We start from the raw sequence: 125,301 nt of genomic DNA, 5'->3' as shown, positions 1-125,301 counted from the left end.
GTGGGACAAAAACAAGATAATCTCATGAGAGCAGTGGCTTGCTACCGGCAGAACAGAGAGAGAGAGAGAGAGAGAGAGAGAGAGAGAGAGAGAGAGAGAGAGAGAGAGAGAGAGAGAGAGAGAGCGATGACCCATGAACCCTGAACGCATCATATATTTTAGATATGAGATATAGAGACAGGAACCAGATCTGGTGAGTCGGCAGTTGCAGGAGAAGCGGTCAGCGTTGGAGGTCAGGTGTGCATCCTCCCGAGCGAGAGGCAGCCAGCAGGCGTAGCGGGCCTGTGTGTACTCGGGTGCAAAGCCACAAAATGATCTCGTGTCTACGCCTACCACCCCCCCCCCCCACACACACACACACACACACACACACACACACACACCACGTTCTCTATTAGCAGCGGTCTGCATCAGGCCGAGAGAGAGAGAGAGAGAGAGAGAGAGAGAGAGAGAGAGAGAGAGAGAGAGAGAGAGAGAGAGAGAGAGAGAGAAACAAAAAGTGAATTGGGGATTGAGGTAACCCTGATAAACCGTACCCAGCTCCTGAATGGGGCCCTGTTCTTTCCGTCGCATCACAGTTCCCTGAGCCGACGAACACACGACCTTCCGTTACAAAGGCACCCTCCCCCCTCCTCGTCATGACCTTGCCCCTGGCTAGTCCATCCTCACCCCCGCCGCACGCACACACTGCCTTCGATAACAGACGGGGAGGACGTCTGCCTTGCCCAGGGCTACCGTCACCAACACACTTCCTTAACCCGACTGAGGACGTCAGCGCGAGGGACGCTATGCGGATTGGTCTGCCCAAATCAGTGTGTATGTGTGGCAGATGGAGAAACAGATGGCTCTGTCTTCTGTGAACTCTGGCCACCAGAAACAACCGTCTGTGTTGGAATATTTCATGACAGTTTGGTTCTCGACGAGTACAACAGCCTTGCGGCAGCTGCTCCCGCCGGGCGGGGGGCGGCGAGGGAGGGAGCGGTGGTGGCTGTGTGGAGTGTTGGGCGAGACCTGGCAGTGAGAGGGGCATGGAGGCGGAGGACTTAGGAGTAAATGAGACGGAATGATAACAGGGAACCTGATGGTCCTTGGCGGGGTTATACACTGAAGGACAGTGATAATGTCATGAGTTCACTGATACTGTCACAGAGAGAGAGAGAGAGAGAGAGAGAGAGAGAGAGAGAGAGAGAGAGAGAGAGAGAGAGAGAGAGAGAGAGAGAGAGAGAGAGGGCAGTAAACCAGAGAGCACTTCCCTACCCACCTCTCCCTCCGGCTCAACAGGCTACAGGAAAAAGGCTAAGAAGATGCACCATATGGCATGAAGGGAATGCACTACCATGGGAGATCTATAGGAAAGTGAATATGGAAAGCTGGATACCCCGGGGAGGAGACTCAGTCATGAAAAACAAAAGATTTTGTGCAGAAAAAATGCTAATATGTTTATCCCTCTCTAACAGACATATTTCATGGCAACTGTTATCACTGAAATGTGTGACTAGCCTTTAGTTGAAGGTGTTGATAGTCTTAGCAGTGAGGACATCTGGTGGCAGCTTCCTGCAGTGTTCCACAACTCTACTGCAGATAAAGCTTTTGCTTGCGCTGTGATAGCATTGCCTCACTTATTAATTTCATGCCCTTATTTCTGGCGTCGAATCGTTGTATAAAGTCAAGAAATTGTCATGTTGGCAAAATTATATGTTGTGATAACTTACTAGATCTCGTCGGAGTCTGCATTCTTTTAGAGAGCAAATTTCGGTTATGTGAGCCTATCCTTATAAGGCTTATTTCTGAACGAAAGAATTTATTTTGTCTCTCTTTCCTGCATTTGTTCTAATTTCTCTTTATCCTCGAGCAAGTCTGGTGACCGGACCCGAACTGCGTATAGCAAATAAGGTCTGCCCAAGGCCTTGTAGAGAGTGGGTATTGTAACCTTCCTTCATATTCCAAGCGACGACACTTAATATTTTGTTTGCTTTATTGTATGGATGTAGACTTTGCCTTCCATCGTCAAGGTCATTTCTGATTACCAACATCAAGGTCTTTCTGCTTCTCCGACTTCTGATTGCGACTAGCCGATCGTTAGATATATACGTAATTAACATTTTTCTTTCGTCAAATTACATTAGTTTGCATCTGTCGACATTGAAAGTTACTTGCCATGCCTCAAACCGCTCCATCAATTTGCCTCGTTGACTGTGAGCGCTTTGGAGGTCTTCCTTACACCGAAGTTTAGTTCCCAGTTTCATGTCATTCACAGATTTTGACATTCTACTGGCGAGTCGTGCGTGTCTCTGGGTCATTTACACGTTGAAAATCATGGGTCGCAGGACTGAGAATTTTGGTACTCCATTGCCACTGCTGAAGTGGTCGGGTGCTTCCCCAGTGCTTTTGTGTCTCAATCCACTACCCATTAACTGTGTCCTATAATGTCACCTTATATTTTTCCAGAGAATATCTTATGTGATACGTTGTCCAAAGCAATAATTGGCACGTCTGAGCATATGAAATCTGCGGGTATTTTGGTACATTCCTAGTTATATATAACTAAAGAATGAAATTCATTTATCAGATTATCATTTTCTAAAGTTTAGATTATTTATCCCTATTTATTGTGTCTAGTATTTCACCTACGACAGACGTACGTGTGGCAGGACGGAACCATCGTGGGTGCTCTTCGTCCGCGTCCGTCCATACAAACGAGTGTTAACGTTCGCAAGCTTCAGTCATGTGTCAGCTTCCCCTTTTTTTTTCGGAATTGGTTGAGTATCTTGGTGACAGGAAATGCTATAGGTCGTCTTCCCTCTTTAAACATCCTGGAAAAAAGGTGGTCAGGACCAGCTGGCTTATTCATATCTAGATATACTTTATAACGAAGCTAATTCTTCGTAACTTTGGATGTCAGGAATTTTTAGATGTCTCATTTTCTGCCCGAGGAAGTAAATTTTCTGTGTGTAGTGTGTTCAAGGAATGTTCCTCAGCGAGCAAACATTTCAAAGACTCCATCTGGTAAAAGATAGTCCACACACGACAGGAATGCACTCCTCATTGTGCATCATCAACTCCTCGCCATAATACATAAGCCTTATTAAGGGGCTCATACGGTTTCAACTCTGCGCTACAGTCCGTAGCAGGGAATTGATGGACTCCTTGGGGATGAGAAGTACCTCGACGATTATGGACTCCTTATTCGTCCACTGACGGTGATGCATGCGCTCTCGCCTATGGAGACTTCCCACTCACGGTGCAACGACGTGCAGGTGGAGCCCAGTAACACCGGTGCTCAGCACATATGCGGCCTGCCTCACCCTGTGGTGTCGCTAGACGACCTGTGCAAATCACGGACATCCCTGGGTGAGAGAGAGAGAGAGAGAGAGAGAGAGAGAGAGAGAGAGAGAGAGAGAGAGGAGGAGGAGAGTTTATGTGCAATATCTGGCTGTGACTACGGCAGCAGAACCCCGCTTACCACACACACACACGCCTGGCCGGTTCCTAGTGTGTGGTGAGGCCAGTTAGCCAAGCGTCTGTGCCGCTGTTAATGACACCCCATCCCTCCCTCCCCGCCAGAACTACGTACCCCGGCGGCATTAGGTTAGCACGCCATCGTGAGACGAGCCGTACCGTGTGCTCCCATTGCTGGGGGACGGGACACCCTCCCAGGCCGCCCAAGCCCTATACTAAGGTATACCTACATACAGGTTCGAACCCATCAAGGATACTGACCGTATATATATATATATATATATATATATATATATATATATATATATATATATATATATATATATATATATATATATATATATATATATATATATTTTATTTTTTATTATACTTTGTCGCTGTCTCCCGCGTTTGCGAGGTAGCGCAAGGAAACAGACGAAAGAAATGGCCCAACCCCCCCCCCCCCCAACACATGTATATACATACGTCCACACACGCAAATATACATACCTACACAGCTTTCCATGGTTTACCCCAGACGCTTCACATGCCTTGATTCAATCCACTGACAGCACGTCAACCCCGGTATACCACATCGCTCCAATTCACTCTATTCCTTGCCCTCCTTTCACCCTCCTGCATGTTCAGGCCCCGATCACACAAAATCTTTTTCACTCCATCTTTCCACCTCCAATTTGGTCTCCCTCTTCTCCTCGTTCCCTCCACCTCCGACACATATATCCTCTTGGTCAATCTTTCCTCACTCATTCTCTCCATGTGCTCAAACCACTTCAAAACACCCTCTTCTGCTCTCTCAACCACGCTCTTTTTATTTCCACACATCTCTCTTACCCTTACGTTACTCACTCGATCAAACCACCTCACACCACACATTGTCCTCAAACATCTCATTTCCAGCACATCCATCCTCCTGCGCACAACTCTATCCATAGCCCACGCCTCGCAACCATACAACATTGTTGGAACCACTATTCCTTCAAACATACCCATTTTTGCTTTCCGAGATAATGTTCTCGACTTCCACACATTCTTCAAAGCCCCCAGAATTTTCGCCCCCTCCCCCACCCTATGATCCACTTCCGCTTCCATGGTTCCATCCGCTGCCAGATCCACTCCCAGATATCTAAAACACTTCACTTCCTCCAGTTTTTCTCCATTCAAACTCACCTCCCAATTGACTTGACCCTCAACCCTACTGTACCTAATAACCTTGCTCTTATTCACATTTACTCTTAACTTTCTTCTTCCACACACTTTACCAAACTCAGTCACCAGCTTCTGCAGTTTCTCACATGAATCAGCCACCAGCGCTGTATCATCAGCGAACAACAACTGACTCACTTCCCAAGCTCTCTCATCCACAACAGACTTCATACTTGCCCCTCTTTCCAAAACTCTTGCATCCATAAACAAATTAAACAACCATGGAGACATCACACACCCCTGCCGCAAACCTACATTCACTGAGAACCAATCACTTTCCTCTCTTCCTACACGTACACATGCCTTACATCCTCGATAAAAACTTTTCACTGCTTCTAACAACTTTCCTCCCACACCATATATTCTTAATACCTTCCACAGAGCATCTCTATCAACTCTATCATATGCCTTCTCCAGATCCATAAATGCTACATACAAATCCATTTGCTTTTCTAAGTATTTCTCACATACATTCTTCAAAGTAAACACCTGATCCACACATCCTCTACCACTTCTGAAACCACACTGCTCTTCCCCAATCTGATGGTCTGTACATGCCTTCACCCTCTCAATCAATACCCTCCCATATAATTTACCAGGAATACTCAACAAACTTATACCTCTGTAATTTGAGCACTCACTCTTATCCCCTTTGCCTTTGTACAATGGCACTATGCACGCATTCCGCCAATCCTCAGGCACCTCACCATGAGTCATACATACATTAAATAACCTTACCAACCAGTCAACAATACAGTCACCCCCTTTTTTAATAAATTCCACTGCAATACCATCCAAACCTGCTGCCTTGCCGGCTTTCATCTTCCGCAAAGCTTTCACTACCTCTTCTCTGTTTACCAAATCATTTTCCCCAACCCTCTCACTTTGCACACCACCTCGACCAAAACACCCTATATATATATATATATATATATATATATATATATATATATATATATATATATATATATATATATATATATATAAAACTCGAGGAATGTCGGGTAAACACATGTGGTCTCAGGTGACTTCATGGGATGTTCAAATAAACCTGAGTGATCTAAACTGATCCCAGGTGACATCCCAGATGATATCGAATGCACCCAGATGATCTCAGATGAATCCAATGATCCCAAGTGATCCAAGAAAACTTCGGTTTGTCTGAGATCACGTAGTTTAGCTGAGGATCGCCTGAATTAACTTGAAATCAATAGGGTTTGCCTGAGCTCACCTGGGTTATACCTAAGATGATGGTTCATTACGTGTCTAATGACGATGGTGCAGTACCTGACTGGTGTAGTTGGTCCAGTACCTGATTGGTGGCGGTGGTCCTGTGGTCCAGTGCCTGGCTGGTGTAGCTGGTCCAGTACCTGGCTGGTAATCCGGTAGTGCCAGGCTCGAAATACCCTAGAGCGACAATAAGACACTCACCTGTGGTCTGACCTGCCTCCACGGGTGTGTGGAGAGGTCCTCCAGTAGTGAGGCACACACCTGTGGCCTGGCCTGCCTCCGCGGGTGTGTGGAGAGGTCCTCCAGCAGTGAGGTACACACCTGTGGTCTGACCTGCCTCCACGGGTGTGTGGAGAGGTCCTCCAGCAGTAAGACACACACCTGTGGCCTGGCCTGCCTCCACGGGTGTGTGGAGAGGTCCTCCAGCAGTGAGGCACACACCTGTGGCCTGGCCTACCACCACAGGTGTGTGGAGAGGCCCTTCAGCAGTGAGGCACACACCTGTGGCCTGGCCTACCACCACAGGTGTGTGGAGAGGCCCTCCAGCAGTGAGGCACACACCTGTGGACCAAGACTCTCTGTATCACATGTAAAATGTCCTGTGAGTGGCTCTATGACCCTCCCTAACATTGCCTCTAAGTGCTGTGGTTCAATTGAAATTGTTCTTCCATTGACTCCAGCGCAGAACAGGTTTCAACCGAGCCCCTTTACGTTCCTATGATCCTAGATAACATTGTATATAGCACGTAATTAGTCTACTTCGTACCATCAAGTTGATTTGGTTTTATAACTAAGCACTTCCTAAATTAGCCAGTTTATATTTATTTCGTGACACAGTGAAAAGCCTCGTAAAACAGCCAATTTATGGTTACTTGTTTATACAACGAGAAACTTCTTATAGTAGCCAAAATCATCATTCAGTCAGGTAATGAGGTTACTCATTAACCAGGTAATGAGGCGGGTCGTCCTTGCACCACCGTGGACACAAGTGATACACGGATCTTCTCTCAACAGCTTTATAAAGAACGTTACTTCCAGGATGGCACAGAGCTCACGAAAATGCATGACTCCACTAACCTAACCTGGCCACAGCTTTGAGCTTCAACCAGACTGACCCCAAGCAACCCGGGGCCGGAAATTTGGCCAAGGCAGGAGGAACGGGCCGGGCCTTCTGGTTGGTAGCGGTATGGGAAAAAAAAAAAGAATAGGCTGACTCTCACGTTTTAGAAGAGATTATCTCTTAATAGTTTGAGATTACAGGGATACATGACCAGTCTGAGGCTCGATGCTGTATATTAGCGAGTGTTGGGGGAGGCGCCGTCATTAGGGACGTCTCTAGCCAGGGGTCCCACTCACAGCATCATCTCCCACCAGGAATGTGGGTGCAGGATGGGGTGCAACTTACAGTTACAGGGGCGTCTTGCACCTGCCGCTCGTACTGCTGGAGCAGCTTTAACTAGACACGCTACGCCGCCTACACACACACACACACACACGCACACACACACACACCTGCTCATTCCGAAAGCTATACTCTCTCTCTCTCTCTCTCTCTCTCTCTCTCTCTCTCTCTCTCTCTCTCTCTCTCTCTCTCTCTCTCTCTCTCAGAGGTCGGGAGTGGGTGGATGTTACTACGGCAGCCACCGACCAGGCAGGTTACATGACCAGTGCTACCCGCCCCTGGGTGTCGGGGCGGTGTTAATGATGGATACGCAATGAGCCAGTACTTCAGTGGCTGTTAAGTTTCACTCCTTTGACCCAGGCAACCGTCTTTTTCTTTCTGCCTCCCCAGCACGAGTGGGCTGCTGGCTTACAGTCCACAAACATATAATCTTTCCCTATGACACGTATAAATTACTATGCATTTTCCTGCGGTACGTGATATCTTTAGCTCTGCCATTTGGCAAAGTCTCTTTGTAAGCGCTCGTAAATAGGCACTCTCTCTCTCTCTCTCTCTCTCTCTCTCTCTCTCTCTCTCTCTCTCTCTCTCTCTCTCTCTCTCTCTCTCTCTCTCTCTCTCTCCGTTGATGCAACCGGACTCCGCCTGCTTACAGGTACAAAAGGGTGTGCACCTTCGTCAAGGAGCTTTTCACTTCGAAAAAAAAGTTTGTCGCTTCCCTGTTACTGTGTGTAGCGCAGCCTTGAAGCTGCAGGAGCCCCATGAAAGGGATCCTTGGATTATATATAGCTATCATGTATATACCAGAGGGTATATACATACCTATATACGTAATAGAACACCAACCATTTTAGGTATCATATAAAACACAGCACATTCACTCCCCACACCAGAAAACCGGCAACAAAGCCCTTAAGAAGCGCCTTCAGAACACTTAATACACTGGTTGCAGATATGAAAACGAACCTCTTGGTATTCTATACGGGGTCGAGCGCATGGGTTCGAATCCTGGTTGCGGCAGTTGGTCCAAAGTCGAACCAGCTGTTCATCCACCCCTCAGGGTTCCACGATATAATGGGTATATAGCTCAGGCTAGGGTATGTGTGAGTGTGTGTGTGTGTGTGTGTGTGTGTGTGTGTGTTTATAGCGTTAATGGGATAGCCTTGATTAGGGGCCTCAGCTGCCCATGCCGTCTCAGTTAACATAAAAAAAAAAAGAATTCAGTTCATCCTGCGTATTACCTGCTTGGTCACCTACCCTTTCAGAGACACATGCCACAAAACATCCATCGACACGAGACAGATCACTGAGAACAACTCACACGTCGACTGCACCACTGCCAACACTCACCAACTGCACAGTGACACTTTAACTTGCAACATTTTCCACTCAAACCACTGCATATCCAACCACCAGACTGCCTCTCACTGCAGTAACTTCTCCTTACGGACCCCAACACCCACAATAAACACACACAAAAAAACTCAAGTCAGGTTCCCACAATACGACAATCACTGAATAGCTACCCCTCCTCCTCCTCCTTCACACACACACACACACACACACACACACACACACACACAACACGTTAAAAGCCATCCCTTAACACATATACCTATCAAAAACTACGCTCCCCAAACATATGCCAATTATACTTTACTGACTACGTTCGTCGCTGATTTTCTCGTTCACACGTTTGTATTCAATTTCAGTGGCAGTGTATACATTCCATACTCTATGGTGCTCCTTCTGAGCCATGTCCCTCCCATCAGTTGAGCTGGAGGGAGCGGTGGGCTGCCAAATCATTCTACTTCACTCTCCTTTCTGCCGTAAGGTTATGGACAATAAATAACCTCGTCATGGACCATTAAGTCTCGCATTACCTGTCCTTTCCATGTCCATCCTCACCCTCACCAGACCCCTGAAGTTCCATTTCCCGCCTTCACCAAACTGCTGAAGTTCCCCATCCCGGTGAACCGGTCGAACCAGGCCTTCTCGACCAGGTGGTCGAACCAGGCCTCGTCCAGTGAGGTAATTCTCGCGGCTTCGTCTCGTGCGACCGCTTCTTCAACCCAAACCAGGCGTACGGGACGACCTGCTCGCTGCAGCCGCCGCCACTGCTACTGGAGGAGACGAACAGGTTACAAGGGACGCCAGCCTGCTTGCCTGCCCAAAGCTGCTATCTGAGCAACACGGGGTCACTGAGGCAACGGGACCTGGCAAAGGGTATTGGTCACCACCTCGGGCAGACAGGAACGAAACGTGCGGATATGAAAGAAGAAAACGTAGAAAACGAAAGAAGAAAACGTATTCATTTTAGCCATTTTCCAGTGTGCTGGTGGAAAGCCCTCAGCTAAATCAAGGGGCAAATTTGTTGAAGGAAAGAATATGCGGTGCGCCACTTCTCATTTTCTTTCTCCTGCGACATCCTGGATTGTGTCCAGCTTCCGATTAGGCAAGTATTGTAAATGCTGACAAGTGCTCTTATTGTCAAGAATAGTGTCATTACCTCTTGTCATTATTATTATTATTATTATTATTATTATTATTATTATTATTATTATTATTATTATTGTTACATGTTATTAGAGAGTATTCTTGGCGAGTATTCTTGGTGATCATACTCGACTCTTGTTAGAAAGTATTTACTGAATATCATCACTGCAAGAAAGCGGTTTTGATTAGTATTATTTGTAAGTATTGGGATTAGATATTTTAATGAAGATTGGAGGAAAATATTGTTAGTGAGCAATATTGTTAGCAAGTAGTGTTGGATAAGTGTCAAGAAGCATTGTTAGATAGGAGTATTGCTTGTCACCTTTGTTTGTGAGTATTGTTAGAGAATACCTTTTGTGGGGTCTGTAAGAGAGTTAGTAAAAGTAAGTGATTATAGTCATTTACTTTTGTTAGAGAATATTGTTAGTGGGTATTTTAATGCAGTATTGCCAATACGGATAGTTAGCAAACACTGTGGAAGGAGAATATTCAAAAACCTCAGTAGGGAATAGTTTTGTGGAGTGGTATTACGAAGCACTGATATTGAGGATTGTTTGTATCGTTAGAGTGGCATTGTTAGTGAAGAGCATAAAAAAATGATCTATAGAAAGCACAGCTATTGGCCATTATTAGAGAATATTGTTTGTGAGTATTTTTAGAGTGTTTTTAGTTTATTGTTAGCGAGGATACATGGAGAATATAGGTGTCACATTATAGGAGAATATTGGCTATTGCTAGAGAATATCGTGTGTGGGTATTCTGATAATCGTAACAATGTATTCTCAGAGAATATTGTCAGTGTGTTTTGCACGCGTTGAATATTTAAGACCATTGTAACAAAGGAGGTGAAAGGCTTAACTGCACCGCAGCCACAAAGGTCGCAACACCTGCTGACCTGAAACCAGATGCTTGTAAGACTGACCCGAACACAAAGCTGTTGATAGTTCAGTGGAAAGTAAGTGTGTGAGTGACGTTATTAGGCATCGCTAGGCTGTGGTGTTAGAGCATATTGTTAGAATGTTGAGAGTAAATGTATAAGATAATGATAATGAGGTGCAAGAGGGGGAGGTGTGGTGTGAGATTGGATGGTCTGAGCATGATTTTAAGTGGGAAGGACCAGGGGAAAGGTGGGTATGTACGAATGTTGTAGTTTTCCCGAGGAGTGTGTGTGGTCGACCTTGGGCCTCATATGCGAAAGAAAGGAAAAGGGTTGATGTGGTAGAAGTGCCTGAGGAGGACGATATAAGGAGGAGGACCATGTGAGGAGTGGCGATGTTAGTTGAAGCACACTCTGCCTGAGGAGGCTGACCAGGCTGCACTGAAATGGTTTGGAAGAATGAAGAGGATGAGTGAAGAGAGACTTTGACTGAGAGGATTTATGTGTCGTAAGTGGAAGGGAGAAGAGACAAAGAAAATGGAAGAATGGTACAAAGAATGCTCTGGGGTATCAGGGCCGGAAAAATTAGGAAGGCAAGAGACATATTGGAGAGGATAGATTGGACTCGATGTACTGGGAGCACCGTACCGTTCTAGGGTTGGACCAGGACATCGAAAGCAGACGAAGTAAACCATGGAGTTCGTCGTCTTTGGGGCTTGGCTGTAGTTGGAAATCTTTGGTTTTGTTGCTATATATATATATATATATATATATATATATATATATATATATATATATATATATATATATATATATATATATATGTATATATATATATATATATATATATATATATATATATATATATATGTTCACCCCAGGACCTTTGTAAAGGCTTATGTAGCCCAGGGCTGCGCTGCCTCCAGTAGCAGGGCCGTGCAGATTCCTTTGGAGTAAGAGGTTCATTGGCGCGAGAGTACACTCCCAGTTATACAACCTCGCCTTTCTCCTTCTGTCGAAAGTCACCCATTTACTTTCTGCTGGTCTCTTCCAGAACCTAACACGCCACACTCGTCAGTACGACCGGTCTGTAGTTAAACGCCTGGTCCCAGTTTCCTCTCTCTCTCATGAACAGGCATGACGCTTGCTATTTTTCCCTTCCCTCGCCTCTCTGCCTCGAGACGTCTGGATCAGTATCGCGAGAGGTTCACCTCGCGCATCAGTAACACGTCTTCACCCTCAATGGTAGGGTATCATCGGGACATTGAGCCTCGCATGGGCTTTGTACTTTGTTAATGCAACCCTCTACACCACTCCGTCCCACTGGTGATAGGGCTATATCGTCTACCACTGTGGAAACACTTTTGAATTAGTGTGTTTGCTTGCACACACACACACACACACACACACACACACACACACACACACACTCACACACACACACACACGCGCGCGCGCGCGCGCGCGTTTCAAACAAAAAATGTCTTCATTTACATTGATACATAACTTTTTCACTCGTCCTGTCGCTGTGCGTAAGTCGCATCACGTTTAGTGTTTCCTCTGGACATCTTGGAATGCTCGCCCTGGCGTCCACCTGCCTGGATAATGAAAATTTGGGGGGAGGGAGGGAGGGGGGGGGGTTGGCCGGAGTAACGGCCACAATAGCACTTCCCCCTGAAAATTTGGCGATGGTTCAGCGACCACGTCTCGTCTGCGGATGTGATGGACGCGTCCAGAACCATCTCATTACATGGGAAATGACGAGTACTTGAACCCCAACCTTGGTCCAGGGACCTCCCTACCTCCCCGTGGCCACACACCTCCCCATGGCCACACACCTCCCTGCCTCACCATGGCCACACACCTTCCCGTAGCCACACACGTCCCTACCTCTCTCTCTCTCTCTCTCTCTCTCTCTCTCTCTCTCTCTCTGTAGCTCACTTTTTTTTGTGAATAGTGTCAAAGACTTTCTGGTAGTCCAAGAACCCATCCCATTTGTTTCCACTACGTCTGTGTTCCCTCTGTCGTAGAATTCCCAGGATTTGTGATGCACGTATGATTTCCACTGATTACGTTTCATTCTTACCTGAGTAATGCTTCCATTTTAATTTTTTGATAGATTTCTAGTCTACTTTACAGACTGTGGTTGTCATAGATACCAGCCTGTAGCTTAATTTCCCTATCTTGTCTCTTAGACATGGGTATAATATTTGCTTCCTTCAACTCCCATGCGAGTGGTCCTTCTTCCACTGACTTCATATAAACCCCTAAAAATACTCGCTCACGTCTTGTATTACTTTTCTTTTATCACCTGACGAAAGGTATGATTTACACTACGTGATGCCTATCCTAGCCTGCGTAAGAATGTATACACGCCCGTCTATCTTTCCCTCCCACGAGAGAGACGGTGGCGAACACTGTAGTGCCAAGTGGTCACTCTGTCTGTCGAGTGTCTGTGTCCCCTCTCTATGTATGTGGGGCAAAAACCATAACCCAGCATACTCTGTGAGTACCCTCACAAATCACCTTGTGGTCACCTTCCCAGCCCACCCTCTAACCCACCCTGTAATAACCACCGCAAAACAACTCCCTTCATTATAACCATGACCTTTGCAGTGCATAGTACACCATTTGCCGCAATCAGGCGAGGATTATCACCGTTGTAATCGCCCATCCACAACACCTGGGTTATATCATTACGTCTTTGCCTCGCAGTACAAGACCAGCCATTTGTCATCTGTAGGGCGGACGTGCCACTGTGGAAGAGCTGTTGATGCTGAAGAACCCTAAGGATAGAACGGGGTCCTCGTCCTCAGACGGGTCGTCACCCCCACATCACGTCTTTGATGGCACCACCTTGGGAGAGCCAATGGTGACCACAGACTGTGATGGAGGATGGGGAGGAGGCCATCTGGCCTGTCCACCATCCCTGCTAAGACAACCCTCAGAGTGGCCATAAGGGCCCACTAGTGGTGGTGAAGGAGGCGGCCACCTGGCCAGGTCGCCATCTGGTGGGACGCGACCCCCGGACGCACCAGCTGCTGCACAGCTCGACACAGGCAGACGTGACTGTGATTTCATTATCAGTTCCGTTTTATTGTTTGCTCTGAACGTCTGGCTCAGTATGTTGCTGGTGTGCTATATTACTGGTGTGTTGTGTGGCTGATGTGTTATGTGGATGGTGTGTTGCGTGGATGGTGTGTTGTGTGGATGGTATTGTGTGGCTGAGGCGTTGTGTGGCTGCTGTGTTGCATGGCTGGTGTTTTGTGTTGCTGGTGTGTTTTGTTGCTAGTGTGTTGTGTGACTAATGTGTTGTGTTGCTAGTGTGTAGTGTTGCTAGTGTGTTGTGTTGCTAGTGTGTTGTGCTACTAGTGTGTTGTGTGGTTGGTGCGTAATCACACATTCTTACTCTAGGGGGTGGGAGTTTCACACTCATGGAGCTTCATCTCTTTAGCATTCTTTACTGTCTTATGACCTTTCAGACTTCAGTATGATGTCCTCATTTTCCACTTCCTCGTTCATTTTACTCCATTCACTTACCACTCTCATGCTGTAAAAGTACTTCATTACATCTTTTTTTAACAAGTTTCTTGCTTAAGTTCATTTGATATCCTCAGGTTGGTCTATCTTTGCGTCTCCCTGTATGTCCAGTTTTGTTCGAGTCGTCAAACATTATCACTAATCATATTTCTACCTTTTCTAATTTTTCTTTGGTTTGTCGTTGTGTTCGGCAGTCGTTTTCTTTCCCCCCAACACACGTCCTATGAAGATTGACTTCCAACTTACCTCTTTCGTCATTATCCTCCCGTATTGGTCGTGGTGGAGGAGGTAGTTATTGCGTCACTCCCTATGATCCTATCACTTGTAGGTTCCTTCTATTTGTCACCTCCCAGATGACGACCATTGCCTGGCCTCGCTTCCATCGCTAGGCCCTCAGACCGGGTGGTGGTGGTGGCTTTGTACCTGACCAAACTCGGACATTCCGCTGTAACTTTGGAAAGTAAGGTCAGAGTCACCCACTTCAGACATATTTAGGTGAAGTTACTATCTGTCTGGCGAGTCATTTGCATCCAGCAGGAGCAACGGGCCTCCTCTCCTTTGACATGGCCAGGTTTTCAGCATCACATACTCGTTTGACATGTGTGGGTGAGCTAACAGCATCTCATGTATATTTGTACGTCGACACGTTCACCCACGTGCTTGTCCCTGTGTAGGCGCCTCCCACCTGACCCTGGTCGGACTAGCGCAGGTCAGGACACGCTGGCATTTCGACCTGGCTGACACTTGACAGCAGCCAGGTGCACCTCATCAGCACTGACCCTTAAAGCCTTATACTGACTAGCGCCTTCACCTTTAGTATTATGATTATACTTGGCTATCACCTTGAGCCTCAGTATCGTAGAGCCTTATGCTTGACTTCCAACCATGGCTTCAGCATTATAAAGCCTTATAATCAATGTTAATCAACACCATCTACATATCATTTTCAACCCGTAAAACTGTTTTAGTATCGTGGAGTCTTTTACTTGACTAGCTCCGCCGAATTAGTATCATCAAACCTTCACCTTGTCCAGCAACACCAGCATCGTTTTTCAAAAGTCTTATACCTGGCCAGAGGGACCAGAACCAGCCTAATGAAGCCTTTTTTATTTGACAAGTACCACTAGCTTCGGTTTTAAGAAGCCTTATACTATTCCAGCAGAGTAAGACTCACTATAACAAGACCTTATCTTTACTCACGAGCAGATATAGTAACACGAAGACTTATATTTGTTCTTCGCCACCAGCCCTAGCATCACAGAGCCTTATAGTGAACCACCAGTACTACCTAAATATTCTACAATCTTAGTTTTTTAACACGACCGCCTTCGCCAGTCCACCTAAGGTCACCAGTTCTTTCCGTCTCATGGAAATCAATTCAGAGGACTGAAGAGAAAGGTACACTTGCAGAGATGATGAAGACATCCAGAGGCAACCTGGGCTTATTATAAGTCACTGGTTCAGTGCAAACGACGGGTTGCTTGCCACACACACGAAAAAAGAAGCGATGGTCTACTTTTGGAACCTGTTCAACGGTTAAGAACACCAGTACAGAATCAAATTCATGCACAAGTCATCTAATTCTCTTAGATACCACAAGTCATTGTCTTAGATCGTCTCATTATAGATTACGAGAGGAGAAGAAGGGAAGGTTTTGCGGGGGATGTTATATGACTGCTGAAGGTGCCACGTCAGGGGTTGACTTCCTCATACCCCGCCTGTACCATGCCAGATGGGATGAAGTCCCGGACGTGTACCTATGTCTGTCTGCGTCATGGCGCCACAGATGTGCGGACCCTCGTACCATATGGTCCTCGCGAGTGACAACGCCATTACTTGGCCCAACGGCTCCCCCGCGAACAACAGCGTCATTGCAGACTCGTTCCTCATCCCTCCCCGTCCTGAGATGCGCCAGATGGAAGGGATCAAGTCCTTTGTCTGTCTGCGTGGCTGTCACGTCCAGCCAAGACCACTAGTAAGGAAGGTGCCCCACAGGCTCATCAGTAAGGAACAACGTCCAGACCACATAAAGAATATAGGTTCTTGCTGCGTCTGGTGTGTATGATCACTGTGTTTTACGACGAATTTTACACTCGTGTTGCCCCGTCTTCTTAACCTTGTAAATGTATACCACGTCTTTACTCCTGTGTGTATGTGTGTGTGTGTGTGTGTGTGTGTGTGTGTAGTTCACTACCTGTGTGCACGGAGGGGAAGATTTTCAGTCATGGGAAGCATTCTCTCAGCCTTCACATCTTTATCATACAAATGTTCACTGAACTTATTTATTTCCTACATTTCATTGTACAATTGCTGGAGAGACTATTAATAAGTATTCGACTGGGTCTTGTAAACAAGTCCGTACTTAATGTTTTCACGTTTCTAAAGGCAATTCTGACACAGATTACTTCCCTCACAGCCTATCTAATACCGTTCTCTGTATCAACCATCAAGTCTTTTTTTCCACAGCTACACTCCTGTAATTTTCCTGTAATATACAGACACTGCGTGGTATATTTTCACAATTTATCACCATATTACTTTCCAATTCTCTGGGTTGAATTTCAGTAGTGATTTATCTGACCTTTGTTAAAACCTGTCTAGGTTTCCTTATGGGATGTTGCGAAAAAGCTCGGGGTCACTGAACACTTTTAAACCAAAAATCATACTTAAACACATTTGCTCACTGACACTACATATCTGGATCAAGAAGAACCGGTGCCCCGAAGTAGAGCCTTACGGAACACCAGAAGACACTTTTACTCAGCTCTGAAGGGCGTCTCTTGTGCCTTCGTCAGTCTGGTCGCTCGCGGGGACAGCGTCAAGAGGTAGTTCACGCGGTACCCACTCAATCATCTCTCTTCATTTTAAGCTGATGTTCATTTTCCCAGAGGAACTTTGTATACTATTAAATCCCGACTTGTGCCTCCTAATCCCATACTGTTTCTAATGCAGGTAGGTTTTACCTATATTCATCTGGTTGTTGTCTGGTAATCTTTTGTCAGTAACCAACAGATTACTCTTGTTGATAACACGGTCTGTATTTATGGTTAACTTCCTCTATCAACTCTCTTAAAGGTGGGTACTCCTTAGCTACTGATACCTACAATCCGCAACACCTGTTGGAAGAGCCCGCTGTACTTCCGCAGCAGGTGCGGCCCAAGGCCCCCCTCCCTGCGGCCAGTTCAGGTAATTGCACTCTCCTGGCGCCGCGTGCGGCAGTTGCGGTGGTAGAATAACATAAACGAGTTAATGATCCCTCGCCTTGAGGCTACAGTCGTATCAGGAGCTCACTAATGACCCTTTATGGTGAATGTCTAGTGTACGTAGCCTGAGAGTTTTCTTTCCTTTAAGTAGGAGTCCCATAGGAGTCCGGTAGTGTCAAACAACCTTTCATCGTTGGCGAGGAACACGAGTGTCTGCTGCATACTCAGTAGAAGTATGGGTCTTTAGCTAAGTCTCAGCTGTACACACCTTGGATTAGTGTGACCCAACTCACTGGGCAAATATGACAAACACTAACTGCTTCGGGCAGGATGTAATCAGGTCTGTCTAATTGCACTGCATCGTCCTTAAGGCCTCCAGCCTTCCTAGATATCTAACTGCAGTGATGATTATGCTTTCACATGATAATGAGCTATATGAAAAGGGTTCCACTGCTGGGGCCTGAGGGTGGAATTGTCCAAACGCCAGATATAGATTCGACTACTGAAGCCTGAGGATGGAACGCTGTCCTCAAGGTAACATTATAGCCTGAACCAGACCACAGCCTGGCCCAGACCATAACCGTCCCAGACCACAATATAGCTGAGACCATAGCACAGCCCAGACCATGGCCTGTTTCAGACCACAACCTAGCCGAGACGATAGCCTGGTCCACACCACAACCTCGTCAGTACCAAAGTATGTCTAGCTCAGTTTTTTCTGTTGTGAAGATAATGTTGAGGTGATGGGGAACACTCAAGGTTAGACGTGGGCCACATGCCAAGTGGGAGTGTATGTTGTCCGAGAATTGCCTGAAGGCGTTGAAGATTTTTCGGTTGGTGGATCTAATTTATGTTGAAGATCTTCTTGACCCTGGCAGCTGTTGGGCCTGAAGTCCATTATCCTCATCCTACTGGCCTCCTACCCGCTGTCCTCCTGCCCACTGGCCTCCTAACCGTTTCGTTCTGGTTTTGCTGTTGGCTTTACTCTTCCCCCACTCCCACCCTTCTCCTCGCTGACCACGCACGTATTGCCATACGATCTGAAATCTCTATCTAGTTACCAAAGCCCGGCCTGATAATCTCTGGGTTCCCCTCCTCACTCCTCATTAGTTTTGCATTTGTCATCTTGGATATTAGTGAGGTTATTCAACCGTACCTCTTTCTTTACTTTGGCACCACACGCTTCTACTGATTTCACTTCCTTGTCCCGCTTTCGCTCACAGGTGGCAAGAGCGTCCATCATCTGTTTTATATAGACATTCACCGCGGCTGTAACAACCGGCATCATTAATGACCCTGTATTGCCACAGTCACTTGGCCGACGATTTCACCGATCATTGCGCTAGTGCCGTCCATCAATTTCGCGCTTCTGTTGCGAGCGTCGAGGGTGAGGAATTCTTAATTCCCTTCGCAAAGGTAATCTTCACCCTTTGATGAGCTGTCTGGGTACAGCCGCTTCAACATCTTCAGCTCTTACTCCGCCGAAGGTGCTGTCGAAGTTGTCCTCGGCGTCGCCTTTGCCTTCAGCTTCTAGCACAACAAACTGAACTGTTTTCATCGGCTTCTCCTCAGCGCATTGTTTACATCGCCATGGAAAGCAGCCATATTCACTGTCGTCTTTCTGATTTCCATTCTGCTCTCTCTCTCTCTCTCTCTCTCTCTCTCTCTCTCTCTCTCTCTCTCTCTCTCTCTCTCTCTCTCTCTCTCTCTCTCTCTCTCTCTCTCTCTCTCGAGTTGCACTTAACCTCGCCTGCAGCCACCGTCCACTCAAAAACCGATGAATACCCCAGAGTTCAAGTCTTACGAACCGACGAATGGGGCTCCCTGGCTGTCGGTGATCGTTTTCACCAGTTTTCTCTGTGAAGGAGTGTCACATGTCTTGTGACAGTTCCAAGAACACGCGGTTCACCCATCCCTAGCCTCTGTGGCCTTATACCAGAGCTCAAGCTAACATAGACGTCTGATAGATTTTGTATCAACAGTACAGGAATGATTCTCTCTGAACCCGTGTTGTCTCTCTCTTAGGCAGTTCCCCCTTAGAAAGCTACCATCCATATCCTATCTGGTTATCTTTTCCGTCGTTTGGCACACCACATTCGTCATAAATACTGTTCTTTAGCCCAGCGCAACTTCCCAATCTTCTTCTCCCCCCTGAAAAGAAAAAAAAACGCACTATGTTCTCAGCCACTCTCTGGCATGACACTGAATTATGGTAAAGAATTTCGGGCTGCCAGTCAAATATGTTTTCGCACTCTTCGGGCACATACAGAGACCTCATCACGCCCATGGTCCTCACAGGCATCAAGACCCTTCAGTAATCTACTTCATGGCCTTTAGGAAAGCTTCATCGCATATCAAGTCCACCTCCTCGTCGCATCTCATTAGCTTTAGGATTATAGTGTCCTCTGTGAGTGCATTTTCCCACTCTTCATTCAGTTCCTCTCTTCTTCTCCTTCATCTTCAGCAGCCATTCCCTCTGAATCCCTCCGTCTTATTAGCTGCTCTTTAACTGAACTCTTTCGGATTCCCACTTGCCTCGTCGACAACATTTCTGTAAAAGTGTCCCTACTCTTCCTTTTGTATCTTATTATAACCATTTTCTTCTTTTCGAGCCTCCATTCTCTCAATATTACAAGGGCTACCCGTGTAAAAAAAAAAAAAAAATCCTTTCATTATAGATTTCACGGAACCATCCAACCTGTATTTTATATGTAATCTGATCATAGAGTACCAGTTACCAATTTATGTTCTCGAAGATGTTGTTTAGCTCTGTATTGTTGCCACAACTGTGTACGCTCTGCTTGTGTCTGGGTTTTCTCTGTTACTTGATCTTCAGATTCTTGCTAAACCCATCGTAGTTAGACTCAGGCAAATCAAGATCGCATTTCCTGAATCATGAATCTTATTCTGTAGTTTCTATTTACATTTTATGATGCGTTAAGATATCGTAATGATGGTGTATCACAGGCCCTCTGTGTCTACTGCGCTCACTGGCGTAATAGCCCACGAAATTTCCCTATGTGACGTAATAGCCCACGATATTTCCCTGTGAATGTACGTATTACTGATGCCGGGTATCCAGTGCTGGTGGTCGGGGATCTGAATGCGGTCGTGGGTAATGTGGCAGCTGAGGGTATAACGCGGGGTTTGGGGTACATGATGTGGGAGAAATTGGGGAGCAACTTGTCGAGCTGCGTGATGAAAATAGATCGGTAACGGGGCACACATGCGTAAGTGGACGTGGGATTTTGTGGCTAGGGGTCAACGGGTGTTACTGGATCATGTGTTGAATGAGACAGGTACAAATGGAAAGGTTGTTGGAAGGGAATGTGCTGAGAGGGGCGGCAGATGGGATGTGCTGAGAGGGGCGGCAGATAGGATGTTTGATCACTTCTCAGTCGCCTCCTACGATAAGCAGAAGATTCGTGGGCAGGTCTGTACTCCCTTAACCTCAGGGATAAACGAGCTTTGTGATTACGTGTGTATCATTAAGTGTTGTGTGCGATAATTCATGTTTGTATGTTGAGTTCCAGCAACACACGTGCATGTAAGGCAGATAGGGAAGACAACATCCTGGGCCTGCGGAGGGAAACACAACAGCCACTGCGGTGTTGGCTCACAGTGGTGTTTTTCGCACGCAACTCCTCCCCAGTGGCTGACCGATTGTTTGAGCTTCAGGCTTAACAACTGCCAGGGTCATTAAGGCCGTCAAACATCAAAATGCATTCACTAACCACAATATCTTTATCACCTTCGTCACGTGTTGACAATGTCGTTATGTTACTGTGGCCGGTGTTCCTCCTCAGCACGATTTAGCATCAGTAATTTCGCGTTGGGCAACTGTGACCACACCGGCCTACTGGAGGTGGGCTGCTCTGCCGCTCAGTAGTGTTGGAGCAGTGGTGAGGGTGTTGTTGGCTGCGCTCATCCCGAGAGCCGTTCACTGTAACGTGCGACTTAACTACAGTTCAGTTTTACGGTGTTTACCCTCAGTGACGTGATCATTGGAGTTCTGTTATTGACGAAGGATAAACCTGTGACCCCAAAACATATTTCTCCACATTTCTTGTAGTACAGGTTATAAGAAAGCGTGCAGAAAACGCCGGTAAATGCAGAGTGAGATTGTGTTGCAGGCCCTACTAACATTGTGCTGGATCACGGCCTCACATCTCTCGGGTGAGTGTACCTTCGATTGTTTATAACTTCTTGACTTCCGCGTTGACTATTTTTCAGTTGTTCCTAGTCGGTATTCGAGAGGGGGAACGCCTCTGTGGCAGTGTGGTTGAAGGTAGCGTAGCTCCACTGGGTATGTGGAGGTGAGCTGTGTGGATACTGTCCATTGACATGCAGGTGGGCACAGGGACGCAGAGGTCCCGGCTTTGGGAAAGTGGAGGACTTCGTAAATGGCATTAGTATAATACATTGTGTAATACTGGATGTATATGTATAATCAGGGTGCGTTCATGCATAAGACTGACGATATACGTAGATACTGACGGTGATATTAATACAGGGTCAGAGTGCGTCACTGATGAGACCTACAGTACACAGGTTGCATCTGAATCGGCAGTGGTGCAGAGAGGGTTCAAATTATACCAAAAAAGCATATGATTCACTGGATATGATGTGCTTTTGACAGTTACATGATGTAGGGTATAGTAAAGGTTATAGCAAACTATATAGAATATTCTCTAGATCATCAGTACAATGAGGTGAGGACAAAGCTCTCAGTACCTCAGGCCCGAATGCCTGGATTCACTGATCTGTGGTCAGTACAATGTGCAAGTGTGTGTGTGTGTGTGTGTGTGTGGGTGTGGTGTGTGTGTGTGTGTGTGTGAGTCAGGTGCAGAGCAGAGCCGACACTTGGATGTTCAGGGGTTATAGTGTTCTGTAATTTGCACGTGACAACATCACACTGTCTGTGCGATCGCCATGTTTTCTTTACTAGTGTTTTTAGTGTATTTTGGGCCGAAACTCGTCAGTATTTTTAAGGTTACATCGACCAGGTCTTCAGCATCTCTCCTTAGGGTTTGCACCTCACCTCACGAGCTGGGACGGTGAGTTCTATTGGGTCAAGTTCGACCAAGTGTGGTGAGAAGGTTTAGCAGTAAACAGGCATATTTTCAACAAGGCTTTTAACATGGTTATGACGATAGATGACCAACTGGATATCATGATCAGGCTGCAGGGAGTGAATAGTGGAGGGGACGGGTTCTTGCATGGTGTGAAGAGAGGAGTATAGAGAGAGGTGGGAGCTATGTAACGCATAATGTACTTCAGTGGATAGAGGTGGATCATTAACCACATTATTCTTGGTGGGAGTGGATGGCGCCACAGACTGAGTCAGCCGGTCTGGCCCGCAAGGATCCATCATTATATGTAAGCTGGTAACTGTTAGACACATCCCTAAGCATCATATGTACCTGTTTACATACTCATCTCTGTAATGTATGATTGACCTGTAAGACGGTCCCAACTGGAAAGAATATATTTGTTGTGTGTACATATCAATGTTGGATGGTCCATCGCTCCAGAGGTTTTAATGCTTTTTTGTTTAAACTGATCATTTACATTTTGGATTGACTGAACCTTTGATGATACAGCTCTTTACTATCACCTTCAGAATCATCTTTATATATATATATATATATATATATATATATATATATATATATATATATATATATATATATATATATATGAAAATTAATAATTGCCATTGACATCACCATGTCACAATTAATGGCACCGCCATCACCAGCGGTGTTTATCAACATGTATATATATATATATATATATATATATATATATATATATATATATATATATATATATATATATATATTAAAATCGAATATTGTTCATTACGGATTTCTGCTTACTGATTATAAAGTCCTTCGTCTACCTCTAGTATCTATGCTGGGGGCTTATAAACTAATCCCAAATTAATCTTTACCTTGTACAAGAATGGAGTCGATTTCATCACCAGTTAATCATTTTTCAGCACAGGATTAATATAAGCCTTGATGAAGAGAGAGATACTACCATCTATTTCACTTCGTCTGTCACGGTATCATTGAGATTGTTGAGTTAATCGGAAATATGATCAATGATGCCGTTGATGAAGAAGCGGATCAATGATGCCGTTAGTGATGATCAGTGATGCTATTGATGATGGTGACCGTGGTCACTGATGGCGATCGTGATCAGTGGTGCTGGTGATGATCATGGTGGATCAATAATGGTGACGTGGCAGATGATCAATGATGCGGTTGATCTTGATGATGAACAATACCTGTCTTGCCTCAGTAAAGGCCACTACCCACAGCCATCGTCCACCTCCCGCCACTACCCTCAACCACTGTCTTATTCCCGCCAATACCCTCAGCCTCTGTCTTTCTCCAACCACTACCCCCAGCCACTGTCTTCCTCCCGCCACTACCCTCAGCCATTCTCTCGTTGCCGCTACCCCCAAGAGCAAGCACTCCTGCATCTCTGTCTGTATCACTTCCTGTAACTGTACACTGTAACATCTGTTACTACACGCCGTAACACCTGTAACTGCACGCCATAACACCTGTATCTGTACACTAACACAACAGTACGTCAGGAAAGCTGCAATATGACGTCTCATATATATATATATATATATATATATATATATATATATATATATATATATATATATATATATATATATATATATATATATTCCCTGGGGATAGGGGAGAAAGAATACTTCCCACGTATTCCCTGCGTGTCGTAGAAGGCGACTAAAAGGGGAGGGAGCGGGGGGCTGGAAATCCTCCCCTCTCGTTTTTTTTTCAATTTTCCAAAAGAAGGAACAGAGAATTGGGCCAGGTGAGGGTATTCCCTCAAAGGCCCAGTCCTCTGTTCTTAAAGCTACCTCGCTGAGGCGGGAAATGGCGAATAGTATGAAAGAAAAAAGATATATATATATATATATATATATATATATATATATATATATATATATATATATATATATATATATATATATATTCAATGCTTCATTCCCTAACCCTGGACTTAATTATACCTGCGATTTTCTTTCCTTTCTTAGGGTGTACAGTTCCTCCGTCATTACTGGTGTTAGGAACTTGCCTAATGGCATGAGGGGTACAGTTAATTAGGGGGAGAAGGTGGGCTTCGGGGACCACACACTCACTCTCCAGTCAGTCACTCATAAATCTCTCATTACTTCCAGGTCTCGCCTGCCTAACCCCACCACACCCCAGAGGTGACACAGGTCAGTCAGCTGTATTTTATGTTCGAAAGGGGAAACACACACACACACACACACACACACACACACACACACACACACACACACATATATATATATATATATATATATATATATATATATATATATATATATATATATATATATATTAGATCCCGGTACCTCTTTTATAGTTTCCCAAGATGTTGATTCGTCAGTTTAACTGTTCGACGCTTGTATGGCTCAAGTTGAGCGGTCTGAGCGCTGACACGATGTCTGAATAGTGCCCTTGTGTAAAGGCAAAGGGAACGGAAAGTAACATTCAAGATACATATACATACATTCTTTCACGAGGATACAGAAACTTTGTGAGCCTCACAGGTATGAATCTGTTGATTATACCTGGTTAGTTGTATGGGAAAACGGTGATGGAGAGGATGGTGCCATCCAGGAAAATATAAATGTTTAGGAGTAAAGTGGCTTCAGGGGAGGTAGAAGTGTTTTCTTTGAAGAATTTGTTTCAGAAATCCTTAAAGAAAAGAGGGATTTGTATGGGGTATTCACGGATCTTCAGATAGCGTATGATAAGGTTGACAAACCCGCTGTAGAAGCTGCTGGTAACATATAGAATAGATAAAGTTATTAAATACAGGCCAGAGTTTTTATTAGTGGATTAAAACACGTGCACGATTAGGAAGGCAGGAGAGAGAGAGAGAGAGAGAGAGAGAGAGAGAGAGAGAGAGAGAGAGAGAGAGAGAGAGAGAGAGATGTTCCCAGTAAAGGTGGCTCAGCATCTAGGATGAGTGATGTAACCATGGCTGTTAGATTTACCCATAGACGGAATGTTGAGGGAGGTGAATGTTAAACGTTTGAACCCCGCTTATAGTGTGTAGGGAGAGGGTGGGTGACCAATGGTAGTGAACCAGGTGCTGTTTGCAGATGACACGTCTCTGGTGGCAGACACCAAAACGAAATCCCAGAGGCTGGTGACAGACTTTGTGAGTGTGTGGAAATAGAAAGTTGAGTGTAAATGGGAGCAAAAGATAATGAGATGTAGCAAAGGAGGTGAGACTGTATGGTCTGAGTGTAAATTTATACCGGGAGGACCTGGAGGAAGTGGTCTGGTTAAGATAGCTGGGAGTGGACGTGATAGCAGATGGAATTACGATGGCTGAAGTGAATCACAAGGTGGGAGAGGAAGCTCAGATCCTGGTTGCTTAAAAGAGCATATATGGCAGGAGAGATCATTATCTTTAAGGGGCCCAGACGGCTATGTTTGAAGCTGGTCGCGACCAGGAGGAGGAGGAGGCTGGATTTGAATGAGAATATGTGGTGCGTGTTGAAGTAGGTTGAGAGAGAGAGAGAGAGGTAGCAGTGGGCGCAGTTTCACTGAAAAGACCAACCAGGGTGTGCTGATATGGTTCAAATGTAATGAGGGGAAGAACGATGAGACATTACCTTAGATTATCTATGGTTCCTTAGTAGAAGGACCAAAGGGGCGGGGGAGATGGAAGGATGGAGAGGAGATAATAAGTGTCATACAGATGTAGAAGACAGGAATAACAGATGCGTTATATGGAGAAGAGGGAGGGGAAGGGGGCGACGTGCTCTCACTGGGTTGAACCAGATCTGTAGGGCTTCGCTGTGGTTGGTAGCCCTGGTTTCAGTGGTCTTTACTTGACAACTAGAGAGTTGCTGTCAGCAAATTAGGCCATTTGTCTGCTCCTGGTTCTACCTCGCTGAAGCGGAAAACGTATGTGCAATATATATATATATATATATATATATATATATATATTTATATATATATATATATATATATATATATATATTTATATATATATATATATATATATATATATATATATATATATATATATATATATATATATTTTTTTTTTTTTTTATTATACTTTGTCGCTGTCTCCCGCGTTTGCGAGGTAGCGCAAGGAAACAGACGAAAGAAATGGCCCAACCCCCCCCCCCATACACATGTATATACATACGTCCACACACGCAAATATACATACCTACACAGCTTTCCATGGTTTACCCCAGACGCTTCACATGCCCTGATTCAATCCACTGACAGCACGTCAACCCCGGTATACCACATCGCTCCAATTCACTCTATTCTTTGCCCTCCCTTCACCCTCCTGCATGTTCAGGCCCCGATCACACAAAATCTTTTTCACTCCATCTTTCCACCTCCAATTTGGTCTCCCTCTTCTCCTCGTTCCCTCCACCTCCGACACATATATCCTCTTGGTCAATCTTTCCTCACTCATTCTCTCCATGTGACCAAACCATTTCGAAAACACCCTCTTCTGCTCTCTCAACCACGCTCTTTTTATTTCCACACATCTCTCTTACCCTTACGTTACTTACTCGATCAAACCACCTCACATGAAACACATTGTCCTCAAACATCTCATTTCCAGCACATCCATCCTCCTGCGCACAACTCTATCCATAGTCCACGCCTCGCAACCATACAACATTGTTGGAACCACTATTCCTTCAAACATACCCATTTTTGCTTTCCGAGATAATGTTCTCGACTTCCACACATTCTTCAAGGCTCCCAGAATTTTCGCCCCCTCCCCCACCCTATGATCCACTTCCGCTTCCATGTTTCTATCCGCTGCCAGATCCACTCCCAGATATCTAAAACACTTCACTTCCTCCAGTTTTTCTCCATTCAAACTCACCTCCCAGTTGACTTGACCCTCAACCCTACTGTACCTAATAACCTTGCTCTTATTCACATTTACTCTTAACTTTCTTCTTTCACACACTTTACCAAACTCAGTCACCAGCTTCTGCAGTTTCTCACATGAATCAGCCACCAGCGCTGTATCATCAGCGAACAACAACTGACTCACTTCCCAAGCTCTCTCATCCCCAACAGACTTCATACTTGCCCCTCTTTCCAAAACTCTTGCATTCACCTCCCTAACAACCCCATCCATAAACAAATTAAACAACCATGGAGACATCACACACCCCTGCCGCAAACCTACATTCACTGAGAACCAATCACTTTCCTCTCTTCCTACACGTACACATGCCTTACATCCTCGATAAAAACTTTTCACTGCTTCTAACAACTTGCCTCCCACACCATATATTCTTAATACCTTCCACAGAGCATCTCTATCAACTCTATCACATGCCTTCTCCAGATCCATAAATGCTACATACAAATCCATTAGCTTTTCTAAGTATTTCTCACATACTTTCTTCAAAGCAAACACCTGATCCACACATCCTCTACCACTTCTGAAACCACACTGCTCTTCCCCAATCTGATGCTCTGTACATGCCTTCACCCTCTCAATCAATACCCTCCCATATAATTTGCCAGGAATACTCAACAAACTTATACCTCTGTAATTTGAGCACTCACTCTTATCCCCTTTGCCTTTGTACAGTGGCACTATGCACGCATTCCGCCAATCCTCAGGCACCTCACCATGAGTCATACATACATTAAATAACCTTACCAACCAGTCAACAATACAGTCACCCCCTTTTTTAAGGGTGCGAGGGTTAGGGAAAATGAGTTGGTAAACAGAGAAGAGGTAGTAAAAGCTTTGCGGAAGATGAAAGCCGGCAAGGCAGCAGGTTTGGATGATATATATATATATATATATATATATATATATATATATATATATATATATATATATATATATATATATATATATAACTCGTAAACCTTTTTTTTTCATTTTTTCCTATACGTCAACACACCCGTCACCCATATGCCCACATCCATACAATGTGTGACGACCGCCATGTGATCAACACTACACTGTGACGACCACCACGTCAGCTTATGGTGTATGATGACCACCACGTCAACACTGGTGTCGCCCCCCTTGCTCAATGTAGCTTTTGACGACCACCACGTTAACACACCGTGTGATGAGACATCACTACGTCAACTCACGGTGTGTGACGACCACCACGTCAGCAAAGTGTCTGACGACCACCACGTCAACCCACGGTGTGTGACGACCACCACGTCACTTCACAGTGTGTGACGACCATCAAAAACATAGGACAGTGACCCTCCTCTCCACCTGCCTGAGGTACGATGACCACCAGTGTCCCTACATTCATACCTGATCTGTCGTTTCTCTCGGTGTAAACATCTGTATATGCTTAAGTCTGCCTTCGCCAGTCCATGATATACGTGTAGCACTTTAGCGTCATTGCTTGAGTATTGTTAGACACAACAGTTCTGCAATATTGTATACCCTCACATGTATTCCTACATACGATCAAGTATGTTGTCACTTGGAGTATCGTACGCCCCATTATTTATGGTACAGACATAAGTGTACGATGTGTATCCTTGACGTGCGGTATAACTTACTTTTATCGCCTCCTCCTCTGCAGCTCCAGCGGGTAGAGACAACTTATTTTGAGCAGAACAGCCAGCGTAGAGCCGTACGGAGTTTAGTGTGTGCGCTTATTCGTTTTTTACTGTCGGCCTGAACATGTTCCCGACGCCAGAACCTGTTTTACTGTGAGAAGCCCTGGGGTCCGGGGGCCACGATGTGTGCTTGAGATCCGGGGCAGCTCTTCATGCTTGGGTTCCAGGGGCACGATACATGCCTGGGGGTCCGGGGGCACGATACATGCCTGGGGGTCCGGGGGCACGATACATGCCTGGGGGTCCAGGGGCACGATACATGCTTGGGGTCCAGGGGTACGATACATGCCTGGGGGTCCGGGGGCACGATACATTCCTGGGGTCCAGGGGCACGATACATGCCTGGGGTCCAGGGGCACGTTGCATGCCTGGGGTCCAGGGGCACGATACATGCCTGGGGTCCAGGGGCACGTTGCATGTTTGGGGGTCCAGGGGCACGATACATGCCTGGGGTCCAGGGGCACGATACATGCCTGGGGTCCAGGGGCACGATACTTGCCTGGGGTCCAGGGGCACGTTGCATGCCTGGGGTCCAGGGGCACGATACATGCCTGGGGTCCAGGGGCACGATACATGCCTGGGGTCCAGGGGCACGATACATGCCTGGGGTCCAGGGGCACGATACTTGCCTGGGGTCCGAGGGCACGATACATGCCTGGGGTCCAGGGGCACGATACATGCCTGGGGTCCAGGGGCACGTTGCATGCCTGGGGTCCAGGGGCACGATACATGCCTGGGGTCCAGGGGCACGTTGCATGCCTGGGGTCCAGGGGCACGATACATGCCTGGGGTCCAGGGGCACGATACATGCCTGGGGTCCAGGGGCACGATACTTGCTTGGGGTCCAGGGGCACGTTGCATGCCTGGGGTCCAGGGGCATGATACATGCCTGGGGTCCAGGGGCACGATACATGCCTGGGGTCCAGGGGCACGATACATGCCTGGGGTCCAGGGGCACGATACATGCCTGGGGTCCAGGGGCACGTTGCATGCTTGGGGGTCCAGGGGCACGATACATGCCTGGGGTCCAGGGGCACGATACATGCCTGGGGTCCGGGGGCACGATACATGCCTGGGGTCCGGGGGCACGATACATGCCTGGGGCCCGGGGGCACGATACATGCCTGGGGGTCCGGGGGCACGATACATGCCTGGGGGTCCGGGGGCACGATACATGCCTGGGGGTCCGAGGGCACGATACATGCCTGGGGGTCCGAGGGCACGATACATGCCTGGGGTCCGGGGGCACGATACATGCCTGGGGTCCGGGGGCACGATACATGCCTGGGGTCCGGGGGCACGATACATGCCTGGGGTTCGGGGGCACGATACATGCCTGGGGTCCAGGGGCACGATACATGCTTGGGGTCCAGGGGCACGATACATGCCTGGGTTCCAGGGGCACGTTGCATGCCTGGGGTCCAGGGGCACGATACATGCTTGGGTTCCAGGGGCACGATACATGCCTGGGGTCCGAGGGGGCACGATACATGCCTGGGGGTCCAGGGGCACGATACATGCCTGGGGGTCCGGGGGCACGATACATGCTTGGGGTCCAGGGGCACGATACATGTCTGGGGGTCCGGGGGCACGATACATGCTTGGGGTCCAGGGGCACGATACATGCCTGGGGGTCCGGGGGCACGATACATGCTTGGGGTCCAGGGGCACGATACATGCCTGGGGGTCCGGGGGTACGATACATGCCTGGGGGTCCGAGGGCACGATACATGCCTGGGGTCCGGGGGCACGATACATGCCTGGGGCCCGGGGGCACGATACATGTCTGGGGTCCGGGGGCACGATACATGCCTGGGGGTCCGGGGGCACGATACATGCCTGGGGTCCGGGGGCACGATACATGCCTGGGGGTCCGGGGGCAGCGTTACTTGCCTGGGGTCTAGGGGCCGTGCTAGAGGCCTCCTATGTCAGGCTCGATTCACAGAATGTACCACTTTAGGGAGTTTTACACAAGTGTGTGTGTGTGTGTGTGTGTGTGTGTGTGAGAGAGAGAGAGAGAGAGAGAGAGAGAGAGAGAGAGAGAGAGAGAGAGAGAGAGAGAGAGCACCACTGTTACAGTGTAAAGGCCTGCTTGTGATCATTTATTTCTGTAACTTTGTGGTGTATTTGCTGATAGATTACAGTCGCGTCACATCTATGTCTCGTCGTCATTACGTTAAATATGTTTGGCCTTCATCATCAACTACGTATCTGTACAGCTCTGGGGGCTCTCGAATTCCCTTCATAAGTTGATGTAATCCTCATCATTCGTGACTTCCCTCGTGACTTTATCGTCATCCGCAGAACACATTCATAGTCGAGTCTAATGAGTCGTGAACACAGACTCATGATAATAAGAACGGCCCTAACACCTCGCCCTGAGTTACCTCACTGGTAACTCAAGTTAGGAAAGGTTCTTCTGACGTCCGCCCTCTGGTCTCTTCCACTAAGATATTCTAGCAGCCACGGAGGAAGTCTCTTCCTTAATAGCTCCATGTACATTGTCTCGTCGTCTTGAACAACGCTTCCCAACAAAACTCCTCAGCTTAATTAGCTTCTCAGTAGCATACAGTCTACTTTGGACCATCACCTGCCGTGTCCACAACATTTCTCTCGTATGATTTTGTTGTGTTCATTCCTCGTTCTCTTATACCTTTCAGATACTGTTCGACTGTTGTGTGGTCTGTATCTTCATCGCAACACATTTCTAAGTTCTTTTTCATTTTGTCATCTTTTGTTAAACCAGATATTTTTGCAACCACCTTCTTCTACTCACTGTCATAGGTTTAACCTAGACATTATGGGCTTCGTATTCTGATTATGGAATTCCATTTCTCGGTATACAATCTAAAAAAAATTTTTCCTCTACCGTTATGTAGTTTCCACATCAGTGTCTCCTTTTTTCATCAACTTTCCTCTCTGATCTTTTCGTACTCTCGCTAACCATATGGCCAGATCCAAACACTACATGATAACAAATTCCAGTTGGTATATCATATATGACTTTTACGATTTTCACGACGTTAGGTGACGTAGATATAAGATTTACTATCTATGGTGTATCAGCCCCTCTCAGACCCCAGTGTCCTCAGTGACATATCGATACAGCAAAGGTTTTCCGTAGACCAAATAAAGGTCTGTCTGTCTCCACACCTCCTCGGTGAAGAATGTAAGTTACCCTCACTCTGTTTCCATACGCTCTAAACGCTCTTGTTTTCAGACACTTAAAACCATGTATATATATATATATATATATATATATATATATATATATATATATATATATATATATATATATATATATATATATATATATATATATTTCATACTATTCGCCATTTCCCGCGTTAGCAAGGTAGCGTTAAGAACAGAGGACTGGACCTTTGAGGGAACATCCTCACCTGGCCCCCTTCTCTGTACCGTCTTTTGGAAAATTAAAAAAAAAAAAAAAAACAGAGGGGAGGATTTCCAGCTCCCGCTCCCTTCCCTTTTAGTCGCCTTCTACGACACGCAGAGAATACGTGGGAAGTATTCTTTCTCCCCTATCCCCAGGGATAAAATAAATATATGTATATATATATATATATATATATATATATATATATATATATATATATATATATATATATATATATATATAGGGTATTGATTGAGAGGGTGAAGGCATGTACAGAGCATCAGATTGGGGAAGAGCAGTGTGGTTTCAGAAGTGGTAGAGGATGTGTGGATCAGGTGTTTGCTTTGAAGAATGTATGTGAGAAATACTTAGAAAAGCAAATGGATTTGTATGTAGCATTTATGGATCTGGAGAAGGCATATGATAGAGTTGATAGAGATGCTCTGTGGAAGGTATTAAGAATATATGGTGTGGGAGGAAAGTTGTTAGAAGCAGTGAAAAGTTTTTATCGAGGATGTAAGGCATGTGTACGTGTAGGAAGAGAGGAAAGTGATTGGTTCTCAGTGAATGTAGCTTTGCGGCAGGGGTGTGTGATGTCTCCATGGTTGTTTAATTTGTTTATGGATGGGGTTGTTAGGGAGGTAAATGCAAGAGTTTTGGAAAGAGGGGCAAGTATGAAGTCTGTTGGGGATGAGAGAGCTTGGGAAGTGAGTCAGTTGTTGTTCGCTGATGATACAGCGCTGGTGGCTGATTCATGTGAGAAACTGCAGAAGCTGGTGACTGAGTTTGGTAAAGTGTGTGGAAGAAGAAAGTTAAGAGTAAATGTGAATAAGAGCAAGGTTATTAGGTACAGTAGGGTTGAGGGTCAAGTCAATTGGGTGGTGAGTTTGAATGGAGAAAAACTGGAGGAAGTGAAGTGTTTTAGATATCTGGGAGTGGATCTGGCAGCGGATGGAACCATGGAAGCGGAAGTGGATCATAGGGTGGGGGAGGGGGCGAAAATTCTGGGGGCCTTGAAGAATGTGTGGAAGTCGAGAACATTATCTCGGAAAGCAAAAATGGGTATGTTTGAAGGAATAGTGGTTCCAACAATGTTGTATGGTTGCGAGGCGTGGGCTATGGATAGAGTTGTGCGCAGGACGATGGATGTGCTGGAAATGAGATGTTTGAGGACAATGTGTGGTGTGAGGTGGTTTGATCGAGTGAGTAACGTAAGGGTAAGAGAGATGTGTGGAAATAAAAAGAGCGTGGTTGAGAGAGCAGAAGAGGGTGTTTTGAAGTGGTTTGGGCATGGAGAGAATGAGTGAGGAAAGATTGACCAAGAGGATATATGTGTCGGAGGTGGAGGGAACGAGGAGAAGAGGGAGACCAAATTGGAGGTGGAAAGATGGAGTGAAAAAGATTTTGTGTGATCGGGGCCTGAACATGCAGGAGGGTGAAAGGAGGGCAAGGAATAGAGTGAATTGGAGCGATGTGGTATACCGGGGTTGACGTGCTGTCAGCGGATTGAATTAAGGCATGTGAAGCGTCTGGGGTAAACCATGGAAAGCTGTGTAGGTATGTATATTTGCGTGTGTGGACGTATGTATATACATGTGTATGGGGGGGGGGGGGGTTGGGCCATTTCTTTCGTCTGTTTCCTTGCGCTACCTCGCAAACGCGGGAGACAGCGACAAAGTATAATAAAAAAAAAAAAAAAATATATATATATATATATATATATATATATATATATATATATATATATATATATATATATATATATATATATATATATACCCTAGCTTAAGCCAGGTACCCAATTCATGGACCATCCCTCAGGGGAAGATGAACAACTAGGAGGAATGCGGACGGACTGCCGCCGCAAGGATTCGAACCAGTGCTACCAGGTTCCGGTTCATTTAAAATTCCTAAGAAGCTTGTAAATCATCGACTCCTACGCACGTTTGTCTCTCCCATTGTTACTTTCTCAGTCTGTGCTAATGGTTCCTCCACCAGTACTTCATGACACTCTCAGTTTCCTCGTACCCAGTGAGTCAAGTCCCTTTCATCCTTTGCCTTATCTTTCCTTCCTTACGATCATGACTTCATTTAGAGAGATTTGATGAGATTGGATCCCTTTCGTAAGCTTCATTTGCCCACCACTTCAATATCTGGCTTGACCTTCACAGTTTGCTTTATAAACCCAGTACTTTCCACTGTTTACCATTCCATTGACACTCGCATATGTTTCTTTTTCAGTCCTGCTTCGAGCACTATTCTATATACTTGGCTTCACTATGGTAGGGATAATCTGCTCTCTGGCCTGTTGTCTCTGTCCTCCATTTGTTTCACTTTACTTGTATTCTTTATCTCTCTTTTGATCTTCGTTTCACCTATCTCCTCATGACAAACATCCCATGGAATTCTCGACGGTCAACAGTTCCCTACACCCTCGCCAAGTACCCCTCGACTACACGTCTTCATATTAACAGTGATCCTTAATGGTCGGCCCCTTACATCTATAGCTACTCCATTTTCTGTGATTCTTGTACTTCAGATATAGCGTTTGTTATGTCAATAACGTCAAGTAGGGTTTTTTTTTTTATCTATACGGCTTCATTCCCTACCCTTTCCTCAATTATTAAAAGAAAATATTTATCCTGTCCCAGAACCATCAACACCTTACTGTTATCTACCTGTCTAAGTTTCATTTCTTTGTATAATCGTCTTGATCGCCCTTTTTTTTTTTTTGTATTGATCATGAATATACTATTCACCTCACCAAACCTGCCACATATCTCCCTTGGCTGCTTTGCCTCTGACTCTCTTTACCCTCCCTATAATTTAACTCAGTAAATTACTAGGTTCCTCTGCTTCGGGTGCCTGCCAGCGAACAACTGACTCCCTTTCCCAAGCCCTCTCATCCACAACAGACTGCATACTTACCCCTTTTTCCAAAACTCTTGCATTCACCTCCCTAACAACCCCATCCCTAAACAAATTGAACAACCATGGAGACATCGCGCTGCAGGCCCCTGTATCTCTGCACCAGTTAATCCTCTGTGTCTCTTTTACCTCCGCCCTCAGGTGTGACTCCCGTTCTCTGTCATTTCTTCCCTGTGACAGATTCTAATCTGGTACGTAACGGCCCAGGGAGCACCCACTTGGCCTTCATTTCTGGTGCTTTCTACAGCCACACACGTGTCGAAGTACCTCTGGCCGTTTTCTTTTCCAATTCTTTCGATTGCGTTAATTTTGTAGCCAAATTCTCTGGTTATATTCTTTGCTTTCCAAATGTCTTTGTCTATTTGCAGATTTTTCTTTATATTTTTGTTACATTCGTCTGTTTCCTAATTTCGCAATCCACTTGCTATAAATTTTCATCATGTTTCTGTATTTACGACAATGATTAACCCCTTTTCCTTCGTTTCTTAAACCTTTTATTTTTCATTATTTGTCAAAACTCTCAAATCCTCGTCATCTCCCTTCCTTCTAGCTTGTGTCTAATTCTATTTCTGATTGGGGTTCCAGGAGAGCAAGAGTTTCTGATATATGCACCTTCTTTCTACGTCAAGTTTCAGGGTAGAAGTCATTACATCCTCCAGACAAGGCTTGAGGACGACACACTCCACTCACAGTGCGACACCCTTCACTCACAGTACGACACCCTTCACTCACAGTAAGACACCCTCCACTCACAGTGCGACACTCTTCACTCACAGTACGACACCCTTCACTCACAGTGCGACACTCTCCACTCACAGTGCGACACCCTTCACTCACAATGCGACACTCTCCACTCGCAGTGCGACACCCTTCACTCACAGTGCGACACTCCACTCACAGTGCGACACCACTCACAGTACGACACCCTTCACTCACAGTGCGACACCCTTCACTCACAGTGCGACACCCTTCACTCACAGTGCGACACTCCACTCACAGTGCGACACCCTTCACTCACAGTACGACACCCTTCACTCACAGTGCGACACCCTTCACTCACAGTGCGACACTCTCAGCTCTCACAAACTTCACAGTGTTCTCCTGTAGGCTGCTGAGATTGATATAGCTTTAGACCCATCAACTGCCAAGGTCAGTTAAGGCCGTCAGCCTCATACTACATCCACCGAACGAAAAATCTTGGCTCCTGGTCTATATTTCCGTGTTCGTATTTCTATATCAGCACCCGTCGTGTTCAGGACGTAGCTCATTTATATGTGCGTAGAGTTTGTTTCAGTGATGCCTCGCGGGTGTTTTGGGCTGGCAAGTGTATGGATAATGTCCATCTAGTCATGTCCGATTTGTCAAAGTGGTTCGTTATTCTTTTTTCATCAGTTTGATATTTAAAGATGATCGTTTAGTAGAATGAACTTCCGATCATCAACGTGAGGTAGATCATAGCAATTTCTACGTTAGAAAAAGTAACCTGGACATCCCTTGTCAAGTATGGCATTGTACAAATGGTGCTCCAGGCTGCAGTCGTCTTTGCTCGGATCCAGAAGAACGGAACTGAATGACTGGAATTGAAAAATAAGCTCCTTGCTTAAAGCTGATATCCAGATCACGCTTGCAGAGGTCTGACAACTGATTTGCAGCGCTTCTTATTTTTAATGGAATCGATGTCCGTCGCTGGAAAGTGCTCGAGTGTTGAAATTCCAGTCACTAAAGTTGGCATCAGTAGATGCATTACTGGCGGTACCGAATAGTTTACATTCAGAGGAGTATGTCCGTCCGCCCTGTGCCTGTTAACTCTTCTGACCATTGACACATTTTCGAGTAAACACGTCCTTAGTTAAGCCGTGTCCGTCCTTGGCTGACGCGACACAGTCGGCATTTCGTAGTTGTCATAGTGGTTTTTGTGTGCTGGCATACCTACCTCCTAACTTGGCCCAGTCACTCCCGCAGTTCTGCAATAAGCAATATAGGCCACCTCAGTCCAGCATGATACTTGGCCGCTCTACAACAATGTTAAACTCCATCTGACCCACTTGCTGTAACAACAGACCCAGGAGGGAGGGCCATCGACAGATCTAGGTGTGTCACCTTCGCGAGCAGGGAGGTCCATCAGAAGGATCCACCTTGCGTAACAACAGCTACAGGAGGAGGTCCATTAAGCAGGTCCAGGTGTCCTTCACCTTCTGCAGGAGATCCACGCGCAGGTGCCACAAAACCGCAAATTTTCGCTGGTTAAGCAATTCTTTCCTCCAGCTCCAGTCTCTCCTTCCGCAACTCCACTCCGCTTTGTCATGGCGGTGGGCGCGATTCATCTAGTGTTACACAGTTCGATGCTGTGACTGGAAATCCAATGACTCTGTAGTCCGGAAGGAATACATATACTCTCTATTGAGCAACAGGTATGATATATCTTTTTACATGAAACTGGGGTTGTGGAAAATATGATACCCTGTTAGTTTGGTGTCTGTTGACAAAGATATTACAAGAGCGTAGAGAATAAATCAGATTTCTTGTTCCATTTCTCTTGGGTGTGAGGTGGGCTTCAGTTGGTGGGGGGCCCTTTTTGACAATGAGCCCCTCCTGTTAGCGGTGAGCCCTGGGCAAGTGTCCGTTTAACCCATTTGATAAAGCGACCTTGGTCTGACCAAACACATCACTACACGTCAACACCACTAGCCTTCGACCTGATCTTCGTAGGTCAGGTTAAAAGCCATCATCACTACATCCTCATCTTGACTGCACCATGGACACCGCTGGCTGATGACCTAACCTTCAGCCTCACATTCCAGTGGTCTTCTAACGCTTTGCATGGTCACATGGAGATGGTACAATTGGCTTACGAAGTGATGGCACTATATTCGGAAACTTTCAGCTAGAAAGTGATATTTGGCAACTGACAGACTTTATTCTTTATCTTATTTTTTTTCCGAGGTGGAACGCAGTTTTGTGAAATAGTAATAGAAATTAATTAATGAATGCTGAAAAAGTTCTTCATTCCAATAGTGTAAAAACACAGCGTTTAATCTTTCTCTTATTTACATTTTTAAACCGAATAATATGTCATTGGGTTATAGCTAAGGGACACTCATGAATGATTTTCGGAGTTATAATTAGACGTCAGAATGAACAGGTGTGCACTACGTATGTTGATGGATCGAATAAGAAATATGAATTTAAGTCATTTTCATACTCACGACATTTATGACGTCTCATCACCGAATATGTTCGACAAATATTTTCTATATTCATCACCTCGATTGATGGTGACTTAAGGCGGGAGAATAATTTTCAGATGACTAATTATATGAAGGATCATTCAGTGATAATTATAATAGAGCAACAAGCTCCTTTCATATTCTTATAAAAGTATGACAACCACACAACTTCTGAACAACATGAGCCATATGCAACATGTTCTACCTCTGAAAGTAATTGTTATCGGCTTGTGTTGTTTTTTCCCCTCTCTCTCTCTCTCTCTCTCTCTCTCTCTCTCTCTCTCTCTCTCTCTCTCTCTCTCTCTCTCTCTCTCTGCCCGCACCTTTGTCTTTCAAGTATGTAATTGGGATGTATGTCTTTAACAGCTGATCTGGAAGCTTTTACCTGTGAAAAGAAATAAGTGGGAATGCCCGACAAAATTTAGGCAGCGAACAATTCGGGTCAGGAGTTCGTCATAATAACTTCCTCTTTCTAATGCCTTCCGCCCACTGGCCACTAGCCCAACACTGAGTACTAGCTAGGCATCTACCCGCACGCGACCCTTGAAGATATAGTTGCTAGACACCACTGTTCGGAGGAGGCATGCCGAAGACTGTGACATCACTTCTTAGGCCAATTGTACCTCATAGAAATATCACTTTTAAGGGCCTCTGTGGGGTCTCCTCCTTCCCCCCTTTCTTATAACATAGGCTTGTCTGTAGCATCCACTCTGTATTTTCCTGAAAGGCAAGAGTTGATTTTGTGTCGTCCTGACTCTTATTATAATTACCTGTTTGTACTGCACGGTAAGGGAGTTGTAGATTCCTGTGTTCTGTGTGTGTGCACCATTAGCTGTTATGTTTGAGGACCACAGGTCGCGTCATTATCGGTCAAGTCCATTACCAGCTGTAGTGATCACCTGTCTAGACATTAGCCATGTAAATCCCAGATTAATTCCAGATGGAATGGAACAGTCGATTATTATTATTTACAGTAGTATTGCCAGAAGTGATAGTCCCGTGCTTGTTGTCATGGCATTTGCTCATATTTTTCCTGGTATTTGGGTAAATATACTTCATATATATCAAGAGCGATAGTGCATATAATGTAAAATGAAAGTTGTGTTACAAGTGTTATTTTCAAACGGGACCCCCACATTGATTTTTGTAATACCAACTTGCTGTGATGATGTGAACTAGATACAGGAATCAGCATGTAAATGAGTCATTCGTAAAAGACGACAATTATCATCAATTAGATAAAGAAATGAACAAAACAATAGCTGCAAGACATTTTAGTGAGCCATGACAGCGGGAGCTGCCGTCTGGGACATACTGGGAGAACCACAAACGGAGCCGCAACGCCAGAATGGCAACATCTGGCGGAGTGAGGCGGCCGATGGTCCCGCCGCCCAGGCCAGCCAACCCTCCCGCAACGCTCTCCTCCAAACCCCTCCAAATACCCCCAGATCACCCATAAGTATATTCACTCACACAAACAGTGCTTCTCTGCAGATATTCTTTATAGGTTCATATGTACGTTTTTCTCGTATCATCTTAAGCATGAAGAAATTAGTAGCATGTCAAGAATTAATTTTATAACGCTTGTTGTGTTATGGGTCGCTATGTGTCATAAGTGACAAAATATAGCACTTAGAATGTTGTCATTCTTCAAATGTCCATCATATGATGGTCTGCACCGACAACACCATCATCTTGCCACACATACACTTCCTGGGATTGGTTGTTCGGCTTCACAAAATCCTTTGATATTTTTCCAGTACCACCAGATGTTTTATACGTTATTGCGTTGTCAACAAATTCTGAAGTAGTGAAAATTTAACGAGGTTGAGAATGATAAACTGGTGAGATGGTCTGCAAGCTGAGGCAAATATTTGTTTACAATGACAACTCGTCTGCCTAAAAGATTTACATGAGACAAACACTTGACAAGCCAAATCCCTACGGGATGTTACAAGATATTTTATTATCTTTTTCTTAGGTCATCTTCTCTATATAGCAAAGAATATTTGTTTTTCAAAACTTTTTTTCCCTTGTAATAAGATGAGTTTGGAGGACTCATATTTGACTAAATAGAGGAAGAAACTAAGATGTGAGGATAAAGGAAGAGGTGCAGTAAACAAAAAACTTTATATACGCAAATGAGTAATTGCACACACACACACACACACACACACACACACACACACACACACACACACACACACACACACACACACATAGTTCAGGTGTGGGATCCACGACTGTAGATCTCCCTCCTCGTTCATCATAAATAAGTAATTTCAGGTCATTATAAGTAATTACAGGTTATGAATAAGTAATTACGGGTATGAAGACATGATGTCCACTTGCTCACTCTGGCATTTTTACATATCATACACTCTCTTGAACTTATAGTCTTCTGATAAAGTATTATTTTCCTGTGGGGAACAATAACTCGAGCCATTGCATTCCAATGTTCGGAGAGAATTGATGATGAGATTGAGAGGATTAACTGAGTGGACTCTTGCCTCTGGCATTATGCAAAGCTTTGTCTCGTTATCTTGGCTCTTGTAAGGATAAATAATTGTAACCTTCTTTCTTAGCACGAAAGAAAACGTAGTAGTACATAGAAAACGAAGTCTCATGTTCCGTCGCGTCAAAAGTTCCGTGATCCATTATGTTCAACTCACCACTTCTTAAGCCTTCGAATCTGTGGCTGGGGCACGCATTGCGAGTCTCCTTCACATCCAGGGGCTTCGAACCCACATCTCATTGCCCCTGGACTCGCTCCTCAGACCTGCTAAACATAGCCGTCGAGGCTGGACCCCGCGCTGGCCGACAGCCTTAGTGCACCCTCACACCGTAGGTGGGTGAGTCGTACCACTGATTCTACGTATATATTTATCATACTTGATATGTTAATATCATTCGATATGTACACCAGGAAATGTGTGCCATGAACTCTTCATTGGTGTTACCGCCTTGGGATTGTCATAATAGGAATTGTTTTTACACCACGGACTGTTTAAAACCTTGCGTCTGCCACCGAAGCCATGTCATCAGCCTCACCTCCCATGTCTCCCGTGTTTAGAACACTTCATACACCCCTCCCCCTTCTCAGTCTCTAAGACCCTTGCATATGCCTCCTTCACCACCTCATCCATATACAGATTAAACGGCCATGGTGACATCGCACACCCTTGTCGCACGCCTACCTTTACCTGGAACCGCTCAACCGCCTCTTCGAACACGTCATCAAAGTGGTTTAAAAATGTTATTACTCCGCTCAAACCTACTCTGACTCCTTTTATGGTGGACAAATTTATGGCCTCTAATTCTCTCTCTCTCTCTCTCTCTCTCTCTCTCTCTCTCTCTCTCTCTCTCTCTCTCTCTCTCTCTCTCTCTCTCTCTCTCTCTCTCTCTTGATTCTGATTACATCTTTGATGCCCCTTCTCTGGACTTCCTATTAGTTCCTTGTGCTTTCGTAAGTGCAGTGATCAACCCAAAGTTCTTATTTTAGCATAACGAATTATGTGAACTGCTGAATATTTCCTCATGCAAGTGTACTTGAATGCGATTCTAGTATTTGCCAACAGACAGTTTGTAGCCTTTACAGCTTTCCTTAAGTGGGGCTTTGGCAACAGGTTAGGTAAAAAGTTGAGTTCCAGATCCCTCTCACTCACAGATTCCTGCAACTTGTTTCCTGACAGGTAATGTACATACTGAAACCTTTCATTGTGTCCCATCCTCACTACGTAATTGTTACTCGGGATGAAATTCATCAATTAAGTATCATTCCACCTTTGGAAATTGCCTAAATTCCCTTTCTTACGTCGGTCCAATCCTCATTATTGTTCACCTCCTAAACAGCATTGACATCTGAAGAAAAAAAAAATATGTGTGTGAGTCCTGTCATTATGATAAGTCATTTACAACGATCAAGAAGGACGCTGGTCCCAACACCCAGCCCTGCAGCACACCGCTGGTGGCCCCAGTCCATTTCGAGAGGGCTTTTATGACATGCGTATGTTGTTTTATTCTTGTAATGTCACTGTCTCCCCATCCAGAGAATATTCCACTTATTCTTGCCTGAAGATCCAGCTTCTTTACCAATCTCAGTAAGTGGAACAGTGCCAAATGCTTTCTGGATTTGCAGATAAGCTGATATACACGTCATTCACTCAGTCTCTCATAGATGTTTCATAAGTCTGCTATATACGAACTCTTTCCTCAGAATCCGTGTTGTCTCCTTCTTATATCGCTTTTACCCTTACAAGAAGTCATCCGTTTTTCGACTATTTTACGGCACTTATCAAAGACACTGGTTTATAGTTCATGGCGCAGCTTCCCGGTCTCCTTTCTTAAAGACATATGACATTTGCCTTCTTGCATTCCTTTGGCATCTTGCCTTCCTCCAGAGACATTTTGAACATCATTTCAAGCTGCAAATCAAGCATATTTGCACACTTCCTCAGCACACACGAAGAAAATTCACCAGAACCACAAACCTTATGTACACGAAGGCCCTTCAGCAGTCTGTGTTTTTTCTAGATGTGAGAGAGAGAGAGAGAGAGAGAGAGAGAGAGAGAGAGAGAGAGAGAGAGAGAGAGAGAGAGAGAGAGCGAGAGAGAGGTAAGAACGTTAACTGACCTCCACGGAACCACTAGCTTCTGTAGTACTACCAAGAAGGTACTGGTTACACTACTGCTGCCGGAGCCAAGCTCATGCACTTCTATAACGTGTTTCGCTGTACCCACAGACGCAAAGGAAACTGCAGATACACAAGTCATTCTTCCTCATATACACCTCGTGTACTGTAAAAGATACAGGTCCTTGACCCCCGTCTATTTAAACTAGACACTCCTCCGCTTTCATCCTCAAGTCTCCTCTTCTTTTTCCTCCGTGTAATGTTCAGAGGCCGTGGCCTACAGAACCCGGCGTCCTGGAGTGCAGGGAGCCCTCAAGCTTCACGCTGACTGTGTAAACAGAAAGGTTCGACTTGGCTCGCAGGTGTATGGGTGGGCTCCAGCCATACAGCGGAAGGTAACACGAAGCTTCTCTCTTTCCATTTGCCGAAATTCGTGGTTTTGGTCCGTTTTTTTCCTTTTGTTTCCCGTAGCTACTATTTATTCTAATCTACTTCTCTTTGATTTCTAAGTGGCAACTGATGTTTCCAGAGGATGTCGTCCAATATGACTTTTATGTGACTTTAGTAGAATACACGTTCCTCATGCAGGTCGGATATCTTAGTTTGGATTCCAAATGAATTAAGATTTCTTTTGTTTCACTTGCTGTTTTTCTTGATCCTGTGTGCCTTTATTTTTTCTATTTACTTATTTTTTATGCATTCTTCGACCTTCTCAAGGCCGTTATCCTCACGTCTTCGCTGAGGTCTCCTCCCCCTCACCGGACGGGTCTTCAGCACCCATTTCGGATGAGGTCCTCGCATCCTGACGATGAAGGCTGTAATCACTGTCGCATCTCTTCTCGGCGCTGTGCTCAGACACGCTACTCGTGTTCCCGGTCATTAAGACCCAACTTCTGACTCACTCAGACCCTCCCTCACCTCCGACCATCCTCTCTATCACAACACAGTTCTGCTTCCAGTGGAATGATCCAGGATAATCGAGACACCCCATCCTTCCAGCCCTCCAACTAAGGCACTTTAAGGAAGCTCACTAGATTTTCTTGATCGTTGGTTCTCCTCATTTGGGGATTTTCCGTGGGAAGAACAGATAACGGAGGTCATCGCTGCGGGTGTGGAGACATACATCCCTACTCCATCTAAGACCGTCCCTCATTTACACTAACCAGAGACGAGGGGCATCGAGCGTGGTAGCAATGCTTTTCATGCGACTAACGCAGCCTCTTTCTCTTGCAAGCGGTTCTTGCTAAATGCCGTTCATGAGAGTAAGAAATCGTTTACAGGAGGTTAACCTGCTGACTTCTCTTCATTTTCCACTTGATAATGACTCCTCTGTTACGCCATGAATATTTCCTTGCCGATAAAAGCCACTTATTTTGTTGTTATTTTTTTTTCTCTCTTCTCTGAGCGATCCGATATTTTTTTCTTTTTTAGATTCCCCTGTGGACTTGATGCTTGTGCTTGCTAGTCTGTTTTGCCTGTGCCTCAGGATCAGCACTTAAGCTTCATTCTGAAACCATATAGAAAAGGAGAACCACGATTGATTTTTTATAACCAATGGTCAATAGTGTTGACTGTTACTACAGTATTTCAGAAGTCCAATTCTCCCTTCATCACTCACTCTCTCGAACACCTGGCATGCCAGAGTCTTTTTCTCAGAGACCACCAGTTGGTTTCCCTAAGTCGAAATCAATCGAAGACTTTCGCTTTACCTTTCATATACTTGGTCTTTTGTTCTTATACACGTTGACGAAACGTATGTCGTTGTTCTTGATATATGAGATCGTTGTAGAAAAGTTCCGCGATTCGTACATTACCATCCATCGATCTCTTGCTCTGAAAGCCAACTTCAAGGAGTCTTTCCAGTCGACCCATCGATAGGACAGTGAACTATCGGCCTCTCCCTCCTCTCTTTACTGCCCCGGGACTCGTGAATATGTTCCTTTGTATCTCCTTTCTTGGTCCTTCTCTTTCTCTGTCAGTTACCTGAAGACCAGTAACCATACTCACCTGTGATGGTTCAACCGTGCAGCCTTCTGCCTCCTCTAGATACCAGCCTTCCCCACGTACTCTCTCTCTCTCTCTCTCTCTCTCTCTCTCTCTCTCTCTCTCTCTCTCTCTCTCTCTCTCTCTCTCTCTCTCTCTCTCTCCTTATTCCAATTACGCCCCTTGATTACGTCCTTTAGTGTACGTCCGCCGTAAAGATTCTGCTTTACTACAGACGTAACTTGATGGAATTTAATCTCCACGTCACGATTTTTTTTTCCTCGCTCGTCTCCGAAATTCCTTTGGACTTCATTTTGCTTAACAAAACCAGGGTGGCTGACCCATCTATTTGATCACTATGCTTGACGTTAACTTAGCCTCTGGTCGTCTTTCTTGGAAACTTCAGATAACAAAGGTGATGAATGCTGCTGCTTCAGGGAAGAGAGAGGAAGTTGTTACGGTCTCAGGGGTACTTCTCCGCAGAACACCTCCAACTGAACGAACAATATATTCGTTCTTGTGTGAAATAGATCTGATATATCTAGGAGACTCCTACACCTACATCTCATCTACTGAATACTGTCTAAAACAAGTCGTCATGCCAGCTTTCCCTCTCCTCTCTCTTCTCTGTATTGCTGCTGCTCCTCTCTCTGACACAGATCACTTTGACATCTGCTTTCATTATCCTGCAGCTCTCACGCCTCCCCCTCTTCCTGCTTAGGGCACGGAGCACCCCACTGGGCGGTTTGATCCCCACAGACATTGTGTGAGTGTTGGCATCCCGAAAATTGTCAAGTTTCACTCCTTTGTCCCAGGGTGCTGTCTTTCCCTTCTGCCTCATCCCTACGTGAGCTGCTGGCTTTCAGTCCACAAACGTGCAGTGCAGCCTGTCCACCTCGCACATAAACCCTGGAGGACGCAACTGTCGCGGGCCGTTCCGTTCTTCTTAGCTCCAGATTTTCCCATGCTGTGAGCCCTACGCGCAAGCCCTGCCTTCAGGAGATATCTCATCGTAATAATTCGCAATTAAGTAAGTAAAACTCATAATATGACCCTCCGAAGCCGGTATGTTAGACAAGGATCCGTATGAACCCACCTAAGACATGCAACCATAGCGGTACCCCGGCGAACTTGTAATCACTTCCTCCTTCAGGAGGGTGTTTTCTTCGGCTTTGTTTTTGTCCGCTGTCATCAGTTGCTACAGAATAAAAAGAGGACCCCATCATTAACCTACTAGGTGTATATTCGTTATCTTGTCTGATCAGTCGTCGTTCATATGACTCAGGATCCGTGAGCAATTTTTCCTTCTTGTGGCTGCCACTGAAATAGGTCCCGCTGAGAAAACGAAATGAAACACCACGGAAAAGAAAGTATTGTCGAGGTTAGCTGGAGTAGCCAGAGGACCTGTCATGGCCGCCGTGGAAAGACCATTCCTCGACCGCGATTCGCACATATAGAGGCTGCAACATAGGCCGACCAGTCCGTAGCTTATGCCCCACAAGAGGACCACCACTCGTCGCCCGTGGCTCTTTGGAGTGACCACTAGGTGTGTACAGGTTTTGTCTGCTCTTACAGATGAGGACCCGTTGTGTTGTTGTGTTGGTAGTTTGGTCTGTGCTGCAGATGAGGACCCGTTCTGTTGTTGTGTTGGTAGTTAGGTCTGTGCTACAGATGAGGACCCGTCGTGTTGTGTAGGTGGTTAGATCTGTGCTACAGATGAGGACCCGTCGTGTTGTGTAGGTGGTTGGGTCTGTGCTATAGATGAGGACCCGTCGTGTTGTTGTGTTGGTAGTTTGGTCTGCTGCAGATGAGGACCCGTTATGTTGTTGTGTTGGTAGTTAGGTCTGTTCTTACAGATGAGGGCCCGTCGTGTTGTGGTGTTGGTAGTTAGGTCTGTGCTACAGATGAGGACCCGTCGTGTTGTGTAGTTGGTTGGGAACATATGTAGCGTGTCGTCACACAAGGCCAGGTTAGGGTCAGGTCACTTCCCCATCTTTCTTGCCCCACCATTGCCATACCCCCCATCTAGGAGGCCACCCACACCACACCGTCTCACATCTACTCCCATCCCGTAAACCCCCACCTCACCTCCCACTACCCCTGCAACTGGACCCCCTTGCACCAGTGGTACCCGTGCACCTGACCCCCTGCACCAGTAGTACTCCTGCACGTGAACCCATGCACTAGTGGCACCCCTGCACTTGGCCTCCCTGCATCAGTGGTACACCTGCACCTGGCCTCCCTGCATTAGTGGTACCCCTGCACCTGACCGCCTGCATTAGTGGTACCCCTACATCTGGCCTCCCTGTATCTGTGTTACATCTGCACCCGGTCGGGTAAGACCATACAGAGGTACTCATTGAGAGTGCCTTAGTTCGAGGCTGGGCTTTTAAGCACACCAATCTTCCCTTGTTATATCCATATACACATTGCCTTGGTGGCGAGTGGTCATGCCATTGCTACTCCAAGATGACAGACTCTTCAGTAAAGACAGTGATACATCGTCCATATTACACTTCCTGATGCCACCACAGCGGTATACAGTGGCGGGTTTAGGACGAGTGTGTGTGGGCATGGCTCCACCATGATCTGGGTCGTAACAAATTAAAGGGTGAGTGGAAGGAACCGCTGAGGCGCACTACCGGACGACGCCTCCAGGGTACACTAGCTGCTGCACAACCTGTTATCAATGTGCCATATTTGATGATGTATGGAGCTCGTGACTAGTATGCGTTTAACAATAAGAATAAGGTGCATACTCATTTAGTGTGTGTGTGTGTTTACGTGTTAGTGGGAAGTGGGTTGCCCTGGTGTGCTTCCAACAGTGGATAGAGACCTGAGGTACCACCATCCGTAGTGGGGGAGCCTTGGGGTACTACTCACAGTGGGGGAGACTTGGGGTACTACCCACAGTGGGAGGAGGAGGAGGCCAGGAGCATCTCTCAAGGTGGGGTAGCTTTCACAGTGGGTGGAGGTACTCCCCACGGTGGATCGCAGCCTGGGGTACCACCCATCGCAAGTACTCGTGGTAGGTACCATACTTGGGATATCCACTTGACATCCCTCCCATAGTCAGGTATAACCAGTGGAGGAGAGGCCTTAAGACCATGTTAAGGCCTTGTCCGTGGTCAGTGTAACAGAGCTACTGAAGGGGTTTCAGGACTATGATAGAAATGACAGCAATAATAAGAAGAATAGGAAAGGAATGATGATAATAAGTGCCTGTAGCCTTCAGAGAAAATAAATATGATCTAAAAACTGGGTCTATACAGAGTGGGAAAAGATGGTGAACAGACGCTAGGTTGGAGGTTGATATGCGGTCAAGCGTTTATTCATATTGCTGACAGTGGGTGGGATGGGGCTGTTCTTGTGGTGGTATTTACGGGGCTCAGAGGGGCAGGATGTGTCTGCGGTGGGGAACTGTATCTGGTCATCGGGTGATCCGTGTTGGCAGGAGGTGATGGTGAGGAAAATGGTGCAGTAGCTTCCTCACAAAGTGTTGGATGAGGTTCAGGTGATGGCTGGAGAGAGCCGGAGAGACTAGTAAGGTGAGTGTCTAGTGACTGGTGGTGTGAGAAGGACCAGGAATGGTCTTGTGTGGCCTCTTCTGAACTTTTCACTGTTGAGAAGAAAGAAAACCAGACGTGTGTGTGTGTGTGTGTGTGTGTTTTGGGGGGAGGGGAACGTTGAAAACTGTCCCTTCTCCCGATATAGTCAAGCCAGCCTTCTGGGAAGATTGAAAGTCGTTTAGTCGTTCCCGAACACAGGAACAGGGGAGGTCTCCTCCAGGTGTGACGCGGAGGTGGGACAAGGTTGGAAGCAAGGCTGAGACACATGCAGGACTTTGCTCTTGGCTTGGTTGATGGCTAGTGGTTGGCGGTGGTCCAGGTTTGGAGGCTGTTATGGATATTCTGGAGTGCAGTCTAGACCGGAGGGGTGTTGTCAACGCTGGTACCACTCCTCCATCAAGCAGGTGAATCTTGCTACTGTTGCCCTTACTTCTGCTGTTTTTACACCTATGCAGTAGCTGCTGTGCCTGAAGTCTCCATGCTGTTGCTACTGCCTGGCTGGAGTGTAGTGCAAGTGGCCGTTGGCTCCCTGTGAGAATGCTTCCCGTATTAATACACTCTCTCACACAGTCGCTCTTGCAGAACTTGAGTTGGATCGTTGAGGAGTCGTTCTCACAAGGTCCTCGCGCACATACAGTGATGTGGCCTCCCATAGCGTCCTGGCTGGGTGTGATCTAGTAGGGTTGGCATATAGTGTCCTCGCTGGGTGTGTTCTAGTAGGGTTGGCATAACGCCGCGCCTGCTAACTGATGTTCGGGTCCAACTTACGCCTAGTCCATTTTAGTGAATGACACGACGAGTGACGGTTGCTTAAGTTTCTACAAGTAGGTATACAAGTTGATAATCTATATACCTAACCTAACCTCACCAGTACCCTCCAGCATTCCAGTGCTACCTTCCAGTACCTCAGTACTGCATTCCAGCAACCCATACTACCTTCCAGCACCTGGCATTTGCTTGCATAAACATAGTCCTTCCTTCCAGCAACTCAGCCCTACCTTCCAGCACCTCAGCCCTACCTTCCAGCACCCCAGTGCTACCTTCCAGCACCCCAGTGCTACCTTCCAGCACCCCAGTACTACCTTCCAGAACCCCAGTGCTACATTCCAGCACCCCAGTACTTCCTTCTAGCACCCCAGCAATTCCTCTCAGCAACCCAGCAGTACTCCAGCACCCCAGTGCTTCCTTCCAGAACTCCGGTACTTCCCTCCAGCACCCCGTTACTTCCCTTCATCACCCCACTGCTGCCTTCCAGTGCGCCAATACTTCCTTCCAGCATTTCAGGACACCCTCCCAGTCCTCTTGTGAGACATCCCCGGCACAAGTCCACCAGCAACAATTGGCTAAAGACTATGGAAGTGTCCGGAAAAAAAATTACCTATAAAATTTCTCATCTTTGAGGAAATTTACGACAAAAGAAGGAGAAAGAAATTGAAAGAAGATATTAGAATGTATTAGCAACGTTGGTGAGAAAGAAACTGAAAGAAGATATTCGAATGTATTTGCAACGTTGGTCAGTATACCTTTACACGGTTTTGATATTTCCCCCAGCGTTGCCGCACCTGCTGGCGGCGTAGCTTGAGCCGCGGTCTTCCGTAAACACGACAAGGAAACGTTAAGTCGTTTACAAGGGAAGTCCAGCCAAGCGGGTCCAGGGAAGCGGCGCCTCCTCCTCCTCCTCCTCCTCCCGGAAGACTCTCAGGCCCGACTTTACCGAAGGATCTGCTAAACGTGTGTGAAACTCCCAGGGTTAACTATGGAACGCGACCTGGGGTGCCTCTTGCCGCCGCACGATCACCGTGCGACCCGGGACTCGCCGCTGCAGCACGACCACAGGTACGACCTAAACACGACCACTGCACAGCCATGTGGTGCCTTCTGTTTGCCACACGACCACCAGAAGGTCTGAGGAATCCTGCTGTTACACCACCACTTTACGACCTAGGGTTGCCCTTGTGCTGCTACGCGACGATCGTACGACCTGAGGGTTCCTTCTGCTACAGCACGACCACCACACGACCTGATGGTGTCTTCTGCTGCCGTACAACCTGATGGAGACTTCGGCTGCCGCACGCAACATACGACCTGGGGCGTCCTGCTCCCTCAAGACCACCGTACGACCTGAGGTCTGCCTGCCACGTACGACCTAAGGGCTACCTGCCACGTACGACCTGGGGCCTCCTGTCACCACACGGCCATCTGACGATCTGGGGGTCACATAGTACAGCACGACGACGTGTATACGTCATCCTTCTCATGTACGGGGGACGTGCACACCTCACCCTCCTCGTGTACGGGGGACGTGCACACCTCACCCTCCTCGTGTACGGGGGACGTGCACACCTCACCCTCCTCATGTACGGGGGACGTGCACACCTCACCCTCCTCGTGTACGGGGGACGTGCACACCTCACCCTCCTCGTGTACGGGGGACGTGCACACCTCGCCCTCATCGTATACGGGGGACGTGCACACCTCACCTTCTCGTTGTACGGGGGACTGCAACACCTCACCCCTCCTCGTGTACGGGGGGACGTGCACACCTACCTCCTCGTATACGGGGGGACGTGGCACACCTCACCCTCCTCGTAGGTACGGGGGACGTGGCACACCACCTCTCGTGTACGGGAACGTGCACCTCACCTTCGCGTGTACGGGGATGTGCACACCTTCACTTCTCGTGTACGGGGGACGTGCACACCCTCACCCTTCCTCGTGTACGGGGGACGTGCCACACCTCGCCCTCACTCGTATTCGGGGGACGTGCACACCTCACCTTCCCGTTACGGGGGATCTCCTCTCACCCTCCTGGTACTAGGGACGTGCACACCTCAGCCCTCCTCGTAGTACGGGGGACGTGCACACCTCACCCTCCTCGTGTACGGGGACGGCACACCTCACCCTCCTCGTGTACGAGGGACGTGCACATCCTCACCCTCCTCGTGTACGGGGGGACGTGCACACCTCACCCTCCTCGTGTACGGGGGGACGTGCTCACCTCACCTCCCTCGTGTATGGGGACGTGCACACCTCACCCTCCTCGTGTACGGGGGACGTGCACACCTCACCCTCCTCGTGTACGGGGGACGTGCACACCTCACCCTCCTCGTGTACGGGGGACGTGCACACCTCACCCTCCTCGTGTAGGAAGAAGCGACTCTGGTGATGATGGTGACTCAAGTGGCATCTAGTCATACGTTTTAAGAAAATCAAGCGAATAGTTCCTCTCCAGTTGAGGGATATTACCATTTTTTACCTTAACAAGTTGTTATATATATATATATATATATATATATATATATATATATATATATATATATATATATATATATATATATATATATATACATACAAGACCCAGGATCACACCTGCCAGGGGGTAAAACTAGCAACCAGAACCACAGTTCGAAACCTCTTTTTTCCCCCAGTGTCGAGTAACAGACTCCTGGACAGAACGGGGCTGGTGGACGGCACGCCCCGAGTGGTGTGCTACAGCCAGGGGCGACGGCTCTGGCGGGGGACGGGACACAATGCCTCAACTTCCGATGGGCCTCCTACGGGATTTAGGTGTCGCGTCGAGTCCCAATACTTGACGCGTTACCTGTTGCAGTGAACGGGGAGGCATCTCCCCTTCTCCGCTCTTCCCCAGCCTGGGATGTGAACGTCAGCCCGCCCCTCACACCTCAGTTGACGCCACGACTCAATATGAAGACGGGTAACTTGTGGAGTGAGGATGGCACTCGCTAGTGAGGAAGAGAAAGCCATCATCATAGCGAACGTTCGTCACATATTATCACACTGCCAGGCAGAGCTGCTCGCCAGCGACTGACTTGCAGTTTGCGGATGATGCAGCTGCTCAACACCTCGGAGAAATTGCAGTCCAGATGGCGGTGCGCCTTCAGCGCCTCACCTGACGGTGGAGTTCCTCCTCGGCACGACTTTCTTCTGTGGTCATCACCTTGGCAAGCACACAACTTCGAAGTAGTTAGACACGAAAACTACACACAAAAAAGTATCATTAGACTACCTCATCTGGGCCACGGAGCTCCGGTCAGTGCCAGAATAAAAGTGACAAAGAATTCAAGTTCAGAATCCAGTAGTTTATTCTCTTGAGAAAAGCGACCTCGTCTACACCACTGCAGTACAGTATTCCAGTTGTATGTGGTGCCACACGTAGGCATTAATTCAAAATGTCCCATACACATTAACTCTTGACTTTTAGCAACCTCATTGATGCGCTTTGAAAACCTGATAGCATTATTAATCGTATCATACCCTCTAGCGCTAACCTAGCTAGTATGTTGCAGTCTTGTGTGTAGTGCTTAATGTGAACCGTTTCCTCAACAAAACAAATCCATAATTTATTTTTTACCTTCTGTCCGATTTCTCAATCAAGCTACAATAATATTCTTACACCTATTCTTGCCATATGTATGGGATCCAACACCTTTACACATGCCATCCTACCACTTTATACTTCTACTGTCGGCTTTCATAACCTCGCCCTTCAAGCAGCTCCTTCTCCACACTCTTCCTATTGACATTATCGATCAGTTGTCGTGTATGTTTAAGGAACATGAAAGTGTACCTCATTCCTCGTACATCCGTCTCTGGCCTTAGTACCAGCCGGTTCATATCCCACCAGCCCAACATGTGCAGGTCCCCGGGGGAATGAAACATGTCTTCCCCAGTTTTCTAATAACACGACACTACACCGGCGGAGTTCGCTGGGTAAGGACATGGTCATCCTTGATATCCTGTGTGTGTTGAGGTTATCAAGAACACACTGACTTACTACCAAGATGTTATCTACAGAATCCAGGTCTTTGTCTATACCTTTACAGCCTCATTAATAGCCCCTAGTTCTGCCTGTGTTGAGAACACTCCATCACTCAGTCTACCTCATCTCATTTTCCAGGACCCATTTCTCTAGGTCACAGATCCCATTCCACCTCCCACATTACCATGAACATTACCAGACAAACATTATCACCAACTTTTCTGAATACATGAAACTTTTCAAGGGCAAGGTCCTTTGCCCGCTCACTCACCAACATTTCGTCAATAAATAAGGTGATCATATATAATCAGTGTTCAGATCACTAATATTGATCACCCCATCGGTGTATCAGATTATGTCATTCTCGGTACCATAGTCTCCCACTGGGGACACACCATCCCTGGCCTATTTTTTAATCTTATACCTGCCTGCTTCCAGATCATAGATTAATCCTCCATACAAAGCATCATACACATCATACATCATTAATCCTCCATACACAGCATCATACACATCATACAAAATTAATCCTCTATACATAGCATCATGCATCGTTAATCCTCCACACATACATAGCATCATACACATGACACATCATTAATCCTCCACACATACATAGCATCATACATATGACATCATTAATCCTCCACACATACATAGCATCATACACATCATACATCATTAATCCTCCACACATACATAGCATCATACACATCACACATCATTAATCCTCCACACATACATAGCATCATACACATGACACATCATTAATCCTCTACACATACATAGCATCATACATATGACATCATTAATCCTCCACACATACATAGCATCATACACATGACACATCATTAATCCTCCACACATACATAGCATCATACATATGACATCATTAATCCTCCACACATACATAGCATCATACACATCACGCATCATTAATCCTCCATACACATCAGTTTTCCCAGGTAGACAGCTCTCACAATATCAATACCCCGCACCTCCAATCTTTGTCTCACACTTGTGGAACAACCAGAATGTTGGCTTTCATGAATGGTCCCCCAAGGTCGACGAAGATGGAGAACTTGTCTGCATCGGTCGCACAAAAAAAAGGAGAAAAAACATCGGCGGTAGCATTATGTGCCTCTTGTGTATAAAGGCATTGTTACTTTCCAGCAGCTCTTAAGAAATTACCCTCTCCAGCAGGAAAGGAAAGACGAATTGGGCTACAATCTTTCCCTTCTCTTCCTCTTGATGTGGACCATGACCGCTCCTCCCTCTTCCAGTACACAGACAATGGTCCTGCCTCTAGTGACATGTTATACGATAATGAGTATATCAAGCGCTAAGTTACCCTGTCCTTCCTTGGGGTCGTATTTATGGATTTGTTTTTTCCATGGTTCTCAGGAAGTCCCTCGTACTGATGTTAAAACGCTCCTCGAACCTAGTATGTAGTGCAGTGCCGATCTTTCCCCCACTTGTTGTTTAATTCTGGTAATGTTTGTGTCCGTTTAATGTTATCTGGTAAGGAATCAGTCATACTTTCATGTTCCAATTTGTCAGCCAGTTGATCAGCAACAGGTTGAGATAACAAAGTTGTCGTATTTTCCTCCTAAGTCACAGATTTAGACGTGTGATTATTTATACCTTAATAAACTCTTGCCATGAGTCAAGGAGACAAGTTAACGAGAAGACACAACAGGAAACTAGACAAGAGAAGTGGCTGGTAAGGTGTCAGACTAAACTTTTATAGTAAGAGAACAGTGGACGTAAAGACGGTGTAAGTGAAAAGAACTGTGGACGTATAGGACGGTGGGTGTATAGAATACGTGACGTATAGGACACTGGGTGGATAGAACAATAGACGTTTAGGACAGAAGGTGGATAGAACAGTGGGCGTATGGAGCAGTGGGTGTTTTAGAACATTGGGCGTATAGAACTGTTGAGTGCTTAGGGCGAGAGAACTGAAGAAAAGTCATGAAGTTGCAGAACACTGAAAAGTTATAGAAAGGGTGTGACCTCGGTCCCCCCCCCCCCCTCTCTCTCTCTCTCTCTCTCTCTCTCTCTCTCTCTCTCTCTCTCTCTCTCTCTCTCTCTCTCTCTCTCTCTCTCTCTCTCTCTGTACTTCCTGGTTCACTGTACTGACCCAGCTTGTCTGGTGCAACAGGTTTCCCTAATATCGAAGGATCGAGAGAGAGAGAGAGAGAGAGAGAGAGAGAGAGAGAGAGAGAGAGAGAGAGAGAGAGAGAGAGAGAGAGAGAGAGGCAGGAGGCAGGCAGCCCAGCCAGCCAGCGAGGGAGTGAGGGAGCTGAGCAGGAATGCTCCACCAGTGTGAGCTGCCGTGCGCCCTGCCCCGGGCCTACCCCGGTTCAGGCCCATCCACTCCCTCCCTCACCTTATAGCAATCTATGTACACGTTACCTTAGCCTGTGTGCTATATACGCGTTACCGAAGCATATGTAAGGGGTAGGAGGGAGGAAAGTTTGAATTGCACCTTTGCTACATAGAGACGTCTGTGGCAGCAGCGAGAACACCGGCCCTGAGGTATCTTCATCCAATCAGCGTAAGTGACCGTAGGGCTGGATCTAGACTTAATACTGAGTTTTCCTCTATCGTTGGCAGGTGTGTAAGGCTCTTTATACAATAGCCAGGCGTAGTGTGTGTGTGTGTGTGTGTGTGTGTGTGTGTGTGTGTGTGTGTGTGTGTGTGTGTGTGTGCCTGAGCAGCCAAGTGAAGATGGTAAGCGTCCTTCACTATGAGGTAACCAAATGTGGATGGCATACGCGGTTCACTGCGTCGTAACCTTGTCGCAAAATGCTTGTCTGGTCCTCTGCTGTGTAACCAAATGTGATGTTTGCTTGGTTGTGTGTGGGATTAACAAGTGTGGACAGGAGATCACGTTCTCCGTGGGATAAAAAATGAAAAGAGTGGATGGGGTTGGTTCTGTGTGGGATGAGCTGGTGTGGAAGGAAGATCCATTTCCGTGTGAGGTAGGTCATGGCCATCGTAGACTATGCCTCCACGGCGCCTCCTGGAACGAACCGTAGAAACAAGACGTGTGCAACAACTATTGAAAAAAAGACACGTGGAACGAACTACAGTATACAGTATAGACAAAGTAACTGGAACGAAACGTATAAATAAGAGACAATGTGAACTTTATCAGCAAGACTGAGCCATGATAATAGACCTTACCAGTGCTTACCTTACCAGTGCACACTGCCCCAGTCCTCAGCTTACCAGTATACACTGCCCCGGTCCTCACCTTACTAGTACACACTGCCCCAGTCCTCAGCTTACCAGTATACACTTCCCCGGTCCTCACCTTACCAGTAGACATTGCCCCAGTCCCTACCCTACCAATACACACTACCTCTTTCCTAATCTTACCAGTATACACTTACGCACTGCCCCTGTTCTCACCTTACCAGTACACACAACCGCAGTTCTAGCCTTACCACCAGACATTACCAGTACACACTACCCCAGTCCTCGCTTTACCACTACACACTGCCCCAGTCTTCACCTAACCAGTATGTACAGCCCCAGTCTAAACCTTGCCGGTACACACTGCCCCAGTCCAAACCTTACCGGTATACATTGCCTGAGTCCTCACTTTACCACTACACACTGCCCCAGTCCTCACTTTACCACTGCACACTGCCCCAGTCCTCACTTTACCACTACACACTGCCCCAGTCCTCACTTTACCACTACACACTGCCCCAGTCCTCACTTTACCACTACACACTGCCCCAGTCCTCACTTTACCACTACACACTGCCCCAGTCCTCACTTTACCACTACACACTGCCCCAGTCCTTACCTTACCGGCACACACTGCCTCACTCCTCACCTTACCGGTGCACACTCCCCAGTCCTCACTTTACCTACCAGTACACCCTGCCCCAGTCCTTACGTTACCGCTACACTCTGCCCCAGTCCTCACCTTACCGGTACACACTGCCCCAGTCCTCGCCATTACACACAGCCCCAGTCCTCACTAGTACCCACAGCAGGGGGTCAGGCAGTAACGGTGCTGGCCTGACCGGAGGGATGATGGAGGGGACCCGCCCACCTGACCCGTGTCCCGCCCTGGAGGGGACAAACTTGGCTCCTGTCCCCGTCATGCATGGCTGCCCACGTACACTCCGCTACACCCCAGGGCTACACCCGCCACCCCACCCCGTACCCGCTACACCCCAGGGCTACACCCGCCACCCCACCCCGTACCCGCTACACCCCAGGGCTACACCCGCCACCCCACCCCCACACCGTGCCCGCTACACCCACCACAGATCACCCGTCGCCAGCAAGGCAACACTGGGGTGTTAACGAGGGGCTCGCCCGTCTCTGGCTGCCACTGCGACATACCCCAGTGAGGTTAACAGAAACCTGATGTGTGTCTGTTGCGCAGTGTATGATGCCGCCTTGTCTGCTGCACATGTTGGTAATGTGTGTGTGTGTGTGTGTGTGTGTGTGTGTATGTGTGTGTGTGTGTGTGTGTGTGTGTGTGTGTGTGTGTGTGTGTGTGTGTGAATTTTGTTGGTAATGTGTGTGCGTATTATGTTGGTAATGTGTGTGTGTATTATGTTGGTAATGTGTGTGTGTATTATGTTGGTAATGTGTGTGTGTATTATGTTGGTAATGTGTGTGTGTATTATGGTGGTAATGTGTGTGTGTGTATTATGTTGGTAATGTATTTGTCGTGTTGGAAGACAGTAATTAATCCCACGGTTGCTAGGTATTTTCACTGGGGCGCCATCAATGAGTTGTGCATCGCTGCGACGTCATTGCTGGCTCGAGGAGGTGATGGCGTCACAGTTGGTTGGGTGGTGATGACGTCCTAGCATTTCGCGTTGTTGTGACGTCACGTTCGGTGGTATTGCAGGCGCTTGATAGCGTCATAGTTCGTCGGATAGTTATGACGTCATAGGTGTTTTAGTAATACTGACGTCACAGCTCAGGTCAGGTCCTCGCCAGGCTCCTCAGTGGTCACACCCGTGGTCAGGTCAGGTCCTCACCAGGCTCCTCAGTGGTCACACCCGTGGTCAGGTCAGGTCCTCACCAGGCTCCTCAGTGGTCACAACCATGGTCGTCGGGTCAGGTCCTCCACCTGAGCACCACTGGGCAGGCTGGCCACTTGGTCATCATCCCTAGCTCCACACCCACTACGTCTTGACTCCTGCCCAGATATCTCGTCCACACATTCTGGTCGTCCCACGCCTCCAGTGTCCTTATTTTGCACACACACACACACACACACACACACACACACACACACACACACACACACACACACACACACACACACACACACACACACTCTCTAGATAAGACATTCAGTAAACGTAAATGTCGAAAGAAGACATAAACAAAATTCTACAGGGTCTTGACCCCTAAAAGGCATATAGTCCGCATGGAATATGTCCATATGTGATGAAGAAGTGTGCAGGGTACACTTGACACACCTTTTAGAATGTTCGTGATATCGCTGGGTAAAGGTATATTGCTAAGGCGGTGGGAGAGAGCGAATGACATATCTGTCTATCTGAAGGAGACCAGAAGGAGAAGCTGAAATGCAGACTGGTCTTCCTTAAGATGTATGGGACTGTAAAGTGCTGGAAAAGATAAGCAGGGAAGGTCATAGATGATTTCCAGCAAAGGAGAAACTTCCTCTGTAATAGAAAACATGGTCTCAGGGAGAGAGGGTTATAGCTAAGAAACTTCTTAGATTTCTACGAGAAAGAGCTTTTTTTTTTTTCTTCAAAGAAAAACAAAAGAGAAATCTCTGTGAAGTGTATTTACTTGGACTTTGACACTACTCTAAACAGGAGGTTGGGAAAGACGCTTGATATTTAGTCTGGAATAAGGGGAAATTCCACTGATGAACAGAATATCATCTTAGTGTAAGGAAACCAAGGACGCATTCAAGAGGGGGCCTTCTCGAAGCGGGTTGATGTAATCAGTGGCGTGCCACAGGGTTCTGTCCCAGAACCATTGGTCTTATGGGTCTATTGGGAATGACTCGCGAGAGGGATGTTTGCAGATGATGCCACGATCATGACGAAATTGGAAAGAGAGGAGGATTCCATCAACTGCAAAGTAGACTCCATAGTTGGGCTGATGCATGGTTGGTGAGAGTCAGCCCAAGTAAACCTAAAGTACTGAGGCTTGGACACAGTAAAAGACAGACCCAAATATTATCTAGCAAGGAATACGCTTCAGAAGTCTGTGCTTGAAAAGGACATGGGAGTTGACATCGTCCCTAACCTTTTGTTATTAGGAGAATGATGAGGAGCCAGGCTGTCTACTGATACTTGTCATTATATATATAGCATTCAGGTACATGGATGATGTAATGTACAACAAGCTGTTCACATCTTTCATTCCACTGAAAGAGTAAATACGGTCCTGCATACATAAACTTAAAAAGTGTATGATACTTGAGATGGTTCAAGAGGCTGTGGCCCCACAGGTGTCAAACTTTCTCCCACGTACATTGTGAATAGGTAATTGAACACATGCGCAGACTCTACTCCTCTCTCATAAACGTCCACTCTCATACTTCCCCTCTCGTCACTGTCGCCATCACCACCACATCAACACTGCCATCATCACCACCACACAAACACCATCACCAGTTATCCACTAAGCCCTCTTCTCGCCACACTACATTGTCTCCTATCCTCCTTCATCTTCTCCTCTCTTCTGCTCCTCCTCCTCTTTCCCTCCCTTACCTACACTCTCCTCTCCTGCTCCTCCTCTTCCCCGTCCTCCAGTATTTCTTCATCCAGTAGGAGGGCGTCCACACGTACTGCTCCTCCTGCCACAGGTGTATACGTCTTCTTTGTAACATTGGCCTAACATGGCAATGCTTCTCTACGGTTTTCTCCACAGCAGGCATCACCTCTGGCAGGGAAACAGTTGCCCGCTATGCCCCTCTAGCAAATTAAAAGAAAAAAATTACTCCAGTTTCTCTCATTTAAGTATTCATGTCAGAAGCCAGTCCACCTCGCTCGGACCTTGGGTCTGCGTGGTTCTGTGTATCTGTGTAACTCTTATGTAACTCAAAATTATGAGGTGGGGACCAGGGATGTCTGCAACCTGGACAACATTGAATAATTCATTCCATTACTCAGTGACGCTACTGTACCTTGTGTCTGCAGATCACCACACTGCCTTTATGTTCTGGAGAAGCTAGTCTGAAATTGGTGGCTGAAAGGATCGTTTCGTTTTATAGATCTGACGTCCACCATTACTGGAACGCCTCCCTCACGGAGATGCTCTAGGTGGGAGGAACTCAAACTAACCTCTGAAGCGCCATATCATCATCACACCACCTCGTTTAAGTCCTCCACTTCGACCATTCCAGCCAGTAGTCGGGCTGGCTGGATCTTCCACAGAAAGGTGTCCTATGACACTGCATTCAAACCCGTTCATCCGACACGCCTCTCTTCCTGTGCAGCAGCCCGGAAGTGCTGATCATGTGTTCATATCATCAGTCGTCACACTCATGTTTAGCCCCTGCCCGGCTTGTGTGTACCGGCACGACTCGGCCACGCTGCGTCGAGTCATGCTTTCGGTGGTGCGTTGGTCTGTGAGATGACTCGGTGTACCGTAATATGAAAGAGCGACTCGCCATCTTACTTGATAACGAGATGGACCCTTGTCCACAGGCCGCCGGGCGTCTACACCAGGGTTCATCCTAACCAAACAAGAGCCTCCTCCTCCTTCCCCATGTGTCGTCACACAGTACCGCTGGTCGACGTAGCAGGAATGCGTAGTTGCCCTGAAATCTTGAAGCAACCCCTCCGTCGCGGAACTACAGATTTTGCGGCAACCTTCGCTTCCTCTCGTGGCATCTTGTGGCACCGCGGTTCAGAACCGCTGTTGCAAGGGAGCTGTTCCTCTCCCAGAGTTGTGGTGCATCAGATGGGCAGGAGGCAAGCCTATTGTTGTGTGAGTGGGGCAGGGGGCAAGCCTATTGTTGTGTGGGTGGGGCAGGGGGCAAGCCTATTGTTGTGTGGGTGGGGCAGGGGGCAAGCCTATTGTTGTGTGAGTGGGGCAGGAGGCAAGCCTATTGTTGTGTGGGTGGGGCAGGAGGCAAGCCTATTGTTGTGTGAGTGGGGCAGGAGGCAAGCCTATTGTTGTGTGAGTGGGGCAGGAGGCAAGCCTATTGTTGTGTGAGTGGGGCAGGAGGCAAGCCTATTGTTGTGTAGGTGGGGCAGGAGGCAAGCCTATTGTTGTGTGGGTGGGGCAGGGGGCAAGCCTATTGTTGTGTGGGCGGGGCAGGAGGCAAGCCTATTGTTGTGTGAGTGGGGCAGGGGGCAAGCCTATTGTTGTGTAGGTGGGGCAGGAGGCAAGCCTATTGTTGTGTGGGTGGGGCAGGGGGCAAGCCTATTGTTGTGTAGGTGGGGCAGGAGGCAAGCCTATTGTTGTGTGAGTGGGGCAGGAGGCAAGCCTATTGTTGTGTAGGTGGGGCAGGGGGCAAGCCTATTGTTGTGTGGGTGGGGCAGGGGGCAAGCCTATTGTTGTGTGGGTGGGGCAGGAGGCAAGCCTATTGTTGTGTGGGCGGGGCAGGAGGCAAGCCTATTGTTGTGTGGGTGGGGCAGGGGGCAAGCCTATTGTTGTGTGGGTGGGGCAGGAGACAAGCCTATTGTTGTGTGGGCGGGGCAGGAGGCAAGCCTATTGTTGTGTGAGTGGGGCAGGGGGCAAGCCTATTGTTGTGTGGGTGGGGCAGGAGACAAGCCTATTGTTGTGTGGGTGGGGCAGGAGGCAAGCCTATTGTTGTGTGGGTGGGGCAGGAGACAAGCCTATTGTTGTGTGGGTGGGGCAGGAGACAAGCCTATTGTTGTGTGGGCGGGGCAGGAGGCAAGCCTATTGTTGTGTGGGTGGGGCAGGAGGCAAGCCTATTGTTGTGTGGGTGGGGCAGGAGACAAGCCTATTGTTGTGTGGGCGGGGCAGGAGGCAAGCCTATTGTTGTGTGGGTGGGGCAGGAGGCAAGCCTGTTCAATGTTGTGTGGGTGGGGCAGGAGGCAAGCCTCCTGTTGTTGGTGGGTCTGTCACTACCTAATCAAGAGGACTAATCAAACTTGTCATGAAAGGAAAAATGATACATTTGTTCGATGAGCCGGGAATCCGTATTTTGAATTCAGTAAATGAGTGAATGGTACTAGGTAGGAACTATAGATTAGAAAGGAAGTTATAGATCGAGTCATTTGGGGAGAGAGAACATCAGGTCCACCAAGAATAAGGAGGGCGATATTTCGAAGCATATGATGGAGCGAATAACGATATTTGTATCAGTTCAAAAGCCAGAGTGTGCGTGTGTGTACTGCCAGCAGCGGAAGCCATAGCATACGTACGTTGTTGGCAGCACAGCCACAATTAAAGTCCGTCGGCGGAAGGGAAGAAATGGTTCAAGTCAGCTGTGCGAAGAGAATCATTCCTTTCCATCCGTTATGGGCGTGAGTCGGTAACTCAGTGTCCAGGTGAGCGCTGCCGTTCACATCAAATTGGCCGTGACGGGTGCCGGCCGGCCACACGCCCGCCAGCGTCCCCAGCAGCCCCTTACCCCCCTACCGTTCCCAGCATCTTCCCTCCCAATCGTCATGTCTACAGGGTCCATCCTCTGCAAGAACCATCATTACTCGTAATACTGTTGCTTTTTTTTCTTTTTTTTTTTTTTTGCTTTACTGGCGGTGAGAGATAGTACACTGATAATCCGCGCTGTTATGTTGACGTGGGCAGCTTGGCTCATTGACCAAATAATTGCGCTGCCAGACGCAAGATGATCATATTACGGCTCGCGTACCAGTTCCACCTTGTTATATCCTCACACGTTAACCTGTTCACTGGGAAGGTTCAGCCCTGTTCAGTACGGCTCTAGACCTGGTGGGGGAGGGGTTTCGTCGTGCGCAGGTATCGTACATACCGTGCAAGAATGTCGTACACATGGGGTTAAGGTACTGTATTCATGTGTGGTCAATTGAACGTATTCACTGCTTAATTTTTTTTCATTGCGTTTCACATAATACTCACGATTATAATGTATACCTCGAGGTATTGTTACAAATACAAGTTTTCATCTGCTCTTTTGCTTCAAAAATCTGAGGCAAGTCCTGAGGAATATGTTGATACTTGACAGTAAATCATAAAGATATAAGTTACAGTACGTCTTCGGAAAGCATGGGAAGTTAAAACACTCAAGATGGTTGCAGCAGCCTATACCGCACATCTTAAGAGGTCAGCCCAAGATCAAATTAAACCATCTCCTCAACCCTCGGCCGCCCGCCCAGGTCTTGGTTCCTGAACCCGTGGTCTCCTCAACTCTTACCCCAGAGGGTCTATGGTACCAGTAGGGTAGGCAGGAGACACCAGTCACCTGATCACACACGGAACTTTAAGGTTTATAAACCGAATTAAATCAGCCGTATTTGTTGTACTCTCTCTCTCTCTCTCTCTCTCTCTCTCTCTCTCTCTCTCTCTCTCTCTCTCTCTCTCTCTCTCTCTCTCTCTCTCTCTCTCTCTCTCTCTCTCTCTCTCTCTCTCTCTCTACTGCCTTATTCTGCCAAGATCTCCACAGTCGGCTGTCCACACCGTATATACCCATATTCTTCATGTCAATAGTTTGACCAACATTCAGTGAGTTATGGCAACGGGACTAACTTTACCCTTTGTAGCCCTGCAGTGAAGTTCCTTCCCGTATGTTCCGTGGCTGTGGCACAGAGACCCAGCTTCTGCCTTGAACGTCCTGTTGTTGTGACACAGAGACTCGGTTCCTACCTGTACGTCCTGTTATTGTGGCACAGTGACAGCTCTCTGCATGACCTGTTAGTGTTAGACAGAGGCGAAGCTGCTGTCTGTATCACCTGTTACTGTAACCCAGAAGCACAGCTTCTGCCTGGATGACCTATTTCTGGAACACAGAAGCATAGCTCTTGCCTGTAGCACTGTCTGTAGCACTGAGGTACAAGAGTCGATTGTACGCACCTTGGCCTGAGTCTGGTCATATCATACAGTGTGGCACAGTAGGCATGTCATTCGCGGCATAGCACATACACCACTAGAGGCACAGCATGTATACCAATCGTGGAGAACAGAGCTCCGTGTGGGAAACCACAAGGAATACGACTGTTCAATAGGAGTTGCCATGGGGGCTCATTATGACGAGTTGCCATAGGGACTTTTCAGGAGTTGGCATGAAGGCTTGTCTTGTCCATTTGCCGTGGTGTTCATCGTGACGAATTGCCATGGGGCTCATCTTGAGGCATTGCCATGAGGCGTTACATCTTGAGGAGTTGCCTGGGGGTGTTCGTCTTGAAAAGTTGCCAATGTCATTCATCAGAAGGAGTTGCCATAGAGGTACATCTGGGAAGAGTTGCCGGGAGGGGAGGGTAGAAAGAGGGTCAAATTTGCAGTAGACGTGCTCATTAAAACACCGTTTCTCCTCACCCTCAGGGAGCGACAGCGGACGACTATCCCCCAAGTTACTGCCTGCCTCCCTCCAGGGAGCTCCAACACCCTCAGAGCTGGCCAGGGAGGGTGTCATGTGCACTGCCTTATGGATCTGGCGCCAACCTGCAGGTAAATAAACCCCAAGTTTCCAGTAATATAACACAACCCACAGGTAGGTGGCACATGCTACGACTAGATGGCACAAGCCACGGGTAGATGACACCTGCTGTAGATAGACGACACCAGACACAGGTTAGATGGCACCAGCCAAGGGTAGCTGGCGCTAGCCATAGGTAGATGGCACCAGCCAGTAGGTGAGTTAACAGTTCTGGGTAAGAAGGTAGGCTTCCTGAGGGAGGTCAGCGCCCCGTGGTAGCCCTGGTGCTGCTGTGTTGGTCAGGTTGTAAACTCGGTCAAGGTGGCACTGGATTAGGTAGTGGGTAGTGCCACTGGCTGGGATGGGTCCTCTAGCTGGGACTGGTCCTCAGGCTGGGATTGGTCCACTGGCTGGGATTGGTCCTCTGGCTGGCTGACTAGGACTGGTCCTCTGGCTGGGACTGGTCTTCTGCGCACTCTCCACCCAGTGGCCGGGACGGTACCTGGGATCGCCCCAGGATTATCGGACAGTTGTCGAACATACGTCATCACTGAGCTCTCTCTCTCTCTCTCTCTCTCTCTCTCTCTCTCTCTCTATATATATATATATATATATATATATATATATATATATATATATATATATATATATATATATATATATATATATATATATATATATATATATATATCCAGCTAGCCATTTTACAAAACTGTCTTTTTACTGTACAGAGGAAGCAAGTTTCTCATCCCAGCTAGACATCACCATTTAGCTACCATACCAGAGCTGACCCTCTGCACAGGGCCAAGTGTACGAGTGTACAGAGTGTACTGGTCGAGTACCATGGCAGTGCATGCGTATATATGGGTCCAGGGTCAACGGTTATGCACGGTTTCGTTAGGTACAAACTGAGCAAGAAGAGTAGAATCAAACGTTTAAAGGAATGTTATAAATCTAAAGCTTACATCAGCGAGTGGGCCAGGGTAAGGGTCCTCAGCCAGCCAACCAGCTCAGGGCCAGCACCAGCCAGTGTAAGGGTCCTCAGCCACCTAGTCAGCTCAGGGCCAGCGCCAGCCAGCCAGGTGGTGTGTCTGATGAGCGAGGCAGCCTCCGGCTGGAGTGCAGCAGGTGTGTGGGTGTGCGTGTGTGTGTGTTCAACCAGCGTGGCCGAACCTCCCCACTCATCACGCTACGCCTTGGTAAGCACAACGGAATGTACCTCCCTCCCTCCTCTTCTCTCTCTCTCTCTCTCTCTCTCTCTCTCTCTCTCTCTCTCTCTCTCTCTCTCTCTCTCTCTCTCTCTCTCTCTCTCTCTCTCTCTCTCTCTCTCTCTCTCTCTCTCTCTCTCTCTCATCTGTCTATCAATCCGTCTATTTTTTTTAGCCTTGGACTCGGTCACTTTGTAGTCCTGAGGGAGTCACGGTAGCATACTCCGAAATGTCGTGTCATCTTGAACGTCCTCACACTGTCATACTCAGTGTTCAAACACACACACACACACACACACACACACACACACACACACACACACTGATGGTTCACACTAACCCATTCAGCGGGTCATTATACTGAGCTCAGCCGTCACGCTTCTGTACGCCAGAGTTCACACTATTGTAACTGGGTTCACGTTACCGTATTCATGATCACGCTAATATGCTACCAGGCTTTTGTACTCAGAGGATTATATTACCTCACTCAGCATCACGCTGCTGCAGTGTGAAGGGATCACGCTACCTTAGAGGGTCATACTACACTGGACAAGTCTTCACGCTACCATACTCATGGTTCTAGTGTGAGCCACACTACCATACTCGTTGTGGCCGACGCCGTACTCATTATCGGTCTTCGAGTCACGCTACCATATCTGATCACGCTATTTTCCCCACATTGGATCACCCTATCGTACCTCGGCTCACACTCCTTTGCCTCAAGTCACCCTGCCATACTTTCGTCTGTCACACTGCCACACTAGGTTCCACAGGACCTCAGTCTCTTGTTAGTATGTCTCGTCAGTTTTCTAAGATTAAACCTTGTTGTGACCTCGTGAAACGCACAGACCTCTGTGGCTCCCGCCTTCGTTGATTGCGCCTAAACTTTCGTTAATCAAATCAGCCGCATAACGTAGTCATCAACAGAGCCATCATTAACAGAGCCATCATCAACAGAGCCATCATTAACAGAGCCATCATCAACAGAGACATCAGCAACAGAGCCATCATCAACAGAGACATCAGCAACAGGGTCATCATTAACAGAGACATCATTAACAGAGCCATCATCAACAGAGACATCAGCAACAGGGTCATCAACACTTGGATGCGGGGATGTCAGATCTTCGGGGTTTGGAGACGTCCTCCGTGAGCGTTCATCTCAGCATTACGCTACCGAGGAGAGCCAGTTCCACCTTCCTGTCTCTCACCTGTGGCGTCCCACGGAACACACAGCGGTGGGAACCTTGTGCCTGCTCATCCTCATTAATGATGGGCTGATGGAAGGGCCTCGACCACTCTACCATTGTCGTCAAAGAGGAAGACCCTTAACAGCTACCAGACCTCGCCCCCTCCGCTAACCACGTCACCATCAACCAAACCAAGACCCTAGTCATGCACGTCCTGTCCCGCCTCCCTGCCGTCTCGCTAGGCTCCACTGCCCTCCAGGTCGTCAGTCTGCCTGGATCACGTCAAACGGTAACCTAAGCTAGGAAGGATAAGTCCAATCTTAAACCACCTATCAAGAGGCGCTCAAACACACTAGGTCCCCCCCCCCCCAGCTCTGTTCGACGTGGGTGCACAACGTCGACAGTTGGTGAGGAAGCTGCTGCACCATTCCCGTCACCGTCATTTCCTGTCACCAGATAGCCCTCGTCCCCTCGTTGCAGTTTCGCCATTACAAACCGCATCAGACCCATCCATAGCACAAGCCGCTACCAGAACAACCCCAGCCCATTAGCAGCGGTAGTAGCAGTAGTTGTGCCGCACTGGCCGCACGGGTGGGGGAGACAACCACACTTCGGGTCATATTACCATACTAATGATACCTGTGGTCACACTCTAGTGCTCAGACATCACACTACGGTATACAGAGGGTCACGCGACCCTATTGTCACGCTTTTATACCCAGATGTCACATTATTGTCTTATCATTCTTTCGATATTTGTGGGTCACGCTTTCGTACTCAACCTCACGCTACCGTATTCCGGAGTCACACTGCCGCTTTTGACGGGTCACACTGCCATATACAGGGTCGTCACACTACCATACTCTGGGGCGTCAGGCTAACATCCTCTGTGGGTCACACTTCCAAACTCTTGGGGGATCACTATACTGCACTCCTGGGGGTCACAACCATGAAGCTATGCTATCGTATCCAGGGTCACGCTACCTTACCCAGGGTTACGCTACCGTACCCAGGGTGACGCTGCCGTACCCAGGGTGACGCTGCCGTACCCAGGGTGACGCTGCCGTACCAAGGGTCACGCTACCATACCCAGGGTCACGCTGCCGTACCCTGGGTCACACTGCCGTACCCAGGGTCACGCTACCGTACCAGCATCACACTGCCGTCCTCAGGGTCACACTGCCGTCCCCAGGGTCACACTGGCGTCCCCAGGGTCACACTACCTCCTCAGGGTCACACTGCCGTCCTCAAGGTCACACTGCCGTCCCCAGGGTCATACTGCCGTCCTCAGGGTCACACTGCCGTCCTCAGGGTCACACTGCCGTCCTCAGGGTCACACTGCCGTCCCCAGGGTCACACTGCCGTCCCCAGGGTCACACTGCCGTCCTCAGGGTCACACTGCCGTCCTCAGGGTCACACTGCCGTCCTCAGGGTCACACTGCCGTCCCCAGGGTCACACTGCCGTCCTCAGGGTCACACTGCCGTCCCCAGGGTCACACTGCCGTCCTCAGGGTCACACTGCCGTCCCCAGGGTCACACTGCCGTCCTCAGGGTCACACTGCCGTCCCCAGGGTCACACTGCCGTCCCCAGGGTCACACTGCCGTCCTCAGGGTCACACTGCCGTCCCCAGGGTCACACTGCCGTCGTCAGGGTCACACTGCCGTCCTCAGGGTCACACTGCCGTCGTCAGGGTCACACTGCCGTCCTCAAGGTCACACTGCCGTCCCCAGGGTCACACTGCCGTCGTCAGGGTCACACTGCCGTCCTCAGGGTCACACTGCCGTCCCCAGGGTCACACTGCCGTCCTCAGGGTCACACTGCCGTCCTCAGGGTCACACTGCCGTCCTCAGGGTCACACTGCCGTCCCCAGGGTCACACTGCCGTCCTCAGGGTCACACTGCCGTCCTCAGGGTCACACTGCCGTCCCCAGGGTCACACTGCCGTCCTCAGGGTCACACTGCCGTCCCCAGGGTCACACTGCCGTCCTCAGGGTCACACTGCCGTCCCCAGGGTCACACTGCCGTCCTCAGGGTCACACTGCCGTCCTCAGGGTCACACTGCCGTCCTCAGGGTCACACTGCCGTCCCCAGGGTCACACTGCCGTCCTCAGGGTCACACTGCCGTCCTCAGGGTCACACTGCCGTCCCCAGGGTCACACTGCCGTCCTCAGGGTCACACTGCCGTCCTCAGGGTCACACTGCCGTCCTCAGGGTCACACTGCCGTCCTCAGGGTCACACTGCCGTCCTCAGGGTCACACTGCCGTCCTCAGGGTCACACTGCCGTCCTCAGGGTCACACTGCCGTCCTCAGGGTCACACTGCCGTCCTCAGGGTCACACTGCCGTCCTCAGGGTCACACTGCCGTCCTCAGGGTCACACTGCCGTCCTCAGGGTCACACTGCCGTCCTCAGGGTCACACTGCCGTCCTCAGGGTCACACTGCCGTCCTCAGGGTCACACTGCCGTCCTCAGGGTCACACTGCCGTCCTCAGGGTCACACTGCCGTCCTCAGGGTCACACTGCCGTCCTCAGGGTCACACTGCCGTCCCCAGGGTCACACTGCCGTCCCCAGGGTCACACTGCCGTCCTCAGGGTCACACTGCCGTCCTCAGGGTCACACTGCCGTCCTCAGGGTCACACTGCCGTCGTCAGGGTCACACTGCCGTCCCCAGGGTCACACTGCCGTCCTCAGGGTCACACTGCCGTCCTCAGGGTCACACTGCCGTCCTCAGGGTCACACTGCCGTCCTCAGGGTCACACTGCCGTCGTCAGGGTCACACTGCCGTCCTCAGGGTCACACTGCCGTCCTCAGGGTCACACTGCCGTCCCCAGGGTCACACTGCCGTCCCCAGGGTCACACTGCCGTCCTCAGGGTCACACTGCCGTCCTCAGGGTCACACTGCCGTCCTCAGGGTCACACTGCCGTCCTCAGGGTCACACTGCCGTCCTCAGGGTCACACTGCCGTCCCCAGGGTCACACTGCCGTCCCCAGGGTCACACTGCCGTCCTCAGGGTCACACTGCCGTCCTCAGGGTCACACTGCCGTCCTCAGGGTCACACTGCCGTCCCCAGGGTCACACTGCCGTCCTCAGGGTCACACTGCCGTCCTCAGGGTCACACTGCCGTCCTCAGGGTCACACTGCCGTCCCCAGGGTCACACTGCCGTCCCCAGGGTCACACTGCCGTCCTCAGGGTCACACTGCCGTCCTCAGGGTCACACTGCCGTCCCCAGGGTCACACTGCCGTCCTCAGGGTCACACTGCCGTCGTCAGGGTCACACTGCCGTCCCCAGGGTCACACTGCCGTCCCCAGGGTCACACTGCCGTCCTCAGGGTCACACTGCCGTCCTCAGGGTCACACTGCCGCCCCCAGGGTCACACTGCCGTCCTCAGGGTCACACTGCCGTCCTCAGGGTCACACTGCCGTCCCCAGGGTCACACTGCCGTCCCCAGGGTCACACTGCCGTCCCCAGGGTCACACTGCCGTCCCCAGGGTCACACTCCTCTGATGTTGGCCAGGAGATGCTAAAGGCCTGGGGGAGGGGGGTGGGGGTGGGGGGAGGCCGCCGCCGCCGTCCGCTACCTGACTTCACAGTTAACACCCGGGGGAGGGGGGGGAGGGGTCAGCCTGGGTACCTTGCTGCCCACCGCCCACACCCGCCACCCAGCCTTCGCCATACAGAGGGCCAGACTGCTGCTGGTTGTAGATTACAGATTCCCCTAACACTGCACACACACACGCCTGAACCTACTGCTGCTTCCTGTACATACTGCACCTGCACTCTGCACTCACACTTTGAGACTAGGACGCTCATTGGACGTTAAACCAACTGGACTTGAATGTATGTCATGGACTGGACTCCAGCATGTACACAGTACACACTAGGTATGATAATGACCACTGCTTCCCACATGTACACAGTACACACTAGGTATGATAATGACCACTGCTTCCCACATGTTCACAGTACACACTAGGTATGATAATGACCACTTCTTCCCACATGTTCACAGTACACACTAGGTATGATAATGACCACTGCTTCCCACATGTTCACAGTACACACTAGGTATGATAATGACCACTTCTTCCCACATGTTCACAGTACACACTAGGTATGATAATGACCACTGCTTCCCACATGTTACACTAACTACCTCGTTTGATTCTGCTGCCAATGAGGAGGCCTCAAGCAGTAAGCCCTACAGTGGCGCCTCCCAGAACCCTTGCACCTCCTCCTCTTCTCTTCCTCACCATCGAACGGGAACTGCTCCTGATACCCTACTTCTCCCAGAGTCCCAACTGTCTGCTGAGGTTTTTATCAACGCCACTCACACCTCCAGGCCAATCCTCCACTCCTTACTAAACTTCAGAGGAGGATTCTGTGCCCATTCCCACACCAGTACGTCTCTCGCACACCTCCTAACATGGCGTCATCTGCTTTACGATTTGATTTTTTTTTTTTTCAGTTGACGCCATTTTTCTCTGCTAAGTCCTCTGATCTCTTCATTGTGTATGATGTTTATCGACTGTCCTTAAACTTCCGCCATGATGCCGCACCATAACCTCTCACCCACAAGCTGAAATCCTTGACTTGCGAGACTTCAGCACCTTCCACAGAGAATGGTTGACTTCTCCCCCATACAGAAGGTGGGGGAGGAAGAGACTGAAACTCTCACCAATTTCTTTCTTATGGGTCATCAATCACCCTACCTATATTCCAGGCCGTCACGCCCACTCTACCAACCCTCGGGGTCTGTTTTCCAAACCCATGGTCTCACGCGGGAAGCCTAGTCTTCGTCTTGAAGTGCCTCATCTTGATTATATAACGCTGAATGCCTTTAGTTGCATAAATGATATGATAAAAAAATTTTCTATTATACATGGAACCAGCCTAAGCCAGTTACCTATTTATCGGCACGCCCCTAGGGGAGGATGAACAGGTCGAGTGACCCTGAACTGACCACCCTCCCCGGGATTCGAAACTGGAGCTATTAAAACGGTCGTGTTGAATACTTTTTACACGTATACAGAGGTCGAGGTTGGCTGTGATTACGCATTCTACAGACTACTAATGGTGCTTTCATCGGCTGGGATTGTTGGTGTTGAACATGTACCGGTTTGAACGAGTTCGGATGGGTTGGACAGCCGGTGTCACTTAGGAACGAGGGATCTTAAGTGGTAGGAGGTGGCGGTGACGAGAATGGTGCTGTAGCTTCACAAGGAACTGTCAGATGAAGTCCAGATGATGGTCGGAGAGAGTCAGGAGAATCAGTGTGTGGAGGTGCATTGCTCCTGTTGGGTGGCGTTAAGAGAATTATCTTGTGTACCCTTTTCTGCACCTTTTATAGTGACCCTTGTTGTCTAGTGGATACGAAGGAAGATTAGGCGGGGAAGGCATGGGGGATTTTAGGACGAACGAAGTTGTGTAAATGTTCCTAAATTCAGGTGTCGGCGTTCCAAGGGTCTTGAGTCGAGGAAGAACGTGGAGACGATAGCTGGAGGATTTGACTGACGTGTTCCATACAGCTTCGTTCATCAACAGTAACAACAAACAGGCTCTTACTCAGATTTCAGAGTGGCAGTTTATGGGTTAGTGATCACGTTCACAATGGTTAGAATGGGATTGTGTGTATGTGTAAATACGATCGTTGGGTCCCATCTCTTCAACATTCTCTACCATTATACAAAGGAATTCAAACATCATTAGACCACTGGATCCCCTTCGAGGCTGTTTTTGATAGTGGAAGATATCAGAAACTCACAGATTATTGAGGTGAAAGTTGGAAAGCATACAGGTAATTCATGGGAAAAGCCTGCAGGCTATCAAAATGACGAGGGAGGCGCAAATAATGTTGGTCGTAGACTCGAAGCGAAATATTTACGAAGTCTGGTCTTAAACGTATCTATAATACTGCTTTCAACCATACTGATTGGTGCATCATTACAGCATCTTAATTATTTGTATGGTGCATTAATCATATCTTCACTCATTTGATTCCATTCATCCACCATTCTTATAGAAGTACTTGTTCACATCTTTACAAGTTTCGTGTTTAATTTCGTGTCAAGTTATCTGGTTGTTTTGTCCCTTCTGGCAAGTAATTTACGTACATTGATCAAGAAGAGCAATGATCCCCTTTCTAACACACACGTGTGTGTCTGTGTGTGTGCATGTGTGTCTGTCTGTGTCTGTCTGTGTCTGTGTTATTCCTAAGTCAACACCAGCCATTAGTCCTGGATAACAGGTCACCAGTTCTGTCTTATGAGATGCGCAAGGAACGATCTGAGACATGACATATGATTGGGCTCAAGCTTTCCTACCCTGCCACCAGCTCTTGCAGTCATACTGGAGCAGCCATACCCTGCCAACGGCACATGCAGTCGTCCTGGAGACTCCATACCTTGCCAACAGCACATGAAGTCGGCCTTCAGCCTCTAGACCCTGCCCCTAGCATATAGACACAGTCTCCTGAAGCCTCCATACCCTGCCACCAGCACATACAGTCGTCCTGGAGCTTCCATACCCTGCCACCAGCACATACAGTCGTCCTGGAGCCTCCATACCCTACCACCAGCACATACAGTCGTCCTGAGCCTCCATACCCTGTCATCAGCAAAGACAGACACGTGAGTTCTCTCCAGGCGGAGGCTCATCCCAGTGGATATACATCGTCAGACACCACAGTTCGTCCCCTCATGTAACGCCTCCCTCGCCACTGCCTCTGATTAAATGCTTATGAATATTTGGGGTCGGCACAGTGGCCGCGAGGGCCACGCTAGCCAGCTGTCGCCCATCATGCTTGAGGCCAACAGCCAAACGCCAATAAGATGACCTGTTTGTCACGCGCACGAACGAAGCACACATGATCTCCCATGTTGTGACTTCGTTCCCCAGAAGACATCGCCTGAGATCTGATGACGGCATCCCCAGATGACGACACATGAGCTCTGATGATGCACCCCCGACGTCACTCCCCAGAAGACATCGTCCTCGCCAACCCAGATGAGTGGAGGACTTCGCAGCCCAAGTAGCCAACAGCTACAAGTATCGTTAGGTCATCACTCGTGGCCACACCTCCCACAGGTATGACAAGTTTATATCTCGTATGTGCTTGTTTGTGTGTGTGTGTGTGTGTGTGTGTGTGTGTGTGTGGGATTGATTATCTATTTTCCAGTGGTAGTCGCATGTACTCGGCGTAGCTTGTTCCTGGAGTCCTCAACTCTGTTGCTGGAGAAACACTTCCTCACGTTCTCCCGTATACTTCCTCACGTTCTCCCGTATACTTCCTCACGTTCTCCCGTATACTTCCTCACGTTCTCCCGTATACTTCCTCACGTTCTCCCGTATACTTCCTCACGTCTCTCTGTGCACTGCCTCACGTCATTCTGTACACTTCCACACATTGCTCCGTAGAAATCCTCACTTCCTCACGTCCTTCCGTACACTTCTCATAGCTAAATTCCAGTTGTGTCCTCTTGGTTTGGACTCTTCCACCATGAAGGAACTACTTATTCTGTGCTTACGTCTTTAGTTCATTCCATTCAGTTCTGCTACAGTTCTTGTTCCGTTCCTATGGACTCCGTCTGGCACTTGTATGCGGTGCCCTCCAAGTGGGGAGGCCAGACAGTTGCGGCATGTTCCAGTTTAGGGCGAATGTGCGTATTTTTTCGTGATATTGACGTAATAGCTCCGTGCGCAGAGGTGGACACTACTGTGCTTTGCTGTGCACCACATCAGGAGTGGAAGGTCGGGTTACCGAGGAGAAGAAGGTCGAATTTCCAGGTGAAGAAGGTCGGGTTCCCCAGCAGTGGAAGGTCAGGTTCACAAGCAGTGGGAGATCGGGTTCCCAAGCAGTGGAAGGTCGAGTTCTCAGGCAGTGGAAGATCGGGTTCATAAGCAGTGGAAGATCGCATTCCCTATCAGTGGAAGGTCTGGTTCCCAAGCAGTGGAAGGTCTGGTTCCCCAGCAGTGGAAGGTTGGGTTCCCAAGCAGTGGAAGGTCTGGTTCCCCAGCAGTGGAAGGTTGGGTTCCCAAGCAGTGGAAGGTCAAGTTCCCCAGCAGTGGAAGGTCGGGTTCACAAGCAGTGGAAGATCAGGTTCCCAAGCAGTGGAAGATCGGATTCATAAGCAATGGAAGGTCGAGTTCCCCAGCAGTGGAAGGTCGGGTTCCCAAGCAGTGGAAGATCGGATTCATAAGCAATGGAAGGTCGAGTTCCCCAGCAGTGGAAGGTCGGGTTCCCAAGCAGTGGAAGGTCGAGTTCCCCAGCAGTGGAAGGTCGGGTTCCCAAGCAGTGGAAGATCATGTTCCCAGCAGTGGAAGGTCGAGTTCCCTAGGCAGTGGAAGGTCGGATTCCTCATCATTAGAAGGTCGGGTTCCTCAGCAGTGGAAGGTCGAGTTCCCAAGAGTTAAAGAATATGGGAAGTGTTTGTTTAGTGACTGCTGGTCGGTCTGGTGATGGAGGGAAGGTTCCACACAGAGAAGAACAGGAGGAGGATGAAGCTTGGATGCAACCCAGGCGCTGAGTAGCGACACCACTGGCCTGCCCCCACGCGCCCCACACCTCCTACCCTGACTCCCTCAACCCCGACTCCTATCCCGCCCTACGGGATCCGGGCACCGGCGGAGGTGCAGTTAACGTCCCAGGGCGGCAGGTGACCGGACTAGCCCGGCAGTGTCCCTGGACGCTAACACTGACGGCTCCAGGGCTTCCTTCTCCTCCTCCTCCCCCATCCAGTCCCCGCTACTCCAGGGTGACCTGATGCTCCCCCTGCCCTCCACGCAATCACTCCTGCCCTCGGGTGACCTGATGCTCACCCTACCCCCTACGCAGTCACCCCTGCCCAGGGTGACCTGATGCTCCCCCTGCCCTCCACGCAGTCACCCCTGCCCCAGGGTGACCTGGTGTTGCCCCTACCCCACCTAGTTCCCCCTGCCCAAGGATGACCTACCACTCTCCCCTCCCCAACCCTGTTCCCCACTACCACATGGTGATATGGTGCTCCCTCCATGGTTACATCAGTCTCTGTGGCTGTGTTATTGGCTCTGTGGCTATATGACTGGCTCTGTGGCTATATGACTGGCTCTGTGGCTACATGGCTGGCTCTGTAGCTACATCACTGGCTCTGTGGTTACATCACTGGCTCTGTGACTACGTGACTGGCTTTTTGGCTTCATGGCTGGCTCTGTGGCTACATGACTGGCTCTGTGGTTACATTACTGGCTCTGTGGTTACATGACTGGCTCTGTGGCTACATGACTGGCTCTGTGACTACATGACTGGCTCTGTGGCTACATGACTGGCTCTGTGGCTATATCACTGGCTCTGTGCCTGGATCACTGGCTCTGTGGCTACATGGCTGGCTCTGTGGCTACATCACTGGCTCTGTGGCTACATCACTGGCTCTGTGGCCACATCACTGGCTCTGTGGCTACATCGCTGGCTCTGTGGTTACATGGCTGGCTCTGTGGCTACATCGCTGGCTCTGTGGTTACATCACTGGCTCTGTGACTACGTGACTGGCTTTTTGTCTTCATGGCTGGCTCTGTGGCTATATCACTGGCTCTGTGGTTACATTACTGGCTCTGTGGTTACATCACTGGCTCTGTGGTTACATCACTGGCTCTGTCGTTACAGCACTGGCTCTGTGGCTACATCACTTGCTCTGTGGTTACAGCACTGGCTCTGTGGCTACATCACTGGCTCTGTGGTTACACCACTGGCTCTGTGGCTATATCACTGGCTCTGGTTACACCACTGGCTCTGTGGCTACATCACTGGCCCTGTGGCTACATGACTGGCTCTGTGGCTCCATCACTGGCTCTGTGGCTACATCACTGGCTCTGTGCCTGGATCACTGGCCCTGTGGTTACATGGCTGGCTCTGTGGCTACATCACTGGCTCTGTGGTTACATCACTGGCTCTGTGGTTACATCACTGGCTCTGTGGCTACATCACTGGCTCTGTGGTTACACCACTGGCTCTGTGGCTACATCACTGGCGCTGTGGTTACACCACTGGCTCTGTGACTATGTCACTGGCTCTGGTTACACCACTGGCTCTGTGGCTACATCACTGGCTCTGTGGCTACATGACTGGCTCTGTGGCTACATCACTGGCTCTGTGGCTACATCACTGGCTCTGTGGTTACAGCACTGGCTCTGCGGCTACATCACTGGCTCTGTGGCTACATCACTGGCTCTGTGGTTACAGCACTGGCTCTGTGGCTACATCACTGGCTCTGTGGCTATATCACTGGCTATGTGGTTACATCACTGGCTCTGTGGCTACATCACTGGCTCTGTGGCTACATCACTGGCTTTGTGGCTACATCACTGGCTCTGTGGTTACATCGCTGGCTCTGTAGCTTTATCACTGGCTTTATATTCCAGTCTCTTTCGTCTGATTGTACCAGATGTGTGTGTGTGTGTGTGTGTGTGTGTGTGTGTGTGTGTGTGTGTGGTGTTAGAAACGACTGTATAATGACGTCGACCTAAAGAAATACGTCCTTGCTTCTGTTGCTTTCTGGGGGAGAGACGTCTGCTGCGTCAGTGCGCAAACAGCGTTGGTGACTGGACTCCGCATTAGGGGATCCCTGGCTAGCCAAGGAAATGTTGGTGACGTTGCAGAATCACTGCAGTATAGGTCACGTCCCTTGACGACAACACGACAAGAATGAAAGCCCTTTGGAAAATAGGTACCACAACACATGCGATGACATTCTCCCGCAGCTTCCTATATCCAGTTGGATGGTAATCACACCGAAGCCATCACTTGCTCTGACCATCCTCGTTATTTTTTAAAGTTATGTCTCCGTTGTCTTCTGGTTTCGATCATATATATATATATATATATATATATATATATATATATATATATATATATATATATATATATATATATATATATATATATTTTTTTTTTTTTTTTTTCAAACTATTCGCCATTTCCCGCGTTAGCGAGGTAGCGTTAAGAACAGAGAACTGGGCCACTGAGGGAACATCCTCACCTGTCCCCCTTCTCTGTTCCTTCTTTTGGAAAATTAAAAAAAAATTGAGAGGGGAGGATTTCCAGCCCCCCGCTCCCTCCCCTTTTAGTCGCCTTCTACAACACGCAGGGAATACGTGGGAAGTATTCTTTCTCCCCTATCCCCAGGGATAATATATATATATATATATATATATATATATATATATATATATATATATATATATATATACATGTGTATATACATGTGTATGGGGGTGGGTTGGGCCATTTCTTTCGTCTGTTTCCTTGCGCTACCTCGCAAACGCGGGAGACAGCGACAAAGCAAGAAAAAAAAAAAGATATATATATATATATATATATATATATATATATATATATATATATATATATATATATATATAATATATATATATATATATATATATATATATATATATATATAATATATATATATATATATATATATATATATATATATATATATATATATATATATATATATATATATATATATATATATATATATATATATATATATATATATATATATATCTTTTCTTTTAAACTATTCGCCATTTCCCGCGTTAGCGAGGTAGCGTTAAGAACAGAGGACTGGGCCTTTGTGGAATATCCTCACCTGGCCCCCTCTGCTCCTTCTTTTGGAAAAATTAAAAAAAAAAAACGAGAGGGGAGGATTTCCAGCCCCCCGCTCCCTCCCCTTTTAGTCGCCTTCTACGACACGCAGGGAATACGTGGGAAGTATTCTTAATCCCCTATCCCCAGGGATAATATATATGTATATATATATATATATATATATATATATATATATAGAGAGAGAGAGAGAGAGAGAGAGAGAGAGAGAGAGAGAGAGAGAGCGCACGCGCGCGTATTATGTTAAATTTAAGAAGTTCCCCCTTAAAGAATATATGGTAGTATAGAAAATGAGGTTTCCGTTCCCATGAGAGAATATGGGAAGTTGTAGACTTTGGTGGACTTTCGTTGTAGGGCTTTTATGTACCTTCCTGATGAATCGCTAGGGTTAACGACCCCTCTATAACAGCTCTGATGATAAGTCATTTGGAAATTAATTGTTCCCTTCTCTTTTTTCACTTGCAGTTAAGTGCTCTCTCTCTCTCTCTCTCTCTCTCTCTCTCTCTCTCTCTCTCTCTCTCTCTCTCTCTCTCTCTCTCTCTCTCTCTCTCTCTCTCTCTCTCTCTCTCTCTCTCTCTCTCTCTCTCTCCAACGCTAGGATGTCTGGGGTCAGCCTCAGGCCAGGGTGTCTGGGGTCAGCCTCATGTCAGGATGTCAAGTGTGGAATGACTTCGCTAAAGTTTAAATGTGAAATTTAAACTCATTTCAACCTCATTGTTATGGCTGACGTAGGCAGCTCCTGACCCATGACTCTCTCGTTATCGTCATCCTCATTTTCATATACGTCAGGCCTGACAGCCTCATTAGAAAGCGTACATTTGAACTTTCTCGTGGCGTTTGACAATTAGTATGTGTCAGGTCATGTACACTGTCACCCAGTGTTGTCATGTGCTGTCACCTGGTGGTGTCATGTGCTGTCACCTGGTGGTGTCATTAAGTGTCAGCTGGTGTTGTCATGTGTTGTCAGCTGCTGTCATGTCCTGTTAGTTGGTGTCATGTCCTGTTAATTGCTGTCATGTGCTGTTAATTGCTGTCATGTGTTGTCAGTTGGTGTCATGTGTTGTCAGTTGGTGTCATGTATTGTCAGTTGGTGTCGTGTGCTGTCAGTTGGTGTCCTGTGTTGTCAGCAGTTGTTATTTGCTGTCAGCTGGTGTTGTTACGTGCTGCATCTCACCACGGACCCAGACAGCCTCAGGTCCTGGCCAATAACCGGCTTTATTTTCATATTTATCTTTCCAGATGAGGAGTTTACATCGTTATGAGGGTGTGAGATCAGGAGGAGTGTACGTGGGTGAGTGGCAGATTAAACTGCCAGGTTGTGGCCAGGTGGTAGGTGGTGGCCAGGTGTTATGGCAAGGTAGTAGGTGGTGGCTAGGTGGTGGTTAGCGGCCAGGTAGTATGTGGTGGCTAGGTGGTAGATGGTGGCCAGGTAGTAGGTGGTGGTTAGGTGGTAGATGGTGGCCAGGTAGTAGGTGGTGGCTAGGTGGTGTTTGGTGGCCAGGTAGTAGGTGGTGGCCAGATAGTAGGTGGTGGCCAGGTGGTAGGTGGTGGCCAGGTAGTAGGTGGTGGCCAGGTAGTAGGTGTTGGTCAGGTAGTGGGTTGTGATGTCTGGTGTGTCACACAGTTACTCCGTGTGAAAAGGTTGATGTTGTGACCTATGGTCACACAACTGGCACAGTTTGATGTGTCGGGAGGTCATACCAGTGGAGGCAGGTGTTGATGGTGGGGCGGGGGGGGGGTGCAACAGTGGGCCATGATGGGCCATCCGGGCCGTCAGTGGTGGTGAGCAGAGAGCCCCGTTAGGACGGCCCTTAGCCCCCAACTGAGTGTGTCACAGTGGCATAACATTAGCAAGCTGCCGTTCTGCTCCCGACTCGGTTAAGTCTATCAGATTAACAGCTGTGACTGGGGCGAGTGAGGCCCTCCCTCCCTGTGCGTGGAAAAGGCAGAGCCCACTCACACCTCCTGCCCCATTAAAAGGTTTCTAATGACACTTTTTAAGCGTTTTTTTTTTTTTAATGAGGGTCTATTAAGGTTTGTGGTTTACTAGACTGCCATAGGGTAGGTGCCGGGAGGGACCTGATACAGTTCGCCTCACAGAATTACCAACATGATGAGTTCGTTGTGCTCACATACTTGAGGGTTTGTGGCGCTGCTGCTGCTGCTGTGTGGCCTCATGACCTCGAATCGATTTGCGTTCGGAGACCCAGTAACTCACACTAGCCATGATAAGTATTTCACTCGTATAAAACCCCTGATTTAGGATGGTTCACAGCGAGGAGCCGTACGTATAAAGTGAGTTCTGGCAGGCCAGTAGTAACACTGTATGCATGTCTCCACATCATCCAACACTACGATCAACACAGGATGACAGAGAAAATGTAAATCACGAATGGTAATCGCGATAGGGAAGGGAGCGTCATGGATAATGATTGGAGACAAGTCGTTCACAGTACAGTCTTCGGTCAGATTCATGCAGTACACACACACACACACACACACACACACACACACACACACACACACACACACACACACACACACACACATGGTACCACCACATCTATGCACGCCACACCTGACTGCTTCCTGTGGCGGAGTCTGTATGTTCTTCAAACTGCAGATAACACCCTCAGAATGTCACCTTAAGCACACGTCAGACATAGTGATAAGCACTCTGATACTTCTAGTCAAAGACCAGAGGGGATAATGGGCATCTTATATCTAAAGAAAGGAACCTGAATGTATGACTCCCTCAGCCCAGAGTGGAGAGTGTATGACACAAGTTTATGACGTAAGTGTAGCGCTTCACTCACCAGGATGATCGCTGCGAAAGCAACGTCCCGCCATCACCCTCAGTGTCCGTATCATCCTCCTCCTACGCTCCTACCACTCTACCACTCCTACGCTCTTACCACACCGCCACTCCTACGCTCCCACCACTCTACCACTCCTACGCTCCTACCACACCGCTACAGTCAACACCACAGTCCCTACCTACACCACTTCACTGACTTGTAACATCCACCCACCTGACGCCAGTACGTCATCTACACCTGTGCCAACCCTTACCAACCTACAATACCACATAACCCACCTACAGTACCACTTAATCCTCCTACAGAACATATAACCCACCTACAGTACCACAATCCACTATCGAAAAAGTCTATAGAGTGATTCTCTTTATCTTTGTTGTGTTGGCAATGACTTCGGTGATTCTAGAGGTTCATTGAGGTTCTGTTCCTCCTTCAGCGCTCCCTTCGGCGCCGGGTTCGTGTACGCCTTCTGGGAGAGACCCACCGCTGTACACGATTCTGCTTCAGGCTACTGAATTAGTGTTAATAACACATCCATTCCTTGGGGACAAGTATTTTGTCGTTGATGTCGCATGGGTCTCTTGGCGAGGTTGGGGAAGGGAACCCTGAGGCGTATAATGATGACATGCGGCTTGGAGGAGCTATTCACGGTCTGCTGAACAGAGATTGTCCCACATTACGAGGGCGTGACCCACGTCAGGCCCGGGAGGCGCGAATTCTGGATGATACCCAGGAAGCATCTCCAAGGGCGTCAGCGAGAGTCACTGTCTTATCCTGGGCACTTGAGCCTCTGACTGCCACATCTCTGCCAACATTGCCCGCGCGCACCAACAAGTCTCCCCACCTACATCACGATTGACGCACCTACACCATCCCCCATCCACTTGCACCCACCTACACCATCACCACACTCCATCTACATCATGATGTTACCCACCAGTCCAGTGTGTTTCTCGGTGTACCTCCGGTTGATAAACTAAACTGGAAGGAACACGTCAGTCACATCACCAAATCCTCCACTTGGACTCGCTACTCCTAAACCCCAATAACATTTACGCCCCCTTCACTCCCCCTCCTCAATCCGCCTATGCCTCTCCGATATGGTCTACCTCCATATCCACCACACAACAGAGGGGTCACTTCAAAAGGCGCAGAAAAGGCCATGCAAGTCATCCGTAGTTCCTCCTACACCACCTGTATTAGAGGCACCCAGTACACTGATTCTCCGGGCTCTCTCCAACCAACACCTGGATATCATTGTGACAGTTCGTGGACAAGCTGCTGTACCTCCTGCCGCCTTAAACTCCTCGTCCAGTCGTTGCAGTTCGGTGCATCCGAGCTCGTACAGACTCCTACCAGAATAGCCTCAACCCAGTCATTGCGAACATCATCAATATCACAAGACCGTAACCCTAGCGGTGTTTAAGAGACTAACATTTCGTCTTTCCTCGCTCTCGCCTTTTTATAGTTCCAGTTTGTATTGATTGTCTTTTGTCTGTATATCTTCAGCCTTTGGCTGTAGTTAATTGACTTGTCTATTATTATTATTATTATTGTTATCATTATCATTATTATTATCATTATTATGATGATGATGATGATGATGATTATCATTATCATTATTATTATTATTATTATTATTATTATTATTATTATTATTATTATCATTATTATTATCATTATTATTGTTGTTGTTGTTGTTGTTGTATTACCCTATATCCCACCTACACCACCACATCACCCACCTACACCACATATCACCCACCTACATCACCACCTATACTGTACACCTGTTTGACCCAGCTGCACCACCCAGCCGGCCACCTGGTGCTGCTGTGGTGGAGGAGTTACTGACCCACACAGCGACAGGTGGCCAGTGAGGTGGTCTGGATGGATGGAGGGGGAGGAGCGCCACACAGACAGTGCTGCCACAAGTATTATTGTTAGCCCCCTCCCAAGCACGCCACGCTACACTGGGTCTTTTGTCTCAGTCACACTCTTAGCTTGACTTGGTAACACTACCTCCTCTACCAGGCTCTTGTTGTCTGGCGGTCATGAATGCTGGACACGGACTCGCTGATGGAAATGTTGTCAAGAGCAACAACATTCGTCAGCCGCGCACTCCACGACCCATCATTTAGGTGATTGGATGAGCGATGAATGTAAAGTCCTACGTAAACATACACGTACAAGAGATAGGGCCCCACGAGGGTAACATAAGAGATAGAGCTCCATGAGTGTAACATAAGAGATAGAGCCCCACGAGTGTAACGTAAGAGATGGGGCCCCACGAGTGTAACATAAGAGATGGGGCCCCACGAGTGTAACGTAAGAGATGGGGCCCCACGAGTGTAACGTAGGAGATGGGGCCCCACGAGTGTAACATAAGAGATGGGCTCCATGAGTGTAACGTAAGGGATGGGGCCCCCACAAGTGTAACATAAGAGATGGGCCCCACGAGTGCAACATAAGAGATGGGGCCCCGCGAGCGTAACGTAAGAGATGGGTCCCCACGAGTGTAACATAAGAGATAGAGCCCCACAAGTGTAAAACTCCCTCCCCTTACGGTACAAATAGGTAACCAAATTGCTGCACACAGAGATAGAAGACTGTTAGAAGAAAAAAAAGAATAAAGCTTGGTTTTCAGTCAGCCAAACAGGATTAGGTTCCATCAATGACCCGAAATTTGGTACAAGACGACACAGGACACAAGTCTCCAGCCTTTTTGGACCTGGGTGTCGCAGAGCCCGATACTGAGGACTGTTGTGCTTCTTGATCTTTTTGGACGACGGGCTAGAAGGGTTAAACTCCTACTTTAGTATGTTTGCAGGTGACGCTTAGGCGATGAGAGAGGTAAGGGACAAGAAAGGACTGCATCACGGTACAAGGAGACATAGGCAAGCCCCAGAGTTGGTCTGAGAAATGGGTGATGAGGGTCTTCCCAGGTCAACGTGAAGCGGTGTGGTTGGGTCCGAATGCAAGACCTCGATATGAATATGATTGAACAGAAAACGAGATGCGCGAGTCATTTTGTGAGAGGGACTTGTACCCAGCCCATCGCCACAACACATCTTCAGGAAAACTGTTAAGATGGAACCCTTTCACATTACTGATATCAAAATATCCCGTTAAAAGATGTTTAACAATATTCAAAACGCATATTAGACCTAAGTTATAATATGCTTTCTCGTAAAGAAAACGTAGGACTGATACTGTCAGCCTAAGTATTGTGTCAGCCTCAGTACTGTGTCAGCCTCAGTACTGTGTCAGCCTAAGAACTGTGTCAGCCTCAGTACTGTGTCAGCCCCAGTACTGTGTCAGCCTCAGTACTGTGTCAGCCTCAGTACTGTGTCAGCCTCAGTACTGTGTCAGCCTCAGTACTGTGTCAGCCTAAGAACTGTGTCAGCCTCAGTACTGTGTCAGCCCCAGTACTGTGTCAGCCTCAGTACTGTGTCAGCCTAAGAACTGTGTCAGCCTCAGTACTGTGTCAGCCTCAGTACTGTCAACCTCAGTACTGTGTCAACGTCAGTTTTTTATCAACCTTTAAACCTGGGCGTCAGCAGCCGATGACACGATGGACACAAATGTTGAGCGAGTATATAAAAGATGAAGAGACTTATTTCAAAGGAGCGAACGTTTAGGTGCATTCTGTATTATACAGCTTCGTATTTTTCGTATTATACACTTCAATTTAATTTACTTTAGCTTTCTAGTTATGAACTTGGTACCTCTCCCAGCAGTAGTGGCTGAGTTAGGAGTTTTGGTCGTGCACATGCATACGTATTATTCATATGGTATTTCAGTATTCATAATGCATTTCAGTTTCAGCTTGAGAATTAATCATCTTTACATTGCCATATTTTACAGTAACTGATCGACCAAAGACAAGAAGCACAGCATCATTAATGACTGTGTTTGTAAGGAGTTACTGCCGTGAGTTCTTTAAGATTGTTGAGACAATAAAAAACATTCTAATGGCTCATTAGCCACAGCAATTCTCTTTCAGGGATTCAATAGTATGCAAAGGCCAAAAGCCATTTTTGGATCATAGGTTCCGTAGTCATCCGCAAAAACTAGCAACCAAACCCGGCCAGAGGGCGGGTGTGACTGCTACATAACTATGATTGTGATGATAACAATAGTATGAATGGTAACGGTGATAGTAATGTTGGTGAAACTACAGCTTAGGGGCTGCGCTCCATGTGGGAGGAAGGTAAGGTTGACTCCTTGGCGGGCGAGGACACACTACTCCTCCTCCTCCTCCTTTAACCATTTTACTTTTACAGCCTCGTCGAAGTCTGGAAACAGTATTTGACTTCTGTATATAGGATGTCACACTTACCAGCCGCTCGGCCACAGGAACTTGTGTTCTAAACATATATCTGTTTCCTGCAGGTTGTGAACCCTGATGGTGTAGCGCAGGAGGTCTGTTGATACACGTGTATCGCGCGGGCACCAGTCCACGCCACGCCTCTCACAGCTATGGTGAAGTACGAGGAAGAAGCCTACAGCTTCCGGCTGTCGCAGATGGAGGAGCCGTTGTACTCGGACGGCAGCAGTACGCTGTCCTCCCACAAGCAGCGCATCGACTCTCTCTTCAGGGACAAGCGGAGGCAGGAGGTGCCGAGGCCAGACCCCGTCCAACCGCCCAATCCGGTGCAGGAGGAACTGGAGCGGATGTTTGGAGGAAGGAACGAGCGCCAGCGAGCCTTCCTCGACGTGCGCGCCTCCGTCCAGGCGCAAATTGAGAGGCTCTTCGCCGACGCTACAAATGAACCTCTGGTGACTCCGGGAGGCCGAGCTGTTCCCCGTCGGACTCCGCCGCTTCCCCATCGGACTCAACCGCTTCCCCGGACTCCAGACCCCGAACCACCGCCCCCGCCCCGAGCCCCCCCTTCCCCCCAGCCCCCGACCCCTCCACCCGCCAGCACCACCCGCAGCAGCAGTCGGTCCAGGAGCGGCAGTGTCAGTACAGGGGAGGCGGCCGAGGCGGTGACGTCGCTCTCCACCATGAAGTACCGCGTGGATTACCTTGGTGCAGCACAGCTGGCCGAAAAGGCCACGAGCCTGGAGGTACTACAGGCGCCCCTCAGAGACCTTTACTACAAATACCGCCTCAGTGTGACCAGGGGTAAGCGGCCCCAGCCAGGAACCCTACAGATTACCGACGCTGGGCTTAGGGTAACGCACGGCACTGCGGATTGTCTTGATGGTCACTTCGAGTTTACCAACCCGTTCCCGACGATCGCGGTGTGGGCGGCGGTGAAACTGGTGATCCGGAGAGAGACATCGGAACACGGGCGGGCGGCGGCCTACACGTATGCATTTCTGCCCCTCATCTGTGACCCAGAGGCACAAGACAAGTACAATCTGTACCACCTGCTGGAGGTACCTGAGCCCGCCATCATGACGGTCCAGCACCCGCCCATGTTTGCCTGCGTCATGAGGAAGGTGGGAGTGCCCAAGGTGCTTGAGTGTCACGGCTTCGTGTGCCAGTCTTCTGAGGACGCCATCGTGATAGCCGCTAACCTCTACCAAGCGTTGCTGGAGAATATGCGCAACGACTCCCCCAGTGAGGCATCCAGCGACACACGCGATGATGAAAGACACGTCTTGAGCGATAGCGAAATGGTACCCGTCAGGCCACCTCGCAAGAAACGCTCTCGACACCCGGAGTCCCCAAGTTTCGGCCGGGAGCTTCGGCGTGCCAACAGCGAGGACCTCCTGCAGTCGCACATCATCCTGGACGACACCCGTGCCAGCAAGCGACGTCTCAAGCGCTCCGTGAGTGATCGTCATTTAAGCGGATTCCTGCTAGACCCCGGTGACGTGTACACTAGAGTTGCGCTCCCGCGCTCCAAGTCCTTTATGAGCGTCACCAACAAGTACAATTTCCAGGACCTGCTAGACGACGTTAAACAAAAGACCGGATTAAACAGCGTTGACGAATTGCTGAAGCAGGTGATCAACCCGCGCGGCATGTCCTTCAGCGAGATGGACCCCGACCAGCGGGACATCTTGCTCAAGCTGGCTCTCACACTCTCCAAGGATGAAATTTACCAGCGATCCAAACATATCATGAGGAAGCAGACAAGGGGCCGCAGCTCTTCCCTCATGAGCCTAATGGACTCCGACAGCGACGGCTCCACCATTTCCTCCGTCCTTAGAGCAACCAAGCGTTCTTTCTCCCGCTTAGGTTCCAGAGCTTCCAGCTTACAGTCCAGCTACCTGAAGGACAAGTCGCCGCTCAGGAAGTTGGTCAATAACAACAAGAGCCGCTACACGTATGAGAGGACGGGACGTAGCAGCAGCGCTACCAGACGAGCAGACAACAAGGAGAACGAGTTTAGCCACATGATGGAGGGCACCGGCAGGAAGGCAGCGCCCAAGACGCCGATGCCCCGAAGAAACCCCTCGCGAGCTACTGAGGGCTATGTGTCGTGCAGTGAGTGTGGCTATGACAGTGAATGTTCCAGCAAGTGTTACTGCTCCCTCCCCCGGCGCTCCTCGTCAGCCAAGCCGCACGACAAGCACGCACACAAAGACGATTCCCCGTGTGACTGTGACACTGAAAGTTGCGCCGAGAGTGAGAAGTGCTACTGCTCCCTGAAACGTGTCAAGAAGAATGGCCTCAAGATGTACGAGATCAACCTCGACTCAGAGACGGACACCACGGAAACCACTGTGCAGAGCGTCGTCGCTTACAAAAAGGGTTACGGGTCACACTCAAACCTAAGCGAACTGGAGTCGCACGCGACTTCATGGAAACGCAACAGCGGCGATTCCTCGAGCAGCGCCACGCGACACAAGAGCTCCCCCTCCTACCTGACCGAACACAGCAAGAGTCGCTCCGCGGGCACCGTCTTTTCCATGCCTCCGGAGGTCATAAGGAAGAAAAGTATGTCTTCCAGTCTATCGACGGATTCAGAGACCTCTGGCGTGCACCGGTCGGATGGGTCCAGCTACAACACCCAGGAGAGCGGCCGACGCCGGCTGCCTCCTCACCAGAGGGCCGCAAGCACTGAGTCTCTCCTCCGCTCGCCCCGGCTACACCGACACCCGTCGGGTTCTCTGGGGTCCGATGGGTCCCGGGGGTCACGGGCGTCGTCCCAGGGCAGTGGTTGTGGTTCCCAGGGCAGCGGCGCGGATACTCACCGATCGCAGGGTTCCAGGGGTTCCAACACCTCCCACCAGAAGATCCTTCTGGTGTCGGCGGTGGACCCCAGCGGGAAGGTAGTGTACCGTGGGGCGTCGCAGCGGCAGAAGCGGGACGACAGCGACACCGCCTCCATCCTCTCCATGAAGAAGACCGCCGAGATCGCCGCTCTCTTCTCCGAGCTTAAACTAAACCAGACCACCGACCTCATCAACCACCTCAACCAGTCGGCCTCGGAGTCAGAAGACGACGCCTACTCCTCCATGCAGGCCAACAACTCCTTCCTCTTCTCAGATAACATCGAAAACTCGCTCGGCTACTTGCCGTAGGTGCTGAGGTGGCACTCGTGGCTCATGACAGTGACGCCTGCCGCCGTAGTTAGTCAGGCGACTGGCCCGGGAACAGCTCCCCGCTAGCTGCCGCGGCTCCCAGCCGGTGATTATCATAATGAAGTTCATGTGTCCTGTAATGGTGGCGAACAACCCCGACTGCAACAGTCGTGACGAGATCCACAACTCAGTGATTTTTTTTTTCAGTTCTTTATTCTTCGCTCGGCCGTGGACCAGGGGCGCCATACACTGCCGAATGTCTGTGACACGTCAGAAATGTGTCATGTACATCGTTAGCGCGTCAGAAATGTGTCATGTGCATTACTAGCGGGTCAGAAGTGTGTCATGTGCAACGTTAGCGTGTCAGAAATGTGTCATGTGCATCGCTAACGTCTTAGAAAATGTCATCTGCATCGTCATCTTGTCAGAAATGTGTCATGCTCATTGTTAGCGTGTCAGAAATGTGTCATGCTCATTGTTAGCGTGTCAGAAATGTGTCATGCTCATTGTTAGCGTGTCAGAAATGTGTCATGCTCATTGTTAGCGTGTCAGAGATGTGTCATGCTCATTGTTAGCGTGTCAGAAATGTGTCATGCTCATTGTTAGCGTGTCAGAAATGTGTCATGCTCATTGTTAGCGAGTCAGAAATGTGTCATGCTCATTGATAGCGTGTCAGAAATGTGTCATGCTCATTGTTAGCGTGTCAGAAATGTGTCATGCTCATTGTTAGCGTGTCAGAAATGTGTCATGCTCATTGATAGCGTGTCAGAAATGTGTCATGCTCATTGATAGCGTGTCAGAAATGTGTCATGCTCATTGTTAGCGTGTCAGAAATGTGTCATGCTCATTGATAGCGTGTCAGAAATGTGTCATGCTCATTGATAGCGTGTCAGAAATGTGTCATGCTCATTGTTAGCGTGTCAGAAATGTGTCATGCTCATTGATAGCGTGTCAGAAATGTGTCATGCTCATTGTTAGCGTGTCAGAAATGTGTCATGTGCATCGCTAGTGCACCAGAAATTGAGACGAATGACTGACGTCTACAGTCATTACCGGCCCCCACCACTGCTGGCCACACACGACACCTACACCAGGCCATTGGCCACACCTGTCTGCTGGCCACACACGATACCTGCTCCAGGCCACACCTGTCTCTGGCCATACACGACACCTGCACCAGACCATTGGCCACACACGACTCCTGCACTAGGCCATTGGCCACACCTGTCTGCTGGCCACACACGACTTTTGCACTAGGTCATTGGCCACACACGGCACCAGCACCAGGCCACTTCTCATTTCATGACCGTTTTGTATAGCTTTGTGTAAATCGTTGTAATATTATATTTTCATAATTCATTCGATCAGACTTTGGTTAGGAATGACCGAGACAATGTCGCATTAATGATATTTATCATAATTGTTGTACCTGTTTGTCATTTATTGTTAATGACAGTTTTTTTTTCGAAGTGTTATGTTCTGTGTCCTATAACCCGCGCCTCTCTCACCACCCTTCCCGCCCCAGAGTTATTCCCCCAGTCAGACGCCTTCATCGTGGTCTAGCCCCACCATTCGTCCAATCAATGATTCCGACTGTACCCATTTGATATCTGACCTTCAGCATTCCAATCCATTCCTGTTGTACCCAACCAATCGCACACCTTTACCTTTCCCCAGCCAGTCGCTTCCCCCAGCCACTCCGCTAATCGTTGCCAGTCTGCGGCCTGTCCCTTTGTTCTTCCGATCCTCAACAGCTGTGTCGCGTGACCAGCTGTGTCCCGCGACCATCTGTGTCCCGCGACCAGCTGTGTCCCGCTATCTGTTCTATCCCTTAGCGAGCTATGACCTCACTGACAGGTCCGAAACCATCTAGGACCTCTGCCACGTCCCGTGACCAGCTGTGACTGACCTCACTGCCACGTTGCATGATCACCTGTGTCGCTTATAGCAGCTGGTATGAGTGAGCTGCTGGACACTCTGTGTCTGCAGCTGGCGCGGCTTACGGGGGCTACAGTCCGTCTGTCTGTCTATAGAGGGATCCAGGTGCGTCATGTCAAATGGTTGTACCAGCGGGAGTAGGGCACCATCTGTGTTGAAGGGTGGATGTGGTACTGGGGCTACCTGCCCAGTACATACGTCAGTTCGTGAACGTCGGCCCTCACCGTAGTAGTAAGGAGAGACATCAGGGTGAGTTACGTGCGGCCTCCACCCCTGGCAACGCGCAGCATCCAGCTCTTGACAAGGGAAGCGACAGGCCACGCCAGCTGCAACGAGTGTTATCTTAAGAATGACAGCCATTCTGGTCAGGAGAGACTGTGAGAACCTGTCAGGTCAGGAGAGACTATAACGACCTGTCACGTTAGGAGAGACTGTAACCAACAGTCAGGTCAGGAGAAACTGACACCCAGTCCAGCGGGAGTAACGGGGTGTGGCGGGGACCAGCCATATGGTCCCCGCGGCCGAAGTGAGGCTCCCTCTCCCACGCACTCTTTCCACACACACCACCCTCCCTACACACACACACACACACACACACACACACACACACACACACACTGTTATGTTTCCCCCTGGTCAATGCCACTCTGTTACGCTTCCCCCTGGTCAATTTAGGTGCAAAGGCTCCTTCTCACTCACCTTCAGGTGTAAATGCTCCTGGTTCACCCCAGGAGTAGAGGCTCCTACTGGTTCTTACCGGTTAAAGGTTCGTCCGAGAGGTCATGAGCCTGAGGGTCATATAGTCGGACTCCAACCAACAATCAAGCCGCTGGTGGCCGGAGAGGACACACGGACAAACGGATGACTCAGTCTTGAGGAAGCTTGCGAACTTATGTTGAACTGCAGACGGAGTTAGTTTGGGAAATCCTGGTTAAGATTATCAGACAGCAAATGGATGACAAATCAGAAAGCAAATGTGTGGCTACTTGCTAAGAAGTAATTACCTAAGTGAGAAAGAACACGGATTCAGGGGAGAGGAGTTTATGTGTAACGAACAAATTGATCTCTACGAGAAAGAAAGCTCCGTTTTGGGCACAAGCGATGAGTGGGTGGATTGTGCGTGTTTGAATTGTTAAAATGCTTTTAGCACATAGGAACTCGGTAATGGAGCTGGATTTTCAGGAGGGAGTAAGCGGGAGCTACTTCAGTACTTTGAAAATGATCTTAGTGGAAGGAACAAAGGACTTGGCAGAGAAACCTTCTCGAAATGGGTTGGAGGTCACCAGTGGTGCACCGCATAGTTCAGTATGAGACCATTGCTGTTTTGATTTAGGTAAATGACGTAGCAGAAGAACTGGAATCCTAGTTAAACACGTCTACAGATGATGTCAATGTCATGAAGGGAAACAAAAAATGAAGAGGATTGCATCAACTTACAAGGGGACCTACACAAATTCCAATGTTGGTCTGAAACATGGTTAATGATATTTATGGCGAGTAAATGCAAAGCAGTAAGGGTAAGACTCAGTGAAGTAAATCGTGAGAATCTGTGTGTGAGAGGGACTTGAGAGTAGACATTGTGCCGAAACTGTTGCTAGATGCACACCTTACAGGATAGTAAACAAACTATCTATTAGCAAACAGCAGAAGTACATCAAATCAAATAAGGAAATATTCATCAAATAGTTCACATTAGGCCGAAACTAGAATATGCTTCTCAAGTTTGGGCACCGCACTTAAGACGTAAAAAAGAAGTAAAAGAAAAAGTCCAGAGAAGGTCAACAAAGATGATACCAGACTTGAAAAGCCTTTGTTACAGGGAAAGGTTAGGAGCCATAGATTTCTCCATCACGGAAGATAGAAGAGGAAGGGGTGACGACCACAACCTTTAAGATTTTAAGTCGACCTAAAACAGTTCCGAACATTGCAAACATAGAACAGACTGCATAACGTGAAGCTAATCAAGAGACTTGTCAGAAAAACATGTCAAGTGGCATTTGATAGGAATAGTGGATGAATGAATAGACTGGGTAAGGAAACTATGATGGCTGTCAGTGTACGGAATTTTGAAAAGTTGTTTCATGGTTGAGAAAATTCAAGAGATGGAGCCCTCACGATTGTAGAACTCCCTTCCCGTACAGCATGAATACGTAACTAAACAAGTTCTGATTGTCCTTTTGTTGAGGTCGTAAGAGTATCATTGGCTCTTGACTGGAAGAGTACTTGCACCTGAGAACAAATGTTTTAACATTCACTACATCTGTCATACGGGATGGGACCTATCCTAATTGATGCTCTCGTAGGTCTGAGGTTTGCCTCTGGTATCTTGTGGCTGTGGGCTGACGCAGGGCTGGACACTATGTGAAATGTTCATGACGATCTACCCGTCTAAGGCTGGTTCCCGCTCCCCTCAGCGTCTGCGGCTGTTCCCCTTCCTCCCCCGCCAAGCGTCCACGGCTGTTCCCCTTCCTCCCCAACCAAGCGTCCACGGCTGTTCCCCTTCCTCCCCAACCAAGCGTCCACGGCTGTTCCCCTTCCTCCCCAACCAAGCGTCCACGGCTGTTCTTCCCACAACCCCTACCCCACCCCACCCTTCCCCTAACCCAGGGCAACTCCGTCACTGTTCCCAGGGCTGGCAGCAGCAGCAGCGGCAGTGACCTGGTCGAAGTTGAGTGAAGTGCAGCTGGAGCCGCTTCCTCACACCCCCCATCCCCCAGAGCAGGAAGCTGCTCTCATGCTGCCCACTCATGAACAGCTGAACCATAGCCTCATTTTCAACCTGATTCTCATATTGACGAAGTCATTTTCATCCTAAAGGTCCATCGGACTACTGTCACCATCTGATCCTCCTAATGTGGTCATAGTCACCTTCACTGTAGTTATCGTCACCTTCACTTAAATCATCATGACCCTCTGTCGTTATCGTCACCTTCAATTTAGTCAGTGTCATCTTCACTGTACCTTTCGTCACCGCTGTATATATTGTCACCTTTCCTGTGGTCATCGTCACCTTTAATTAAGCCATCGTCACCATCACTATAGTCATCTTCACTTGTTCTCGACAGTCACTGCAGTCACGCCACCTTCACAGTAGTCATCGTCACTTTCATAGTGATCGTCACATTCACTGTAATCATTAACAACTTTACAGTAATTGTCACCTCGACTGTAATTATTGCCTCCACTGCGGCCATCATCATCTTCACTGTTTTTATCACAATCTTCACCGTTGTCTTCGTCACTTTCACAGTGGTTTTCGTCACCTTCACCGTAGTTATAGTCACCTTCAATGCAGTCATTGTCACTTTCACTGATTATCGTCCCTTCCGCTGTAGTTATCGTCACCTCCACAAGTTATCGTCATTTTCACGTCTCCATCACCTCAGTGTAGTCATCAACACACATTGTAGTTATCATTTTCGCAAATTATCACCACTGCAGTCATCATTTTCAGTTGTTACAGTTACCCTCTCTGTAGTCATCGTCGTCTTTACTATATATAGCCGTCTTCGCTGTAGTCATCTTCATTATGACAATGGTCACCTTTACTTCGTAAAAGTTATCTTCATGCAGTCATCTTCACTGTAGCCTTGATCATGATCAGTATTTTCGATGATGACATTTTTCTCTATAATAGCCGTTTTCTGTGTCGTCATCATCACTGTAACTGTAGTCATTTTCTGTGTGATCCCCGTCATCTTCACGGTCATCTTCAGTGCAAATTCATGTTTCTTACAGTCTTTTTGTACAGTCATCGTTGTATTCAGTATTCATTATCCTCTTTAAACTTAGTCATAATTGTCTTTAGCATCATCTTCGGCTTCGTCATCTTCACGGTCATTGTACCCTCGGTAAAATCATCTTCACGAGAGTCATCTTCAGACACCATCATACCGGCCTCTGTCATCATTATAATGGTCATCATTTTGCCAGTATGAGTAATTTCGACCCCGTTACGATAACGCTTTCTGTATCATTAATGTTTATATGATCATATCGGCTTATATATAATGATAGATATGCATATAATGTCATTATATCGGCCTGTATTGTGATGGGGATTTGTATATGCGTCATCACGGCAACATATCGGCAATGTGTGACAGGCATTTGTTTACGTCATTATATCGGTCTATATGAGTATAGTTTTTTGCACAATGCCATCAGATCACTTTATATGATTACTATGTTTAATGTTGATATATCATATCATAATTATGTCTTCATAATGCACCATCATACTGGCCCATACATTGACAGTTGGAAAATGTGGCATGTATCAGAATGAGTTATTACGTGTCGTCATTATACATTGCGGTAGTATGATAGTTACCTGCCTGAGGTATAATCTGCACGTGACAGAAAGTGACTAGACAAGACGACCATTCTTGACCGAAGGTCCTCGGTTGAATTTTGTTGATATGCAAATGTGCGAGATCACCGTACATTGGCAACCTGGTTTTTGCCAGCTATAATTTCTAGAAATAACATCTTTATCAGTATATTTGTAATTAAACACAAGTTGTAATTTTTGTACTGTTTAGACACTGTTATGTATATACAATACACCTTCCCTCAGTGCTATTAAATGTAGATATTTTCTCGATGTCTATAAATTTACTTGTTTTAAAGTGTTATACAAAATAAAGGTTACAATGATATCTGATCTTTCCAATACCATCGATTACCATTATTATCTTCATTAACATCATTACAGAGGAATAAGTTTGCCGAGTTTAATCGGTAAGTTGTATGGAAGTTTGGTGGCTGAGAGGATGGTTGAATGTACGAAACATCAGACTTCAGGAGTGTTAATTGTGTGGATCAGGTGTCTACTCAGAAGAATCTGTGTGAGATATAATAAGACAGGACGATTTTTCTATGTGATACTTGTAGAGCTCATAAAAGTGTATAAGGTTCAGAAAGATGCTCTGTGGAAGGTGTTACGAACGTACGGTGTGAAAGGAAAGCTTACAAGAAGCAATGAGATTTTATCTTGAGTAAGGCGTGTGTGCGAGTAGGAATAGGAGAGGGTGAATGGTTATATAGAGGTCTGCGGATAGGGCTTGTGATGTCGCCATGACTGTCTAACCTATTAATGAATGGTGTAATGAAGGAGGTTTCGAGGAGAGGGGCAGGTCTACAGTTTGTTGGGGTAAAGGTGCCTACGATGAAAGTCAGCTGCTTGCTGAAAACAAGGCATTGGTAACAGACTCGAATGAGAAACTGAAGCTGGTGTTTGATTTTGGGAGAGTATGGAAAAGTAGAAAGTTACTGTGAATAAAATTAAAGCACTCAGGTTTTACAGGGGAGAAAGACAGGTTTGCCGGGGTGTGAATTTGAATGAAAACTTGGAGGAAGTGGAACGTTTCAGATACCTGGGAATGGATACGGCAACAGATGGAACCAATGGAGCTGAAGTTAGCCATAGGATGGGTGAGGGGGAGAAGGTTCAGGGTGCATTGTGTGGAGAGGTTACTCGGGCTACAGTTGGGTATATTTGATGGCATAGAAGTCCTGACGGTGTCTCATGAATGCAAGGCGTGATTCATAGGAAAACAAAAAGGAGAGAAAGAGGATGATTGTATTGGAAATGAAAGGCCTGAGAATCATATGCGGTGTGAGGATAGTCGATCGAACAAAAGACGAGTGTAAGAGATAGGTGTGGTTAGAAGGAAAGAATGTATGAGCGAGGTAAAGAGGATGTGTCGAAATAGTTTGGATATGTGGAGAGGATGAGCGAATGGAGAAGATGGAGTGAATATGATGTGAGTGACTGAAGCCTGAACATGCAGGAGGGCGTGAGGCGTGCATGAGATCAAGCAAATTGGAGCGGTGTGGTATAATGGCGACGTGCTGTCAATGGACTGAACCAGGGCGTATGAAGAGGTCATGGGAAACCAGGGAAAGTTTTGTGAGGCTTGGCTGTGAATAGGGGGCTCTGGTTTTGGCGCATTATATATGACCGATGCAGAGTGGATGTGAGGAAATGAGGCCATTGTTCGTCTGTTCCTGGTGCTACCTAGCTACACAGGAAACGGCGAACAAGTATGGAAAAAATGTATATCTTGAGTAAGTGTCAACACCATCATGCAGGAGTACCCAGCAACTGGCAACCATTGACGTAGGGGTACCCAGCAGCTGCCAGCCACTGACACAGGGGTACCCAGCAACTGCCAACCACAGAAGCAGGGGTACCAGCAACAGCTCCCCAGTGGGTGTTTTGTCACCATTCTAATATAGTGCCTTTGTTAACATTTTCGTCGGTGAGGGGACAAAGTGCAAGCTCAGGCAACCACTTGCTGGCTAAGAGAACAACTGCAGGCTGAGGGAAACAATTGTAGGCTAAGTGAACCATCTGCTGGCTGAGAGAACTAACTGCATGCACTGAATAGTTCATTGAGTGCTTCCCAATCCTTGTTAGCATTTTCCCCACTAATGTAACTTATTATGTAATTCAGTCATTGAGTCCAAATCCCTGGACCTTTTGTACACACTATGTATCTCCTTTTACACCTCCCAAAGGATGAGTAAAAAAAGCAAAAGAAATCAACCTCTCTTGCGGACTTAACCAAATGTTTTTTGAAAGTTTGAATAAATGAAACCTTTGTTATCCTTTCATCGTGCAAGATGGTAATAACATTCAAGATTTAGCATATTTGTCACTAATGAAAGAGTCAGTAAAGGCCAAGCTGCAAATTGCTATTTAATCAAGTGGTGATCCTCTAAATGATTTTATGATCTTGTTTCTAATGATGGTGTCCATAAGTTTGGCGAATACGAAAGCCAAACTGACTGGGCGATGGCATTCTTAACAGTCAAACTTCACAGATGAAGTCTAGTATAAGATTCGGGGGAGGGGGGTTCAACAGAAGGCTTGTCGACATACACTGATCCGTAGCTGAATTAAATGTGGAGCACAGAAAAAAAATCTTGCCAAGTGTTGTTTTCAGTGATACGGTAAGCAGGATACCAAGCACAGAATTAGACATTGGAGCTTCAAAAACTGCTTGGTCAAAAATCCTTCGTGGCTGTCTCTCTCATATGAACTTTGTCGCCTCACAGTGAGAAAAGTCCACAATATAACTATATAAGCAGCAAGTTTCGTCATGAACCATCATTTTTGCACTACTTTACTTTTTTAACAAATAATCCATTTTAAGCACTTCCTCACATTACGTGGACAATATTTACCTCTTGATTGCATATGTAAGTGTCTCTGTATGTGTATGTTTATGTCTGTATGTTGATATGTATATGTATGTATACGTGCGTGAAGGCATACGTGTGAATAGGAATGGATGCGTTTTTCTTCGTCTGTTTCCTGGCGCTACCTTGCTGACGCGGTAAACTGCGATCATGTATTGTAATAGAAAATCATATATATATATATATATATATATATATATATATATATATATATATATATATATATATATATATATTTATCCCTGGGGATAGGGGAGAAAGAATACTTCCCACGTATTCCCTGCGTGTCGTAGAAGGAACAGAGAAGGGGGTCAGGTGAGAATATTCCCTCAGAGGCCCAGTCCTCTGTTCTTAACGCTACCTTGCTAACGCGGGAAATGGCGAACAGTTTGAAAGAAAGAAAGATATATGAATGATGTGATGTTATCTGACTCATGCATTGCAAGTACACCATCAAAGCTTCTCACTTCAAAGGAATCCACACTTTCGTCAATGGGAATAGCACAGCTTTGGGAAACAGGAGCTTTATGAATATCATGAGTCACACCATGATTCCTTCATACAAATTTACCCCTGTGTTAATTGTAAATGAAATGAATAGATACTTGAGCATGGTTAGCGGGAGTGGATGAAGCGAATCGCTAAGGGGTAAAAGTAGGTGTTGGCAACGCTGCACGTGCAGTCAGGCTTGGCGCGAAGTCATATCAGACTTGTTTTTGTGTGTGTGAACAACTGTTGTTATGTATAGACATCCAGGCTAACAACGTAGTTACCGTGAGATGCGTGACTATTACAAACCCACATCTCTGATGGGTCATGTGAAAGGAAACAAAGGATATGGCTTAAGGATGGGCCACTGTGCAACATCGTTCGAAAGTGGGGTGAAATACAGACCACTCCTGTCAGGTTATTGGTCAACACGATGTGGGCTAGTAAAAATGTTGCATTGTTGGTGGTGAGATTCAGGAGAGAGAAGTAAAGCCGTCCTCACTTAATTAAGTTACGTCCGACCCTTTATAATAATCAGTCCTAGAAGGGACGTCTTGACTAGTGATTTAATTTGGCTGCTCATGTACGGGTCAGTGGATACTACGAAGACTTTACATGGATATCCAGTTCCAACTTTGAATATTTGCTCCTGAACATTGGACTCCAATTTTACAAAATAGACACGAAGATCAGTGATGTTGCCCTGCCTTACTTTACATGAGAGATGGAAACTAGTTATAGAGTTGACAACTTGACAGTGCAGTTTAGTGCGTTTTTGCGTAGTTTAGTTTAAGGTTCACAAAAGTGAAATGTGTTATGACTAACATGTGTACTAGTGACGAAGAACTCAAAAGAGAGTACAATAAACCGTGGAGACAATGACCTGAGTGACCCCATCCCGGCTGCTAAGGCTAGGGAATTATATGATGTGTTTAGTGATGGTTGGGAGTTTGAAGGGACTCTGTTCTAAAATTCGTAATGGTGGAAACGGGTAATGAGATTGTGCTATGTATGTTCAAGCACCATCTGTGTAATTTCATTATGATGTACAGCTTTTCGTAATGCGTATATTCTCCCAAAATGTATGTTAGGAGCACGATTTCAAGTGGCAAATACTGATGAAAATCGTGACAGACTATTGGTTTCTTATAATGGAACTCTTATAGACAATTTAAGGTTTATTTTATGAATGATTTTAACAGTAACAGTACTATTGGTCGTCGACAATCGGTAGTTTGTCATTTTAGCTTTGCATCACTATTAGCATTCATAGTTGATGGTTTTTCCTTGTGGTGTATAGAGAATGCAGTTACAGTTGCAGAGAACGATTTTGAGCATTATACCTTGTTAAACCTTTCATTGTGCATTTTCTCTGAAGGTACCTGACCCATGCTTAATTTTCTATGCAATGTATGTGTATTAATACCAAAGAAAATACCTCAAAAAATACAGTATACTTTCATCGATATTAGTGTGAAAGATTGTTGAACTAACGAAGTATGGGCCCTGGTGGTGGCTTTACTGTATGTTATTATGTGATGATTATGATTTTTTCAAGGTATGATTTCAGTCTCCATACACTTGATTTAAGCACAGTAGATTATACTTTTTTTCTTTCTTTCTTTCAAACTATTCACCATTTCCCGCGTTAGCAAGGTAGCGTTAAGAACAGAGGACTGGACCTCTGAGGGAATATCCTCACTTGGCCCCCTTCTCTGTTCCTTCCTTTGGAAAATTAAATTAGTTTATGCACAGCAGAATATTTTTTGTGTTTTACCAAATTATTCATCATTTACATAGTTAAGTATTTGATTTGGTTAATGAAAACACCTTATTTTCCTCATAAATAGCAATACTACCAGAGAAATAATATTTTTTCTGTAAAATTTGTAATTGCAGTGTTGGTTTTATGCATAGTGCTTTTTTAAATGATGTACTTTGCTATATCTTACAATATCTTTTGAAAATTTAGGGGTATTTGTGATGCATAATATTTTTTACTGTGTCTCATTAGGTTCTTAATAACATATGGTTAAGCTTTCGTAATGTATCAGCCAGGAAGTTAAATCATGGCACAAAAACCTAATATCTAAATTTCGGGATGGTGTAGTGTACTATGTAAAACTATGATGATAATGTGAATGAAATTAAGGTTATGAGGTTAAGCAGTGTGGTGAGACAGATTGAACTGAGAATCAGGAAGTGGAGTTTAGTGGATTTTTTAATGTGTGTGGGAGTGGACATAGGGGCAGATTGAACTATGGAAGCTGAAGTGAATCATGCAGTGGTTGAAGGGCCCAGGGTCCTGGGTGCATCACAAGTTTTGTAGAACAAGAAGTCACAAAGTGCGAGGACAAAGTGGTTATGTTTGATGGTATTGTGGTCCTCACAATGCTGGATGGGTGCACATCTTAGCCCCATAAATGCAGAAGAAAAGAGTGTGGATTTGTTGGTAATGAAATGTTTGAGGATAATAAGTGGTTTGAGAAGGAACAGTTGTGTAAGAGAGAGCGTGATCTTAAGAACAGACCAGGGTGTGCTGAAATGGACTTACAAAGAGGATGTGTAAAAGGGAGTCAAGGAAAACCAGAAATTTCTTTGATGCTTGGCAGGGGATAAGGTCTTTGGTTCCAATGCATTATGATTATTTGTGATAGCTGGAGAATGGATGTGAACAAATGTGGCAATCCTTAGTTCCTGATGGAACTTCACTATTTAGGGAAACAATGAGTAAATGTGAAAAATTATTTCAATCATTTTGGCTTTATGAATTACTTGGTGTTAACATATGTTAGTTACATGTGTAGTTTAATTCTTCATCTCAAGATTGATGTTTACACAAGTTGGTTAACCTCTCTGGATGAATATTTAAGCATCATTTTACATCTCTATTTCAAAGCGACCTGAGGTGACAGTATGCAGTGGGTTCTCCCCACAATCAGTCATTCTTCAGCAATGCCAATACAGTATAGACATAAACTTGATAGGAAGGAAATTGAGTGGCAAATAACTAGATTTGTAAGACCTGACAGATAGTGTTCCTGAATTATTTGACACAAATCTGTTTTCTGATCACTTGAAGAGTGTTTATACAGATAATGACTTTTCCAGCAATGAAAGTTGACCAAATTGATACAGAGGTATTTCTAGTTAGAATGAAGGGAATGTTGCTCGTGCCTGCCTGACTTTAACAGCTCAGCATCTAATTTGTGTGGCTGGTTATTTATAAAACTTATTTTTTGTTAATGTGAAACATGATTAGTGAAACATGATTATAACAAGAAAAATTATTACAGTACCAACACACTTTGGTACTCAGGACTTACTCCTGCACCTTTAGTGTATTGAGCCATAATGTTAAAAAAGTATTTACTAGATCAGAGTGAACACAGTAAATGAAATATACTTGAAAAATAATTTTGCCATTTTTTTTTAATTTCTCTGAAATTGTAAGGTTGAATACATTTTTTAAGTAACTCCAGAAGTTTGAAATCACAAGGTTAATAGGAATCCTAAGTCAAGAAGAAAATAAGGATATCAGTGATTCTTATGCTAAGAAGCAATTTTTAGGGGAACTGATGAGATTTAACCCATGGGCTGCAACATGTTAGCTCACCAGTCTGTTATGGCCCCTGTGGTGGGTCAGTACATTCGCACAGATTTTGGAGTCAAACTTGTAGATTCTCAACTGATGTATGATTTAACATTTATCCATAGAAATTACTAACAACCTGATAACATAGCTGGAGTAAATGTCCTGTATCACCTATACTTTAATCATGAAAGACAGTATAATTGTATCATGAGGGCATGTAGCCAGATTTACATGGCAAATATTGAAGTCATATTTATTATAAAAGAAATTTTTTTATGTATTCATATCGACTCACAGGAAAATATATATATATGTATATGTATGTGTATATATATATATATATATATATATGTATATATATATATATATATATATATATATATATATATATATATATATATGTATATGTATTTTTTTTTTTTTTCAAACTATTCGCCATTTCCCGTATTAGCGAGGTAGCGTTAAGAACAGAGGACTGGGCCTTTGAGGGAATACCCTCACCTGGCCCAATTCTCTGTTCCTTCTTTTGGAAAATTGAAAAAAAAACCGAGAGGGGAGGATTTCCAGCCCCCCGCTCCCTCCCCTTTTAGTCGCCTTCTACGACACGCAGGGAATACGTGGGAAGTATTCTTATATATATATATATATATATATATATTTTTTTTTTTTTTCAAACTATTCGCCATTTCCCGCGTTAGCGAGGTAGCGTTAAGAACAGAGGACTGGGCCTTTGGGGAATATCCTCACCTGGCCCCCCCTCTGTTCCTTCTTTTGGAAAATTAAAAAAAAATGAGAGGGGAGGATTTCCAGCCTCCCGCTCCCATATATATATATATATATATATATATATATATATATATATATATTTTTTATTATACTTTGTCGCTGTCTCCCGCGTTTGCGAGGTAGCGCAAGGAAACAGACGAAAGAAATGGCCCCCCCCCCATACACATGTATATACATACGTCCACACACGCAAATATACATACCTACACAGCTTTCCATGGTTTACCCCAGACGCTTCACATGCCTTGATTCAATCCACTGACAGCACGTCAACCCCGGTATACCACATCGCTCCAATTCACTCTATTCCTTGCCCTCCTTTCACCCTCCTGCATGTTCAGGCCCCGATCACACAAAATCTTTTTCACTCCATCTTTCCACCTCCAATTTGGTCTCCCTCTTCTCCTCGTTCCCTCCACCTCCGACACATATATCCTCTTGGTCAATCTTTCCTCACTCATTCTCTCCATGTGCCCAAACCACTTCAAAACACCCTCTTCTGCTCTCTCAACCACGCTCTTTATTTCCACACATCTCTCTTACCCTTACGTTACTCACTCGATCAAACCACCTCACACCACACATTGTCCTCAAACATCTCATTTCCAGCACATCCATCCTCCTGCGCACAACTCTATCCATAGCCCACGCCTCGCAACCATACAACATTGTTGGAACCACTATTCCTTCAAACATACCCATTTTTGCTTTCCGAGATAATGTTCTCGACTTCCACACATTCTTCAAGGCCCCCAGAATTTTCGCCCCCTCCCCCACCCTATGATCCACTTCCGCTTCCATGGTTCCATCCGCTGCCAGATCCACTCCCAGATATCTAAAACACTTCACTTCCTCCAGTTTTTCTCCATTCAAACTCACCTCCCAATTGACTTGACCCTCAACCCTACTGTACCTAATAACCTTGCTCTTATTCACATTTACTCTTAACTTTCTTCTTCCACACACTTTACCAAACTCACTCACCAGCTTCTGCAGTTTCTCACATGAATCAGCCACCAGCGCTGTATCATCAGCGAACAACAACTGACTCACTTCCCAAGCTCTCTCATCCCCAACAGACTTCATACTTGCCCCTCTTTCCAAAACTCTTGCATTTACCTCCCTAACAACCCCATCCATAAATAAATTAAACAACCATGGAGACATCACACACCCCTGCCGCAAACCTACATTCACTGAGAACCAATCACTTTCCTCTCTTCCTACATGTACACATGCCTTACATCCTCGATAAAAACTTTTCACTGCTTCTAACAACTTTCCTCCCACACCATATATTCTTAATACCTTCCACAGAGCATCTCTATCAACTCTATCATATGCCTTCTCCAGATCCATAAATGCTACATACAAATCCATTTGCTTTTCTAAGTATTTCTCACATACATTCTTCAAAGCAAACACCTGATCCACACATCCTCTACCACTTCTGAAACCACACTGCTCTTCCCCAATCTGATGCTCTGTACATGCCTTCACCCTCTCAATCAATACCCTCCCATATAATTTACCAGGAATACTCAACAAACTTATACCTCTGTAATTTGAGCACTCACTCTTATCCCCTTTGCCTTTGTACAATGGCACTATGCACGCATTCCGCCAATCCTCAGGCACCTCACCATGAGTCATACATACATTAAATAACCTTACCAACCAGTCAACAATACAGTCACCCCCTTTTTTAATAAATTCCACTGCAATACCATCCAAACCTGCTGCCTTGCCGGCTTTCATCTTCCGCAAAGCTTTCACTACCTCTTCTCTGTTTACCAAATCATTTTCCCTAACCCTCTCACTTTGCACACCACCTCGACCAAAACACCCTATATCTGCCACTCTGTCATCAAACACATTCAACAAACCTTCAAAATACTCACTCCATCTCCTTCTCACATCACCACTACTTGTTATCACCTCCCCATTTGTGCCCTTCACTGAAGTTTCCATTTGCTCCCTTGTCTTATGCACTTTATTTACCTCCTTCAAGAACATCTTTTTATTCTCCCTAAAATTTAATGATACTCTCTCACCCCAACTCTCATATATATATATATATATATTTTCTTCTTTTCTTTCTTTTAAACTATTCGCCAGTTCCCGCGTTAGCGAGGTAGCATTAAGAACAGAGGACTGGGCCTTTGAGGGAATACCCTCACCTGGCCCAATTCTCTGTTCCTTCTTTTCGAGAAAAAAAAAAAAAAAAAAAAAAAAAAAATGAGAGGGGAGGATTTCCAGCCCCCCGCTCCCTCCCCTTTTAGTCGCCTTCTACGACACGCAGGGAATACGTGGGAAGTATTCTTAATTCCCTATCCCCAGGGATAATATATATATACATATATATATATATATATATATATATATATATATATATATATATATATATATATATATATATATATACCTACATACACATGTACATAATTCATACTTGCTGCCTTTATTCATTCCCATCGCCAACCCACCACACATGAAATGACAACCCCTTCCCCCCACACGTACGCGAGGTATAGCTAGGGAAAGATGACAAAGGCACCGAAACCACAGCGTGCATAGTGCCACATATATATATATATATATATATATATGAATGTAGGTTTGCGGCAGGGGTGTGTGATGTCTCCATGGTTGTTTAATTTGTTTATGGATGGGGTTGTTAGGGAGGTAAATGCAAGAGTTTTGGAAAGAGGGGCAAGTATGAAGTCTGTTGGGGATGAGAGAGCTTGGGAAGTGAGTCAGTTGTTGTTCGCTGATGATACAGCGCTGGTGGCTGATTCATGTGAGAAACTGCAGAAGCTGGTGACTGAGTTTGGTAAAGTGTGTGGAAGAAGAAAGTTAAGAGTAAATGTGAATAAGAGCAAGGTTATTAGGTACAGTAGGGTTGAGGGTCAAGTCAATTGGGAGGTGAGTTTGAATGGAGAAAAACTGGAGGAAGTGAAGTGTTTTAGATATCTGGGAGTGGATCTGGCAGCGGATGGAACCATGGAAGCGGAAGTGGATCATAGGGTGGGGGAGGGGGCGAAAATTCTGGGGGCCTTGAAGAATGTGTGGAAGTCGAGAACATTATCTCGGAAAGCAAAAATGGGTATGTTTGAAGGAATAGTGGTTCCAGCAATGTTGTATGGTTGCGAGGCGTGGGCTATGGATAGAGTTGTGCGCAGGAGGATGGATGTGCTGGAAATGAGATGTTTGAGGACAATGTGTGGTGTGAGGTGGTTTGATCGAGTGAGTAACGTAAGGGTAAGAGAGATGTGTGGAAATAAAAAGAGCGTGGTTGAGAGAGCAGAAGAGGGTGTTTTGAAGTGGTTTGGGCACATGGAGAGGATGAGTGAGGAAAGATTGACCAAGAGGATATATGTGTCGGAGGTGGAGGGAGCAAGGAGAAGAGGGAGACCAAATTGGAGGTGGAAAGATGGAGTGAAAAAGATTTTGTGTGATCGGGGCCTGAACATGCAGGAGGGTGAAAGGAGGGCAAGGAATAGAGTGAATTGGAGCGATGTGGTATACCGGGGTTGACGTGCTGTCAGTGGATTGAATCAAGGCATGTGAAGCGTCTGGGGTAAACCATGGAAAGCTGTGTAGGTATGTATATTTGCGTGTGTGGACGTATGTATATACATGTGTATGGGGGGGGGGGTTGGGCCATTTCTTTCGTCTGTTTCCTTGCGCTACCTCGCAAACGCGGGAGACAGCGACAAAGTATAAAAAAAAATATATATATATATATATATATATATATATATATATATATATATATGTATATGTATATATATATGGGAGGGTATTGATTGAGAGGGTGAAGGCATGTACAGAGCATCAGATTGGGGAAGAGCAGTGTGGTTTCAGAAGTGGTAGAGGATGTGTGGATCAGGTGTTTGCTTTGAAGAATGTATGTGAGAAATACTTAGAAAAGCAAATGGATTTGTATGTAGCATTTATGGATCTGGAGAAGGCATATGATAGAGTTGATAGAGATGCTCTGTGGAAGGTATTAAGAATATATGGTGTGGGAGGAAAGTTGTTAGAAGCAGTGAAAAGTTTTTATCGAGGATGTAAGGCATGTGTACGTGTAGGAAGAGAGGAAAGTGATTGGTTCTCAGTGAATGTAGGTTTGCGGCAGGGGTGTGTGATGTCTCCATGGTTGTTTAATTTGTTTATGGATGGGGTTGTTAGGGAGGTAAATGCAAGAGTTTTGGAAAGAGGGGCAAGTATGAAGTCTGTTGGGGATGAGAGAGCTTGGGAAGTGAGTCAGTTGTTGTTCGCTGATGATACAGCGCTGGTGGCTGATTCATGTGAGAAACTGCAGAAGCTGGTGACTGAGTTTGGTAAAGTGTGTGGAAGAAGAAAGTTAAGAGTAAATGTGAATAAGAGCAAGGTTATTAGGTACAGTAGGGTTGAGGGTCAAGTCAATTGGGAGGTGAGTTTGAATGGAGAAAAACTGGAGGAAGTGAAGTGTTTTAGATATCTGGGAGTGGATCTGGCAGCGGATGGAACCATGGAAGCGGAAGTGGATCATAGGGTGGGGGAGGGGGCGAAAATTCTGGGAGCCTTGAAGAATGTGTGGAAGTAGAGAACATTATCTCGGAAAGCAAAAATGGGTATGTTTGAAGGAATAGTGGTTCCAACAATGTTGTATGGTTGCGAGGCGTGGGCTATGCATAGAGTTGTGCGCAGGAGGATGGATGTGCTGGAAATGAGATGTTTGAGGACAATGTGTGGTGTGAGGTGGTTTGATCGAGTAAGTAACGTAAGGGTAAGAGAGATGTGTGGAAATAAAAAGAGCGTGGTTGAGAGAGCAGAAGAGGGTGTTTTGAAATGGTTTGGGCACATGGAGAGAATTGGTGAGGAAAGGTTGACCAAGAGGATATATGTGTCGGAGGTGGAGGGAACGAGGAGAAGTGGGAGACCAAATTGGAGGTGGAAAGATGGAGTGAAAAAGATTTTGTGTGATAGGGGCCTGAACATGCAGGAGGGTGAAAGGAGGGCAAGGAATAGAGTGAATTGGATCGATGTGGTATACCGGGGTTGACGTGCTGTCAGTGGATTGAATCAGGGCATGTGAAGCGTCTGGGGTAAACCATGGAAAGCTGTGTAGGTATGTATATTTTGCGTGTGTGGACGTATGTATATACATGTGTATGGGGGTGGGTTGGGCCATTTCTTCGTCTGTTTCCTGGCGCTACCTGCTGGCGCGGTAAACTGCGATCATAGTATTGGTAAATGAAAATCATATATATATATATATATATATAATATATATATAATATATATATATATATTATATTATTATATTATTAATAGATATATTATATCTATCCCAAGGGGGATAAGGGGAGAAATGAATACTCCCAGCGTATTCCCTGCGGGTGAGCGTGAGAAGTAGGTGGCGACCTAAAAGGGAGGGTGCGGGGGTCTGGAATCCTCCCACCCCCTTTTTTTTTTAATTTTCCAAAAGAAGGAACAGAGAAGGGGGTCAGGTGAGGATTATTCCTTCAGAGGCCCAGTCCTCTGTTCTTAACGCTACCTTGCTAACGCGGGAAATGGCGAACAGTTTGAAAGAAAGAAAAGATATATGAATGATGTGATGTTATCTGACTCATGCACTTGCAAGTACACCATCAAAGCTTCTCATTCAAAGGATATCCACACTTCGTCAAGGGAGAATAGGAATAGCACAGCTTTGGGAAACAGGAGCTTTATGAATATTCATGAGTCACACCATGTTCCTTCATACAAATTTACCCCTGGGTTAATTGTAAATGAAATGAATAGATACTTGAGCATGGTTAGCGGGAGTTGGATGAACTCCGCGCAATCGCGAAGGGGAAAATGATTTGAGGTGTGGCAACGCTGCCGTGTAGTCAGGCTTGGCGCGAAGTCATATCAGACTTGTTTTTGTGTGTGTGAACAACTGTCGTTATGTATAGACATCCAGGCTAACAACGTAGTTACCGTGAGATGCGTGACTATTACAAACCCACATCTCTGATGGGTCATGTGAAAGGAAACAAAGGATATGGCTTAAGGATGGGCCACTGTGCAACATCGTTCGAAAGTGGGGTGAAATACAGACCACTCCTGTGGTTATTGGTCAAACCACGATGTGGGCTAGTAAAAATGTTGCATTGTTGGTGGTGAGATTCAGGAGAGAGAAGTAAAGCCGTCCTCACTTAATTAAGTTACGTCCGACCCTTTTATAATAATCAGTCCTAGAAGGGACGTCTTGACTAGTGATTTTTATTTGGGCTGCTCTTTGTACGGGTCGTGGATACTACGAGACTTTACATGGATATCCAGTTCCAACTTCGAATATTTGCTCCAGAACATTGGACTCCAATTTTACAAAATAGACACGAAGATCAGTGATGTTGCCCTGCCTTACTTTACATGAGGAGGAAACTAGTTATAGAGTGACAAAATTAACAGGCAGTTTAGTGCGTTTTTGCGTAGTTTAGTTTAAGGTTCACAAAAGTGAAATTGACTAACATGTTACTAGTGACGAAGAACTCAGAAGAGAGTACATATAAAACCGTGGAGACAATGACCTGAGTGACCCCATCCCGGCTGCTAAGGCTAGGGAATTATATGATGTGTTTAGTGATGGTTGGGAGTTTGAAGGGACTCTGTTCTAAAATTCGTAATGGAAACGGGTAATGAGATTGTGCTATGTATGTTCAAGCACCATCTGTGTAATTTCATTATGATGTACAGCTTTTCGTAATGCGTATATTCTCCCAAAATGTATGTTAGGAGCACGATTTCAAGTGGCAAATACTGATGAAAATCGTGACAGACTATTGGTTTCTTATAATGGAACTCTTATAGACAATTTAAGGTTTATTTTATGAATGATTTTAACAGTAACAGTACTATTGGTCGTCGACAATCGGTAGTTTGTCATTTTAGCTTTGCATCACTATTAGCATTCATACTTGATGGTTTTTCCTTGTGGTGTATAGAGAATGCAGTTACAGTTGCAGAGAACGATTTTGAGCATTATACCTTGTTAAACCTTTCATTGTGCATTTTCTCTGAAGGTACCTGACCCATGCTTAATTTTCTATGCAATGTATGTGTATTAATACCAAAGAAAATACCTCAAAAAATACGGTATACTTTCATCGATATTAGTGTGAAAGATTGTTGAACTAACGAAGTATGGGCCCTGGTGGTGGCTTTACTGTATGTTATTATGTGATGATTATGATTTTTTCAAGGTATGATTTCAGTCTCCATACACTTAATTTAAGCACAGTAGATTATACTTTTTTTCTTTCTTTTCTTTCTTTCAAACTATTCACCATTTCCCGCGTTAGCAAGGTAGCGTTAAGAACAGAGGACTGGACCTCTGAGGGAATATCCTCACTTGGCCCCCTTCTCTGTTCCTTCCTTCGGAAAATTAAATTAGTTTATGCACAGCAGAATATTTTTTGTGTTTTACCAAATTATTCATCATTTACTTAGTTAAGTATTTGATTTGGTTAATGAAAACACCTTATTTTCCTCATAAATAGCAATACTACCAGAGAAATAATATTTTTTCTGTAAAATTTGTAATTGCAGTGTTGGTTTTATGCATAGTGCTTTTTTAAATGATGTACTTTGCTATATCTCACAATATCTTTTGAAAATTTAGGGGTATTTGTGATGCATAATATTTTTTACTGTGTCTCATTAGGTTCTTAATAACATATGGTTAAGCTTTCGTAATGTATCAGCCAGGAAGTTAAATCATGGCACAAAAACCTAATATCTAAATTTCAGGATGGTGTAGTGTACTATGTAAAACTATGATGATAATGTGAATGAAATTAAGGTTATGAGGTTAAGCAGTGTGGTGAGACAGATTGAACTGAGAATCAGGAAGAAGTGGAGTTTAGTGGATTTTTTAATGTGTGTGGGAGTGGACATAGGGGCAGATTGAACTATGGAAGCTGAAGTGAATCATGCAGTGGTTGAAGGGCCCAGGGTCCTGGGTGCATCACAGGTTTTGTAGAACAAGAAGTCACAAAGTGCGAGGACAAAGTGGTTATGTTTGATGGTATTGTGGTCCTCACAATGCTGGATGGGTTCACATCTTAGCCCCATAAATGCAGAAGAAAAGAGTGTGGATTTGTTGGTAATGAAATGTTTGAGGATAATAAGTGGTTTGAGAAGGAACAGTTGTGTAAGAGAGAGCGTGATCTTAAGAACAGACCAGGGTGTGCTGAAATGGACTTACAAAGAGGATGTGTAAAAGGGAGTCAAGGAAAGCCAGAAATTTCTTTGATGCTTGGCAGGGGATAAGGTCTTTGGTTCCAATGCATTATGATTATTTGTGATAGCTGGAGAATGGATGTGAACAAATGTGGCAATCCTTAGTTCCTGATGGAACTTCACTATTTAGGGAAACAATGAGTAAATGTGAAAAATTATTTCAGTCATTTTGGCTTTATGAATTACTTGGTGTTAACATATGTTAGTTACATGTGTAGTTTAATTCTTCATCTCAAGATTGATGTTTACACAAGTTGGTTAACCTCTCTGGATGAATATTTAAGCATCATTTTACATCTCTATTTCAAAGCAACCTGAGGTGACAGTATGCAGTGGGTTCTCCCCACAATCAGTCATTCTTCAGCAATGCCAATACAGTATAGACATAAACTTGATAGGAAGGAAATTGAGTGGCAAATAACTAGATTTGTAAGACCTGACAGATAGTGTTCCTGAATTATTTGACACAAATCTGTTTTCTGATCACTTGAAGAGTGTTTATACAGATAATGACTTTTCCAGCAATGAAAGTTGACCAAATTGATACAGAGGTATTTCTAGTTAGAATGAAGGGAATGTTGCTCGTGCCTGCCTGACTTTAACAGCTCAGCATCTAATTTGTGTGGCTGGTTATTTATAAAACTTATTTTTTGTTAATGTGAAAAAGTATTAGTGAAACATGATTATAACAAGAAAAATTATTACAGTACCAACACACTTTGGTACTCAGGACTTACTCCTGCACCTTTAGTGTATTGAGCCATAATGTTAAAAAAGTATTTACTAGATCAGAGTGAACACAGTAAATGAAATATACTTGAAAAATAATTTTGCCATCTTTTTTTAATTTCTCTGAAATTGTAAGGTTGAATACATTTTTTAAGTAACTCCAGAAGTTTGAAATCACAAGGTTAATAGGAATCCTAAGTCAAGAAGAAAATAAGGATATCAGTGATTCTTATGCTAAGAAGCAATTTTTAGGGGAACTGATAAGATTTAACCCATGGGCTGCAACATGTTAGCTCACCAGTCTGTTATGGCCCCTGTGGTGGGTCAGTACATTCGCACAGATTTTGGAGTCAAACTTGTAGATTCTCAACTGATGTATGATTTAACATTTATCCATAGAAATTACTAACAACCGGATAATATAGCTGGAGTAAATGTCCTGTATCACCTATACTTTAATCATGAAAGACAGTATAATTGTATCGTGAGGGCATGTAGCCAGATTTACCTGGCAAATATTGAAGTCATATTTATTATAAAAGAATTTTTTTTATGTATTCATATGGACTCATAGGAAAATATATATATATGTATATGTATGTGTATATGTATATGGGGTGAAGAGGGTGGTGAGAGTAAGTGAGCTTGAGAAGGAGACCTGTGTGAGGAAGTACCAGGAGAGACTGAGTACAGTATGGAAAAAGGTGAGAACAATGGAAGCAAGGAGAGTGGGGGAGGAATGGGATGTATTTAGGGAATCAGTGATGGATTGCGCAAAAGATGCTTGTGGCATGAGAAGAGTGGGAGGTGGGTTGATTAGAAAGGGTAGTGAGTGGTGGGATGAAGAAGTAAGAGTATTAGTGAAAGAGAAGAGAGAGGCATTTGGACAATTTTTGCAGGGAAAAAATGCAATTGAGTGGGAGATGTATAAAAGAAAGAGACAGGAGGTCAAGAGAAAGGTGCAAGAGGTGAAAAAAAGGGCAAATGAGAGTTGGGGTGAGAGAGTATCATTAAATTTTAGGGAGAATAAAAAGATGTTCATAGTGCATAGTGCCATTGTACAAAGGCAAAGGGGATAAGAGTGAGTGCTCAAATTACAGAGGTATAAGTTTGTTGAGTATTCCTGGCAAATTATATGGGAGGGTATTGATTAAGAGGGTGAAGGCATGTACAGAGCATCAGATTGGGGAAGAGCAGTGTGGTTTCAGAAGTGGTAGAGGATGTGTGGATCAGGTGTTTGCTTTGAAGAATGTATGTGAGAAATACTTAGAAAAGCAAATGGATGTGTATGTAGCATTTATGGATCTGGAGAAGGCATATGATAGAGTTGATCGAGATGCTCTGTGGAAGGTATTAAGAATATATGGTGTGGGAGGAAAGTTGTTAGAAGCAGTGAAAAGTTTTTATCGAGGATGTAAGGCATGTGTACGTTTAGGAAGAGAGGAAAGTGATTGGTTCTCAGTGAATGTAGGTTTGCGGCAGGGGTGTGTGATGTCTCCATGGTTGTTTAATTTGTTTATGGATGGGGTTGTTAGGGAGGTAAATGCAAGAGTTTTGGAAAGAGGGGCAAGTATGAAGTCTGTTGGGGATGAGAGAGCTTGGGAAGTGAGTCAGTTGTTGTTCGCTGATGATACAGCGCTGGTGGCTGATTCATGTGAGAAACTGCAGAAGCTGGTGACTGAGTTTGGTAAAGTGTGTGGAAGAAGAAAGTTAAGAGTAAATGTGAATAAGAGCAAGGTTATTAGGTACAATAGGGTTGGGGGTCAGGTCGGTTGGGAGGTGAGTTTGAATGGAGAAAAACTGGAGGAAGTGAAGTGTTTTAGATATCTGGGAGTGGATCTGGCAGCGGATGGAACCATGGAAGCGGAAGTGGATCATAGGGTGGGGGAGGGGGCGAAAATTCTGGGGGCCTTGAAGAATGTGTGGAAGTCGAGAACATTATCTCGGAAAGCAAAAATGGGTAGGAATAGTGGTTCCAACAATGTTGTATGGTTGCGAGGCGTGGGCTATGGATAGAGTTGTGCGCAGGAGGATGGATGTGCTGGAAATGAGATGTTTGAGGACAATGTGTGGTGTGAGGTGGTTTGATCGAGTGAGTAACGTAAGGGTAAGAGAGATGTGTGGAAATAAAAAGAGCGTGGTTGAGAGAGCAGAAGAGGGTGTTTTGAAGTGGTTTGGGCACATGGAGAGGATGAGTGAGGAAAGATTGACCAAGAGGATATATGTGTCAGAGGTGGAGGGAGCAAGGAGAAGAGGGAGACCAAATTGGAGGTGGAAAGATGGAGTGAAAAAGATTTTGTGTGATCGGGGCCTGAACATGCAGGAGGGTGAAAGGAGGGCAAGGAATAGAGTGAATTGGAGCGATGTGGTATACCGGGGTTGACGTGCTGTCAGTGGATTGAATCAAGGCATGTGAAGCGTCTGGGGTAGACCATGGAAAGCTGTGTAGGTGTGTGTATTTGCGTGTGTGGACGTGTGTATATGCATGTGTGTGGGGGTGGGTTGGGCCATTTCTTTCGTCTGTTTCCTTGCGCTACCTCGCAAACGCGGGAGACAGCGACAAAGTAAAAAAAAAAAAAAAAAAAAGAAAAAAAAAAAAAAAGATGTTCTGGAAGGAGGTAAATAAAGTGCGTAAGACAAGGGAGCAAATGGGAACTGCAGTGAAGGGCGCAAATGGGGAGGTGATAACAAGTAGTGGTGATGTGAGAAGGAGATGGAGTGAGTATTTTGAAGGTTTGTTGAATGTGTTTGATGATAGAGTGGCAGATATAGGGTGTTTTGGTCGAGGTGGTGTGCAAAGTGAGAGGGTTAGGGAAAATGATTTGGTAAACAGAGAAGAGGTAGTGAAAGCTTTGCGGAAGATGAAAGCCGGCAAGGCAGCAGGTTTGGATGGTATTGCAGTGGAATTTATTAAAAAAGGGGGTGACTGTATTGTTGACTGGTTGGTAAGGTTATTTAATGTATGTATGACTCATGGTGAGGTGCCTGAGGATTGGCAGAATGCGTGCATAGTGCCATTGTACAAAGGCAAAGGGGATAAGAGTGAGTGCTCAAATTACAGAGGTATAAGTTTGTTGAGTATTCCTGGTAAATTATATGGGACGGTATTGATTGAGAGGGTGAAGGCATGTACAGAGCATCAGATTGGGGAAGAGCAGTGTGGTTTCAGAAGTGGTAGAGGATGTGTGGATCAGGTGTTTGCTTTGAAGAATGTATGTGAGAAATACTTAGAAAAGCAAATGGATTTGTATGTAGCATTTATGGATCTGGAGAAGGCATATGATAGAGTTGATAGAGATGCTCTGTGGAAGGTATTAAGAATATATGGTGTGGGAGGAAAGTTGTTAGAAGCAGTGAAAAGTTTTTATCGAGGATGTAAGGCATGTGTACGTGTAGGAAGAGAGGAAAGTGATTGGTTCTCAGTGAATTTAGGTTTGCGGCAGGGGTGTGTGATGTCTCCATGGTTGTTTAATTTGTTTATGGATGGGGTTGTTAGGGAGGTAAATGCAAGAGTTTTGGAAAGAGGGGCAAGTATGAAGTCTGTTGGGGATGAGAGAGCTTGGGAAGTGAGTCAGTTGTTGTTCGCTGATGATACAGCGCTGGTGGCTGATTCATGTGAGAAACTGCAGAAGCTGGTGACTGAGTTTGGTAAAGTGTGTGGAAGAAGAAAGTTAAGAGTAAATGTGAATAAGAGCAAGGTTATTAGGTACAGTAGGGTTGAGGGTCAAGTCAATTGGGAGGTGAGTTTGAATGGAGAAAAACTGGAGGAAGTGAAGTGTTTTAGATATCTGGGAGTGGATCTGGCAGCGGATGGAACCATGGAAGCGGAAGTGGATCATAGGGTGGGGGAGGGGGCGAAAATTCTGGGGGCCTTGAAGAATGTGTGGAAGTCGAGAACATTATCTCGGAAAGCAAAAATGGGTATGTTTGAAGGAATAGTGGTTCCAACAATATTGTATGGTTGCGAGGCGTGGGCTATGGATAGAGTTGTGTGCAGGAGGATGGATGTGCTGGAAATGAGATGTTTGAGGACAATGTGTGGTGTGAGGTGGTTTGATCGAGTGAGTAACGTAAGGGTAAGAGAGATGTGTGGAAATAAAAAGAGCGTGGTTGAGAGAGCAGAAGAGGGTGTTTTGAAGTAGTTTGGGCACATGGAGAGAATGAGTGAGGAAAGATTGACCAAGAGGATATATGTGTCGGAGGTGGAGGGAGCAAGGAGAAGAGGGAGACCAAATTGGAGGTGGAAAGATGGAGTGAAAAAGATTTTGTGTGATCGGGGCCTGAATATGCAGGAGGGTGAAAGGAGGGCAAGGAATAGAGTGAATTGGAGCGATGTGGTATACCGGGGTTGACGTGCTGTCAGTGGATTGAATCAAGGCATGTGAAGCGTCTGGGGTAAACCATGGAAAGCTGTGTAGGTATGTATATTTGCGTGTGTGGACGTATGTATATACATGTGTATGGGGGGGGGGGGCATTTCTTTCGTCTGTTTCCTTGCGCTACCTCGCAAACGCGGGAGACAGCGACAAAGTAAAAAAATATATATATATATATATATATATATATATATATATATATATATATATATATATATATATATATATTTATATATGTATGTATATATATATATATGTATGTATATATATATGTATATGTATATATATGTATATATGCTCTGTGGAAGGTATTAAGAATATATGGTGTGGGAGGCAAGTTGTTAGAAGCAGTGAAAAGTTCTTATCGAGGATGTAAGGCATGTGTACGTGTAGGAAGAGAGGAAAGTGATTGGTTCTCAGTGAATGTAGGTTTGCGGCAGGGGTGTTATGTCTCCATGGTTGTTTAATGTGTTTATGGATGGGGTTGTTAGGGAGGTGAATGCAAGAGTTTTGGAAAGAGGGGCAAGTATGAAGTCTGTTGGGGATGAGAGAGCTTGGGAAGTGAGTCAGTTGTTGTTCGCTGATGATACAGCGCTGGTGGCTGATTCATGTGAGAAACTGCAGAAGCTGGTGACTGAGTTTGGTAAAGTGTGTGAAAGAAGAAAGTTAAGAGTAAATGTCAATAAGAGCAAGGTTATTAGGTACAGTAGGGTTGGGGGTCAAGTCAATTGGGAGGTAAGTTTGAATGGAGAAAAACTGGAGGAAGTAAAGTGTTTTAGATATCTGGGAGTGGATCTGGCAGCGGATGGAACCATGGAAGCGGAAGTGGATCATAGGGTGGGGGAGGGGGCGAAAATTCTGGGAGCCTTGAAGAATGTGTGGAAGTAGAGAACATTATCTCAGAAAGCAAAAATGGGTATGTTTGAAGGAATAGTGGTTCCAACAATGTTGTATGGTTGCGAGGCGTGGGCTATGGATAGAGTTGTGCGCAGGAGGATGGATGTGCTGGAAATGAGATGTTTGAGGACAATGTGTGGTGTGAGGTGGTTTGATCGATTAAGTAACGTAAGGGTAAGAGAGATGTGTGGAAATAAAAAGAGCGTGGTTGAGAGAGCAGAAGAGGGTGTTTTGAAATGGTTTGGGCACATGGAGAGAATTGGTGAGGAAAGGTTGACCAACAGGATATATGTGTCGGAGGTGGAGGGAACGAGGAGAAGTGGGAGACCAAATTGGAGGTGGAAAGATGGAGTGAAAAAGATTTTGTGTGATCAGGGCCTGAACATGCAGGAGGGTGAAAGGAGGGCAAGGAATAGAGTGAATTGGATCGATGTGGTATACCGGGGTTGACGTGCTGTCAGTGGATTGAATCAGGGCATGTGAAGCGTCTGGGGTAAACCATGGAAAGCTGTGTAGGTATGTATATTTTGCGTGTGTGGACGTATGTATATACATGTGTATGGGGGTGGGTTGGGCCATTTCTTCGTCTGTTTCCTTGTGCTACCTCGCAAACGCGGGAGACAGCGGCAAAAAAAAAAAAAAAAATATTTTATATGAAAATAACTTTTTTCATGATTGTAAATATTGGTATTACTGCATGTGTGCATATATATGTAAATGCATAAAGAATGCATATGATTATTTCTTTTGTTGATAACTCTAGGTCCAGTTTCTGTGAAAAAGCCTTGGTGTCACTGAGGACCTTTCTAAAGGCTCTTGCTCCTCAAGGTTGACTACGTTCAGTAGCAGAGAAATTTAGACTCCATTGGATTGAGAAGTTCTTTGACAAGACTACTCCCAGTGATATAGCCTTGCCTAAGGTTACTTCATAGTGTAACCTAATGTAGGCAGAATCCAGTAACACCCAAATTTTATCTTGAACAAGAATGAATATGTAAAGAAAATTTCTAAATGATAAATAAGGGATGTGAAAAACCATGGAAGGAATAAAACTATGAAGTGTATAGTGCATCTAGGTTTATGGTGAACAAAATCACACCAAGATAATCACATAATCATTGTATATTTTTATAGATAAGGAGCATCAGTGCTACTAGCCAGGGCCTTCCCCCATCAACTGTGTACCTACCCACACCAATATAGAGAAAGGTAAGTGTACTGTGTGAGCATCATTTTAGATGTTTACCGCAGTGTATGGGTTAATAATATCAGATAATCCTTGATCAATTTCATTTAGAATTCGGTATTGCATGTATAATTACAAACTTTGAAATAAAAACATGGAAAATACTTAAAACTGAACTTGAAGAATAACAAAAAGTCACATCAACCTTTTATAATCAGATCTGCATAACAATTTGAGAATACTCTTGACCATAGAATATGGGCTGTGATGATATGGAAAATGCTGTATATTTGTAAATTGCCTGAGAGTATGATCAGAAAAATTAGTGCTTATGAACTTCCAGCATAGCCAGGAAGTTCACAGGAACAGCAGTATCCAGGAACATTAGCAGGGAGGACAAAACCAATTGGGATTTAGCTGACTTAGAATAATCACCCTTGTCAGTATCTAAAATATTAAGACATGATAAGTATTTTGTGCTTTATTCACACATAATAATTCGAAGATATTGTTGTTATCAGAGGTTAAGACGTCTAATTAATTCCATTATAATCATTTATCATAGTTATGCACAGTGCAGTTTGGCTTGTGAGTGAACACACTTCTATTCTTGTGACATTTTAGGCTTTTTCCTACATTTCATAATTTTTTTTACTAATTTTTGAGGGGTTGTTAGGGCATGTTAGGGAGGTAAATGCAAGAGTTTTGGAAAGAGGGGCAAGTATGAAGTCTGTTGGGGAGGAGAGAGCTTGGGAAGTGAGTCAGTTGTTGTTCGCTGATGATACAGCGCTGGTGGCTGATTCATGTGAGAAACTGCAGAAGCTGGTGACTGAGTTTGGTAAAGTGTGTGGAAGAAGAAAGTTAAGAGTAAATGTGAATAAGAGCAAGGTTATTAGGTACAGTAGGGTTGAGGGTCAAGTCAATTGGGAGGTGAGTTTGAATGGAGTAAAACTGGAGGAAGTGAAGTGTTTTAGATATCTGGGAGTGGATCTGGGGGCCTTGAAGAATGTGTGGAAGTCGAGAACATTATCTCGGAAAGCAAAAATGGGTATGTTTGAAGGAATAGTGGTTCCAACAATGTTGTATGGTTGCGAGGCGTGGGCTATGGATAGAGTTGTGCGCAGGAGGATGGATGTGCTGGAAATGAGATGTTTGAGGACAATGTGTGGTGTGAGGTGGTTTGATCGAGTGAGTAACGTAAGGGTAAGAGAGATGTGTGGAAATAAAAAGAGCATGGTTGAGAGAGCAGAAGAGGGTGTTTTGAAGTGGTTTGGGCACATGGAGAGAATGAGTGAGGAGAGATTGACCAAGAGGATATATGTGTTGGAGGTGGAGGGAACGAGGAGAAGAGGGAGACCAAATTGGAGGTGGAAAGATGGAGTGAAAAAGATTTTGTGTGATCGGGGCCTGAACATGCAGGAGGGTGAAAGGAGGGCAAGGAATAGAGTGAATTGGAGCGATGTGGTATACCGGGTTGACGTGCTGTCAGTGGATTGAATCAAGGCATGTGAAGCGTCTGGGGTAAACCATGGAAAGCTGTGTAGGTATGTATATTTGCGTGTGTGGACGTATGTATATACATGTGTATGGGGGGGGGTTGAGCCATTTCTTTCGTCTGTTTCCTTGCGCTACCTCGCAAACGCGGGAGACAGCGACAAAGTATGATAAATATATATAAAATAAATATTTCCTTTTTGGTTCTCCGGTGATGATTGATTGTGTGGAGAGTTATGACCATCTGGTACAGTATGGGGATAATTGATTGAAATTAATACTAGTGAATCTCAACAAAATTCATGAAAATCATTACCTGATGACTTCCCAATCTCCCAAGTTTTTCTAGCCTGTTTGATTAAAGTACAAATCTAGCTTATGTTTATATCCAGCTTTTGTACGGTGTGTCTGTGTTCTCTTATCTAATCACAGACGGTTGGTTTCAATAAGCATTTTTGCCTTACAGCAGAAAGATATACTTTATACTACCCAGTTCACTCTCGTTTTCACTGGTTCTTCCCATTCATGCTTATAAGAGTGCTTTTTATATATATTTTTCAGCTTTGATATTGAAACTCTCAGTAATCTTTAATTACATTTTTGGTATGTAAACCTTATGCAATCACTAGCTGTTTTGTAATTTTGCTACACTTGTTCTCTTCATGTTCCACATAAAGTCTTTAGCAGTTCATGACCTAATTATGATGCAAAAGGTTAATTAGCTGTTGAAAATGGCAGTCTTTAACAATGTGAATGGTGCAAAAACTCCCTTTTGCATTACATAGAAAGGTAGCATAGATGATTTGTCTGGCAGTTCCTGATAAGACAGAAAGACATGGAGATAATATTTCTTTGTATGTATTGAATTAGTTTACCAGGTGAACTCAGTATCAGATTAATGCACAGGCTGCCTGGGCCAGGGACCAAGGCCATACATGGGCCCTGTCACTCAAATAAAAATTTGTGGTATGCAAAACTGGCAAAATAGAGACAATTTATAGTGTTTGTGATAAAAGCATGATTGTATTGAGAAATATCACCAGACTGGCAAACATGTGGAGAAAATTGAAGGATTTGTTTTTCCTTATACTTGCCAGTCTGTTCTGGTTTCATGCACTTTTATTTCTTAGGCAGTGTTGGCAGTGAATGACTTTGATACAAATTGAAATATTTCTCCTTTCATGTGACTAATAATTGTGAATACATTGAATGGCTGACAACTTTGGGGAGAATACTTGGATTAAATTTTTTGGAAATATTCTAGATCTTTGCCCATTCTGTAACCAAAATCCCACAACACCCCAGTATAACATTATTAGAAAATTAAGTGCAGTTGTAATTGCACTAAAATCACCATATGAGTCACTTATTTCTCCACATTTTGCACATAATTCTTCACTTTTCTCACCAACTGATACTTATCATACCTTTGTTATGATAACTTAGGTCATTCAACATTCTACATGTGTTTCACAAGGTCATCTTGTACATACAAGTTGATGGTGAATGGTTATGCACTTATTGGTTGTATGGGTACTTAGGTTTGCAGAATTTTTTTTTGTGCTTACCTGGCTATAAAAGAGATCTCTTTAGGCTTCTGTTGGTACAGTAAGATAGCTGGGTATTTTAACTGGCAGGAAGTTAGCACATCAATTGTTATTTGCCATTTTCCTAAGATGTTGTTTACTGTTTGAAATTCATTAGTGAGTGTCTTCAGTACTAGCATCTAATTTCACCAGACCCAGAAACTAGTAGAGCTAAGTTCAAGTGAGATATTGCAACACTTGTTCAGATGAAGTCCATAGTTAAAGCTCTACATTTGGTATTGTGATCTAAATTAAGGACTTAATCTAGGACCAAACGAAGAATCTAACGTAAGAACATATTAAATAAACATGTTAGACATAACTTCAAAACCTAAGGACATAACTAATGACCAAACTTAACCTTGGAAATAACATCAGTTCACTGTAGGACCTAACTTTATTACGTAATGAAAACAGTTCACTGTAGGACCTAACTTTATTACTTAATGAAAAACTATACTAAAGGGCTTAACCTATCATCTGTCACCATCACCTATGGATTATGTAAAGAGAAGATTAGATGCAGTTTTTATGTAATTCCTCAGACAATCATGCCCTCCATGCAGGCCTCCTTTCTTCTTGTTTAGTGCTACTAGAATCACTAAGGTACTTATTTCTTTACATTTTTTTTCCATTTTGATTTTACTTCACTTACATACACATATCTCAAGTGTTCCTTCTCATCTCTTTGGTCATCCAGTGATCTTCAGTAGACATTGTCTGTAGGAGTTACTCTGTACACTTGACCTGCATTTTGGCATTTACTTGGCTTGGTCTTCAGAGGTCTTTTTCTATAGTTTGGGCTGAGTTGAGTTGTTGGTGAACTTAGGGTCAAGTGAATTGCTGCAATGTGTTTTATCATGTATTTTGCCTGACCAGAAATTTATTACTATAGCTACTAATTATGTTTTATGTTGTAAATGATTTCTTGTTGGAGTCAGTGTTATTCACTGATGATTTTCTTGTAACAGCAAATATATAAAGCTTTTTAGAAGTACCAGCTGCATCAGTCAGACTCATAGTTGTTGAGGTCAGATACATGCTAGTAACACTGCCTTCAGGTGTACCCTACCTCGTCTTAGTATGCTTCAATATCAGAGGAATCATTGTCCATTAAAGAGTTCTCCACATGATCCAAGGGCAGATCATCAAATAATTCAGGATCATCATCTGCTTAGCCCTCTAAATCAAGCTAATGGCCAGCCAATTTCCGTCCAAGAAAACTCACAAGAATGTACTGTCACTGGGGAGATATTATCACTCTGCCAATTTGGTAACTACTAGGCCTGGTGGATGGCCTTGAAAGAGAGGTACAAAACTCATTGCATATGTTTATGTATAGAAGAGTTGCTTTCCTTTGTATATTTACAACAAGAGGTGGTACAGGGTTAAGTATTAACTTTGTCTATATTCCTTGAAAATGTGATACTAATCAAATCTGTCACTCATATTTTGGGTTACATTCTCGGGCAACATATCAGAATTATGCAAGCATTTTGTTAACAAACACGATAAAAACCATTCCTAACGATTAGAAAAACAGTAACACTTAACATTAAAACATATGTAAATAAAAGGCTCCATAATTGACATATCTCAAGAATCTTTCTTCGGGTCTTCAAAGACTCTGCTTTCTCTGTAAGTGAGAGCACACAGATCCTCCTGTTATATGCTTTACCGGGTTCTTTGCAAAATGATGGAGTTACACTCATAGGGACCTGTTCAAATGAATGTTGAATGAGTACTGTTATTGAATCCCATGTTATATGGGGTTATGTTCATGATTAAGTATTTTCCCAATCAAGTTTTTACTTTTGGATTAGGCCTGAAACATAATTTATCAACAGTATCCCACACTCTTTGTCATGATGTAAATTGGACTTCAAGAACTGTTGCCATTTCATTGGTAAATCAGATGACATTCATTGTGACCGAGAATGTTGGTAAAAAGGGTTTAAAGTGGATGATTATGGTGGTAGAGTTGGAAGGACTGAATTGTTTGTAAAGCCTTCCAGAGAAAGTTTCTCCATTTCATTATGACGTGTTGAAAAAATTGGTCATTATGTTACATATTCTAATGTTTTCAAGTTAGGTAGATTTTACCTGAGAGGGAGTGCAGTAACCTTTCCTCATCATCCACTGTTAGTTCTTTCTGGTCTTTAGCTAAGGGCGTGTCTACAACTTCTTTTGCTCTACCTTTCCTTCACTTTTTCGTTCTGACAGTACTGTAGCTGTCTCTTCCATAGACGAAGCTACTCTTTGGTTCCTGTTTCTCCTCATACTCCACCTTGGATGATTCTAACATTCCTTGACCCCTGATGCTCATCTCACTAACCCTATGCCTCTTTTCGTGATCTCTTTTTGGACTGTCCGGAAAGTGCTTCTTTCTTTGGTTAAAGCATGGCTTATGGTCCTGATGGCCTTCATACTCCACCTTAGATGATTCTAACATTCCTTGACCCCTGATGCTCATCTCACTAACCCTATGCCTCTTTTCATAATCTCTTTTTGGACTGTCCAGAAAGTGCTTCTTTCTTTGGTTAAAGCAAGGCTTATGGTCCTGATGGCATCCATCTCCATGTACTGAAAGAGAATGCCTCAGAACTTGCACCTGTGCTTGCTCGTCTGTTCTGTTTCTGTTTAAAAACCAAAACTTTTTCTTCTTGGAAGCATGCATTGATACATCCCATCCTTAAGAAAGGTGACTGTTCTGACCCCTCTAACTATCATCCTATTGCTTTGACATCTACTATTTCCAAAGTCTTTGAATCCCTCCTCAACTCCCATATCCTTAAACACCTCAAAAATCACAATCTTCTCATTGATCACCAGTATGGCTTCTGTAAAGTGAGATCCACAGGTGATAATCTTTCACTCTGTATGGTTTTACCATACAAAATCTGTACTTTCACTCAATTTCCTTTCAAACACCATTACCTTACTTGCATTTACCTTCAACCTTTTCTGCTTACAAACTTCACATCACAAAAGACACCAACAACCTTCTGCAAGTCCTCTTCACTGTCTGCAAACAACACTGCCACCATATTAACAACCATACTCTGTCTCTGCACCCCTTTTCCCTAGCTTTGCTTTTATCTCTCTTATCACAGCTCCCTTTCCACTTCCAGGCCCCACAAAACTTTCCATGGTTTACCCCAGACGCTTCACATGCCCTGGTTCAATCCATTGACAGCATGTCAACCCCATATACCACATTGTTCC

At 46.1% G+C, this 125,301-nt stretch overlaps 2 protein-coding genes across 8 annotated transcripts in view; both read left to right on the top strand.

Annotated features, from left to right (window-relative positions):
- Window positions 1–21,321: 21,321 nt before the first annotated feature.
- On the top strand, window positions 21,322–96,113 carry LOC139758484 (uncharacterized). Of its 2 annotated transcripts, XM_071679967.1 has the most exons (4): window positions 21,322–21,586; window positions 24,639–24,680; window positions 65,075–65,200; window positions 86,425–96,113. In XM_071679967.1, the coding sequence occupies exon 4, from the start codon at window positions 86,512–86,514 to the stop codon at window positions 89,512–89,514; it is 3,003 nt and encodes a 1,000-aa protein (XP_071536068.1). In that variant the 5' UTR covers window positions 21,322–21,586; window positions 24,639–24,680; window positions 65,075–65,200; window positions 86,425–86,511; the 3' UTR covers window positions 89,515–96,113. The 2 variants fall into 2 exon arrangements, with proteins under 2 accessions (XP_071536068.1, XP_071536069.1); XM_071679968.1 differs by lacking the exon at window positions 24,639–24,680.
- Window positions 96,114–109,437: 13,324 nt separating this feature from the next.
- Window positions 109,438–125,301, top strand: part of LOC139758482 (uncharacterized) — a 102,776-nt gene continuing 86,912 nt past the window's right edge. The window contains exons 1-2 of one of the 6 annotated variants that reach the window (XM_071679964.1): window positions 109,438–109,607; window positions 118,945–119,019. The gene's annotated coding sequence lies outside the window, so the exon portion shown is untranslated. Of the gene's footprint in view, window positions 109,608–117,848; window positions 119,020–125,301 lie in introns of those variants that run through there. The other 5 variants (XM_071679957.1, XM_071679955.1, XM_071679963.1 and 2 more) reach the window with 5 other exon arrangements.

The sequence above is a fragment of the Panulirus ornatus genome, chromosome 30 (genome assembly GCF_036320965.1).
Source record: "Panulirus ornatus isolate Po-2019 chromosome 30, ASM3632096v1, whole genome shotgun sequence".
Classification (NCBI taxonomy): Eukaryota; Metazoa; Arthropoda; class Malacostraca; order Decapoda; family Palinuridae; genus Panulirus; species Panulirus ornatus.
Note: the sequence above shows the minus strand (reverse complement) of the source record. Positions and strands in the feature narration are given on the sequence as shown.

Excerpts from the sequence above, each read along its gene's own strand:
- LOC139758484 (XM_071679968.1), top strand. The coding sequence starts at position 86,512 with ATGGTGAAGTACGAGGAAGAAGCCTACAGCTTCCGGCTGTCGCAGATG.